Source organism: Cnephaeus nilssonii (genome assembly GCF_951640355.1).
Source record: "Cnephaeus nilssonii genome assembly, chromosome: 20".
NCBI lineage: Eukaryota > Metazoa > Chordata > Mammalia > Chiroptera > Vespertilionidae > Cnephaeus > Cnephaeus nilssonii.
The window spans coordinates 1,996,640-2,138,158 of NC_137091.1; the positions used below are offsets into that span (position 1 = coordinate 1,996,640).

At 50.1% G+C, this 141,519-nt stretch overlaps 3 protein-coding genes and 1 long non-coding RNA gene across 7 annotated transcripts in view; all 4 read right to left on the minus strand.

Annotated features, from left to right (window-relative positions):
• SLC12A3 (solute carrier family 12 member 3) overlaps nucleotides 1-18,816 on the minus strand; it is a gene marked incomplete at both ends in the record, with an annotated part of 28,167 nt that extends 9,351 nt beyond the window's left edge. The window contains 22 exons of one of the 4 annotated variants that reach the window (XM_079759818.1): nucleotides 931-1,042; nucleotides 1,979-2,080; nucleotides 2,595-2,672; nucleotides 3,672-3,754; nucleotides 4,910-5,016; nucleotides 5,870-6,010; nucleotides 6,234-6,345; nucleotides 7,263-7,362; nucleotides 7,947-8,102; nucleotides 8,897-8,998; nucleotides 9,737-9,860; nucleotides 10,324-10,431; nucleotides 10,704-10,858; nucleotides 11,892-11,976; nucleotides 13,373-13,503; nucleotides 13,684-13,795; nucleotides 14,865-14,975; nucleotides 15,336-15,475; nucleotides 15,768-15,863; nucleotides 16,531-16,606; nucleotides 17,957-18,100; nucleotides 18,535-18,816. In XM_079759818.1, the coding sequence (XP_079615944.1) occupies nucleotides 931-1,042; nucleotides 1,979-2,080; nucleotides 2,595-2,672; nucleotides 3,672-3,754; nucleotides 4,910-5,016; nucleotides 5,870-6,010; nucleotides 6,234-6,345; nucleotides 7,263-7,362; nucleotides 7,947-8,102; nucleotides 8,897-8,998; nucleotides 9,737-9,860; nucleotides 10,324-10,431; nucleotides 10,704-10,858; nucleotides 11,892-11,976; nucleotides 13,373-13,503; nucleotides 13,684-13,795; nucleotides 14,865-14,975; nucleotides 15,336-15,475; nucleotides 15,768-15,863; nucleotides 16,531-16,606; nucleotides 17,957-18,100; nucleotides 18,535-18,816 (2,657 nt within the window). Of the gene's footprint in view, nucleotides 1-930; nucleotides 1,043-1,978; nucleotides 2,081-2,594; nucleotides 2,673-3,671; nucleotides 3,755-4,909; nucleotides 5,017-5,869; nucleotides 6,011-6,233; nucleotides 6,346-7,262; nucleotides 7,363-7,946; nucleotides 8,103-8,896; nucleotides 8,999-9,736; nucleotides 9,861-10,323; nucleotides 10,432-10,703; nucleotides 10,859-11,891; nucleotides 11,977-13,372; nucleotides 13,504-13,683; nucleotides 13,796-14,864; nucleotides 14,976-15,335; nucleotides 15,476-15,767; nucleotides 15,864-16,530; nucleotides 16,607-17,956; nucleotides 18,104-18,534 lie in introns of all 4 variants that reach the window. The other 3 variants (XM_079759817.1, XM_079759820.1, XM_079759819.1) reach the window with 3 other exon arrangements.
• A 13,702-nt stretch (nucleotides 18,817-32,518) lies between these two features.
• NUP93 (nucleoporin 93) lies at nucleotides 32,519-118,446 on the minus strand. The gene is made up of 22 exons (XM_079760051.1): nucleotides 118,320-118,446; nucleotides 105,449-105,641; nucleotides 102,236-102,353; nucleotides 67,352-67,414; nucleotides 61,363-61,491; nucleotides 51,875-51,949; nucleotides 49,598-49,687; nucleotides 47,740-47,879; nucleotides 45,941-46,073; nucleotides 44,343-44,500; nucleotides 43,353-43,518; nucleotides 43,006-43,099; nucleotides 41,516-41,707; nucleotides 41,024-41,150; nucleotides 40,866-40,938; nucleotides 40,547-40,591; nucleotides 38,802-38,918; nucleotides 37,983-38,101; nucleotides 37,074-37,191; nucleotides 36,565-36,648; nucleotides 35,094-35,222; nucleotides 32,519-32,781 (listed from the first exon to the last, which is right to left on the minus strand). Exons 2-22 carry the CDS (start codon nucleotides 105,625-105,627, stop codon nucleotides 32,671-32,673), a joined length of 2,460 nt encoding a protein of 819 aa, XP_079616177.1. The 5' UTR covers nucleotides 105,628-105,641; nucleotides 118,320-118,446; the 3' UTR covers nucleotides 32,519-32,670.
• An 11,216-nt stretch (nucleotides 118,447-129,662) lies between these two features.
• LOC307116391 (metallothionein-1E-like) lies at nucleotides 129,663-131,397 on the minus strand. The gene is made up of 3 exons (XM_079800313.1): nucleotides 131,242-131,397; nucleotides 130,616-130,681; nucleotides 129,663-129,919 (listed from the first exon to the last, which is right to left on the minus strand). The coding sequence occupies exons 1-3, from the start codon at nucleotides 131,267-131,269 to the stop codon at nucleotides 129,828-129,830; spliced, it is 186 nt and encodes a 61-aa protein (XP_079656439.1). The 5' UTR covers nucleotides 131,270-131,397; the 3' UTR covers nucleotides 129,663-129,827.
• A 4,564-nt stretch (nucleotides 131,398-135,961) lies between these two features.
• LOC307116393 lies at nucleotides 135,962-137,058 on the minus strand. The gene is made up of 3 exons (XR_013815206.1): nucleotides 137,013-137,058; nucleotides 136,392-136,424; nucleotides 135,962-136,045 (listed from the first exon to the last, which is right to left on the minus strand). It is a non-coding gene; the product is annotated as an uncharacterized lncRNA (long non-coding RNA).
• Nucleotides 137,059-141,519: the final 4,461 nt, after the last annotated feature.

Here is a 141,519-nt window from a genome sequence, read left to right on the forward strand (position 1 = left end):
ATATTTTTTAATGTATCTATTCATTCCACAAATTTTTATTGCTTGCCCGCTGAGGACACAGCAGTGAGCAAAACAACGCAAATCCTGCCCTGATGGACTTTACATTCTAACCTGAGCAGGGGGTGGGGGAGCGGGTGGGGGGCAGACAATAAATAAATTCTGATAAGGCAGGTCAGCTGACGACGAGTGACATGGAAAAGTAATTGAGCAGTACCTGTGACCAGCTCTGGGCTAGCACACCTCACATTTTAATGTGTCTACACATCTGATCAAAGAGGTGACCAATAAAACCCAGTGTCACCAAATTCTGGCTGGATGCCGGCACCTGCCAAGCCCGCAGCCAGGCCCGCCCTCTCGGACTTAGGTAGGAGATAAGCATGGGCCCCGAGCAGAGAGCCCTTCTGCAGAGTCAGCCACCAAGTCGGAGAACTGTCGCTATTCCATAGAATTTGCTGCCCAATCTCCTGGCCACTGCAGTCCCTCGTGGCCTGGCTGTGGTGGCTCAGGGGTTGAGCGTGGACCTATGAACCAGAAGGTCACCGTTTGATTCCTGGTCAGGGCACATGCCCAGGTTGCAGGCTCAATCCCCAGTGGGGTGAGTGTAGGAGGCAGCCGATCAATGGTTCTCTCCCATCATTGATGTTTCTGTCTCTCTCTCTCCCTCTCCCTTCCTCTCTGAAATCAATAAAGATAGATTTAAAGTCACCTCTTGTCTCACTAGGGATGGCAACCCAGCCGTGGCGGGGACATGGCCCTGCGGATTCTAAGCTCTGCCTCATTTCCCAGGAGGAGGGGTCTTTTCCAGCCTCCATTTCACACAGGTTCCTCCTTGAGCAGATGTGCATTTTAAAATGTAACATCCCTCCCTGTCATGGCCGGGACTGGGGCGACTGCATCTTATCAAGGGGACACAGCCCGCTCCCCACTTACGCCTTCCTCTCCTGGTCCATCCTGTTGATCTGGCCGCCCACGAACACTCGGATCCTACATTTGCTCCATCTCTTCTTGCGGCCCAGGAGGTAGGGGATGAGGAGGGTGAGGCCTGGCAAGGAGGGTCCCGGGAATCAAGAGGAAAATGCTCTCAGGGTGGAGCTCTCTCTGGGTTCTCACCAATTCCCATCTCCAGACCTCAGTTTGCCCATCTGTGTAATGGGCATGCACACAGGGCTCTGTGGGCTCGGGTTTATTTGGCCTGCACTATGTTTTCAAATAAGTGAGCTGGCATGCAATAATTGAGGGATTTCACTTAAAGTCAGAATCTTGGGCGTTTCTTGAAGATTGAAAATTTGACCAGTGGGTGGGGGCCCTCAGACCTCCCTGTCATCTCTCCACACAAGGCCAAGGACCGGCTGCCACTGGTGACTGCGTAACCTCGGACAAATTACTTCACCACTCTGGGCCTCGCTCCCCTATCTGTAAAGGGGGTTAATAATGGTTCCTACCAGGGGCTGCCTTAGGGGAGGTGAGTGCTCAGTCAAGGTGGCTGTCACTCATAGCACATAGTCTATTAGAGCAGAAACATCAGAGGGTGGGCCGACAGAGCTGAGTCATGGGTTTTAAGAGAAAATGGGAGAGAGCGTATTTCTGTGGGAAGTCAATATTCCCGAGCTTTCCTGGGCACCAGCCCCCTCCCCACTTAGGTCGTGTGCTGCGACCCCTGAGCCCATCGAGCCTGAAGGTTCCAGCTCACGTTGACGTGGCTCCTCCCTGTAAGTCCCACTTGACAGCTGACAAGCTGGGGACCAACAGAGGAGCCCAACGAGGCTCCCCCCAGCCCAGGGGCCCCGGTCCCCCCTTTGCAGGGCTCTGAGGTCCCACCAGAGGCCGTGTCAAGAGCGGCCAGGAAGGGCAGGCCAAGAGACAGAGGGCTGCGGAGGGAAGACGGCTGGGGAGAACACGCGTGTGTGTGTGTGTGTGTGTGTGTGTGTGTGTGTGTGTGTGTATGTGTGTGAGAGAGAGAGAGAGCAGGGGCGCTGACCTCCGTCGTCGAACAGCCAGTAGATGTCGATGGTCTTCTTGCCCTGCTCCGACTGGAAGATGGTGCTGGCCTGCTCCTCCCGCACCAGGGCCTCGGGGTCCACTGAGGAGCGGAGGGGCGGTCACCAGGGGCAGCTCATTCACACTGCGTCTGCCTGCACAGCCAGCTGCCCGGGGCGGTGGACTGGCCGTCCTGGGGGCTGTGCACCCTGCTGAGGGCATGCCTGGGGGAGGGGGTGACTCAGAGCACCCCCAGTGATCCCTCACAGATGCCCCCAGCTCCTGCCCTGTGGGTTCCCCTGCCTCCCAGAGTGGTGTGGGGGTGGGAGTGGGGAGGAGAAAAGACTGAGGGGGAACCCTGTCCCTCCCCTGACATGTGAGCATGGCCAGAGAGCCTTGCAGGGGTGGGACACAGGCCCCAGAGCCTGCTGGGTGGGTTCCCACGATGCCCAGATGCCCAGACAGGTCTGCAGTCATCAGTACTGCCCAGCCACCCCACCCCCACAGTTACCGACCCCAGAGGTCTCCGGGGCCCCTGCCCTTGGCCAAGCTCCCCTGCGGCCCCCACTACTGCCCCCCAGGGGGGAGCCCTGAGCCTGAGCGGGCTGGGGACTGACGTGTGCCAGAGACAGATGGCCGGGCCCTGCTGGCGCTGGCTGCCTTGCCGTCCTCGGCCGGGTCAAACACGGGGTTAACTGCAAGAGAGGGACCGCACTGTTCCAGACTGTCCTCCCTGGGACCCCGGTTCTTTCTCCCCCTTTTGCAAGGAAGCAAGTCCTGACACCCCACCTTCCCGATCTGACCTGACTCTTCCCGCCCCCGCCCCACCCGCTTGCCCTGTCCCTCAGGCAGCCCCCTCCCCGCAGCCCTGGCGGTGGGTGCCCCGAACCAGGAGCGCCTTCCCCCGGGCCCCTGCTCAGCAGAAGGCCCCCAGCTCAGAGAGGCTGCTGGCCCCGCCTGCGGTGGCGACACTGCATCTCCCAACAGCACGTCTGCTCCCCAAGGACCGACTTAGTTTTGCTCCCTCCGCACCCCCAGCGCCTGGACCAGCGCCTGGAGCCCGGCTGCCGCTCCGCGCTAACGCTCACTGAGTGCCCGGCCCGTGCCGGCCTGGCCTCCGTGACAGGCCCCAGGCCCTGCCTGCGAGAAAGCGGCCACCCCTCCGTCCCCTGGCCCGCAGCCCCCGTTTATTTTCATGCATGTCGTTTCTTTCGCAGGAACGGAGTCTGCACAGTCATCCGTGACTTTAAACGCTAAGCACATCCCTACTCCGTGCCCAGCGATGGCCTTGGAGACCAAAACGTCCCGTTTCCACGGCCTCGTGTGTGTTTCCTATTCCGGCGTCACCCGGGCACTCCGCTCCCCTGTCCGGTCCCCTCGATCAGGTCCTTCTTCGCCCGTCGGGTCACTGAAGCACTGACCGGGCTCAGGCAGCTCGCAGGCTGGTCTGCCCCCAGCGGGAAGCGTGACCTTGAATGGAACACGCCCCCTCTCTGGGCCTCAGTTTCTCCATTTGGAAACCGGATGAGCTCTAAGGGACCATGAAAAGCCCACTCTCTAGGAGCCCGTGGCCTTCATTCCTAACTCACGTTCCCCTCTCTTCCCACTACCACGTAAAAGAAAGTGGGTTCTAGAACTCTCTGGGGCCCTGTTCCGGAGTTGGCAGGGCGCCGAGCCGCGGGGCGTGCACTCACTGTGTGCCTGCATCACCTCCGAGACGTTGAGCCCCTCGCGCATCCTCAGGACGCACACTCCGTAGTTGAAATCAAAGGCGTCGCTGGAAAGAGAGGAGGTGGGGTTAGGCTCCTGCAGCCCCGGCCCCCAGCCCCCCAAAACCAGAGGTGCGGAGCTGGCCTGCCTCCCACCATCCCTTTCTCCTCCCTGGGCCTCAGTCTCCCCATCTGTGCAGTGTGCAGGCAGCCTGGAGGGTCCCCGGGACCCACTGGCTCTGCGGTTCGCACTGTGGATCCCAAGGGCCCTGAACTCGGGGAGCGGAGTCAGACCAGTCTTCGGGCCACACCCTGTGCTCCTGATACGTTTGGCAACAGCGGTGGGGGGGATTATTACCTCATTTCACAGCCACAAAAGCCCAGTTTCGGGGAGTAACCTGCCCACTCTCACACACTAAAGAAAGGGTTGTCCATATGGATCATGTACACTTAGTGCAGGTGGACACAGCGCCCCCGGCCCCCATTAGGGCTGATCTAACAGGCTAAGCCCCGCCCTCTCTGGACTCCTCTGCTCGCACGTCTCTGGGACAGGGACCTTTCGGGGGGTTGGACTCGTGGAATGCTGACGCCGGGGGGGGGGGGGGGGGGGGGGGGGGGGAGCGGAGAGCAGGCGTCCCCGCCTCCTGCTGTAACTCTGAGAGGCGGCTGAGAGGCCGGCTCAGTCTGCAGCTGGCTCTGAGCAGACCTGGGACTCAGGCTGCCCAGGACTGCACACTGCCTCTCGGCACCACATCAGTGCGGGAGAGCCGCTCAGACGGGCATTTCCTGGACCCTGCACAGCAAGCGCTCAGTGAGGGAGGCTGTGGCGTCACCCCCGCCATCCCCACGCTGCCGCCTCCACAGAGGCCTGGTTCCGCCGCCGGCTCCGAGGTGCTGTCCTCAAGCCGGCTCGCAGGCGGGCACAGGGTTTTCACCTGAACACCCCCCGCTGCGGCTTCTCCGTGAAACTGGGGGGTCTGGCCCCGCCGGCCGTGTTGCTTCCTGGGCACACCGCCTGGAGCCGAGGCTGGCTCCAGCTAGCCAGTCCCCACGGCTGCCGGAGTCCCGCCCTGGGCCGCTCTGCTCCTGTGTTACCTGCTTAACCCCTTTCTCAGCTTTGAACCGTCTTACGTCCCCACTGCTCCCTCCACCTCCCAAGGCCCAGAAACCCCGCGGGCCCAAAGGGACAGACCCCGGCCCCGCCCCCGCGAGCCCTCACTCACTGCAGGATGCCGATGTAGTCCTCCACCGCGGCCGGGTGAGCCGACTGCCAGTTCGTCTTGAACCCGACCACCAGGACGTTGGGCTTCATCTTCCCCAGACCCACGGCCTGCGGCAGGTAGGAGGGGGGCGAGGCGGGGCGTCAGGCTCACCCCCGGGCCCTGGTCTGTGACTAGGGTGGGGCTCTGGGCCCGGCTGCTCTCTCCACCACGTGGCACAGGACCCAGGAAATACACGCCCTGGTCCAGGGTCCTGTCTGCCTGGACGCACCCTGAGAAAGGCACAGCGGCCGCACAGCCATCCCTGCGGCCTGTCCCCGCCTGGCTGGCCACTGGACTGTCCCATTGGTCCTGGATTATCCAGCGCCCGTTTCTCTCCCCAATTATTTCTCATGATAAGGGACTTGAACTAGGCTGTCAAGCTTGGCATAGTCCTGGGTCATCTAATCCATGTGTCTTTGATAGTTCCCTGTTTTTTTTTAATGTTTAAAATATTATATAATATTTCGAGGTGAAATTCAGGTAACAAAGTTAATCATTTTAAAGTGTAAAATTTGGTGGCATAACCCCAAAAGAAGATCCTACATGTTCTTTTTTTTTTAGTTTTGAGAAATCTTTAAAACGATGAAAAGGGATTTCCATATATTGAGTCAGAATTAACACCTGTCATTTATCTATGCCGCCCATTTCACAGATGAGAAAACCGAGCAGTAAAATGACTGGCCCACGGGAATGTTCTCGACCTTGATCTGCGTGGTGGTTTCCTACCACTGAGTAGTGTCTGCATATGAAAACATTTATCAAACTCTGCACTTAACATTTTTTCCCCTTTGCTGTTGGTAAATTATATCTTTAAAAAAACACTCAAGAGGATCCCAAGGCAAGAAAGGTGGGGCTCCTGTTGCAGCCACGGGGTCCTCAGCCAGCCCCCGGCCGTCCTGCTCCGGCCACACCGAGCCGCACCTGCATGAGGACCTGGACCCCGCCGCGCAGGTCCTCGGCGATGACGTCCGAGTAGAAGGCCTTGATCTTCCTCTTGTTCAGCCACTTGGTGTGCCCGTTGGCGATGGCCCGCAGCTCAGGCATCCTCTGCTTGCGGGGTCCCTGGGCGGGGGGGGGGGGGGGGGGGGGCGGGGCAGGTGACATCAGGAACTGACTTTGCCCCTGGCCTGAAACTCAGCCCCTCTCTTGCCCTGGAGGCTGCCCGCTGGGCGGGACGCAGGGGAGTGAGGGGGGGAGGGGGGAGGGGGTGTCCCGTGGGTGGACACCCCGCCCCAGGCCCTGAGGAGCACAGCCCCACCCCAGCCCACCTCCAGGGGGCACTCACGATGAGCACGTGCCCGCAGACCATCAGGCTGAGGTTCCGCGTGAAGGTGCCCACAAAGTCCACCAGGGCCGGGCGGAAGTTGGGGGGCCCCGTGAGCACCAGGCACTGGGGGCTGAGGAGGGGAAGGGAAAAGGGGTGAGCCATCCGGACAGAGCCCACGGGGCCCGGATTCCCACCGCCTGCTGGCCTCCCTCCTAGAACCACTGAGTGGCCTCCGGGACGCCCCTGCACAGCGGACCGCATCTTCCCGCCGTGGCCCAAGGGTGGCTTTCGGGCCCTGACAGATTCCGTGGTGGCCGCCACCCCGGGTCTCCTTCGTCCTTCCTGCTCCGGCACCAAACGCTCCACTTGGCAAACCACCCTTGTCACTCCTCCCCCGGCGCTCCTGCCCAGCCCAGCGTGGTGGTGGGAGCGTAAAGATGGAGGGGGCGGCCTGTCACGTACCAGCCCCTGTGTCAGCACCTGGGGGGGTGGCTCAGCCTCTGAGTCTAGAGGCAGCCCAGGGTCATGGTCAAGGGCCGCTACCAGACTCAGTCAGACAAAATTGGCCACTCCGCTGTGTGACCTGGGGCCAGTTGCCTAACCACCCTGTGCCTCAGCGTAGGGCACTTGCGCAGCAAAGCAACATCAATAGAACCGATCGATCGATCGATCGTTAGCATGCGATCTGGCGGGAAGGGGTGGGGGAGGGGGCCCTGGGGGCAGCATGCTCCTCACTGAGGAGGGACCAGCTTTGCAGAGGCTCGTCAGTCAGCCTCTCGGATCCTGTGTGGACATCCCCCGCCTGTCGCCCTGACGGAGCCCTCTGCACTGCAGAGCATCTTCTGAGACACAGAAAGGCCACCCCTCTCGCCCGGTCCCCTTGGTTGGCAATGTCAACCCCGTCCCCTGACCCCAGGCGGGGACCTCTGCTCCCTCTCTGGCGGGGGCTGTGCCCACCCTGCGTCTGCCCTCGTCAGCGGACAGGTCTCGGCCTGGAGCCCCCCAGGCAGGGCTCGTGGCGGCCCGGGCGCCCGGCGCTGTGCTCACCGGTAGTTCTTGACGTGCTCCTCCGCCTCGTTGAGGCCCACGGAGCAGCTCAGGGCCATGTTGTAGGAGCCGGCCTGCACGGAGGAGCCCCAGTTCACCTCTGGGGGCGGGGGGGGGGGAGGTCAGAACCACGGGGAGAGGCAGACACGAGGGGAGGCGGGGGCATTCTTTAGGACCCAGCACCCAGGGGAGCAGGGCCGCCTGGCACCTGTTCTTAACCTTTGCACATGCCGTACGGCTACCTGCTATACATCAAGTATTAAACTCTGCCGAGCGGTGCCCTCCCTTGACAAACAGACCTTGGCAATGGCCTGAAGGCCACGTTCAGATGTAGAATTTAGGTTTCCCTGGAGCTCTGCACCGCCCCCAGGTGGCGGTCACCCAGCATCCTTGCCCGCAGGCACGCAGACACCCCTGCACACGGGCCACGCCCTCGGCCACGCTCAGGCCTAGTGTGCAACCAGGGCCCACTCCCAGGAGGACGGGCCTGGCCAGGCGGGGTCCTGGGTGCCCAGGGGCGGGTCCAGAAGCGAGGTGTGGCTTTCAGTGGGCACAGTCCCGTAGGCCCCTCCCGCCACGGGGAGCCCGGAGCCCGCGGGGCCCTGAGCTGGGCTGAAGGGCCGGATGGCCTGCTGGGGGGCCTCGGGGGAGGGGGCCCTGGGCCCTCGCAGCCCGACACGGCACCTGGCTTCTTGTAGACGACGTAGAGCAGGAGGGAGAGGACCACGCCGATGGCGATGAGGGCCGCCCACCAGGTGAGGAGGAACATGATGACCACGGAGATGACCGCCCCAAACAGCGCCGCCCACTTGCTGTAGTACCGGAAGGAGGGCCGCCACCCTGAGCGGGGACGCAGGTCAGTGGGCACGCTCGGCGCCGCTGGGCAGGCCTGGGTGGCAATGCCAACAGGGCCCAGGGCCGGGGTCCCAGCCTGTGCCCACCCTCCCACCCTGCCTCCTGGGGCTGGGCCTGGGGGGCCCGGGAGGACCCCATGCCGGCCTTGTCTGCCACGTCAGTAGGCGACACCGAGGAGGCAGCCAGCTCCGGCCACAGACGGCCACGAGACATCAGCGTCAGCAACAGCACGGCTCCGCGGGTGGGATGTGCTCTGCCCGGCTCCACACCGCAGCCCACCCAGGGCCACCGCGAGCGACAGCCGCCGGGCACCACGCTGGGCACCACGGCCCAGGGTCTGTAGAAAAGGCCGCCCCGCGACCAGCCCACCAGCAAAGTGGGGCTCATTAGCTAACGTCTTCCTCGAGACTCTTGACTGCCATCTGCCAGGAAATGTTCATCATCAACACTCAAACCGGGGACACCTGCGAGTGGGGGCCCCTGGAGTTGTGCAACGTGCAACCTGCAGCAACCTCGACTGTGGCCGGGCCAACCCCCTTCCTTTTCTGGGGCTCAGACTGCGGGCTCGGGTGAGACTGGCTATCCATTCACCCAGGACGGTGCACGCTGTGAGGCTTGGTCAAGGGCGGCTACTATGTTCTGTAAATGGTGCCTTTCATTGGTTTGGATTTGAGAGGCGACCTTGGTCGGCCCACCTGCATTCAGGACTCCTATCCCCTCCCCTACTCCGTCCCAGAGCCCCGAGTGCCGCCTCCGCTGGAGGGTGAGGGGCTGCTCACCGGGTGAGTTGGTGATGGAGGCGTGGAAGCAGCTGAAGTTGATGAGGGCGTAGGAGCACAGGAAGAAATTGGAGATGATGGGGGCGATGGTGTTAAGCTCGGCTTCAGGCACCCAGGGAGAGAGGACAGCCTGTTGGGCAACTCTGCCAAGGAGCCACCTGGCACCACCCTCCAAGTGTGGGGCACCCCAGGCAGGCCTCTGAGGCTCAGCGAGTCTCAACCTTCTCATCTGTGGAATGGGCCCAGCCTTTGGAGAAGCTCAAAGGGCCAGTGTTTTGTTAACTGTCGAGTGCCAGCTTTTAAGGAGATAGAGAGCGACGTGAGAGTAGCCCCCATCCTGAGATGGGGCGACCAAGGACAGGGGCCGTCACCGTTGTGTGACCACAAATGACGGTAAGAAATACATTTCACAGCGTGACCCAAGACACACGCCGTCTTTGACCTGAAACCCTGAGACCGCATCACGGTCCCCCCACAGCGGAAGCTGCTCAAACCCGCCCCCTGCATCCCGGGCACCTGGGAATCCTCGTCTCGGGCTGCTTGTGGGGATCCCCAACAAGACAAGCACCCTGCCTGCACAGGGTCCCACTGAATGGCCACAGGAGCCCCGCCCAGAGCTTCTGAGGCCACGTCCTCCGCCTGAGGTCCTCCCGGACCCCCCAGCTCAAAGGACATCAAGCCCCAAGCAGGGTGGGCTGCAGGGGGACCCCTCAGGGCACAGCCAATGCACCGATGTTTCTCACGCGGACACCTGCCAGGCCGGCTGGGCGCGGGGCACACGGGTGAGCAGCAGGGAAAGGAGCCCTGCCCGTGGCCCTCGGACCCCGGGCAGCCGCTCACCAATGATGATGAAGGCCACGGCGATGGCGTAGGCCAGCAGGTAGCCGCGGATCGGCTCCTTGTTCTTGCCGTAGCCCTTGCCGAAGAAGCCGATCAGAGGGTACAGCTGGTCCTCGCACAGGCACTGCGGGCACAGGACACGCGCTCAGCCTGCGGCCAGGACCCCTCCTTCCTTCCTCGCCCGCCTCTCCCTGCGGCCGGGACCCCTCCTTCCTTCCTCGCCCGCCTCTCCCCTGCAGCCGCCTGGACCCAGTGCTGCTTGCTCCCTGGGACCTGGCTTCCGTTAAAGGAGTGACCCGCCCTCCCGCTCCCCAGGAAGACAGTGAAAAGGGAAGATGGGAGGGTGGGTGGCTGCGGTGAAGCCTGGTGGTGGGTGGCAGACAGGGTGCCAGGCTGCACAAGAGAGGGTTTGAGTGGGAAACGCACCCCCTCCCCCCGAAGGCGCTGCTTCCTGCAGGAGCTGGCTCGCCAACCCTTTACTCCAGTCTGGACGCCTGTCACCTGTCACCTCCCGCCTCTGTGGCATCACCCGGGGACCCTGCACCGGGGCCTCCTGGGTCCCGACCAGCCCCCCTCCGCAGCCTCACCTGGAAGACTTTGGCGGCCGAGACGAGGCAGGCCAGGGCAGAGGAGAGGGTGGCCCCGAAGATGCCGGCTGTGATCAGGGGTGCGAAGCCGGATACCATGCTCATAGTCTGCAGGGACACGGGGTTCAGGGCAGGCATGGTGGGGGGACAGGCCCGGAGCCCCCACCTGGGCACTCCAGTCGCCTCTTCTCACCAGGGCTGGGTCCTGACGCCTCCATCTGAGTCCACAACCATCCCCCGGGACCCCAGTGTCCACCCAGGCGGGGACTGAGCCCAAACCCCTTCCCCCCATGCCCGGGCCCCAGCCCCCCAAACCATGCCGATCCTCGGCAGCCCCTGTGTCCCGTGGGGCAGCCCCTGTGTCCCGTGGGGCCCGGCACCTGGTAGTGGTTGATGAGGCCGTAGTGGCAGCTGCGCTGCTGGGCGCACTCGGTGAAGTTCCAGCCGTAGCCGCAGGCCAGCCCCTCACAGGCGCCCAGGCCCGGGGTCACCGTGTCATTCAGGTTCCCGGAGGCGTCACGAACCACGCAGGAGCCTGAGGAGGGAGGAGGGCTGGGAGTCTGTTCCCTTCCCTTTGCTCTCCTCTGTCCCACCCCCAAAATGCCAGCCACTCTGCAGAGAGGGAGATGCTGCGATGTGATATGACGATGGAATAACAATAACAACAACAATAATAATAACGATAGTGAAGACACTGATACTTGCTAACACACAGGAGCACCTACTGTGTGCCAGGCACAGGCCTGGGAAGCAGGTGTTACTAGCACTTTTATTGTCTCGCTCCAGAGGCACAGCGCTCAGGTGACCTCTCTGAGGTCCCAATGTCCTCCTTAAAGCGGAGGCCCGGGCCCCAGACCTGCCTGGCTGTGACCTGGCCCGCGTCCCTTGGTCATTGGTGAGTAGCTTCCCTCACAAGGAGCAAGAACCCCCTGGGGGTCTCGGGGAGAGGCAGGTGACAGCAGCTCGGGCCTGGGGCGAGCCCGGCTCCACCGCTTCCTGTTTCTGCTGCGGCCAGCACCTTCTCGCTCGCTTTCCTGCGCTTTGTCCTCCATTGAAATCTTCCCTCCAGAGGACAAGAACTGTCCCCTCGCCGCTACGTGATTGCTCTTCCCGCCGTCGGAACATGGTTTCCACACCCGGGGATCTGTGACCTCGGACTTGAAGGAACTGAAGGGCCTGGTCTGACACCCCCCTCCCCCCCCGATGGAGATGTTCTGGTCACCACAGGTGCCCTCAAAAGAAGGTCCATTCCAGGCCGGCGTGGCTCAGTGGTTGAGGGTCGACCAGGAGGTCACGGTTTGATTCCCGGTCAGGGCACAGGCCCGGGTTGCGGGCTGGATCCCCAGTGTGGGGTGTGCAGGAGGCAGCCGGTCCATGATTCTCTCTCATACTGATGTTTCTATCTCTCCCTCTCCCTCTCCCTTCCTCTCTGAAATCAATAAATATATATATATTTAAAATAAAATAAAAATAAGGTCTAAGCCTCTACTTCTTGGGGTTGCAAAGTCCTCCCAGCCCAGGTCTCCCCACGCTGTGACCCCCTCCGCAGCGCTCCGGGCGCTACTTACCGATGGTGGCCGAGATGGCCAGGTAGGAGACGGTGGTCCAGAAAATGGCCATGAGTGTCCCCTTGGGAATGGCGATGGCGGGGTCCTGGGAGGGAGGCAGAGCGGCATCAGCGATCCCAGCCCCGGCCCTTGTCTGAGGCTCGGGATGGGGCGCAGAGGAGCAGGGACTTTGCAATTGGGGGCTTACAGGAGGACAGGCCACTGCCAAGGTCAGAGGGCTGAGACCTCATCCAGGCCCCGGGAGCCCCGGGCGGGGAGAGGACTCCAGCCGCTCCAGGCCGGTCCTTTCTGTCGGCTGTGGCCACAGGCCCGGCGGGAGGCAGAGCGCAGGAAACACCCGCTCCCAGCTCTCGTGCGCTACGTCCCCACTCACCGCTCCACACACACGTGTACTGAGCGCCTTGTGTGTGTCTGAGCCTCAGTCCTCCCGAGACAACTAGGCCCTGACATCATTACTCTAGGGCAGTGGTCGGCAAACTGGTTTGCCGCTCTGTTGACTAATGAGTTTGCCGACCACTGGGATAGGGGCTTAATCACAAGAACAACAACGGCCTGTAATTATTGGAATCGAGAGTCTAGGTCAGTGGTTGGCAAATCGCAGCTCGCGAGCCGCATGTGGCTTGTGAGCTGCAGTTTGCCGACCACTGCCCTAGGACCATGTGCTGATGGCGGCGCCGGGACAGATGTAAGGATGGAGGTGTTATTTGAAAGCGGAACAGACTGGCCCTAGCTGGTTTGGCTCAGTGGAGAGAACGTCGGCCTGTGGACTGAAGGGTCCTGGGTTCAATTCTGGTCAAGGGCACGTACCTCAGTTACCGGCTGGATCTCCGGCCCTGGTCACTGTGTGTGCAGGAGGCAACCAATCGAAACGTCTCTCTCATCGTTGATGTTTCTATCTCTCCCTCTCCCTTCCTCTCAGAAATCAATAAAAAATATTTTTTTGGAAAATGAAAGAGGAACAGACTTTGTGAGGTAAAGAAACAAGGGCAGGGAGTCTAAGAGGGCAGGGGCAAAGGCGAGGAGCCGGGGGGGGGGGGGGGGGACGGACAGGGCAACACAGCAAAGCAGCAGATCCTGGGCTGGGGCGGGGTCATGGCGGTGGCGACATTGACCTTGAACACCGAGCTGAGGAGCCTGCCTGCAGCTAGACAGCGGAGGGCCCTGGGAGGGTGTCAGCCCAGCAAAGGTCTGTGGGACCGGCCTGAGTTTTGGAAGGTCAGGCTGGGTCTGTCCTCCCCTTGGCTGACTCCCAGGAGCGAGGGAGGACAGTAGCCCATTTTGGGGGTGGCCCTCAAGGCCTGGAGGGTCATTGATGCCAACCGACAGCCTGAGAACTGAGCGGAGTGAGTGGCATTGACTTGGCCTGAGTTGTGTTGGGCTGGACTGGAGGTTAGAGGGTCTGCCCCGTGGTGCCAAGCTCAGCGCCCAGGGAGACGCGGGTAGGCAGGGCCAGGAAGAGGGAGGGGCGGGCGTGCTGCTACCTTGAGGTCCCCGGAGATGTTGGCCCCCGCCAGGATGCCTGTGGCCGAGGGGAAGAAGATGGAGAACATCCCGAAGAAGCTGCCGTCCGGGCCCCGCCAGTCGGGCACCAAGTTCTGGACAAAAATGTCCCCTAGGAACCAGGGCTGAGTCAGGGCTTCGCGCGCACTGGGCCCGGCGGGAAGGGAGGGCACGCCGGCGGCCGCTCCTGGCATGGAGCCCGGGATCCCATCCTCCCGGTGCCCACAGAAGAGGCCGGCTGGGTGGGCAGACTGTCCCTGTCCCCATGGGCAGGGCCCCAACCTGCACGTACCCCGGTAGCTGAAGAAGCCCCTGGAGGCCTTGTCCTCGGACGGGGGGATCAGCGTCCCCACCAAGTAGTTGGCAAAAGAGACCATGATGACCATGAAGAAGAGCACCTGGGCCTGGGGGCAAAGGACCAAGAGGTCAGATGGCCTGCCCCCCCCCCACTCTTGAGGGCACCCCAGCAGGGAAGAGCCTGCTCAAGGTCTCTCTCTCTCTCTCATTCATTCATTCACTCATTCACTCATCACCCTGCTGCAGGCTCTCTTCTAGGACGTGATGCTCACACAGGCCCTTGTCTTGCTGAGAGAGAACATGAATCTAGAGTGAGAACAGGTCTGTGGCGGGGACTGGTTTGAGCAGGGTGGCCTGGGAAGGGGTCTTGAGGGTCCTGAGGAGGGTGATGGGGCAAAGCTTGGTGCACTCAAGGGGCAGCGAGGAGGCCGGTGTAGCTGGAGGTCAGAGCGAGGGGGAGAGAGGAGAGAAGGTGGGGGCCAGGTCTGGCCAGGCCTGCCAGCTGTAGCCCAACATCTGTCCTCCCCCATTTCCCCTGCTAACCCTCTGACTGCTGGCTGGAGAGGGGTCAAGTGAAGACCACGTTCGCCCAGAGCCCCTGCCGCTGGGGTGGCCATGAGGCCGAGTTCTGGCTGGTGGGAGACGAGGGGAAGGGATATTTCCTTTCCTGCTGCCTGACTGTGGGCGTGGGGGGGGGTCCTCATGGACCATGGGTGAAGGTCACACCCCAGGGGTGGAGAGGCCACAGGAGGGAAGGAATCTGGGCACCTGAGCCCCAAGAACCAGGGACACCGGGGCTGTTAGGAGAGAGAAATGAGCGCCTCTTGTTTAAGGCCCCGTCCACAGGGCTGCACAGCGGCAGGTCTTAACGCCTTGCTGATACAGAGAAGAAGAGGCAGGCCCAGATGGCGGGGCTCAGGGGCTGAGCGTCGACCTATGAGCCAGGAGGTCATGGTTTGATTCCCGGTCAGGGCAATGCCCGGGTTGCGGGCTCAATCAGGCAGGAGGCAACCGATCAATGATCGTCTCGCATCATTGATGTTTCTATCTCTCTCCTCTCCCTCTCCCTTCCTCTCTCTGAAATCAATAAAAACATATATTATAAAGAAGAAGAAGAAGAAGAAGAAGAGGCTCCCACGTGACACCCAGGTCCCCTCTCCAACACCCAGGCCTCACCTTGGACTCCCACTCCATGCCAGCCAGGGAGATGGCCAGCAGCACGGTGACGGTGACCACGCCGATGATTCGGATGTCGTTGACGGGGTCCACGATGGGCGAGCCGTACTCCTGGGGGAGGGGACAGGCCGGCCACGTGCTGCCCTTGAGCACCCCGCCCAGACTCCTCCACCTGAGTCACCTCACTCTGGGTGACCTCTCCCAGGAAGACACCGACCCAAACACCTTCCCTGCCAATAGACCCCCCAGAACAGCTGCCGAGGGCCTGGGCAAGTGGCCCTCCAGGCAGCACGCAGCCCCGCAGGGGACTTCTGGGGACGGCCTTTCTCCGATGGCATTGTCACGGTCACCCACAGCCATCGACCGTGGCCTTGGCCCCTGATGGGCAGACGGGCCAAGGAAGGCCCAGCCCGCTGGGGTGAGGAGACGGCGAGGCGGGGCTCCCTCCGCCCGGGTCAGCGCTGGCCTCACCTGGAGCAGGTCCCGCACGGTCTCTGCGAAGCCCACCGTGTGCATGGCCACGCCCACAGCGTTGGCGAAAGCGAAAATGAGGCCGATGGAGCCCCCGAGCTCCGGGCCAAGGCTCCGGGAGATGAGGAAGTAGGTGCCACCTACGGGGACAGAGCCCGGGGCCATGAGCCCAGCGGAGTCAGCTGGCTGGGAGCGGGGACCAGGGGCGGAGGGGACCAGGGCGGAGGGGACCAGGGCGGAGGGGACCACGGGCGGAGGGGACCAGGGCGGAGGGGACCAGGGCGGAGGGGACCAGGGCGCAGGACCTAGCCCGGGCCATCCCGTGGGTGGGCAGAGCCCGGAGGAGCAGCCTGGGTGCCGGTTTGGGGTGGGGGTGGGTGAAGTCGGGGGATCTACAAGAGGGGGGGAGGGAGCAGTGGGGTGGGGGCCCACCTGACTTGACCTTGCCGTTGGTGGAGATGGCCGAGATGGAGAGGCCCGTGATGGAGGTCACCGTGACTGACAGCAGGATGATGATCCAGGTCAGGACTGTGGGGGTGGGCGGGGACGTGGTCACCCCAAAGCTCAGTCGGGGCATTTCCCAGGCAAAGGAGCCATGTGAGAAACCTGCGTCAGCCAACTGATCTGCCGTGTCACTGAAATCACGTCCCTTCTCTGCCTCTGTTTACTCATCTGGAAAATGGGTCTCTGCCCACCTCCCTGGTCTATCAGGGAGCTACTGAGCCAACATGTAAAGGATCATTAGGTATGGGAGGGAAGGTACCCTCCTTTAATAATAAAAAATAAGGTAATAGTTACCATTTGACGAGCACCTCTGGGTGCCCGGTCCTGTGCTGTTCCCGTGCACCATAGAAACCCCACAATAGGTCTGTGAGGTAGAGACACTTACCACCCCTTTTACTGATGAGGAAACCGAGGCTCAGAGAGGTTAAGAAACTTGTCCAAGGTCACACAGCATGGCACAGAGCTAGCATCTGAGCCTGTTCTTTGCAGAGTTTGAGCTTCTAACCCGCATGCTCTGTAGTAGAATTTGGCTCCCAGAGGTTAAGAGACTTGCTGAGGGCAAGAGCCCTGGACTTGCTGACTCCGTGTCCCGCGCTCCTCTGCCACACCACCCTGCCCTCTGTCCCTGCGGGGACCAGGGTCTCTGCAGCCCACGTTCACGCTCACCTTCCCCTCCCGCCAAGGCACTCACCAATGCCCGCCTGCGCCGTAATCCACGGGAGCCGCAGGTAGAGGATCACACCCCAGATATTGAGCATGCAACGGATCTGGGAGGAGAAGGGGAGTCAGAGGCCACGGGGGCGGGGGGGGGGGGGCGCAGAGACCCCAAGGGCAAACACACAAGTCCCTGTCCCCAGTCAGGGCACGGCATCAGGCACCTGGGCCGGGGGACATGGGTCCTTCCTTTGCTTTAACCACCTCAGTGCCCTTCTGGTTTTGTGGGGCGGGGGAGGGGCTGCCCACCCACTTTCCTGCCTCTCACTGGGGCCTGAGCATGGGCCGCAGCATCACCACCCTCCCTACTCCAAGCCCAGGACCCGGTGTCTGGCAGCGCCAGCCATGGCCCCAGGGCCAGCCGTTGGTGCAGGGCCTGGCGTTTAGGGGGAGATTAGCCAATGCCCCCCACACAGGCAGAAATCGGGCCTCGAGCTGCTGTGACTTCAGCCTCCAAATTTAAAGCAGCGGAGGCCTTGGCTGAGGCTGAGTCCCAGGGGGAGGCGCTGCCCGGCCAAGGCTTGGGTTGGGGGGAGCTCTAAGGCCCTCCATCTGCTCGGAGCTGCTGAACGGGCCGGGCCGCGTGGGGCTCTGTTCTCCACGGACTCCACAGTCCGGGAGGGAGATCCAGAATCTCCGTACGCGCCTCTGGGGTGCTCACGGGTCCGACGGAGAAACGGGGCACAGCCAGCAGGCAGCTTGGCAGAGTGAAGGTCAGAACCCAGGCCCACTGCCTCCCAGAACAAGACGAGAGCTTTGTCTTACATCTCATGCCACCCCCTCCATATGGTCCCCTAGTGTCTTCCAAAGCCAAGTTCACGTGTTCCTTTGCTGTCTGGAGACTTCCTGGTGCTCTACACTACAGCAAACCGGCCCTTCCCATCATGGAAAATGGGAAAAACACGTTTGTGGATTTGTGTGTTCGGTGCTGCCCTCTGGTGGCCTTTTGGGGGAAATGCCATTTCTTCTAATATCTCCCAGACGGGCACTGCTCCAAACACTTTACATCCATTAACAGGTTTAAGGCTAATTATTTCACAAATAAGGAAACGGAGACACCGGTTAAGTAACGTGTCCAAGGTCACAGGACAAGTAAATAGCCAAAAAGAGATCTGCCCCAGGGAGTAAATGGAGGTCAGGAAGCACAAAACCAGAGAAAATGGGCTGGGGGAAACATGCAGATGGGGAAACCGAGGCACGGGATGGGCTTGGGGCCTGAGGGTCAGAGCTGAGGCTGGGCGGAGCTCCATCCCCCACCCTCGCCCCCGGACACCCCGTTTGCAGCCCACTCACCATCACCCCCTTCACCCACCCTCGCCCCCGGACACCCCGTTTGCAGCCCACTCACCATCACCCCCTTCACCCACCCTCGCCCCCGGACACCCCGTTTGCAGACCACTCACCATCACCCCCTTCACCCAGCCGAAGCGCACGGGCTCCTGGGGGCTCTCCTCGCTGCTGGCGCCCGCCCCGTCCTCCACCAGCCCGTCCGCCGCCTCAGGGCTGGGCCGTCCGTCCACGGCCAGGGCGTGCAGGTGGCTGCCTTCCTGCTGGGAGCCCAGAGGCCGCGGTGAGCCGGCAGGGGTCACAGTGCAGCTCCCCCCCTCCGCCCTCCACAGCCCCACCTCCCGGGTGCAAACCCAGCAGGGCTCTTCCCCCTGCAGACCTCCCCCTCCTCTCTCCTCTCTCCATCTCTTTCAGGGGTGTGCAACCTCTACTTGCACGCTTCCACGGACGGGGAGCTCATCACCTCTCTAGGCAGCCCTCGTCGGCGTAATTGGGTTGCCGAGGACCGGGCAACGCACCTTCCAGGTACCCTGACCTTCCCACTCCCATGTCCACGGCTCATTTGGGCCTCTCGACCCCTGAGGAAGACACTGATCCTCATGGCATAGGTGACAGAGCTGAGGCTCAGAGAGGGTAGGTACCTGGGTCAGGTCACACAGCAGGGAAGCGGCCAGTCTTCTGAGGCGATGCTTACCTTCAGGAAGGAGTGCAGGTCAGCCAGTGTGGGCCGGACCTTCCGGGGCTGGCCGGGCAGGGTGCTGTGGGCATAGTGCTCGTAGGCCGGCACCACATCCATGGTGTTGTAGCCAAAGGTTCGCATGTACAAGGTGCTGCCGTGGGTCAGGTGGCTGGGGTGGCTGCTGTCGTAGGCAGCCGGCGGTGGGGACTCATCGCTCCCCAACAGCGTGCTAATGGTGAAGCGCCCACTGCACAGAGTGGGGTCCCCCGGCGTCTCCGACCCCGGCAGCTCTGCCATGGTGGCTCTGGGTGGCAGGGGCGGGGGCCAGGGGCGGTGGGGACACGCAGGGTGGCTTTATAGGCTGGGCCTGCAGCAGGGGGAGGCAGGGAGGTTGGCCTAAACCGCCCACGGCCGGCGAGCAGGGTCCCTGGACTGGGTGGGAGGCAGAGCACGTGCCCATTCTGTCCTGCCCACCACGTGACCTCGGAGGTAGCGCCCCGCCTGGGCCCCGAGGGCTGGGTGTAAAGGCCTGATGCCCCGCCCCGCGAGGCAGGCTCCCAGCTCCCAGCTCCCAGCAGCAGGCCTGAGGCTTTGGGTCTTCACAGCAGCCCCCTCCGCCCACTGAGCCTGCTTCCTTCCCTGCGCCCAGAGGTCCCGGCCCCAGAGCCCCCTGGGGGTGCCCTGCACACTCACTCTGTCCGTTTGCACCCCGGGCCTGGGGGCCTGTAGGCTCACAGAAAACCACGGTCTGCCGTCACCCCGCTGGGGTTTGCCTCTCTCGGCCATTCACCCAACCAACCCTTAAAGCCCACCCACCCGCCACGGTGGGACAGGAGCCGGGAACAGGGGTGGCGGGCACTGTGCCTGCGCGTCGGGGGGATGGAAACTGACCAGGCGGCTGTGCGGGGAGGGCGCCGCAGGAGAGAGCACCCGGACCGGACCGGGGCCAGAGAGGAACCGGGGCCTCAGGCCCCCACCAGCTCCAGGCATCTGAGCTGGGCTGAGGCTCAGGCTCGGCCCTCCTAGGGAGGGACAGGGAGGGACACACTTTCTCTCCGTCGCTGCCTCTCAGACCTGGGTTCTCAGAGGTCACAGAGGTCACCGGAGGACCAGCCCTGAGATGCCCAGCGTCCCTGGGACGCCACGGCTCCGGCAGCAAGTGGGCACTGCGGACTGAGGACCTGCAGAGGGCCCGCGGCCCGCCTTCGCCCCTCGCTCCCGGTCAGAGGGCCAGCCCAGCTGTGCCAGCTGCGAGCCAGGACAGGTGCAGGTGGCAGGCTCAGGCGGTTAGGGCAGCAGCTGTGTTAGGGCGTCGCCCTCCAAGGCGAGATGTCTAAACTGGAGCCCGGGAGCCCCACAAAATTGTGGGCCTTTTTCTGGGATTTCATCCAACGTGCTAGAAGGCCGCCCTCAGGGGCGCAGGTCTGGGCCTGTCACATTCACGGATGACCCCAAGCAACTAAAGAGCACCGAGTAGGTCCTCAAAAAACGCCTGTTGAGTGAGTAACAGAGGGGACCAGGCCACAGAGGGCAGAGAGCAGCAGCCGCCACAGGGGCCCTCGGCGGACAGAACCACCCCGGGGGGGGGGGGGGGGCAGTGCACGGGGCAGCTTCTTGGGGGGGGCCTTCAGCCGGGCGGGGGGATCACAGGGTATGGTCACTGGGAATCTGTTTGCAGTTTGTATATTTACCGTAGGTGTTAGTTTTTAAAAAAGACTTCTCAGGGGCTCCTCTCTGTGACCCCCCGGCTTGCCTACCCCCTTCCCGGGAGTCCTGCCCCTCCTCGGGGAGGCTCCGCCGGAGTGTGTCCCCAGCCGCGTGACAGCTGCCGCTGGGGCTCGGCCCCCAATCACGGTCAATGTTCCACCTTCCCCCCACCCCGTCTGGTGGGGGAGGTTCTCATTCCCCCTGGGCCTCGGGGCAGATCTTATCGCCCCTCGCTCAGCTGCCCGGCACCATTCCTCCACACCCGGCCCGCAGACGCTGTGGAAAATTCCCGATTAAGATCTCAGGAGGGGGCGGAAGGCCAGGCCGTCTCCAGCAGCCCTGGGGCTGTGGGCAGAGCGAGGGCAGATTTGCTGGGTCACCCTGGTGGCCTCTTCCTCCCTCCGCAGTGCTCAGGCCGCGGCGGCTCCAGGTCCCTCAGAGCCCGGGGGGGGGGAGGGCGGGGGGGGCACGTGTGCTGCTTCGAGGGGCCTTTCCTGCCCCCCCGCACCCCCCGCACCCCAGCCAAGGGCTTCTCAATAGAACAAGCTGGTGGGACTGCAGGAACCCCTGTGCCAAACCACAGACCCAGGAAAGGGGGTTCCTGCATGTGGTGTAATCTCATTCACTGGAGACCTGCTCACAGACACACTTTCTTTTAAATTTCATTTTTATTGATTTCAGAGAGGAAGGGAGACAGAAACATCAAGGATGAGAGAGAATCATTGAGCAGCTGCCCCCTGCACACCCCCCACTGGGGATCGAGCTCGCAACCCGGGCATGTGTCCTGGCCGGGAATCCAACCTGGTTCATAGGTTGATGCTCAACCACTGAGCCACACGGCCAGGCAATTGTTTTTTCCAGACCCTCTTTTTGATGGGGACACAGTGCTGAGTCAGATGCAAGTCCCAGGGCTTCAGCTGCCAGGGGCCCCAGCGCCCTCAGGCCTGAGACCCGGACCCGGGACCAATGCACGGGGCTGAGCGAAGCTGTGACGGGGCCGTGGGGCGTCTCAGGCTCCGTCTCAGCTCTCAGTCTTACCTGGCCCCAGGGGCCTCGGCTTTCTCAGCAGCAAAAGGGAAATGCCACCCACACCTGTCCGCTAGGGCTCACCTGTCCGGGGGGCACCTGCCCTGGCCGAGCGGCGAGGGTCCCTCATCACCTCCCACTTCTCAGCAAAGGAACCGAAAAGCCTCCTGGTCAGGAAGCCCCTAGAAGCGAACACCCTAGACCCGGGGCTCTGGCACGTGGAGCGTGGAGGGCAGGGCCCTGCTGCCACCTCTGAGTCCCAGCGGCCCAGCGGCACCTCAGCATTGGCTGTGCCCCTCCTGCATACCAGGCCCTGGGACTCACTGCCTAGCCTGGCAGACCAGCCGGCAGAGGAGGCAGGCCCTGGAGAGAGAGGGGAGCTGGGAGGGGAGAGGCTGGGCACCGATGGAGAGGATTCTGGGGCACGGGGTCCGGGAAAGGCGTGGTCAGTGCCGGGGAAGAGGTGGTGGGGTGGGAGAGGAGGGCGACATGGTGGGAGCTGAGGCTGAAAGGGGCCCAGTCGTTTCCTCATTGACACATTTATTGAGTGCTTACTGCATACCACGCACAGCCGTGCTGGGCAGCAGAGGCCCTGCCCGCCTGGAGCTCACATTCTGTGGGAGACCCGACGGCAGACGAAGGAGCAATCCCTGTGACAGCCAGGACTAAGTGCTACAAAGAAAACAAAGCTTGCTTTTTGCTGTTGCTTTTAGAGGAGGGGCATTTAGGCGAAATTTGAGCTGAGCTCCAACAATGAGAAGCCACCCGTATGCCAGCAGGTGCTTTTTTGGGAAGGAGAAAGGGCATGTGCAAAGGCCCTGGGGCAGGAGTGTGGTGTGGGTGGGGCTGCTGTCGCTGGAGCAGAGGGATGGAGGAGATGGGTCTGAGACATGGAAGGGGGAGCATTGGGCCTTCCAGCCAGCGGTAGAAGTTCCATGTCCTCTTGTGTGATGGTCAGATTTATATTTTCTGATCCCTTTGGCCATTGTGTGGGGAATGGACTGAGGGAGGTAGGGTCAAGGCAAGACTAGTCGGGGCCGGGCAGGTGGGCGGCGGTGCCGTCGGCCGGGGGCAGCTGTGGGGCAGTCGCTGAGAAGCGGTGGGCAGCGGAGCCCACAGAGCCAGCCCATGGATTCGTGTGGGGCGGGGCTCTGGAGAAGGGAGCGGGGAGGACGCCATGGGCAAGCAATGGCCTCATGATGGTCTCACTTCTGGGTAGGGCACCGGGGGGAAGGGCCGTGAATGCCGAGGCCGGAGCCCGCCCTGGTCCTGGGGTGTGGCATCCCTTCTGTTCCCGGGAAGCTGCTGGGGTCAGCGCGGTGTGGCGAGCAGGGCAAGGCCGACAGAACTGGCCGGGGGGGCCGGAGGGGCTACGGCGACAGGCAGCAAGGACCACACACGGACTGCGCACGGACCTGAGCTCCGGGGGCCGCCCCACAAATGCTGGCCCCGGCCCCGGCCGCGGCGGGAGCTCCTGTGGCCCCGGGCGGAGGAGGGCGGAGGGACCACGTCGGCGTTTTGGGAAGCTCCCCGCGGACACTCGCCAAAAGGACGCTCTGTCACAGACTCCCAGCCCACCCCGTCCCCAGGTCCGTCCTGGTCCCACGAGGCTCCTGGAGAGGATGGGTATGATGCAACCCTGGTGTCGTGAAATAGCCGGGTAAGAGGAAGCGCTGCTCGTCGGCCTGATTCACAACACCAGCTGCAGCAGCCATACCAGAACTCCGCGGCTTCCTCCTCCGGGCGAGGCTCCGGGCTTCCGGACAGCGGCGCTGGGCAGACATCTCCCCCGGCGGCTGCCCTGGACCCGCACGGCAGGGCCCGCGGGGAGCGACGACGGCCGGGTCCCTGCCCACGGGGGGCTCACAGGCTTGCTGGCTCCGGGAAGAGGGGAGCAGACACACACCTGTGCAGGGCAGCGGCCGGGCAGGGCACACTGGGGGGGCCGGGCCCTGGGAAGGCCGGGGAGCCGGAGGCTGGACTGCAACCTCCCCAGCAACCAGGACCAAGACACGGGGCTTCTCCTGAGCCTCGCCGAGTGTGTCTACGGCATTCCCGGTCCTCCCACCTGGACATGGTGTAGCCGTTGGACACTGAAGGTCCTTAAAGCTACTGGCAGCCAAAGCCAAAAGGTTTGGGACCGGGCCTGATGAGTTAACACATTTTCATTGCTAACGGAAGGGCCCCTGGGGTGTGTTTTTCTCTCTCCCTTCATGGTCAGACTTGCTTTTTAAAACCTATGTAGCCGACATTCACTCCACAGTGTGACAGTGTCCACAAGTAAGTGCAGGCGCTCATCACGGAGTGGGCGGTTCCGGGGACACAGAGGGCAAGGCGTGCTCACTCCCTCCCCTCGGGAGCACCGAGTTCAGCGGAGGTGGCAGAGCCAGCAAGAGCCACCGCCCAAGGCGTAAAGGCTCAAGTTCTGGGTAAGATGCTACCCGGGTTCAGAGAAGGGGTAGGTTCCTCTGGCCGGGAAATGGTAGAATGGGGTGGTAGGATAAAGGCAAAAGGAATAAGCATTCATTTCACGAGGGAAGTGGCCAAATGTTAGCTTGGAGCTTCCTGGCAGCCAAGGCAAAAAGTAGATTCATGATCAGTGGTCACTCTCTGATAAAAGAGTGAGGTTTCACTTTTTCCCCTTCTTACTCTTCTGATAAAGAAATCTCCACCACACCTTCATCCCTCCATCCCAGCTGAGAAAACTTTTTAAAATTATTATTTAATATATTTTTATTGATTTCAGAGAGTAAGGGAGAGGGAGATAGAAACATCAATGAGAGAGAATCATGGATCGGCTGCCTCCTGCACGCCCCCCACTGGGGATGGAGCCCGCAACCCGGGCCTGTGCCCTGATGGGAATCAAACCGTGACCTCCTGGCTCATAGGTGGATGCTCAAAGGCTGAGCCACACCGCCAACTGGTCCCAGCTCTTTAGCTACCAGAAAAGATGGGAGGACACCACTGTTTAAGACAATGCTTTCTGTTAGGGCAGGTGCTAACATTTATAAAAACAAACAAAGAGCTGGGGTGTGGGAGGAGCTGCTCAGAGCGGAGAGCAGAGAGACCCCCAGAGGGAGCTGGCGGTGGCCCCGTGCAGTCATCAGAGCGCGGGCTTTTACAGAGACCCACCTTCAGAGGGTCCTAGCAGCTCAGAGGGGCTTTCCCACGTCACCTGCTGACCTCAGCAACATCCCAACGCAGAACCCCAGGGCATCCCAGGGTTTATTTTATTATTATTATTATTTTTATATATTTTACTGATTTTTTACAGAGAGGAAGGGAGAGGAATAGCGAATTAGAAACATCGATGAGAGAGAAACATCGACCAGCTGCCTCCTGCACACCCCCTACTGGGGATGTGCCTGCAACCAAGGTACATGCCCTTGACTGGAATCGAACCTGGGACCCTTGAGTCCACAGGCCACGCTCTATCCACCGAGCCAAACCAGTTAGGGCGCATCCCAGGGTTTAGCTGCAAGATGACACTTGCCATTTGGCTGCATTTGTGCTAAAGTGGGGGAGAGGGGTGGGTCCAAGGGGAGTCTCCCCTCCAGACGGGGTTGCTTGGCTGGGGGTGCAGGTCCCACAGGACAGGAAGTCTGAGGAGTGGAAGTCGGGTCCTTAGCCCAGGGGAGCTCCGTTAGCAGCAGCACTGAGCGCTGGAGGCTCCGGACAAGCCTCAGGGCACGTGGCCGCCAACGGTGGGCTCAGGGAGGCGGGGCGGTTGGACGTAAGGAAAGAACGTCCTAGCTGAGGGGCCAGGGACTCCCCCACAGTTGTCAGAGGTCATTCACTTGTGATTTCCTGGGGAACGTGACACTAACCCCCCAACATACACACAGTGGTACTCTTCAGCTGGAGCCACTTTTACTAGTTAACCAGCTACATCAAGGACCGTGCAGGATGACCGGCTTTGACCTTGGTGGGGGCACAATGGGCAAGCTGACGCAGTGGGCCTGGGCATGGTGCCTGTTCTTCCTAACCAGTTAGAATCTTCATCTTCCTGCTTAGTGCACCTCAGACACTGATTTGTGGACAACCCGCGGAGGAGTGCGGAGGGGGTTGGCGCTTAGAGAGGCCCAAGGCCTGCCCCACTCCCCGCTCTGGTCAGAACAAGGGGTCTTGACTTGACTCAGGCATGAAAGGTCACCTGGGGAGCTTCAAAAAAAGTTAATGCCAATTAAGCCAGAAGCTCAGGGGCAGGGGCTTGGCAATCAGTTTGTTTGGTTTTTTAATATGTTTTTACTGATTTCAGAGAGAGGAAGGGAGAGGGAGAGAGAAACATCAATGATGAGAATCACTCATCTGCCGCCTCCTGCGCGCCCCCTACTGGGAACCAAGCCTGCAACCCGGGCCTGTGCCCTGACCGGGAATCAAACCGTGACCTCCTGGTTCACAGGTCGACGCTCAACCCCGGAGCCACGCCGGGTGGAAATCAGTATTTTTTCAGAGCTCCCAGGGCTGAGAACGAGCTCTGGGCAGGAGGGAAGATGCGCTGACTGAGGCTGCGCACAGCACAGTCTGGCTTCTTCGTCAAGGCAGTGCTGGCTTAGCGTTTCTTAAACGTTACCTCCCACGCTGTGAAAGGCTTTTAAAGGAGCTCATTTCGCCTGGGGAGACATAAATTCCTACCTGGCCACCAGCCCTTTGTGCTGGATTCCTTGCCCAAGGCCCACAGGCAGCCTTTAATTACTGATCTGTATGGGCCCCCAGCTCGGACCTCCCCTCCTTTCTCTGCCTTAAGGACCACACCTCCCCAGGGTACCCCACGCCACACACGCACCTCTAGAGCAAAGGTGGAGACCCTGTTACGGTCAGGCTTTCGCGTGGCCAGGAAGGGCTGCACGTGCGGCCTCTGACCCCTGGCAGGTCCCCACCTGGCTCCAGGGGCCCTGCACTCACCTGAGTCCTGCTGTCTCTCCTGCTTCAAGGTCGTTGGTGGTTCACAGCGGCTCGACACCAGGGGCCAGGCCAGGAGCGGAGCCGGGCTCCGGGACGGAGACGGCACACCCACAGCGTGCCCCGCGGCTGCAGGTCTGAATCCCTCACTCGCTCACGGCTCCCTCACCCCGCCCCGCCCCCACACCTGCCCTCTCACTCATTTCTTCCGGCTTCCTAGTTCATGATGGTTTGTGTGTGCCTGTGCACACTCCTGCGTCTCTCTTCCCAACCACTCCTACGCTTAGGGAAGCAGGGGCTGCGCTCAGTCTCAGCAGCACCCGAGCTCGTAGCCCTGCGGCCTGGCGGCTCCGGGCAGCGCCGCTCTCGCACTGGCACAGGCAGAGGCCGTGCTGCCCGCCCTCACCAGGGAGTGCACGCTCCTGAGGGCAGGGGCCTCACTCCACCGCTGTCCCAGCGCCTGGCACCGGGCAGGTGCTCACACCGTGCTGCACTGCCTTCTCCCCCTGGCGTCACGGAATCAACAGGAACCCCATCCGAATCTGACATGCCCATATCTGTCCCCTAACGGTAAATTTTTAGCCTCACTTCCTTGACCTCATTTTGTCTCGAAGGGAAAAAAGCCAAACCTGGGGTAGGGGTCACTGATGCCGCTCTGTCCCCACGGGAAGGGCCTACCCCTCTACCAGGCTCGGAGCAGGGCGGCCCGAAGTGACCTTTCCTGAGGGCTCGCGGGGTGACAGGTAATGGGGGGGGGGGCGCGATTTTAGAAATGGACTTAATCTTCCCAGTTGGCTGCTGGAGTAGGAACTGGCACCCTGCTTTATACCTGAGCTAACCGGCTCAGCGAGGACACTTAACTTGCCCTCAGTCCCAGGATTCCAGGGGATTCTCAGCCCAGCCCAGCCCCGCGTTGGTGGCTGTCTCTTGGAAACTCCGGGTTCTGAAGCGTGGGCTGCTGGCTCATTCCACTCCGGGCTCTGCTGAGAGCCTCAGGTCTCAGCTGGTCCCCACTCCGCCCCCCCCCCACCCCCCATTGGTGCCCAGTTCTTTCCTTTCAGAATTCAGTCTCCAAATCCTTGCCGGTCCTGTGCTTACCACCCCTGGGCCTGCCACCAGAGGGCCACCTCTCAACCGGCGGGGCTGTACGGGAGGAATCCCAGTGCCCTTTTGGTTTAATTGTTTTTTAAACGCCAGGCAGCTGATCCATCAGGCTGCCCAGCACAGAGGCCCAGCCCAGGGACCCACACCGCGGCAGGAGGGCCCGCTGGGTGCGAGGGTGACGGGGGCCTCCGGGCGGGGGCACGGGGGACGGAGGCCTCGGCACCCACCAAGGAAAGCATTTCCGGCCGAGCTCCTGGGGCCTCCTCTCCTGGGAATGTCCTGAGCACGGCTGAGCTCCCGGGCGCGGGGCCTCACTGCCCACCATCCGCCCCACGCGTCTCTGTGGCTGTGGGCTTCCTGGGGCACCTATGGAAACCTGGCCTTTCTAGGGGACCACTGGGAACCCCTCGTGTCGGGGTGAACACCTGGCTGGCATTTTAAAAGGTTTAGCTGAGGACACCTCTGAGAGGCCTCCAGTTTGGAGAGCTGGTAAACCGCCCACTTGGCCACAGCGGCCACCGCGCCCGCCCCAGCCCCTGCCCCTGCTCCTCAGTGGTTTCCCCTCCCGGCCACAGGCTCGCCAGTCCCTGCCCCAAAGGCACTGCCATCCCAGAAGAGACAGTGAGACCATACCACAGCGGGTGGGGCACTCGTAGGAGGCCCCAATTCCCAGGTGACTCACCAGGAAATGGCCTCGCCTGGGCCCCAGCTGAGGACTGAAGTGCAAAGGGAATGGGCTGAAACGCTTCCAGCCGCTCCCTCAGGCCACCTGGTCCCCTCAGCGCTCCTCAGCAGGGCCAGGTCCCCCAGGGGAGAGAAATGGACACCCCTTCCTGCCCAGCCATCAGCATATCCCCAAGCAGGATCCCATGCCCAGACCCTGAGGACGCCTCCACAGGTCAGAAACAGGCAGAGACGGTCCAAGACAGCAAGAGGCATCTGTCCTGTGATCAGGCCACGTCTCTCCCACCATTGGATCAAAGCAGTCCCCCAATCCAGAGGCTTTCCAACCCAGGCGGCGTGGCTCAGTGGTTGAGCATCGACCTATGAACCAGGAGGTCACAGTTTGATTCCCAGTCAGGGCACATGCCCGGGTTTCGGGCTCCATCCCCAATAGGGGGCGTGCAGGAGGCAGCCGATCAATGATTCTCTCTCATCATTGATGTTTCTCTCTCTCTCTCCCCCTCCCTTCCTCTCTGAAATCAATAAAAATATAAATAAATTTTAAAAAATAAGATGCTTTCCAGTGAGTGTCCAAAATGCATGCTCACAGACTGCACCCCGCTGCAGCCTGGGGTGGATGCCACATGCTGGGTTATCGCCAAAATGCTCCGCCACCCTCCAGCTGGGCCTGGCTCTCCCAGCCCTCCGCAGGGGACTGCCTCCCGGCTGGTGGGGGCAGAGCAAGCCTTGGGGGCCGGGTTGGGAATCCTGTACTTACAGAGACCTGTGGGCACTTCGCAGACCCGGGCACGGGCGGCCTGAGCCTTCCTTGCAGGGAGCGGAGAAGGGGCTGGCTTCAGGCACCACAGGCTGGGAAGAGGCCCTCTGCCGCCCTCGGAGGAGCCCGGGCTGTGCTGAGGACCTTCCCAGGAGAGGAGGCCCGAGCGGTCTCTGCTCCATGGAAGGACTGAACAAAGGGGCACATGGCACTTGGGGAGAACGTTCCAGAAATTTACTGGCTACAGACAGGGGTGCTGGTGAAGGAACCATCCTAAACAGAGTAAATGCAGAAGTTACTGTACAGAAAGGAACAGGCAGACGCGTACACCGACTCTCCTCCCCCTCCCCACACCGGCCCTGCTCCCCACAAACACCACACGGAGCGACAAGGTCAGAAAAGCAAAGACATAAGAAAATAATCGGTCAACTGAATGAAGCAAAGAATGCTCCCCACTGCGTTCCTAATAAAAGTTACTGCCCAAGGGGGGAGGCTGTACTGGGCACATTGAAATTCCTGATGGAAACCCCGGGAGATGACAGCAGCCGAGGCCGGCTGGGGCCGCCGGGCTCTGACCTGAGTGCCAGGTGCTGCCCTCTCCCAAGTGACTGACCATCTCGCTGTCATTTCCGCAAACCAGGGTGACCCATTCAGCCGGACAGCCCCTCGCAGCCGGGGGGGAGGGCGGGCCAAGCCTGAAGCCGCTGGCAGCCAGCGCCAGCAGAGGCAGGCTGCACTGGGGAGCCAGGTAAAACGGAGACATGCTCATCCGGAAAACTCACTCGTAGTTTATCTGAAAGTCCCATTTATCTCGTGTCATATATATATATATATATATATATATATATTAATATATTTTATTGATTTTTTTACAGAGAGGAAGGGAGAGGGATAGTCAGAAACATCGATGAGAGAGAAACATCGATCAGCTGCCTCCTGCACACCCGCTACTGGGGACGTGCCTGCAACCAAGGTACATGCCCTTGACCGGAATCGAACCCGGGACCCCTCAGTCCGCAGGCCGACGCTCTATCCGCTGAGCCAAACCGGGTAGGGCGTCGTGTCCTGTATTTTTGTTTGCTGAATCTGGCCGATGAAGGAGCCTTCGCTGCAGCCCCGGGTGTCACCTGAGAGCTTGTCTGGGCCGGCTCTGCTGGGGCCACAAAGGGGCTTGGGTGTCTGTTTCTCTGCTAGAAGCCTCCACGGGGATCACTGGCTCCCCAAGTTCCTCCTCTGAAGCAAACTCTTTTCCCTCCTGATCCCCGAGAAACAGACTCTCAAAGGACCCCGAGGGCAAAGGCCACAGGGGGACAGAGGTCGCCCGGGCAATGTTGGCCTTCCGCCAGCCCTGCTTGCACCCAGTTTTTTAAAGACCTGGTCTTTATTACAGTAAATCCCATTTCCACCCCTTCCTCCAGTCACCTCCCTGCAGATGGTGCAGCTAAGTTTCCTTCTTGCAAGAACCCGCCCTGTTACATGGACCCCAAGAGACACTCCTCCCCTCCTCCCTTCACACGTGCCTCTAAGGACCCCAGGCTGAGTCTGAATCTATGTGGGGAGCCGGCACAGAGGGCGTGGGGGGCCGGCACAGAGGGCGTGAGGGGCTGGGGAGCTGGCACAGAGGGCGTGGGGGGCTGGGGAGCTGGCACAGAGGGCGTGGGGGGCTGGGGAGCCGGCACAGAGGGCGTGGGGAGCCGGCACAGAGGGCGTGGGGAGCCGGCACAGAGGGCGTGGGGAGCCGGCACAGAGGGCGTGGGGGGCTGGGGAGCCGGCACAGAGGGCGTGGGGAGCTGGCACAGAGGGCGTGGGGAGCCGGCACAGAGGGCGTGGGGAGCCGGCACAGAGGGCGTGGGGAGCCGGCACAGAGGGCGTGGGGAGCCGGCACAGAGGGCGTGGGGAGCCGGCACAGAGGGCGTGGGGAGCCGGCACAGAGGGCGTGGGGAGCCGGCACAGAGGGCGTGGGGAGCCGGCACAGAGGGCGTGGGGGGCCGGCACAGAGGGCGTGAGGGGCTGGGGAGCTGGCACAGAGGGCGTGGGGAGCCGGCACAGAGGGCGTGGGGAGCTGGCACAGAGGGCGTGAGGGGCTGGGGAGCTGGCACAGAGGGCGTGGGGTGGCTGGCACAGGCCAAAGCAAAGAACCTGCTCACTCAATCACTGGCTGAACGTCCACTGTGGGCTAGACAAAAGCTATTTCAAAAATCCAAGTAAGGACAGAAAGTTCTTTCTAATTCCCCTCAGCAACGTGGCACCACCAGTACTTCCACTCAGGTGGTCCCGGCAGGAGAGGGCTGGAAGAAAGCCCACTTTTGACTTATGCCCAACTCTGGGGCGGGACCCGATGACCTGGCCGTGTCCAGCTACTGCCCTGGGCCATGCAGCGGCCGAACGGAACTCGGGCTGGCACACCAGCGGGGCCTGGGCCGTCGCCCTGGACGGCCGCCCGCCACAGCAGGTGGATGCAGAGCAAGGAGCAGGGCAGATCGTTTGTCACTTCTTTTCAGAATGTTTTAGTTGGTGGTTTTCAGCTTTTCCCTACCAGCCTGTGCGGTAAGAAACGAGTGGCAGGAAGACAGGCTGGCTGCTCGCGCCTGCCACCTGTGCGAGGTCCTAGAGCACTACCAGCCAGGAGACCCCTGGCGGCCCGGGACTGCTGAATTCAGCCCCGGAGGATGAAGGGTGGGGGACATTCAGGACCCCGAAAACAGCCTCATTTTGCTGACCTCTGCCAGTCCTGAAATGTAGGCATAAAGGCTGTATTTTACTGGTCGAGTAATAGCATAAATTGCACGTCCGTTAGAAATTTCATAGGTAAAGCCTCCCGGCTTGCTGGACACAGGGTGCAACCTCCGTGGCTGACCAGGCTCTCCGGTGGGAACCCTGTCTCCAGGTGCCCCGATTCCACGGGGCGGACTGGACTCATCCCTGGAGGATGAAGGTCCCTCGGGGCCACGGTCTCGGTTTCTCTGGGTAAAAGGTAAGATCATGGACCAATGTCGAGGGACAAGACTCAGTTCCCCAAACAGGTGAGCTGCGGATGATGCTGAAGCCAATAACCTGCCACAGGATCATGCCTCTGGGCTCACAGCGTCACCTTGGAGACACAGAAGCCCTGCACCCTCAGCCTGTCTCTCCGCGTCCTAGACCAGCCACCGAGGAGCAAGCACGCGTCCCATCCCTCTGCAGTATTGCCCAGGCCTCCAGGTCTGGGGCGGGAGAAAGCCACTGCTGAGGGACAACCTCTCTCAGGACCACCGCCCACAGTGACAATGCCCAATGGGGCTGTGAACGTGCCCAGCCAATCGGCTTCATTATCAAACGAGGTACTGACCACCAGAGAAGGGAATGAGGGGCTCCAAGTCCTCCTGAGGGGAGCACCAGGCCACCTCCAGTGGGACTGCAAGAGCACAGCCTGCAGTTAATCCTGGAGTCGGAGCAAACGATGTGGAGGGTGGTCTTAGGTCACCTGGACCCCAAGCCGCACCTGAGAAGAGAGGGAACCCCGAGTGCCCGGTGATCCCTGATCTCAACGCCCCCAAGGAAAGGCTGGCTTTCCCAAATAAAAATGTGAAAAACGAACCGTGACCCCATTATATGAAATATTATATCTGAATAAAAGTAACGGCCAAAGCCTTCATTTCCTTGCTCATGTTGGGTTAATTTTTAATCATTTCAGGTCGACCTGACCCAAATCAGACGCCTATGGCTACCTAAGCCTGTCATTCTCTGGCCCAACACTACTGAAGACATCTCCTCTCATACAAATAAAAATTTAAACAAAATTTCAAAGGAAAAAAAGAAAAGAAAAGAATGTGAAAAGAAATACAAATCAAAGAAATTTATTGGTGTTGACAAAAAATACATAATACAAAAAACAAAACAGAACACAACAGAAACAAAACCAGAAACCCCACCCCGCGGCCCAGGCGCCCGAGGTACTGACAGCGTGCGTCCGGAGCCTGCAGAGCCCGCACTTAATTCATGAGGACCTCCATCTGCACCAGCCTCGCGTTGGTGTCCCCGGACGTCCGGTAGGGTATCATCCCAGCAAAGGTAATCAGGGCCCGGGCTTGACTTCGGAGTTGCTGAGAAAGGGAAGACGAGAAAGCCGTTACCTTTAAGTTGGGTGCTGTGCCGGGACCACCAGCAGGGTCTATCATTTTCTACCCGCTGGGACCAGGGGCAGGTTCCAGGGGCGAGGAGGGGGGAGGAGAGCGGGGAGAGACAACCACGTTCTTCCGCAAGGTACAGAGTTAGCACAGCCCGTCCCAGGGCCCAGCTCCAAGCTCTCCTAAGCCAAGGCCAGCTGGGTCTGCCAGGCCAGCTGCCCCACCTGACAGGTGACCAGCTGGGACACAGGCCTGCGCTGTAGACCCTGCTCCACTGGCCCGGCCTCTCCCCTGGCTGGTGCCTGCCGCTTCCCTGGGGAGCAGAGACAATGCAGCCCCAGGCCAGCTCTCTCTCCCCCGTCTTTCCTCCCACTCCTTCCTTCCTGACATAAGTGCTTGGCCCTCGTTCCCTTGGCAACAACATTATGGGATTCCATGGATTGTTCCAGGAGGGGAAAGATTTTAACTCAGGTGTCTCTAAAACAGTAGAAAGACAGCCGTCTCTGATTTCTGACAGATGATTAATACAGAAACTTTGGAGAACAGCTTTGTGTGGCCCCAGTGAGATACATGAGATGCTTGTAGCAGCGAGAAAGGAAACCGCCCGGAAAGAGAACGGGGGAGTCCACAGACATCCTCTGCCCAGTAACTGGGCTCTTACTCCTAGGCTCCTCAGGGCCATCCAGGAAGGAACTGAAGGCAAGTGCTTACCTGACACATACAATAAACTGGCGAGTATGTGTCCTCATGCCCAAATCTAAAGAAAAGGTTACTTTATGATGAGAGTACCTGTGAGACTTTCGTTCAACGCGCATACCAGTGCCCGGGCCCTCACGGCTGACTGTAAGCTACTCTGCATGAGCCCAGGGGTGTGCGGGCAAAGGGCCGGGCCCCTGGCTGGGCAGCACTGCACATGAACCATGAGGCCACGGCCTGGGCAGGCAGCGTGTACACCTAAGTCTACTCTGTCCGTCTCTACCCCTAAAAAAGAAGAGTGATGGGCAGGAGGAACACAGCAGAATGGCTTTACTCATGACATGCAAAAACTAAGTGCCGAAAACAGAGAGATTAAAACACAGAATGTGTTCCGCCCACCAGGCTAGCAGCCCCACAGGTGAGCAGGGCCTCCGCCGACCTGGAGGCAGCACCCAGCGCACCGGGAACGTCCGCCTCCGCCCTGGCCCACAGCAGCCTGCTCTGGGTCTTCCGTCACACACACCGACAGCTGCCCAGGCCCCGCGCAGGAGCCGCCGCTGCCACACCTCCTGACGTCACTCCTGAGGCTGTGCAGCTCTCGCTGCCCAAGAGCAGACAGCGGCCAGCAGCTGCCTTGGCGCACCCTTCCCCAGCACTGCTCCCTGCGCGGCCGGAGGGGAAACGCCCACCGGCGCTCACTCACGGTGCAGGTCTGTCAGCGACAGAGCCCACAGACAGCCCCGGAGGCAGAAGACAGGATTTCTAAAGCTCCAGTTTCTTGACTGTCAAAATCAGGTATGGCTGTTACACACCATACTGAGCCTCATCCAACACTGGGTGGAGAAGGGAAGGGAAAGGTAATTTTCAAACACTAACGGTTTTGATGGTGTAACTGGGTCAAATGCTTCTGCCCTTTTGTCAAGTCAACTGGACATCACACACTGCATGAGTCCTAGGATTCTATCGGCCTGGGCTCTGCCCGACCCGCAGAACACCGAGACCCCACAGCAGCGGAAAGGCATTGGCTCGGGTGTCAGACCGATGGCTCCTTCCCTACCCGCCGAGGGGCCCATAAACGCAAGTGGCTTCCCGACTCCAGGCCTCGGTTCCCTCTGCTGTGAACCGGGTAACAGTGCCTGCCCCGGTCCCTGGGTCCCTGTGAGGCTCCGATGAGAGCAGAAGGGCTTGCATCGAGGTAATGTGGTGACCAAAAGTGAGGATGGTTTGATGACAGTGCTGAGCTGAGACTCACAGAATAACCTGATATTTTAAAATGAGCTCAGGAAGTTCTTACGGAATCACTACAAATTAGCCTGCTATTTTGTATTTTTAAAAAGGTGATATTCGCAGACTTAGCACAACTTTTTTGTTTGTCTGTCTGCTGGTCTGTTTTTAGCTGGAGAAGAACAGCAATCCCATTGATGTGTGGTTCCTTCCTGGAGCCTCCTGACCCGGCTCCCCAGGTTTGCCCGGCTGCCGGGTGGAACGGGCAGGGCAGCCTGGGCTCATGAGCATGGGCTCATGCGGCACGATGGGCGGCAAACCAGAAAGGCGGCTCTCCGCCATGGCTCCGGCCCACGTGGGGATCTTACAGAGTCGTGGTCCTCGATGACGCGCTGGGGCCTGGAAGCCGAGGAGGGACTCGTCCCCTTGAGCCGCTTAAACTGTGTGAACAGGATGTTCATGGTGGCGAGAAGCACTTCTGAGAGGTTGTGCCTGATCTGCAGAGAAACACAGGAAGTCAGGAGAGGAACCCAGCCGGGGCCAGCAATGGGAGCGGGGCCTCCGGGCAGGCCTGGGCACACACATGCCCACAGCTGCCGGGTGGAGAGTGAGTCACCAAAAGGTAGCTCACGGCACTGAAATGTCAAGTGTGAGAGCGAAGCCCAGTTGGCGCCGCTCAGAAGGTGGGTCCCTCCTGCTGCCTCCTTTATGCCACGGCTCCTGGGCAGGCAGCGAGCCAAAGCAGGCTGAGCCCATCTGACCGGCGTGTGAGCTTGGACTGGCCGGCAGTGTGATCACCAAGGAAAGTGTGGATCTGAATGTCAGAGGCGGGACACTTCTCTCAGACTCATCAGACCGTCTCCTCAGCCCCTCAGCCCCAGCAGAGCCCTTGGGAGCACCTAGAGGCAGACGCAGGTGCACTACGTCACCCATGACACAGCGAACGATGCGTCCAGAGGAGGCACGAAACAACAAAGACCAAGTGGCTTGCGGGGAGAGGGCGGGGAATGACAGCAGCAATGAAGGGAAGGCTGTGAGCGGCAAGACCCAAGCTGTGCGGACCACAGCAGGCAACTGCCCCACCACGTGTGCAGAAGCCGGCCCTCCTTGCTCTGCAACGGAAGCTGTTTTCATGAGGGATTGGTTCTGAGTACCAGTTCTAACGGAAGCTCTTAGTGACACCGGGACAGGCGGCTCCAGAGAAGACTCCTAGCCCGGCTGCGCATGAATGAGGGGAGCTCTGGGCCGCAGCCTGGACCAGGGGAGCTGGAGTTTCTGGGCACAGGGCCCGGGCATGAAGACTTCTAAAGCTCCTAGCAATTCCAGCGTGCAGACGAGCTGAGTGCTCTGGGCTAGATGGTGGCCATGTGCTAGAGATGCTGCAGAGACAGTGGCTCGGGGCTCCAAGGCTGAGAACTGGTCCATGGCCGCTGCACCTGCTTCTCAAGACAAAACAGTCCGAGAGGCCGGGAGGAAGTGGGCCGCGATGCATGTGCTATGCACCCAATGGAACTACTTAGAGAGGATCCCAGAGAAGCTCCAACACACCTTCTAGAACAAGTGGATAACAGAACTACCCCAGACCTCACAGGGTCAACCAGAGACCTGTTTCTCCCAAGAACATGTCTGATCACTGACGTGACTGTATTTTCTGAGTCAGAAACTCATCTGATGGAGACATGTACTCACAGAAAAACCAGCCCAGGATGTGGGAAGCTGAGCTCCTCTCAGAAAAGCCAGTCTGGGCGGTGACGTCCTCAGACTTAGTCACTAGCTACACCCAAACAACAGCTCTCGGGGGAGTGGGAGCAGAAGGCAGGGCTCAGCAAGAGGCCTCACCTCGTCACTGAAGTTCCTGAAGGCGGCCACTCTCTCTTCCACACTGTCCTGATTCAGGGGCACCAGCTTCAAGCGATCAATGATCTGTTTAAAACAAAAACCCACCAGCCCGTATGACACACGCATCACCGTCGTGCCAGCTCCTGAAACACAGCATCCAGCACGCTCACCACGGGCTTCTGAGAAAACGCCACCCTCCCACCCAAAGGCTTTGCTCCGACTTGCTGACTAACCCATTCCGATCCTCACTGCCTGAGGCCATTTTAAAACTCAGATTTCAAATTGCTCCGAGAGCTCTGTTTTCAGACTAAAGGGGAAAGGAATAGAAAAAAGGAAAAGGAAGCGAAAGCAACACAGAAATCCCCTTGAAATTCCCGGTTTCACACTTGTCCTTCAATAGCAGGCAGACTGGTGACACCTCCTTAGTTCTCAGCGACTCCCAGGAAGTGTTCTGAATTTTTCAAGGGCACATATTAACCTGCACTTCAAACACCCCTCCTGACACTCACATCAAAGGCTCTGTCAATGTGGCCACTGTGATATTCATCGAAAAAGGTAATCAAATCCAGCAGGAGATAGAATGTGGAGTCCACGAATTTATTTGCACTGACCCCCTGAGCCCTGTACCTGAAAGAAAGAGAGAGGGAAGGGGTCAGGGCATATTATGAATTCCCGTGCAATCTGGAACTTTAGGACAGCATCTGAGAACCGTCAGACCCTCCTGAACTCTCTACGTGAGGGGAACGGAGGAGTGGAACATGGTGTTTTCTTTTTGAAATGGCCGAGCTTTTGATGGTGGATTTGATAGGAATCCTCCTACAAATAATCTGCACGAAGCAATGCTCTCTAGCTTCAGCCACCATCTCTGCACCCACATATCCAGGAAGGATGGGGCGCCCTGATGGGCCAAAAGCCCAGCGGCCATCCCTGGGGACGGTGTGCCGAGTGGAGATTCCTCATTGGCCAAGAACGTCGTCCTGCGCTGCCCAGGAAGCACCGCTCAGCCTTCTCTGGGCCCTTTGTCAGGAGCACCTGCGGAGGCTCGGCGACGCCTCTGCTCAGCCTGGGCGTTCCCTCGTCAGTCCGACAACTCTGTTAGCTCCCGGGGGAAGGTGGCCTCTGAAGCGCTGGCCACTCCCCTCTAAGAACTGCCCCGTCTGGCCATCACTAGCTTTGCTCCCAAACGCCTCTGAGATGGCTGACAACAGTAGAGAGTGCGGGATTAAATGCTGAGATACGCTTTCATACCCTTCTCTCTGGGAAAAACGTTAAGTCTGCCAGTACCCAGTGCTGGTGATGGTGCGGGAAACAGGAGCCTGAGGTGCTGCTGGAATGTGAGTCGGGGCTGCTCGGGGCATTGCTGTTACTAGCAGATTTGGTGGCTCTGGCCCTGGGCCTGGTGCCGGCGTTGGCCTTACCGTTCCGCGATGGAGAGGGCCATGTTCTTCAGCCTCTCCTTGTTGGACTGCGGGGCGCTGATCTGGGGCACGACGGGGCTCAGCAGTTTGTTCATCAGCTCCAGCACCTTATCAGCATTCTGTTCGATGTTTTAAGGTAAGGAAGGAATCAGATGATCAACAGAAGGCACTAAGTAACCACACAAAAGAGGGGACGTTCTGGGGTGGTGGGTGGACATGCTCTGAATCTTGATCTGGGGGGTGGTTACACTTACAGAACCATCCACACTGGGCTACATCTTAATTAGACCTCAACCAAAACATCTTTAAATTAAAAAAGAAATGAAGTATAACCCTCTTTTTGTCCACTCTTCTGTTGATGAAAGGAGATAGTGTCATCTTTTCCTGGCCACACCATCAGCAGCAGCCATCATGACGTGGAAACCCTTATTCCCGCTCTCGGAACGCCTCAGCTGCCGTCCTGCTCCCCACCGCGCCTTGATCACCGCGTGTCTGCGCTGCCCGAAGGGTAGGCACCAAGGCATTTTCACCAGCAGCTTCGCCATCAAAATGTGACGACACTTATTCGGCTGCCAAGTGAGACTACAGCTCAATGCCTGCAGGACGTCCTTACAATACGCCACTCTTTCTTGGCCAGAAAAACGTCACGGGCAGAAATAATTCTGTAGAGCGATCTCACCCTGATGGGACCACGGACGCCTAAGCACCAGGGAGCATGCCTCGGCAGGGGCGAGCACCCCCCATCCCCGAACGTCTGTGCGTGTACCGCCCAGCAGCGACAGATCCATTAAGTGCAGGAGGAGGAAGGGCGCACGGTACCTTGGCAAGGTCGTAAAGCTTTGCAGCTTCCTCAAACAGTCCTTTATTTTCCGCCACGGAAGCAACTTTGTTGATAATAGGCTTCGTGTCATTAGTAAACTTATCTATGACTCCAGGCTGACAAGACAGATGATGGACGGGGAGGGAGAGAGAGAGATGGGTGCATGGAGCTGTTACTGTAAAAGCCGAGAAGCAACTGGGATCTGAAAACCACTTTCACTGAACATGCTTGCCCTGGGCAATACACGCATTTCATCGGCTGGGCTCTGGCTTCGTGGAAACATAGGGCTTGTTAAACATACGAAAGGGACCAAGGAAACTGCATGGAGAGGGAGCACAGAGAGTCGGCAGGAAGACTCTGGGCTCTCTCATCTTCCAGAACGACCCTGAGTGTGGGTAACATCACCGATGATTTTAACTTTGCTGCCGAGTAGGCACCATGGGAGGGGAATCAGAAAACTCAGGAAAAATATCCGAGTTTTAGATTTGCTTTCTAAGACAGATGGCAAAAGAAACGCAGTGCTCAAATATACCCGGCAAGGGGTATCAGAATTTTTTTTTTAATTTTAAATTTTCAAATCACCATCATCACTCGACGGCAACCAGATGGTCAGGAGAGCATGAGGCCTTAGGGACCACAGAAAGCCAGGGCGGATCTCGTGACGTCCGACTGGCCGTTCTGATTCTCCATCAGCACTGGACCAAGTCAGGGACCTGCACCTGCCACCCGAGAGGCAGCACAGATCAGGGAGAGCAGGAGCTCTGGGGTTCAAATTCTAGCCCCCCTTCTTACTACCGGTGTGATCTTGAGGAAGATAATTAGCCTCCCTTGGAAAAGACAGGTAACAATGCCAACCGTGCGGAGTTATTGTTAAAAAACCCGACACACTCAGCACAGTGCCTGGCAATCGCCCCCCTTCTTACTACCGGTGTGATCTTGAGGAAGATAATTAGCCTCCCTTGGAAAAGACAGGTAACAATGCCAACCGTGCGGAGTTATTGTTAAAAAACCCGACACACTCAGCACAGTGCCTGGCAATCGTCGTGCTTGGGCAGCATGGCCATCGCCATCAGCCTGCCGCTGGCCTCCCTTCTCAGCTGGATGGTGTGAGCACTGTGGGCTCACCTTGAGATCTCTGGGTCCTAGCCACCATTTTACAGGTGAGAAAAGTGAGTCCCCGGGAGAGGCAAGCGGGAGTGTGCTCGAGCGGGGTCAGGACAGGTCTCCAATGCAGGGCCTCTGTCCCTGCTCCTGAGCCACCCAATGGGCACGATGGGTCTCGGAATCGCTGAGGCTCACGGGAGCAGCTGCACCTCGGGGTCAGTGGGGTGCTGAGCCCTCAGAAGTACCTTCTGAGAGAGGTCAAGCGTATTTCTAACTTTTCCATCTGGGAAGAGTAGGTGCAGTAATCAATCTTTTTTCTTGCATATTTTCTGAGCCAAGAAGAACAGTAAAGTAGTCTTCTCAGCTCCTAAGTGGCAGGCGTGAACAGATGAGTACTTTGAACATACTAAAAAGCTACCTAGTCACCAATTTACATATTTTAAGGAGAAACAAATGTATGTAAAATCAAGGTCATCATTTGGGGCCTGTAACAGTCATTCTTTGTGTTTTGAACTCAGCAACTCCATTCATATCTACACCTTTATTTAATACCTTGAAACCTAAAGTCTAACAGTAATCTTTGGACAATTACAAATCTCAACTGCAAACTAGCACATCTCCAGGGGCGTGTCTAACCCACCTTTCTACTCCCATCATTCTCCAGCTTCCCAAGGATCATGTCGAACTGCGGAGACAAAAATGTTCACTCAATTTACTGGACAAGATATACCCATAATCCATAATTCTTTGGGGACAAAAGAGGGGAAGGAAAGAGGGGAGGTGGGAGAAGGCTTACATGAACTTGCAAACAGTGGGACTGAATCAACATTTTCACTGTCAGAAACCAAAGAAAATGAAAAACCCCTAGGTCTTCTCCATCGGAACCATGCTGAGGGTACCGGTTAGCGTGAGACTGTACACTGACAGCCATGGGTGAGAGAGGGAAGGAACCAACATACCTCTCGGCTTTCTATCACAAGCTCGCTCACACAGCGTAGGAACATGTTTTCTCCTTGACTGTCTTTCTCGTCCCTGTATGGGGGCAAAGGCAACATGGTTTCTAGTTTGGACTCGAGGTCACAACCAGCTGAAGTGACGGGTCAAGAGCAAGTTTTACCTGAGGAAGTAAAAGTACTGGAGGGCCTCCCTCGGGTCCGTGGACTCAAACTTCCGGGTGTAGAGCATGAGGAGGCGCACGAAGTTCAGCCGCCGCATGCAGGGGGGGTCGCCAGGCTCGTGGCTGACTGCACCAGGGGGGACAGAACTGGTCACAACCACGTTGCCCCTCTGACCCAGGCAACGACGGACTGTGGGGGCTGAGTCCAAGGACCCAGCAGCACCTAGTCCTGCAGCCCAGCGAATGCCGGCCAGCTTTGGCCAACCCCGCCAGCACCTGTCCTCAATTGCTTCCCAAGCGCAGAGTGGAGACAATGGGACCCAGACTCACGGCTCCAGGACCTGCTTCTCCTGCCGGACCGGCCACTACACCAGCACCGTGCACGGCACCGTCGTCACGGTGGGCGCCATCTGCCCCATCCTCGTGGGCTGCAGGGATGTGTCCACTGCCACCCAGCGGGGGACGGTTACGCTGCTGCCAACAGATACTCACGGAGCTGCGCACTCTGTCCCGAGGACTTCAAAAGCAGCTTCAGCTCAAAGAGCACGAGGGCCACGTGGACGGCATGGCAGCGCAGCCGCTCCGTGCGGAAGAGGAAGGCGATGGCCGCCTCGAACTGCGCGGTCAGGAACAGCACTTGGAAGTAGAGGAAGGGCTGCTGGTTCACTGTGAAGTGGGACTCGCCTGAGGGGGAGATGCAGAGCGAGTCAGCCTCCACAGCCGGCCCCACGCAGAGGGGGTCAGCCTCCACAGCCGGCCCCACGCAGAGGGAGTCAGCCTCCACAGCCGGCCCCACGCAGAGGGGGTCAGCCTCCACAGCTGGCCCCACGCAGAGGGAGTCAGCCTCCACACCGGCCCCACGCAGAGGGAGTCAGCCTCCACACCGGCCCCACGCAGAGGGAGTCAGCCTCCACACCGGCCCCACGCAGAGGGGGTCAGCCTCCACACCGGCCCCACGCAGAGGGGGTCAGCCTCCACACCGGCCCCACGCAGAGGGGGTCAGCCTCCACACCGGCCCCACGCAGAGGGGGTCAGCCTCCACACCGGCCCCACGCAGAAGCCTGTGCGCTTCAAGGACCTCTGGTGGGTGGAGCGGCCCTGGACACAGAGCGCTGCCACGTGAACCCAACCTGGTTCTATGACCTTCTCTAGACCCTACAACACACTGGCAAGTAGGGATCGTGTGTGAAACCCAAGCTGCTCGCAGTAGGTGGGAGAGAAACAGAGTTCAAGACCTTAAAAAGAAATGCAAAAGGGCTGCTGATCTCCTTATCCTGATGCAGTCCCTCAACAAGGCGAGGGATGAAGACTGCAAAGGGGCTTCAGATCACTCAGATTCGCAGTAACTGAATTCAACAACTACTGACCACTAGCTGGATTCTTTTCTTCCAGGATTCTTAAATAATGTGTGTGTGTGTGTGTGTGTGTGTGTGTGTGTGTGTGTGTAGTTATCCCGCATTTGTGCTCTGATACAGCCACTACGAGATCTATGAGAAAGCAATAGGCAAGTCCTCTTTACGCCTCTCCCTGAGCAAATGTCGATCGGAGCAGTTCTAGGAAAACAGCTACTGTATAGACCAGTGGTCAGCAAACCGCGGCTCACAAGCCACATGCGGCTCTTTGGCCCCTTGTGTGTGGCTCTTCCACAAAATACCATGGCCTGGACAAGTCTATTTTGAAGAAGTGGCGTTAGAAGAAGTTTAAAAACTTTGGCTCTCAAAAGAAATTTCAATCGTTGTACTATTGATATTTGGCTCTATTGACTAATGAGCTTGCCGACCACTGGTATAGACCGTAAGTCACAACACTGCTGAAGGCCACATGGCCTCGACTGCGATTTGAAATCGTTGTGCTGGGCTGTGTTTTGAAGATCCACGGGGTCTGGAGGAGACAGAGTTCAGAGGTGAAGGATTTTCCCAGAAGAAAGGTAAGTAGTGACCTTGGGTGAACGCGGGAAGGAGGTTAGGTTCAGGGTATCTTACCGTAGTCTTCCAACAGCTGTTTCTGGAACTGCGAGAGAGTGAGCCTGTCTTGTGGGGAGCTGGTGCCGTCATCATCGAAACACACCTGGTTCAACTAAACCCCCAAGAGAAACAGGTGCATTGGCACAGAGTATGTCCTGAGCCAGGCGTGCAGCTGCAGCCATAACTGATCAGGCGCTGTGCTAGTGGCGTGGTTACTGGTTGGGAATTACACAATAAAAAATGGAGCCAGGAGACAGGAAATCCACTAGCCCGGTCGCCTTATTGGGTGATACATTAAGCAGGTAAAATCTGCTGGTAGAACTCGAGCAGAGGGAAAGGGCTTGGGCAAGAAAAGCAGCGCCTGCCTTTAACCACAGGTAGTCCTCAGTTTTGTCGGCCACTTCGCTCTGGTTGTCGGTGACATCACATCTGCCAATGACACAGTACACGGCCCGCTTGTAGGGGTCTGTGTTGTTCCTGAGGGCCCGGCGGTAATGCAGGCGGAGCTTGTTCTCTGTAGCTGGGGACAATCTAAAGACACAGGGAACAGACAGAAACAGTCACTAAGATCCTCAAGGGCCTCTGAAAGCACCCGTCCCAAAGGCGTAACAGAGTTAGAAACTCTGCCTTCACCGCGGTCACAGACACTGTCCTGCCACCCCCTGGGTCCCGTCACTTTAATCTGAAGGGTGACCGCCTGCCAGCTTCCTCCAGTAGAGGCCTCAGGGCGCTCCTCCCCGCTCCCCATGGCCCTCCAGCAGTGATGGACAAGCAGGAGTCCCTTATCCACGTGGGATCACATCCCAGATAAACACCTGCATGCAAATCCTTGCCTCCGGGTCTCCCTCTGGGGGAAACTCAAGGACATTAACCCTACTTTACTCCCTGATACAAACAAGACAGGGGTTTATGGCTTAAAACAATCTCTGAACAAGGCATTATTAACATTGCCAAACAAATTCTTCTGCATAATGTCCATATATTTAAACTAACTTCTAATTCTAGCCTTTGAGCTATGGAGTGCATGGCAACATACTGGGCTGACCAGAAAAGCACTAAGTGCTAATCAGTTAATCATTTTGTCAGCACGCTGCTGTGCCTGGGATTTGCAGAATAAGTCAAATCACGCTCCCACCACAGCCTCTCCCGCACTGGAACAGAAAATTCCTCAAACACAGACACATGAACATCTAGAAATGAGAACCGCAACGGGGCTGGCTCTTCTTCTAAGGTTTTCAGCGGTTGCTCTGCAGAGACTCCTACTCGCCTTCTACTTGTTACTTTTCCTGAGTAGAAACGTAGTGAGCCACGCGGGCGGAGAGCACTGCTGTGGCCGCGCCAGGCCGTGGCCGTACCTTCTGTCCTTGCTGCTCATGTACTCCTGGAACCAGGCTTTAAACTCTCCCAGCTGGTGCTGGGCCAGGTTAACCACCTGCGAGGCAGCGAGCAGGTCTCCGCAGCGCATGCAGTAATAAATTAACGCCCACACAGGGTGGCCTTCCACCTCTCCATCCTGAAAGAGGAAAGATGCTCAAATAAACACACAACAAAAGCCTACCGACAGCTTTCTGACATGCTGACCCTCAGCTAAGTCCTCTCCTGTATTGGGTCCCTTAATGTGGACCACCCCATTAGGCTGGCACCATTCATGACCCTCAGCTAAGTCCTCTCCTGTATTGGGTCCCTTAATATGGACCACCCCATTAGGCTGGCACCATTCATGACCCTCAGCTAAGTCCTCTCCTGTATTGGGTCCCTTAATATGGACCACCCCATTAGGCTGGCACCATTCATGACCCTCAGCTAAGTCCTCTCCTGTACTGGGTCCCTTAATATGGACCACCCCATTAGGCTGGCACCATTCATGGCCTCCTCCTCCTCCCTGTTTTACAAACAAGCACAATGAAGTGGCAACGTGAAGGATTTGCTCAAGGTGCGCTGACAAGTGGCAGTCTGGCTCTGAAGCTCCTCCTCTAAATCACTGCGCCGCCCCCCCCCCCCCCCCCCCCCCGATTCAGAGCCAGCCAGTGGTTCCTCCACGGAACCCAGTAGCCTCAGAAATCAGGTAACATGTTCTGTGACAACTTAGACCTGCACTCCTGCAACCCCCACAAAGAGGGCTAAAGACGTTCACTGACCAGTAAGAGACCCTCTTTTTCATTCTGAGTTTATAAACTCCTCCAGAGAGATGAGCCACAGACCTCGTTTCTGGCTTCTCCATCCACCCCTGCAGGACTCTTTCTAAAAGCCAGATCTTATCGTATCACTTCCCCACCCAAACTCCTTTGAGCTGTTTACATCCGAAATGCTTAGCCTGGCACTCAAGGCCTTCACTAGCCGGCTGCAAGCTTGCCACGCCTAGCACATAGCCAATACTCCAGATACTCTTTCCTGCCGCCATGCATCTGTTCCTACTGTTCCCTCCTTGTGGAATATTCCTTTCCACGCCCCAGGCTGGTGAGCCCGTTTATCAAGCACAAGTGTGAATCTCACCTCCTTTATGAAGCCAGCCACCTGTGTCCCCAACACCCAGCAGCACTTTCACACGGTATGATACATGATCAGGTAATTCCCCCAACGGGACTGTGAGCTGAGCAGAGGCCACACCCTAAGAACCATATCAAACTCCATTCTTCCAGCTGTCAGAGCCAACAAGCTCAGAAGGCATCCCTGACTCTGCCTCCCACACCCACTTCCAAGTTCTTCAAGTCCTACTGGCTCTACTTTCAAAACACATCGGGGACCCAGGACATCCTATGCCCCGGTCCCACACACACACACCCACACATACTGAGCTGAGCAAGTGCCACCATCACCCGGACTCCTGCACTACCAGCCTCCCAAGGCCTCCTAGCTCCTCTCCTCTCCCTCCTGGTCTCTTTTCTACACACAACGCCATGTTAACGGGAAACTCTGGAGGTACAGATGATCACACAGAGGAAACTGCCAATACCTGAAGTCCAGGCAAAGGAGCAGGCAGTTTAATGTTCAGGAAACTTCGAACCAACTGGTAAGTCCCAGGCACGCCGCCCAGCTGGGCCTGATGCAGATTTCCAAAGACAGTCACGAGGGTGTAATTCTTATAACTGGAAAAATTAAAGGAAAAAACTAAGGAGGCTGAAACCCCTATTACACACATCTGTGTCCATATCCATGGCAGAAGATAGACTGTGAACTCTGCAGGGCGGGGCCTGGACTCCAAGCCTGACATGGAAGAGGAAATGGTGCATATTTAATGAAGCAAACCGCATTACTTATGCAGTGGGCAGCAGATCGTCGTAACGATTTCTCATCACTGCAGATACTCAACAGAATCCCTGGAGGAACATAACTATGGACTTCAAATGCATTAGGGCTAATGTGCAGAATAATAATTGCTGCCGCTCACAGCCTAATGTTCTAGTGAGTTCTTTTTAAACTTTTTCTTTGGAAAAATGTCAACCTACAAAAATTTAAAAGAATAGCACCAGCAAAAATACTTTAAAAGTGAGTATAATTATTCTAAAATATTCTTTTTATCAACAGGTGACACTGAATCCTTTAAAAGAATGCCAGCAGGGAACAATGCCGCCAGAGTGGAAAAGAACATAAGTGACAATAATGTGGATAGGAAACTCCCAAACAGCTCCAAGTGCTGCTAAAGGAATTACTGGGACAAGATAATTCTAAAACAATAAATGAAAATGGTAATAATAATAGTAATAATATTAATAAAGGGGCGGGGGTGTTGCTCACCAGATCTAAAACCAAAGAACACAGCCTGGTACCACTGGTGGGGGCAATCACCAGTGTTATGGAGGCCAGTGAGTTCAATGTGCCTCATGGCGTTCATGTCGTGTAGCTACTGTACAACACCGGATCTGGTATAAAAACCTATTCTCTGCGGACCAAGTCTGAATGACCGCAGTTACACCCAGGGAGCCTGTGAGTTCCTAAGGAAGTATTATTCTGTTGATGAAGGGGACCGCTGCCAGGCCCCAGGCAGCTGCACAGGCCCCGTGGCACGGAGCAGTGTATTCACTCAGCGTGGCTTTTCTTCTCGAGCCGGCAGAGCCCGGCACCCTGTCTCGGAAACAAGCAGGGTCTGCTGCACACCATGACGACCCCTGCTGGCCAACTCAGAGCTGGAAGGAGTGTCCAGAGGGATGAACGGCACCAGCCCTCCCAACAAAGGGGCATTACAATGGTTAGGGCACAAGGGCACAGCCACCGCCCCTCGGTGACCAAGGCCAGTTAGTGAGGGCGTGGCCATAAATCCAGGCACAGATCACAGGCACCAGCAGCTGGGAAGGACTGGACTCCCAGGGTCAACCGACTAGAACCAGAGGAAAAGCAAGGACCAAGGGGCCTTCCTAAGGTTTAAAGGCGGCAAGGCTGCCGGGTGTGAAAATTAAAATGCTGAGCAAAACAAAGGAGCCTAAGGAGTCACTGCTGAGCCGCATGAGGGAACAGGATCCCGACCGAAGGCACTTGGGTCTAATAATCATGTTATCTCCACACTGAGGGGCAGCGAGAGGAGAAAGAGAAAAAGAGACGTGTAACAGTGCCCCCAGCTACCACGCTTTCACAGCGTTGCAGAACTAGTCCTGACAGAGAAACGCTTCTGAAAACAGGGTTATTCCCCTTGGACCTGCTCAACTTGTTGAAACTGTACCAGCTACAGAGCACTTAGCATAAGGACTCCTTGGCACGGGAGAAGTGAGGGACTTGCGGGCCCTTTAAAGCCAGCCCACTGTGCTGCCGCCGCCTTACCTCTGCTCCAGGTACCCCAGGGCCTGCCTCACCAACTCCATGCGCACTTCCACGCTGCTGCGGCTCTTCAGGGCATCCATCACCGGTGCCAACAGCACGTCTGTCATCTGCTTTACCATGGCCCACAGGTCAGAGGTGTTCTGCACATAAACAAGACGGCACGTGGCAATGCTGTGGGGCTGGAGAAAGTGCCTGGCTCTTGCTCGCACTGACCTGCTCACCGCAGGCAGCAGGACGTGGAGCGGGAGAGGCTAACGGCGCCTGTCTGAGGCCCCATGCTACGCCCCAGCACAGAAGGTGCGCCTCTGCCCGCCACCTGCCAGGCTTTCACCTTCCAACAAGCAGCCTGCCCCGAGCTGGCTTCAGATCCATGGCTATCCCAGGCCTGACCGAACCACCCACATACTTAAGACCACACAGAACTAACAACATTGGATCTCTGGGTTATCCCTTAAGAGAGTGAATACTTTTATAATCGTCCAACACGCTAGGAGTTTGAACTCAAGTAGCTGCATTTCAGTCATTACAAGGCCGTTTTAGTTTTTTTAAGACTTCAAATTAAAGCTTAACCTAAATAATGTTTTGTCCTCCAGAGACTCCCCAGGGCCACCGCTCTTACCCCATTTTGGGAGTGTCACAGCCTCCCCTTTTCCTTCCCACTCAGTCCCTTCTGAAGGTGCCTCCCGCGACAGGAGCAGGGGGACAGGAGCGGGCGTTCTCGCCCTTATTCCCACCACACAGCTGGGACTCCCGCTCACAGAACCCGCCTCGCTGTACATCCCTCCTGGGAAATGTGTTCCCTGAACCTCCGCACTATCATAAAGTTAAGAATCCTTGGACGAGTAGAGAAAAGCAGGTTAACACCTTTCCAAAGGAAAAAAGAAAGCCCCGTTTTCATTGTCCTCTCCAAAATTAAAACTGTAGAAAATCCACCCAAATGGGACTCTTCCTAGGTAGGTGAATTGCGTACTTTCTTCTTTAGATGTTTGTAGTGCCTTATATTTTACTATTTTAAAAAAAGCAAAGTTGGAAGCATTTTTGGAAAAAAAAAATCTGTGTATGCCTGCTTACTTCCATTATATCCTTCCTCTTTCCCCCTTCCTCCTGGACCCCTACCAATCCAATCATTCACGTAATTTATTTTCCCCTGGGGGATAAAACTGGCCAGGGGTAAGAACTGAGGGGTGGGAATAAAGAGGAGGCGGCAGAGAGCAAGGGAACCAGCGGCATATGAAGAATGTTCATGAAGACCCCACCAGCATCACGTTCAAGAGGCTCACGGGTGTGAAAACCACAAACATCACCTACACAACTCAGCTCCCGTTAGTCTGCCTAAGGAGGGAAACCAGTGAGGGAGGAGTTAAAGCCCAACAGGGCTTCAAAGCAAACACAGCTCAAGAACTCCTGTGGCCAAGAATTGATCCTGGCTGAACCTTCTGAAGATGCATTAAAAATACATGTATAGCACCATCATCAAAAAACCAACCCAAGACCTAGCCGGTTTGGCTCAGTGGATAGGGCATCAGCCTGCAGACTGAAAGGTCCCAGGTTCAATTCCAGTCAAGGGCACATGCCCGCGTTGCGGGCTCGATCCCCAGTACGGGGGCGTGCAGGAGGCAGCCGATTCATGATTCTCTCTCATCATTGATGTTTCTATCTCTTTCTCCCTCTCCTTTTCTCTCTGAAATCACTGAAATGTATATATTTATTTAAATTATTTACAATACAACTCTGAGGAACGGTTAACATTTTATCCCATGGAACAGTGTTTCTTCAGCCCATTTCTGCCAAGTCAGCAAGCTGCTAACCCCTCTGAACAGCGGCCCCCAGGTTCCTGCTGGGCCGGCTCTGGGCCTACCTTATCGTCCAGCTCTGCAACGGAAGCGCACAGGTCCACGAGGTTAGGCTGCAGGTGCCCGGTTACGATCTTCTCGTTGTAGATATAAATCTGAAATGAGGAAAAGCAAGGCACATTTCTATTTTCTTCTCTTCTTTTTAAAACCTCTTGAAACAGTGCTTAAGTCAGCTCCTGCCCCACAGTCAGCAAAGCTTTGGCCAACCTGTCCTTCTGCCTGTACGTCCTGCCCAGTGGGCAAGGCCACAGCCCTCTTCCCAGGTGTGTGGTTGAGCAACAGCATCCACACACAAGAGCTAACTGCTCCCCACCCTTCCTGAGACCTGAGAACTGGGAGCAGGGTGGTCCTGGGGGGAGTACGCAGGCCATTCTGTGCCTCTCTGCCCAGCAGACCCTCAGTCCCAGGGAGAGATGGACCATGGAAGGACGCCCGCAGCTGCTCCCTAAGAACCCGAGGCTAAGTTTGGTAATCTTTCAGCAAAAGGACGGAATGGGCCAGGCCCAGGGCTCGGGGACTGAGTGGGGAGGGGGTGACCGCAAACCTCCCCAGGTCAGAACAGCAGCTGTTTGGAGTGCCCTTTCTCCTTAGCAAATGTTCCCAAGGAAAGGAATTATGTGATCTTTAAGGTATGGAGAAATCACTATTACTTTTAATGATATTTTAAAAGAACTAAAATAATTGTAAAAACTAGCAAACTCTAGTCTTTACATCTGAAGTCCTTGCTCTACCAGGAACCGAACAAGGTAGTGATGTTAGACAAACCAGGAACCCACTGAACCCAACTTCCCTCTACCAGAAACGGGGGGTGCTACCACGTAGCCTCTGGGGGTGCTGCAAAGATTTAAAATGGGTTTTAAACTGTGAGGTGGTGTTTATTCACTCAACGAGCATGGGGGCCCTCCCCGCTCTGCAAGGCACTATGTTCAATCTGGGATGTAAAGATTCCCTCCCACCGGAAGGCACAGGCCCTGGACAGCTACCTGACACTGTGGTGTCCTCAGTGCTGGGAATGTTAGCTCTATGCACCCCGGTCTTCACACATACAGAAGACTCCGGTTCTCGCTTCAGAAGCTCACTTGTTAGGCCTGAACTCTGGTGGTGGCTGGGGCAATGGAAGGAGTCAGCCAAACAATGAAGGTGAAATTTAAAGGATGCAGATGTAGGGGGGAGGGATCTTAAACTGGAGCGGAGGAAAAGAAATGAGGGTCGAGTAGTAAATAGAAGCTGAGGGATTTGGAAGGAGGGGGCTGGCTTTGGCTGCCTGGTCAGAAGTGGCCACGGTATACTGAGACTTTAAAAACTATTCAGAGCTCTTCTCACCAAAGGGTGTAAGAGGGATGGAAGTCTGCCACCCTCGATTCAGGAAACAATTTCCCCTTTTTGATACTTTGTGCGAGGAAGCAGCAAATTGGAATAAAACATACAGGTGGCCAGCACTGCTTTATTCAAAAAGTCAGTTCCAGCCCTAGCCGGTTTGGCTCAGTGGATAGAGCATCAGCCTGCAGACTGAAGGGTCCCCAGTTCAATCCTGGTCAAGGGTACATGCCTGGGTTGTAGGCTTGACCACCCCCCCAACCCCCGCCGTGGGGGGCTTGCAGGAGGCAGCCAGTCAATGATTCTCTCTCATCATTGATGTTTCTCTCTCTCTCCCCCTCTCCCTTCCTCTTGAAAATCAATAAAAATATATATTTTTTAAAAAGTCAGTACCAGGTACATAGTGTCCTCAGGGCCTTTTCAGTCCAATGAGTCCTTGTGATCCCCACACCCACAGTTACCTCAATCCATACCCATACGATTACATGGTCATGATACACAACTGGACCACAGTCCCACAATAGTGTGAGCTTGCCCAGGACAACATTAGAAAGTGGTGAGTACACAATGCTTATGAAGCAGAAAAGCATTTAGAAAATTTCTCAGCACAAGGGTGAAGAAGGACTTCCCATAATACCATCAGCCTACCAGGTAATTCAGTTAATAGAGAACTCCATTTGCTAAGCAGTGCAGTTACCCAAGGCTTTACTGTGCATGGGCTACTGCCAAATGCAAAATGAGATGCCTTGGCCATATAGAGGCAGAGTTCAATTTCCCTAAATCAAATCGGAGTAAGTCAATTAGCCAATCTGATAGAATTCTCCAGTGGCCTAGATGGTAAAATATTAACCAGTCCTCTGAATGAGGCTTCAGGGTTTGACTTTCACATGAAGTCTTTGCTCTCTTTTACTCCCCAGGGGGCCCACATTTTTCCTGGACTCCGTCTTCCTTGAGAGCGTGCTCACCTGCCGGGCATAGGCCATCTCGATGCTGTCCAGAGAGCTTCGACCAGGGGGTCCCACATCGCTGATGTAACTTGGCTGTAGACGAATACACATTCAGAACTGGTTAAGAACAGCATTCAGTCATATAAACAAACAAACAAACAAACAAAAATTATATAAACACATGCCTGTCTTTTTAAAATGTTTTTGAGAGAAAGGAAGGAAGAGAGAGATAGAAACATCTATGAGAGAGAAATATCAATTGGCTGTCTCCTGCACGCCCCCTACTGGGGAACTGGCGACCTCTTGGTAACCATATGCTTGCCTTTAACAAAGCTATGAGGAGTCTGTTTCCTAGTCAGACTTCCTCCAAATGATTTTAGGGGTTTCATTAGAAAGCAACTTTTTTACCATGAACATGAGAAGAGGGCGGCCATGGGACTCAATTAACTAAAAAATAATGGGAGGCGGGATAAGTTGTATGGATATCTCAGTGACCGTTTCTGGAAATGTACATTTTCCCAAATTCGGTTTCAATACCGAGCCCCCTCTCCACCTCATCGCCCCTCTCCCTGGCTGCAGGGCAGCGAGGCCAACGTTGTTGTGAGTGGGCGGGGCCTCCTGTTTCCATCAATCATCACACGCGGCTGAGGGAATGGAGTTTATAGGGTTCAACACTTCCAGCCCACAGTCCCCACTAAGACAACGGCTGCTGCTTAGTTCCCTGCGTCTGGAGATATGAAGCCAGTCTAGGTTGGGCAGTCCTTCAGCCATTCAGTGAGCATCCATCCCCACTAAGTGCCTGCCTGCCTTGTGCACCGCTGTGTGCACATCGGCCCCCACACGGATGACAGCAAGCCAGGCTGCAGATCCTGCCCTCAAAGACCTTACTGTCTGCTGGGGAGAGTTAGACACAAATATATGGGAAAGAGTAGAAGTATTTAAAAAAGAGAGACTAACATTAATCTTTAGCTAAGCTTACTCCCTACTGTAAACAAATATGGATCCAAATTAGGTGTATCCTATAGGTATATTCTTAAATTTCCAATACTTTGGTTTGTACTGTGCTGGTGCAGAAACCAAATTTTTTATTCACTTCTCTCATTTAAAAAGAAATAAGTGCTCTATTCTCTAAATTTAAAGTAAAGCAGTTTAAAGTAGGCTTCCCAGGAAACCAGGGGAAGAGAGCAGCAATACCTCCTAGCACTAGCAAAACTGGTCAACGGAAGACGCGTGTGAGCTTGCCCTGGGAGTTGGGTAGAGGAGAGAGGGCTGGAGGCGGAAAGGTGGGCTGTACACACTCAGGTTCTGGAGAATGAACTGGACTGTCGGGACACCTGGGTTCTAGGAAGGCCACTTTCTCCCTGGCTTTGGGGACTGCACATTCTCTTAGAGCCTCTGCTTCCCATTAGCTGAGTGAAGGGGCTGTCCCAGACAACCTCAGCGCGGACCTTCTGCAGTCACTGACACTAAAAGAGCTTTGAACACTTCACCTACCTTGGTGGAAGCTGGCTGGCCCAATGACTATTCCAAATCCCTACCTGTTATCTTCACCCCTGCTACCTTTCAGTCTGGCACATGTAGTTAAACTACACCCAATGGCCATTCCTATCTGAGTCACGCAATTACTGAAAACTACGAGGTTACAATAACTACACTCACTGAGCACCTACTAAGTGCCAAGCACCGTCTTAATGTCCATGTATTCACTCCGCAACCCTATGAGATATGTACCTTCACCGTATCAGTTTTACACATGGAGACACCAAAGCACACAGAAAGCAACCTGCCCAAGGTCACTCCTACAGGAACAGTGGAACCATGGTTTGCATCCAAAGTCGGCACCACGCTGCCGGCCAGGGCAGCTTGGCACAACTTTCCAAGGACAGCCATTGAACAACAAGAGTGGTTAGAAATGCTGACTCCACCACTCACTGGCGTGTGACCTGGACTGAGTGTATTGCTTCTTTTAGCTATAAAACAGGAGCAGGGATGAGATGCATCTCATAGGTCTGTGAAGATTAAGTGGGGAGAAAAGCAGTATTCACAACCACTGTTGTGAAGAATAAGTAGAATCAGCATAGTGCCCAACACTCAGCCAATAAATGCTAGCTGTTATCATGTTTCAAACAAAAAATAAACACAGAAATAAATCCCACACTGAACAATAGACATATGGACACTACAGAAACATAACTTAGAATGTTTTACTTTGAGCTGGCTGCAAATTCTCATCGGGTCTTTTTCTAATGAACACACGCCTGTACGAACAGAAGCCCCAGCAGCTCGTTTTCGACATCTGGACTAATTGTGAGTGTTCCCAGGAATGGAGTTGAGGGCTGTTCGGTAAGACCACCGTTCTGGAACAGCAGGTCTTTTTAAAGAACAGAGCTCTATGCCTGTTAATCCCAGTGACCTGTGGAGGAATGAGGCGGGGATGACAGGGGAGCAGTGCTAAAATATTTTTGCAAGGACACAGCTGTTTCAGCTAAATACACATAAATAGCCTTAAGAAACATTATCCAGTACTAAAAACCCAATTTTTAAAATTATCCATTTAAAAAGTCGTTGGTTTTCAGGCTTCAGATTTCCATTTAAATTAATTTTGCTTAATGCTCTTGTTTTCAAAAGCACCTTTCCTTCATTTGCCCTTGGCCCAGCCTCTCTGTCAATTAACACATAAAGTCAATTATCCGTCCACAGGATGTGTACGTGCACATTCCTGAGCCGAGGAACCAGCAAACGCTGTTGGAATTTCAAAGCCAGGGGCTGCTTGAGGCTGGGAAACCAGTATACTCTGTGGGAGTAACACTGCAAACTCCCCGTACTTATGGGTTTCTCTCCACGGGGCCCAGACTGAACCCAGGGGGGTGACAGGAACAGGAGCCAGGGATCGGAAAGGCAGGGAGGGCAGGTGGAAGGCGGGGCCAGAGAAGGGGCTCAGCCAGGAGCCTAGGGATATGTGGAGAGCAGCCACTCTGGGAGCACAGCCACGAGGCGGCCCTTTCAGGGCAGATGGTGTTCCCCGAACAGTCATCCTAAGAGAGCGTCCCAGAACAGGTGAGGCATGGCTGGAGAGTGGCAGGAGGGAATTACCAAGTTTTACTGAGCATCTACTTTTGTTCAAAGCGTATCCAGGGATGAATCAAACTTTTCCCAAGGAGGGCACATTCTAGTCAGGGAGAAAAGCATGGGAACTAACACTCCTAGAAAAACAAGTACAGAATAAAGAGGAAATATGGCGATACTACCAAAGAAAGGGAATTGGCTTTATGGGACCAAAGTGATGAATTTACAACGCTGGCTATGAAATCTGTACACAGAAACCAGTACCACTAGTGCAACTCAACACTGAATTTAAGACATCCTGATTTCAGAAATGTTAAAATGTGGGAAATATACACATATCTTTCTTGGAATTGATGAAATATGGCACTAAGTCAGTTATCAAAATCAGACACTATGTCCATTTACCCTGTTCACACATCACGTGTGGAATGTGACCATCATTATCTATAACTATTAAGCTACAACTCGCTTCTCTACTGAGCCTATTAGTGGCGAGGCTAAGTCCTATTCCAGACGATATGTTAAGGACCATCCATTGACTACGTCTAATTCCAACAGAGCCACTGGACCCCACTAAGGTTAGGTAAATGTACCTTTAAGGGCTGTTTTTAAAGTTGGCTGAGATACAGCGACTCCCAACACTGCTCATACCCCATGTGCTGTCAGGTCAGCAGCGCCACACGGACAGAGGCAGGAAGGACTAGGTAGGGTACAAGGGCTCTTTGCCAGGAGCCTCTTTCTTGCTGCAAAGTATATCCTTCTCATTCAGCCCAACTTGAAAAGTTATTAACAATCTTCCAATCGCTACCTTCCTTTAAGAAGTAGACCACTTTCTTCAATGATATCCTAAGGAGATTAACTTCCCAAACTGAATTTATGCCACTGAAGCACCAGTTCCCTTACTGGAACTTGCCAGGAACAGACATGAGCAATGTGTCACTGCTCTTCTATTATCAGACGGCTTCGGGGGAAATTTCTCAGGAACCACCATATCCTAGTTCATTTTTGCTTAAAAAAAAAAAAATAGCCTCAAGCCTCTCTCTATATTACATTACCCAAATTTGAACATTTTCCTCCAAATGTAAGGTCAGCTCAAAATGACTGGAAGTCTCCTTTCTAACTAATGACCCTATGGATTCCAACAACCTTTTCCCTGACAATAAACAACTTAAAAAAGAGCAGGTCCTATTAAAATGATTAAAATAAACTTAACAGTGTAGAGCTCACCAATTAATAACTAGGGCTTTATACATGCCCTACGTTCCTTCCAACAGTTAGTTCTTCAAGAGAGAACCTGGATTTCAAATGCTGTCTCTGGCTTCACACTATGTGGTTTCCTATAAGAGGGTAGAGAAAATGCCTGCCCAAGTGAAGATAATATTACCTTTCCATTATTTGAAGAAAATCACATGGAAAAAGCCTGTAAAAACACATGGTTCCACATATCCACCAGAATGGTTAAACTTAAAAGGACAAAATGTTCACAACAGCGCTATTTATAAAAGCCCCAAACTGGGAACTATCCAAATGTCCATCAACACCAGAATGGATACACAGATTGCAGTTACACTGTTCAGCCATGAGAATGAATGGCCTACAATGATATACAGAATGTTAAGCAGAAACAGGAGTACATATTGTATGAGTCCATTTACATAAAGTTCAAAAATAGGCTATATATATATATACATACACTAGAGGCCCAGTGCATGATTGAATCATGCACGTGTAGGGTCCCCTACATGCCTTCGCTTTCGATCACGTGGGAGCTGGGTGCCTGTCCGCTGGTGCACCAGGCCTTTCAGAAGCCTCCGGCGCCGCGAAGGCTTCTGAAAGGCCTGGTGCCTGAGCGGACAGGCACCCAGCTCCCACACTTTCTTTTGCTTTCGATCGCAGGGGAGCTGGGTATCTGTCCGCTGGTGCACCAGGCCTTTCAGAAGCCTCCAGCGCAGCGGAGGCTTCTGAAAGGCCTGGTGCCTGAGTGGACAGGCACCCAGCTCCCCCGCTTTTGATGGTCCATGGTGGGACGTGAGCTCACTGCCCCAGAGGCCCCTTCTGTGCCGCAGCACAGCCATGGCGCAGACGCTGAGCTCGAGCCGCCACTGGCGACGCGAGCTCAGCGTCCTGCCGGCCCAATCGGCCACCCCAGCCACACCGAGTCCCGCCCCCCCGCGCCTCCTGGCCAATTGCGGGCGTAGCGAAGGTACGGTCAATTTGCATATTTGTCTATTATTAGGTAGGATGGATATATATATATATATATATATATATATATATATATATATATATATATATATATATATATATATGCCTAATAAGCAAATTGTCCCCAAGGGAGTTCGGCCAGGAAATCAATTGCTCACTATGATGTGTACTGACCACCAAGGGGCAGTGTGGAATGAAGGGAGGCCCTGGCCGGCAGCCAGAAGGCCCTGATCGGCCCTGATCACCCGGCCAGGCCTAGGGACTCTATCTGTGCACCAATTTTGTGCACTGGGCCTCTAGTTAATCTGTGATGTTAGAAGTCACAGCAGTGGTTCCCCTGCTGGAGGCAGTGGGGGTAGTAACTGAAAAAGCGTATAAACGAGGAGGACTCTTAATAATGTCCTGTTTCTCCATCTGGGTGTGTTCCATTTGTGATCATTCAGAGTTGTATTCTTTTTTTTTTTTTCTTCACTTTTTTTTATTTAGGTATTATATGTGTGAGTTGTATTCTTAGGATGTGGGCTTTTCTGGACACATTGTACTTTAGGAAAAAAGTTCAAAACAACAGCAACAAACCATAAAACCCACAGGGGTTCATAAAGTGGCAATTTTCTGGATAACCTAGAGAGAAAGCCACCACACCATTCACTGGCTTTTACAGCCAACCCACCCACTATGCTAGGCGTCACAGAGAACAGCAAGTGCTGGTAACTCCCTTCCCAAGGGGACTCGAGGTCAGGGAAGAAGAGTCTGCTAAATAGACTAGTCTATTTTTAAGAGAAGAACAATCAAGAAAGAACATCTCATTAACAGCTTATAATTACTTCCAAATCCCAATACAGACCACAACCTATTAACACTATTTTAAAAAATGAAGTTTATAAAACCATGAGCTATTCTATTTATCTGCCCAGACTCACAAGAAATTGAGAAAGAAACATTAGGCTGATTAAGAGCTTTGGACATTAGTTCTTCCTTCCAAAGACTCTGATCAGAGTCTTGACGTCTCTGAGTCTAAGATATGTGAACAGAGCCCTAAGGAGTAATTTCCTAAGACAAATGACTTTAGCACCTTTTTATTTGGGGGCTAACTTAATAGAAAAACTGGTTTTTAAATCAGGAGTAAATCTGTAAATATGGGATGTGTGAAGTTATCCTGCAGGCATGACAAACAGTCAAGCTACCCACCCTCGACCCAGACTTCAACAGAACATGGTGTAGAAGGAGACAATCCTGGGTCTCACCAGCATATTACACATCTCTCTGAGCCCCAGCTATCCTAGCTCTTGTGGGAGAAGAATGCTAGCTAACCATAAAACAACTTCGGGAAAAATAACTTATCGAGAAGCATTGGTAAAAATATTTGAAATGTCTAACACTATAATTTTCATAACATTATAATTTTTAATCTGCACCTCTAAATTATCTGAAACTGCTTTTTACAAAATATAGTATGGGATGGCCATTATGGGTCAGGTTATCACTAATCTTCCCAATAATCACATTTCACCAGTGAAGACACTGAAGGTCTGCAGAGTTCAATAACTTGGTTAAATAACTTGGACAAGGTCAGTGGTGAAGCTAGAATTTGAACCCAGGGCTGTGCTCTCCCCACAACAGAACAGCAAATGTGTGGCAAGCCACAGCTTCTCAGCACAGGGCAGACATCACTAATCAAGCCACAGTGTCCCAGCACAGGGCAGACATCACTAATCAAGCCACAGTGTCCCAGCACAGGGCAGACATCACTAATCTAGCCACAGTGTCCCAGCACAGGGCAGACATCACTAATCAAGTCAGTGTCCCAGCACAGGGCAGACATCACTAATCAAGCCACAGTGTCCCAGCACAGGGCAGACATCACTAATCAAGCAAGACATTCTTCCTACTGATCCCAACATATAGTCGCAAAATCCATCTCAGGAAAGGTCTCTAGAATATATTAAGAGAAACAAGCAAGATACAGAACAGAGCATACAGTAAGCTAACTTTTGTGTAAGAAGGAGGAGGGGATAAGATATATAGTCTCATATACTTGTATTTTATAAAGAAACATTGGAAAGATGCACAAGAAAGTATTAATAGTGACTGCCTCTGGAAGAGGCAAAAAGGGAGGGAACAGGCTTTTGGGAACAGGATACTTCAGTTCTTGAATCATATAAATACACTGCCTTTTAAATAAATAAATAAGTGTGTGTGTGTGTGTGTGTGTGTGTGTGTGTATGTTTTGTGTTTTTTTTTTACTGCTTTCAGAAAGGAAAGAAGAGAGAGGTAGAAACATCCATGATGAGAGAGAATCATTGACTAGCTGCCTCCTGCACGCCCCCTGCTGGGGATGGAGCCAGCAACCTGGGCATATGCCCTGACTGGGAATCGAACGGTGACCTCCTGGTTCATAGGTTGATGCTCAACCACTGAGCCATGCCAGTTGGGCTACATTGCCATTTTTAAAAATTAGATTTTCAAGAAGAGAAAACCCTCAACCTAGTACTACCATCAATCAACACATCCTAAGGAGAGAAACAGACAACAAGCAATGAAAAGACATAGAACATATACAATGGTATATGGGAGGAAGTGCTAAAAAGAAAAATAAAGCAAGACAGGGGACTTAGGAGGTGCTGAATGCAAGAGGTTGGCTTGGGTCCCAGACAATAAGACCTTGGAAGGCCCCAGTGAAATGGCACTGGGTAAATATTTGAAGGAAAACTATTAGAGGGAGACAGCCATGCAGCTATCTGGGGGAAGAGCATTCTGGGCAGAAGCAACAGGAAGCACAAAGGCTCCGAGGCAGGAGCAAGCCTGCCAGGTTTGTTCAGGGACCTGTAAGGAGCTCATGTGGCTGGAGCAGCGAGAGCAATGGGGAAAGTAGCAGAAGGGGAGCTTGGAGAGACAAGACTGAGTCTGGCAGGGACTTACAGGCCGTGGTGAAGATGCTGGCTTTCACTCCAAGTGAGCAGAGGAGTGACGCAAGCTAACCTGTGTTTTAATAGCGCTACTCTGGCTGCCGTGTTGAGATTATGCAGGGGAAAAAGTGGGGAGACCAGTGTGGTTGCCAGCCTCTAAGATGGTCCCCAATAATCACCACCTCCTGGGACTCCAGCCCTTGTATAATCCTCTCTCCTTGACTAGATTTAGGCCAGGTTTAGTGACTGACTTTGAACAGAGGGGATAGATAGGATATCACTTTCAAGATTAAGATATATGAAGACTGGTTTTTGTATTGGGGGCATTTTAGCTCTCCCTCAGATCCCTCACTCTTGCTCTAAGGAAAGTGAGTTATGTTGTGAGCAGTACAACTGAGAGACCTATATGACAGGAAACTGATGTCCCCAAGCCAGGAGTTGGAGAGGACCTGAGGCTTGCCAAGAGCCACGTGAGTGAGGTTGGTAGTGGATCTGTCCTGAACTGAACCTTGAAATGAGTGTAGCCTCAGCCAATACCTTGCAGCAGCCTCAAGAGATCCTGAGCCAGAAATACCCAGCTAAGCTAAATGCTTGTTTTCAGCCTCTATGGGTTGGAGTGCTTTGTTACCTGGCAATAGCTAACTGTAACAACCAGTTAGGCAAGTTCAATAATCTGAGCAGGAGCTGGCAGGGGTCTGAATCGGAGTGCTAACAGTGGAGGTGGTTGGATTCTGGGTATGTTTTAAAGTAGTGTTGACCGCATTTACCAACATGTGCGAGAGACAAGGTGGAAGGAGAGGACAAAAATCAATCTGTGGTTTTTGATCGGAGCAAGTGAAAAACTGGAATTGCCATTTAAAAAGATGATAAACTCTGAGAAGAGAGGCTGGCGCTGGGAGGGACATGGGGGGCGGTTGCTATCTTGACTCAATTCTGTACATGTGTAGCTTGAGATGGCTCTGATACTTCCATGTACAGCCAAGAAGCCATCAGATAAATGAGTCTAGGGCTTAAGGCTACGATGCATATTTGAGTCTTCAGCAGATAATCATTATTCGTTTATTTATTAACATGCTTTTATTGATTTCAGAGAGAGGAAGGGGGAAGAGAGGGAGAGAGAGATGCAATTAATGATGAGAGAGAATCATGGATCAGCTGCCTCCTACATGCCCCCCACTGGGGATGGAGCCCACAACCCAGGCATGTGCCCTGACCGTAAATCAAACCATGACCTCCTGGTTCATGAGTCAATGCTCTACCACTGAGCCACACCAGCAGAGCTACCTCCCATTTTTATTAACAGTGTTTCATCTTCTGGGCCCAACCTACCTCACTTTCTTGAGTAAAGTCCAGGGCATCTTCTCCTGATGCCAGCAGTGTGTGGAGAATTCGCTGTTTCACTTGTTCCCACTCGACCAGCATTGACTCTCGATGGTACTCCTCAGCCATGCCAAAGGTCTGTCAGAGACAAGCAGGGAGAGGCGGCCCAAATGAAAAAAGCAAAGAATATGGTTTCCATTAAGGCCCCCCCCCCCCCCCGCCCATCGATCTACCATCTGTCCATAAGTAGAGATAAAGCAATTAACTTTAAAAATTACCCTTAAAGAGTTCACTGACACGTGTTTGCAATATACCATTTTATCAAATCTAACACAATAAAAATTTTTAATTGTGATAAAATACACATAACAAAATTTACCACCCTAACCTTTTTGAGTATAGTCAGTGTACTGAGTACATTCACACTGCTGTGCAACCATCACCACATCCATCTCCAGAACTCTTTTCATCTTGCAAAACTGAAATTCTGCACCCACTAAACCGTAACTTTCCATTCCTTCTTCTCCCTAGCCCCTGGCAACCACCATTCTACTTCTGTCTCTGACTCTGACTATTCTAGCTACCTCACAGAAGTGGAATCATACAATATTTGCCTTTTAGTGACTAGCTTATTTCATTCAGCATAATGTCTTCAAGATTCATCCATGTTGTAGCATGTGTCAGAATTCCCTTCCTTTTTCAGGCCAAATAATAATATTCCCTTGTATGTATATACCATAATGTGTTTATCCACTTATCTATTCATAGGCAATTGAGTCGCTTGTTTCTACCTTTAGGTTATTATGAATAATGCTGCTATGAACATAGGTATACAAATATCTCAAGTTCTTGCTTTCAATTCTTTGGGGTATATACCCAGAGTGGCAATGCTGGATCACATGGTAATTCTGTTTTAATTTTTTTTGAGGGATTGTTTCCATCAAGGCTGTACCATTTCACAATCCTATCAATAGTACACAGAGTAGAGTTCTAATTTCTTTACATCCTTGTCAATACTTACTATTGTGTTGTTTTTTTATAGTAGCCACCCTAAATGGGTGTTAGGTGATATCTCATGGTTTTAATTTGCATTTCCCTGATGATTAATGATGTTGAATATCTTTTCATGTGCTTATTAAGACAAATGTAGGGTAGAAAATAATATAATAATACAATAATAATGTAAGAATAAACTCTGTTTCACATACCCACAACTGTAAACCAACTTCTGCCTCACCCTGTATATTTTTAAAACCTCTGAAATTAGGCTACATATTACAACTGACAGTATGTCAGTTTATTTTCTCTGTAGTACATAAAATAATGATGGATTATAAAATCAATGCTACTTTAAGATTTAATAAGCATCTAAGAGAAGAAAACAGAAAAAACAAAAGTGTCTTCATTTTTTAAAGAAAATCAGATTTTCATAGGAGGAAGCAAACCAATAAAAGAAAAACAGAGCCTTCTACGGTGAGGTTTCCTACCTGTCTACGCCAAGTCACCACTGAAATGTCTGGCAAACCTCACTCCTGTCTACTGCTGACACTGCAGTTGTTACCAAAACAAAGGCACCCAGAAGGAAAAGAAAAGAGTGAACAGAAGAGAGAAGAAAGGAAGGAAAAGAGGGAGGAAAAGAAGACAAAATAAAACCTCTGAGGAGGAAATTAAAGCAACTTATAGAGATATACTGAATCATGACCATTCTTAGCCTGTTATTCTTTAATTGGCAGAGCAAGTTTCTATCAACTTAATCCCACTTTTCAAAAAGCCATTTCATCTACAACATGATTGCAATCAGACTGGCATCCAATTAGGCCGCACCGAGGGAACGAGCATCAGTAAAGCCTGCTTTATTTTTGGCAATGCAGATAATTTATATTGATAATAACCATATATGTGAGCTTTGGAAAACTGTCAGAAAAATTACATATACTCTTCCCACAAATGGGATGTCTGACTATGGACCAATATTTATTAAAATGTGAAAAAGAAGCACACTAGAGGTGCACAAAAATGACTAGGAAGAAGGCTGGCACATCTTGCAAGCTTGATCTATCAATGGATCCCTTTTTAATATGCATTCTGAAGACACAAGGAGAAATGACTATCGCAAACTTTAAAAACAGTGTCCCACCAAGTTTTCTTCAGAGAGCCAGGCGGAATGGACCACTCCAGCCAGTTAGCCTGGACTGAAAAAGTAGTTAAAGAACAATCTTTTTCTCTTGTTACATGAATGAACTCATATGTGAAAGCTATATATTTTGAATAGAGAGAAGTATGTTAGAACAGAAAGGCGGGGGCGAGAAGGGGGGTTTCCCTAGAAGATATCTAGAAATAGTGTACAAGTGAATCTCAATTTCTTCTAAAATTCTTCCTATTTAGTGGTCAGACCAACCACCTCCTCAGTCTTGAGCCTCTCTCAACAAGGGACAATGGAGGGCCATGAGGCACGAGGACCAGGGTGTGTAGAAATGAGAAGGCGGGGGCAAGGCTTTCCAAGCTCGCAACAGCCAGTGAGGCACTGACAAAGCTGTGGCACTAACCCAGAACGTACACAAAAGTTTTTCTCAAGGACAAGAATGGCAGAGTAGGAAAGGAAACTGAAGAAAACAGACAACACACCAACAGAGATACTGCTGATGAGGATGGTGGAAGCAGGCTTCCAGCATCATGTAAGGGTCAGAGTGACAACAAGTGGGGATTAACCATCCCATTCATCAGGCTGCCCACCTGTGGGCCAAGAACTCTTGGGTCTTGAATACAGGATGTACTCTGAAAACTGGCAGCTTTCTGGGCCCAAATCCTCGGATAGATCTGAGAGGTATGCCAGATTCTCATTTAGAAACAACCCTACAACCTGAATAAACAGCACTGTGGTTCCATTCATCATTAGTGTGATAAGAAGCCACAAATAAAAATGAATGGCCCAACATTAAAATTCTCTTCCCTTGACCATGCCGCCCCCAGCTTATCTTAATTACATTAGAGATAATGGAACATCCAATTTGTGGGCTAATCAGGAATGATCAGCCACCCATCTGCCCTATTTCAGCCTATTCCCTTTAGATCCACATGATGGATTAGGTGCAAAGAAGAATGTCAACTAGGGGAGCTCATGAGAAAATCAACAGTGCTACTCAACTAAAAACTATGAGAAGAGGACAGTGGGGGTTGGAGGCAAGGTGGGTGCAGGGAATAGGAACAAAAAGGAAAGAAACCCAAGGGAAGGAGGAATGAGCAGGAAGGGCATGCAAAGGTCTAAAATTAAAAGAGGACAGAACAAACCATAGAAAATGTTGAAGCCGTTATGTGTGGAAATACAGCTCTTTGAACACAGTTAAGAAAGGAGGGCAGGGAGAGGACTGGGCAACTGAATTGAGAACAGGTGGGGGCACTCAAACCCCTTTTTCATAAAGGGAAGAGGGCAATATGCCTTGACTTCACACCCGCTTATTATTGAGCTGTTGCTGGCTTTTAGACACTCTACATATGTTCTGATAATGTTGTTCTGTTTTTGCTGGGATGCACCAAATGGAAAAAGATAGGACACATTTGTGGTTTCGTAGCTTGTTTTCTTGGCATTTAAGTAGGACACTGGCATGTTATTCAAACATGAAATTACCACCAAAATGCCAGGAAGCCGCTCAGCCACTGTTTGAAAAAGGACTCCTGCTTAGTGGCAATTGCCCAGTGTCCGGCCAGGGGAAAGGTCTCCCCGAGGCTGGCTTCCGACAGTGGAACATCTCCCTCACAAACACATATGCACACATTTGCACTGTGGTATGTCACTGAAATGTTTTGGCTGGCTGCACATTTAGTCTCAGTATGGCACAATGTTCAGAGACTGCCAATTCTAGAAACGCATTCCGCAGGGTAAGTGGATTAATAAGGCTCGGTAGCATTCGACAGTCCTAATTTTATTAGTCCTTTACAGCAGGAGAATAAAAGATGGTGGCTCACTCAAAGTGTGAACAAAAAACAAAATTTTAAAAAATATTTTCAAATCCAAATCAAGTGAATGTCTCTATTTCTAAGAATTAAGTACTGTTGCCAAAAATATAATTAATAAAATTGTTGGGCATTTTACTCTGATAATTAAACGTGCCAGTCCTTTGGAACATTTTCCTATAAATTAGAGCTAGCAAGCCCCTTGCTGCCCTATCTCACAGCAACCCCACTGAGACACTTCTACCTGCATGGAACACTTCGATAAAGCACACTGAGAAGCAGCTTTTTTTCACTTTATTCCTTTTTACATAAATAAGACAGAAATGTATTTCACTTGATATAAGGATTATATAAGTAAACCGCAAAACAAAGTTCTCTTTCACCCCTACTCGCCTTTGCAGATGCACCCGTTGCTGGGAGACAAGCTGCACTTTTAGAATCAACTCCACATGATTGATAATCTTCCTCCTCCCTCCCCAAAAGACTCCGGTGGCCTGAAAATAGCTTACTCAATAATGGGAAATTTTGGAAAGGTTTTTATCTTTTAATCCTTGTCAGAAACAAGTAGAGGTAACTCACATGTTAGTAAAATAAGCAACCTTTGAGTATCTTGAGAGAATGCTTGTTGCAAAATATTGCTGCACTTGTAATGGCTGTCCTGGCTGACTTATTTACCACTCTTTCAAGGATCAAGCTAATTTGTTTTGTTTTTTCAAGAGCTTGGAGAAATCATTAATGTAGAAGGCAGCATAGAGAATAAGATCTTAAAAAAAAATAAAGAATGAGATCTTGTCCTGACCAGTGTGGCTCAGTTGGTTGGAGCGCTTTCCCTTACACCAGAAGGACATGGGTTCGATTCCCAATCAGGGCACATATGGTTACCTAGGTTTTGGGTTCAATCCCCAGCCAGGGTGCATACAGGAGACAACTGATTGATGTTTCTCTCTCATCTCTTTCTCTTTCTCTTTCTTTCACCTTTCTCTCTCCTCCCTTCCTCTCTTTCTAAAAATCAAAAAGTAAAAACACAATGAGATCTTGCAATTTACAACAATGTGGATGGACCTAGAGGGTATATGTAAAATAAGTCAGACAGATATAGAAATATCATGTGATTACACTTATATGTGGAATTTAAGAAACAAAACAAATGAACAAATAAGACAAAACAGAAACAGACTCATAGATACAGAGAACAGGATACAAACCTTCAGTTATTAAAAAAAAAAGTCATAGGTCCTGGCCAGTTTGGTTCGGTGGATAGAGCATTGGCCTGCAGACTAAAGGGTCCTGGGTTCAACTCCAATCAAGGGCACATGCCCGGGTTGTGGGCTCGATTCCCAATCGGGGGCGTGCAGGAGGCAGCCAATGAATGATCCTCTCTCATCACTGATGTTTCTATCTCTCTCTCCCTCTCTATTCCCTCTCTGAAATCAATAAAAATACATTTTAAAAAAAAGTCATAGAAATGTAATGTACAGCATGGGGAAAATAGTCAATATTACTGTAATAACTATCTATGGTGACCGGTTACTAGATTTATTGTGGTGATCATATTATAAGGAATATAAATGTTGAATCACCATGTTATATACCTGAAACTAGCATAATATGTGTCAACTATAATACAAATAACAATAAAAATAAAAGGTAGCATAGAAAGTCAGCTTGGGTGATAAAAGGAAAAGAAATTGAGGGAAGTAATCAATGATCATAATTGCCTCTCTGAACTGCTGATTCAGTAGAAACCAAAATACCACTTTTTCCTCTAACAATGAAACCAAAGAATTGCCTGGCCCTTACATTTTAAGGTTAAATTAATAATTACTCGATAGTCCAGTGTTTCAGATGCATTTCGGTCACTAAATACACATGGAAGTACAAGCATGATGTTTTCCTGCAAAACAGTTCCTGCAGAACTTCTGGTGAGCTCACTGTCTAGGGAGGAGTGCTGGGCCTTGGGCACAAGCTCCAGCTTCCAGAACCTGCTCCCGGTACCCAAGGCCACCCTCACCATAGCTGTACATTTACACTTAGGCTCATTTCTTACCCTCTTCCGGGACTCCTCAATGGCAGACAGCAGGGCATTGTCCTTCTCATTCTTTAGGAAGCCCTATGAAAGGGGGAGAAATGACACAACTTAGGTTCAAATTAACCTTCCAAACACCAAGAGTAAGGGAAAAAAAGTACCATTATGGATATCTTCCATCCTGCCCACCTTTACCCTCAAAAGACTCTCTCAACTCAAAAAATATCAAAGCAGATTTTTTTTAATAGACATTTCCTAGTTTCTTTCATTCTGGGAGCACATGATGATTGTCAGAAGGTAAAGTCCCCGTGAAACAGTAGTGTAAAGTCTCATGTCCTATAAACATACAATGTGAACAGTCAGGAGTGTCCTTCAATTCTTAAATGGCTCATATTATAGATATAGACATAGCTTTGGCTACGCAGCCAGTCATAGTGCCTCTAATGTTCCTTATCTATATTTCTATCTATCTACCTTTCTTTCTTTCTATCTATCTATCTATCTATCTATCTATCTATCTACCTTTCTTTCTTTTTAATGAAAAGGCCATTTATTTCATGCCTAGAACATTTATTTGTTATTTATCTGTTTGTTTATTTCTCAGTTGCTTTCAATTAATTTTCCCATTTCTTCCTAACACTGAGGCAGCCTCGCTATCTACTTGCCTGAAGTTTTTCACTTGTTGTCAATGGCTGGGACACCCGACAATTCATTTCTTCGCCATTGCCGCTGGGGCTTTGCCACATGTGCTCCCTATTTCACGCCCGATGACACCCGCTATTGTGTAATACAGGTGGCGCGAGGAGGAGACGGCCCAGTTTGGTTTAATATGCGCCCCTGCCTACATTGCAGCGGCCTCAATAAACCAGAGCATACAGCTAGGACCCCGCTTGTCCATGCAGAAGCGGGCAGCTTGTGGCCATGCTTCTGGCCACGGCAGGGGAGCCAGACAAAAGTGTGGGAAGGATTTTAATGAAGGATAATGAAGGACTTTGTGTATATCCTTCACAGCACATGACTACATCAAGTCAACAAACTGTTCTTATGCATTTCCTTTCTTGAGTGGTCTTCGGCTTTAGTGTCACAGTTGCTAAACAAAGCTATGGAACCACTGTCACTGAATGCTGGTCCTGAACAAAGAGCAGATACAGATTGTGCTTTGATGCACCTTATCATGGCGGCTGCTGCTATGGGAAGCAACTGTCACATCGGGGGAGGGTGCCAGGAGGGTGATAACCACTACCTGACTAGGCCTGGTCTTATTTTATTCTTTTTGGTTGGGGTGGGAGGGGCTATGCCAACTGCCCCACCCCCTCACTGGGCTTCCTCTGCTCTTCCCAATCAACGACCAGCCTATCCCATTCTTTTGACTGCACCCATGTCTACATATAACCCACATACACGTACACACCATTAAAACACAAATGCAAAGCAACGATCAGACACATTTGTTTTAAAGCAACATACTGTAAGAAAATTCTATAAGTTTTTTTAAGAAATTAAATTTTAAGAAGTAGTTATGAAAGAAAAAGAAGAAAAGATATTGCTCTGGGCAGATTATTTTCTTCCTTAAAATATTCATTACCATTATGTACCTCAACAATTAGGCTTTCTCTACAGCACAAACTGAGCCCACAAAAGATAGGGAATTTGAATTTTTCATCCTTTATTCCTTTCTAAATTGAAACACTAAATTAGACTACAAGTCACATTTTATTTTTAAAAAACACACTTTTGATGACTACCATTTGAAAAGAACCTTAAAATTATAGTCAGAATACCGCTGGGTCTGTGCGCCATCTAGTGGCAGTCTGTTTCTTTTCAAGGACAACAAGGAAAAGAACAAATTGAAGAATTAAAAAGTTGGGCAGAAAAATACCTGCCTCAGCCCATGCTTCCCACAGGTCTCTTCCTCAACTTCCCTTTTCCACCTGTTTCCTTTCCTCCCAACTGTCCTGTGAGACACCGCTCATCCCAGATAGATACTCTTAGAACTTATCCTAAGTGGGTTTTCTGGAGAGGTGAGCTGGCAGGGAGGGAGGTGCCTTCTCTCACTGGGTGGGGATCCCTGCCACAGTGAGGACCCCTGGTCACAGAGAAGGCCCAACCTTCCATGCGGAGATGCCAGTGGTCTACCTGGGACCCTGAGCTCCTCATCACTAACATCCCTCTTCTTGCCAACAAGCACGTTTTAACTGCTCACAGGCTCCCACCCAACCCTCCTACTACAGACCTACTCAATAAGCAACAGTCCATGGACAGCTGCAGGCCTGCGAGGTGAGCTAACTACTCCTGACGTCCCCATCTGTGTACTGCTGCTCACAGCCAGAGTCCTGGAAAGAGAACTTCTAACTGGCTCCCTGAATGGGTTTTGGTTTCAAGCTTTCTCTCACATATTATAGCTCCCATTCAGAAAGCAACTGAGGGTCAGACACTGCTCTCAGCAATTCAAAGACGTTATTGCTAATCTTTTAACAAATGCAAGAGTAGACATGATCACCCCTACTCCTCCCCCTTCCCCTCCTCTCCATTTTATAGGTAAGAAACAGAGGCAGAATTTTAACTCTCAAGAGTTTTAACTCTCAAGAGACCAACCATTTCTGAGATACTTAGGGAACAGTAAACTTCAAAGAAAAACCTTTTTATCTCTAAAAGGAGAGTCCAAGAGGGGAGCAAAAAAGCCTTAAATTGGTTTTCTTCATCAGTTATTACCCTTCATAGATGATGAAGTTGAAAGCTCAGAGAAGACTAATCTTTAAACCAGCACTAATAGGAGCTAACCCCCATGGGTATGGTGATTACTGCATTCTACATCTTTGTTACACACATCTGGTTATAGTCCTCTCCTTTAACCTAATTCTAGACTCTCAATACGACTTAACTGGACCATACTTCAAAGTGTGTTCTTAATATAGGTTCGTACTAGACTTACCGGGGTGATCACTTTGTAAATTATATAAATGTCTAATCTGAAACTAATATAATACTGTATGTCAACTGTAATTGAAAAATTAAAAAATGTTCTTTAACTTAAAAAATATATTAAACGTTTAAAAAACTGTTGATGGTTTCCAGAGCTTCTACCAACTATCAAATGATATTAAGATCACCTGGTTTGTAAGTAGCAAAGCTCAGACTTAAAATCCAAATTTTCTAACCTTTTTTCACAGTGGATAAACAGATGTAATGCCTGCGTTATTTATTTATTCCTTTCTTCCTCCTACTTCACATAGTAAAGTTTTTGGCATTTCTTTACAACGGTGCTGTTCAAAATGTGGGTCAGGACCCATAATTGGATCACGAAATCAACCAGCAATTTTTTAAATGAAATAGAATACTACAGAGATATTTGGTATGGGTAAATACTGTGTTGTGAAACTTTTCTTTCAATTCCATATACTTATGTGTATGTATGAAGTGGGTTATGCATAAAATGTATTTCTTACTATGGGTCACAGGCAAAAGAGCTGGCAATTACTGCTCTAAATATCAACTCTGTAGCATTCCGAAATATTAATATTTATTGCCATCGAACAATAAACACCGTACATCTGCCCAAGCAATATACTCAGTTACGTGTTCCATCTTTAACAGAGGAAGTGGACTGCCTTGCAATGTATACTGGCTGAGAACAACCCAGAATGTAACCACAAGTAAGTCAATTTGCCTATCAAATGTGTGGTCACATCTTAGGGACCTGGCCGCCAAACTGGCTTTAAAACAGCTCAGGTTGCCCTAGCCGGTTTGGCTCAGTGGATAGAGCATCGGCCTGCAGACTGAAGGGGCCCGAGTTCGATTCCCGATCAAGGGCATGTACCTTGGTTGCGGGCACATCCCCAGTAGGGGGTGTGCAGGAGGCAGCTGATCGATGCTTCTCTCTCATCAATGTTTCTAACTCTCTATCCCTCTCCCTTTCTCTCTGTAAAAAATCAATAAAATATATTTTTAAAAAAAACAACAGCTCAGGTTGAGAAAGATGGGCATGAAAATGCACTATTTTTAATCATCTTGCAGACTTTGGGTTCCAGAAGACAAGTGGCAGCTAATGCCTACTGAAGAAAAAGAGAATGAGCAAAAGGATGTTTGTTTTTGTCAAATGGCCAAATTCTCTTAGCTTATTTGCTTTCCAAAAGTGAGAACTGTAAGAAATAAGGGTCTCTGTGAGACAAATTTCAGTATACACTTCAGCCGGCACTGATTCTTTCACATGTCTGTTTCCCACCTACTACAAATAAGTGATTTGTTAGTTACATAAACGGTTTGAATGGAAGAACACACATTTCCTGATCAGTATTAAAAAATAAAATGGAAAAAGATAAAATAATGGGTCTAAGGTGGCCCAGGCGGAAGAGATGTTCATTGTTGGAATTTCTCAGGCGGAAGAGATGTTCATTGTTGATAAAACCCAAAAGATGAAGAGAGAAATTTTAAAACCAGGGCATTTTCAGGATTTGGGAAACTTTCACATTGTTTATAGCACGTTTGGTTATTATCTTAGACCAATATTTAATGTAAAAAGCAAAAGCCACAGTTTACGTGGCTCTCAAAAAAACAGAAAGGCCATTCCACGCCTCTTCCTCTTCAAGAGACCAAATGGCAACCCACTCTGTCAAAACTGAGAGTGAGGCACCCACCGCAGGCCAGCCTTTGTGCCGAAGGGATCTGACATAAGATAAAAACACACGGTGGGTGCAATGAAAGTCTTGTATCCTCTCATTTAACACATACACTATATACAAAATAGGAAACCTGTAACCAACTTTCCAAATCAAATAATATTAACAATTGAAAGCAGTAACAGTAGAAAATGGCCACTGTGGTTCAAAATAACCTTGCCGAGATACAAGCAATAGCTAGGACAGCAATGAGATGGAGTGAAAAAATAAGCAGAGGAAAAAAAAAAACTTTAAAAAACAAACACAGAATAATGAAGAGGGTCTGCCCCAAGATGAAACAAGAATTCCAATATGCACTGTAAGTATTCATTAGATTTTCAGGTGGTGAATGGAGAAATGTCCAATTTCCCTAAAGACAGAGTGAGTTACAGCCATTATTTTGCTTCAGCTCCTTCTCAGGAAAATGCCTACTCCCTTAACCTCTCCCAAACCTCCCTCCCAATTTCTGAACGAATGACCTCTTCTGCAACCTTCTCTTGGGTGAAATTTTTACGAAGGTAAAACTGTTACTTAAGGAGAAAGTTAGGAGGAAGGACAAAGCAAGATACTGTTTTCAGATGAGCACACAGAAATCGTGTGGTCCTGGGAGCCCTGGGCTTATCAGATGGTGTGGACACTCTTTCATTAGCTCGCTTTGTGGTGCCTGCAGAGAGCACCTCAAGGAATTTCTCAGGCGGAAGAGATGTTCATTGTTGATAAAACCCAAAAGATGAAGAGAGAAATTTTAAAACCAGGGCATTTTCAGAATTTGGGAAACTTTTACATTGTTTATAGCACGTTTGGTTATGAATACATAAGATGTCAGCTTAAAAGGCCCACGGATGAGGGCATGAGTGGGGGGATGGAGGGATAAAGGGAGGATAAGGACACATTTGTAATACCTTAATCAATGGGGGGGGGGGGGGGGCGGGGCGGCGGGAAGGCCCACGAGAGCCCTAGCCAGTGGATAGAGCGTCGGCCTGCAGACTGAAGGGTCCCAGGTTCGATTCTGGTCAAGGGCACATGCCTGGGTTGCAGGCTCAATCCCCAGTGGGGCGTGTGCAGGAGGCAGCTGATCAATGAATCTCTCATCATTGATGTTTCTATCTCTCTCCCTTTCTCTCTGAAATCAATAAAAAAATATATTTTTTAAAAAGGCCCATGAGAGACTGAATCTCCTTTTGCAAGGAATACAGACTGAATAGCAAATCAAGGCTTTATTCTCCCACTTAGATATTTAGACTAAGTCCCACTGCTTGTTTTCTGCAAAATAATAATAATAATAATAATAACAAATAAATAAATAAATAATATTTTAAATAATTTGTTCACAGATTCTATTAAAATATCTATCTTCAAAACTGCCCCTGCAGACGGCAGTGCTAAGCCAACTGTAGTCCATTTTTAACGCTGCCGTGTGATTTCTCACTGTGCCTCACGCAAAGGCCTCGCTGCTCTCAAGCAGCAGGTGGCAGCAGACCCTGCCAGCGTGGCTGTGGAGTCCCACCATTTGCCAGCTCTGCACATCCACCGGCCACAGGCAGCTCTGGAGCCACAGGTGGCAGACCCTGGCTCTGTAACCCGGTGCAGCATGGGCACCAGGCCATCTGTCCCTGCCAAGCTGCAGGGTCCCATTTTGTACATGGATTCTACTCCTGGGCTAAACAAAAGGTCACAAACCTATGTGATGGATTTTGGTTCATTAAGGCAAAATGAATCACTTGCTCTCCATAACTCAAACTGGTTTACAGGATGGTCTACAAATTCTCAGAATGAAGAAAACTCAAAGTGTGCAAGAAAATTCTACACCCAAGAATACACGGCTCAGAAATGCCTCCTCCGGGACCAGCATTCTGACTTAAGTATATTGGCGCCTGATCCCTTCAAAGGCATGCCAATATAGCCACGATACGATTCCACCTCAGCTGAGCCTTCTAGAAAAAGCCACCCGCCTTTGAGAAAGCCATTCATGTGAGTCCATCTAACTGCCTTTTGTGAACCCGTCCCTGTTATCCTCCCCATCCCAACAAAAATGGAAGAAAAGGGAGGGAGGGAGGATCTTATAGCAAAAAAAAAAAAAAAAAAAAAAAAACCACACACCAACTTTCCAAGATTTTCAGCATTGGGCCAAGAAATGGCCCAGAAGGGAAAGTCACCCTCGAGAATGGAGATGTGCCATTCCTGTGGTACAGGAGGAAGGGGTGCAGGGGTGGAGGTGGCACACCCCCTTTGTCAACAAAATGTGGGCACACAACTACTAGGTGCCTCTTCTCATCTCTACAACGAGGCATCAGGCGAGGGCTGCACCCTTGGGAGGGCCATTAGGTGTCTTGTGCTATTGCTGCAAAGCCATTTCTGCCCCTTTTAGGGGCCCAGGGCATTCCTGTTATCTGCTACCGCTATCTCTGGCCGTCCGGGAAAGAAAGGCAATCCATCCAGCTCAGTCATTGGGTAGGAGACCCCATGTAGAGGGGAAGCAAGTAGTAAGGGAATAATATAAATGAATAAAATAATCAATGATAGACATGTGGGCACGAGTGGGGGAATGCTTTTCCGCAGAACTCCCCGCCCTCCCAAATCCAAGGGGCCCTGAAATAATGGTCCAGGGTCAGCAAGCAGCGCTCCCTGCTGGTCACAGGCCTGGGAGCGGATGTGACTTCTCAAAGCTAATATGCACACTTCCACAAGAACTTAGCCAGAGCCTGCACCCTGGTGAGGAGCCATGATGCAGCCCAGTGCTAAGCTGCAGGGGCTGGGCTTGTGCCGGCCATCCTTTCTCTCCACCACTCCACTCCTGGAACTGGGGGGGGGGGGGGGGGGGGGGGCCTCGGGGCGCAGGAACACTAGGAGCCAAGAAGGGGGAGAGACCGCAGCCAGCCAACTGCTCCCAGACTGCTGAGGCGGCCCATGGGAGAAAGCAAGGACAGCAACTCCCAGCATTTTAGCTTCTCCCTGCCACCCCACCCCAAGCCAACATACTTGCTAGGGCTAATTTTGGGGGACACAAGATCAGAGAAGATTCTGAAGAGAAAACTTTCCCATCTAGCTTTGCCAATGGAACACTGCAGTGTGCCAAAGTATGCCTGGGTTCAAAGAGCAGCAGCAGAACCCTCTCCTCATTCACCCGAAGGCACGCACAGATCTAAAACACATTAATGCCACAGCCACTCTAACAGATGGAAAGTTAAAGAGGATATGTAAGGGACAATAAAAATGCTCTAATATGTCTTTGAGGAACTGATTTCCATCTTGAAGATGGATTAGTCCACATTCAAAGAACTTTGGGCACTAAAACTGCATTGCAGTATAAAAGAAAGGGAAATGCATCAATGATGGCCTTCACTGTGACCAACATCCCTCCACTGCCCCCAAACCCACTCCAGGACAACTCACTAAAACAACCCTGTATTCTTTTTTAAACAAACCAACCCACAGATCCCCCGCTTTGTCAGATCTAGTGTCCAAGATTTGGGGCTGTAAGAAGGGCAGACAGGAGGGGGGGTGTCTCCCAGCCCGTGAGGTGGGAGCTGAGCTGTTTTTGCCAGGCTGGTTTCTACAGAGCTCAGGATTAAGCCTCGAGCTCTATTTAGCGAGCACAAGGAGCCCTATTAGTCAAGACGACGTTTGGGCACCACGTGCCACATTCATTCCCTGCTGGTACGCGGTGTCAGCCATGTACACTGCAGTCGAAAATCACAGCTCCTCCCTCGATGCAGCACAGCGTATGCTGATGGGACTGGAGCACTGATCATGGCTGTCACAGCAAAGGGCACTCTGGTTTTCCTGCAGTTTCTTCTAGTTCAGAAATTCTTGTTTAATTTTAATGTATTTGTCTGGAGACCAGTAAAACAAACAAGAGTCCTTCTCTTTTATAGCTTCCCACTGTCTTAAATGTAATTTGTCACAGTACTCCTCTGCTAACAGTACTTGGGATTTCAAACTCTCTCCAAAACCTTCATTAAGTTTGAGAACGTCTGACTTCACCCTGTCAGAGCTAACTTTACCCTGTCATACTGCAGGATGAACCACTCACCAATGTCACCACGGGCACAGAAAACTCAAAACACTACTTAGCTGGAGTGACAAACACAAGCAACAGGAGGAGAGAGGGCAAGACCATTTTTCAAATACAAACTGCCCGAAACTGAAGGGAGCTAAGACCTTTCACCCAGCCCGTCCATATAGGAGGAGGAGGATAAACCCTGCGCTGTGGCACCCCGCACACCTAGAGTTAAAGGGCATATCAGAATGCCCACTCCACCCCTGCTCAGAACAGATGAATGTACGCCCATGCCCCTCCCAGGAGACTTTCGCCCTTCATGTCCAGCCAACACAACAACACAATGGACCTAAAAACTTGACCTGCAGGTTTATCTTTTTTTTTTTTTTTTTTTTAGATCCTCATCTTAGGATATTTTTTTCATTGATTTTTAGAGAGTAGAAGGGAAAGGGAGAGACAGAGAGAAACACCGATGTGAGAGAGTCACATCTATTAGTTGCCTCCTGCATGCCCCCGACCAGGGCCGGGAGCCTGTAACCCAGGTACATGCCCTTGACCGGAATCAAACCCAGGACCCTTCAGTCCACAGGCCAACACTATCCACTGAGCCAAACCAGCTAGGCAGTATGTCTTATTTTTAAATGTTTGTTTATAAGTGATAGATTTATAAATGCATATCATCTACTACCACACAGGCCCAGGAGGACTCCAGACACAGCTCAATGAGGCATTCTGGCCAGCTCAACCCATAGATCTATCAGTTACCAGTAAACCCACAAAAAGAAAGATGGAGTCAAATGCAGACAGAGGCACAGCACAGACCAGGAGTCAGGTGGCCTGGATTTAGGGCAAAATTGACTGTTTTCCAGATTTGTGACCTTGAGAAAGGTTGTTTAGCTACAGTAAACCTTGCCTCACCTAACTGTAAGATGAGCTGATTGTACTACAAAAACTCTAAGGCCAGCTCCAGAAATTCCAACTCCATGTCAGGTGGGAACAGGTAAGAAATTAGCACAGTCACTAACACTATGGCTATAGTTCACTTCCAAAATAATCCGTACCTTGAACCACAAAAGAAATACAATCAACTTTGGTTTTGAAAGCAGCAGACATGTGTTTCATATATAAAATTACCAAACGCACAAAGAATGAGAATGGAAATTAGAATCCAACATGAATAACATTCTCATAGGGATGCTAGTCTCATCTTGCATAAAGGAGCAGCATTCGTCTTCTGTCTTCTGAATATCCATCTTACACTGGAAGGAGTAAGTTTCTACATTTTAAAAAAGAACAAGGAAGCACAAAGCAATGGGTTGCAGAAGTGCTGATATGAAATATCTGTTTAAAATTTTACTTTATATTTGCCAACAATTTCTTAAAAGCATTCATCGGAAGCTATCTAGATATAAATGCTAATTAAGTCTTTACTTCAGGAACATCTCAAAATTTCTATCTTCTAACAGAATAAAAAGTAGCTGCTGCAAATTGGCAAGACAGTGTTACGAGGGTGACTTCAAACTAGACTGCAGGAAGCTAACTCACGCGCGGTCACCTGTCACAGAGCTCCTGGGGCCGCCATTTCCTTTCCTCCTCACTGCCATCTTAGTGCCACCACGATGCGTCCTAGCGGGCCGGCAGGCATGCTTGCTTATCTACATGATGCCACTCACTGCCAGAGCATTCAAAGGTTTGCTCTGAATATAGGTTTTTTTTGGAGCAAAAAGAGCCAGCCCCTGACTCTTTACTACCAGCCAGGCTAAAATTTCATGAGAAAACTGACGAGCTTAGAGTCAAGCAATTTGGGAAACCCCTAAAGTGCCAGAAAGGAGAGCCTCTTCCCAGCAGCCCAACTTGCGTAGCCCAAGGTGGAGGCAAAGAGAACGAGCCGCACCTGGGCCTCCGCTGTCTCCCCGAGCACCTGCTACACAGCTCCCACAAACCGGAGGGAGAAAAGCTGACCAGATCTCCCACCAAGTTTTAGTGCAGAAATTTCAGAGGCAGGCTGACACCTCTCATGCCATCCGACCAAACATTGTATGCACGCAAAGCTGCAAGTAAAATGGAGTTCTAATTTGCTGCCCTCACACTTTTATTTCAAGTGCAAGCCTTATAAAATCGAAGGAGAAAGACTCCTTTTGCATTTTATGTATCTATATACCATGTAGCTAAACAATTAATATATTAAATGTCCCTCTTGGGGTTAAAAAAATATACAGAGGTCTAGGCTTTTATGCTGCAAGCGTAAGGCAGATTTCTGCAAGCTTTATGGAATCTTTGTAGGATTCTAAACAGGACAACTGAGCCTTCGATTTCAATGAAAAGACTGATGTGAAAATCCTCCTCTGGTTTCAAGAGCATCTACTAATTAGAGAACAGCACTCAGTGAATACGGTGAACAGCAGCGAGTGCCACCAGACCTGGAAGAACAGCTGGCTTTATAAATCTGATATCAAGTTAAAAGGCTTCTCCAATAACCATTCTGTGAAGATTCAACTCCTGGAACAGCTACTAAGGCCTTTTGAGCAAATTCTTCATGGTACAGTTTACTGTAAATATACTTACTATAAATCTTGAGGGTTAAGTACCTTTAAAAAGATAAACACACAAATCAAAGTTAAAACCCACTTGTTTCCTCTAAGTAACAGCATGAAGGAACAAAGGAATTAGCCCAGTCAAATCCAATTAATTTTAAAAATCAAGATTTCTAAGCTTACAATTACAAACAAGAGTTTTCCACAAGTAGCTTTGAAGTGAAATTAAACAGAAGGCACTAAAAATTATCCTCATTAGTGAATGAAAGCCCTAATCTATTGATCTTTTAGGGCAAAATCTTGTCTTGTTAAAGCATTTTTTCTTGTATATTTTAATCAGCTGTTACAGATCATGAAAATATTTTCTTAAAAATAAACAACAACAGCAACAAAAACCAGCAATTTTCTTTAGGAATGGAAAATAAACTGACTGTAAAAGAGAGTGAAAAGAAGCCTGAACTCTTTTAAATATACCATATTTAGATTTATTTTTTTTCTCTCAAGTGTCATTTTCATCTTTGACTAGTGAAAAATTCATACCTCTCATTACCTTAAATTAACAATGCATAGTTAATTAAAAGCATGTGTTAAAATCTTCAATAAAACCTATATTTCAAGTATATATATCACACTTGGCTTCTAACACATACATAAAAGAATGTATCCAAGAACCTTTGTTACACCTTTAGCATTTGCAGCATTCATTTTAAAGTCTTTTTTGCCCATTCAACCAAAGGCAATTTTTCAACCTCTCACAGCTATATGAGTATGAGAAATACTTACTGTAGACAAAAGGATTCCATTTTCTTCCAGGGAATGTTCTCCACCCTCCCAGAGAACTCTTGTATGCAGTGTGCAAATTCATTTCTGAGTTTTCCAGTAACAAAGCTCTCGTGGCACAGACCTAATGTAAATGAAATGGCCCTGCAGCTGCCTTCAGAACCCAGCTCACCTCAACCGTGATACAGCTAATTGTTAAAAATGGTGGCTGAGACATTTTCCATACATTAAATTAAGGAGCGCTGATGAAGGCGCTGGCATCCACCCACTTCAGACAAAGGAAAATAATTTGCAACTGTACCGGGCATGGATAATTGAGTCATCTCCCATACAGGGTCAGTGTGAGAGGTTTCCTCCATCTTTACAAAATGCAAACCACAGCTCATTGTCTCATCTCAGAAATCAATTCTTTGCAATGCTGCGCTGGGTCAGAGTTTTAAAGGAATCCTGGTCTTGGGTAATCTAGACCTCCAACACCCAGACAAGCTAAATTCTCAGTCCCTCTCCCTTCCCTGAGCAGCCCTCCTCCATTCCCCACTAGACAGCTCCTCAAGTCTCCCCATTGTGAAGAGTACAGAAAGTCCCACACCTCCCGGCAGCTACATCTCTCCAGTAGGTGAGCAATTTCCAAGTCCCCATTGAGGAAAGAAGTCCAGACCTTACTGGTCCCACGACACAATACATTCCTGCGATAAAAAGCTATACATCATTGTAATATGCATATACAACAAGAAAGCTGCTTTTTAATGCTGAATTAAAAGCATTTTATCTCTGATATTACTCAAGGCATTAAAAGTGTTATAGGCAACATTTACAATTTTATTACCCTCTGGATAATGCTTGCATGACTTAGGAAGTTTTCATCTCACTTACACAAATCACATTCTCCACACCAAACGATCTGAAATATTTTTAAAGGACTCATAGCATACTCTTCCGAGGATGAATTTTAAAAAGAAAAGTAACTTTAAGAATCCACATCTTTGATGTTACTATTTCTTTTTCATGTAAAGCCTTATGCTAAAGCATTTCCTGGGAGATAATCCCAGATATCTCTAATTCCAATAGTACTTTTTCCCTGTAACAAAATATAAATGACTGAATTCCTTGGTAAGGTATCCTACACACACACACACACAATCATCTACAATCCCAAAGAAGGATCTGGTTTTAGCAATGAAAAGAAATTCTACTTTAACACTTTATCTCAAATAAGAATTGCACTTCACATGCATCTTTTTAAAAGAATCCTAAAGAAAGTCCCCACTTAAAGATGAAGTCTGCAAAAATCCTAAATAAACATTTAAATCTTTAAGCAAATACCTCTCTGCCCCACCCAACAGATTTTTTTTTTAAAGAAAAATATTAAAATGACAAGGCACAAATCTGAACAATTCTCAGGAGAATCAAGTACTTTTTCTATCAAACGAGTTAAATGCCTCTGAATTTTTCTCAACATTTTAAACAGACCAAGACCCTGTCTTCCAGAGGTCCTACAACATGCTGTCACTCTATTTACTAGGGGCATTTATTCTCGTTGCTTTGCAAAACACAGGCAAAGGCAATCCTACCTGCAGCTCTCCAATTCAAGGAGTTCCAGACCGGTGGCTGCTGTTGGTCACTGCAGCGCTCCCCTTTCTTCCCTGTGGCATGAGCTCTGTTAGAACCAGTGCTCAAGTTCTTCCCACTCTGAACAGCCAAAGTGGAGGGGAGAAGGAGAGGTAGGAAGAGAGAAGAGAGGAGAGAGAGAAAGAAGAAAAAGGAAAAGAGAACACCCTGCAAATGTTGACATGACTGAAGCACCAACGAGTCCAATTAGACAATGAGATTGCAGGGCCCCTGGGAAAAGGGTGCCTTGCAGCCCCCAGGGCACAGCAGCATCATTCCTTCCGCTCTACACAAATTCAGAGGAGTCAGCCATCAGTGTGAAGGCACAAACTGATGGGAGTAACAGTTTATAGGTTACAGAAGGGTATTTTATTGTTAACGGACTGTACCAAGTTAAGATTTAAGAGGGGGAGAGACAACATGTAGGCAAGAAATGCTATGATACTTTTTCCCCCCGACCCAAGCTACTGCAATTACTCTGATGTGAATTTTTGATGACTTCCGACATCTTGCATGGTTAGAGATCGCTTCAGCTGTCAGTCTGGCTAATGTGGAAAATGCATTTGCTGCATTGTGATGCAGTGCTATAGCCACAGACTGTTACCCCAGTTGTGAAGCTGGTCCCGTAACTGAGCAGCAGGAATTTGCACATGCCATGATGCTAAAATAAATGGTAGTTAAAAGATTTTATACAGCAGCAGGCAGATTCTGCCATTTTAGCCTACAGAATGTGTAGCATCTCAGATGACTGCGCCCTCGTCAACTGCACCGTCCTCCACACACAACAGCAAATTCACCATCTTAAATGTTTGGCCTCTCGGTAGTTAAAAGGTTTTGATACTGTTTAAATAACTATTCAGATTAATTATAGCTTTGAACAGAAACGAGATTATTTGCATCTCAGGAATATACAGCCAATGAAACTGTCAGTGACACAGGGAAATGCAGACCTTTTATTAACATATGCTCAGCTCAACTGTCACTTCTTTATACAACATTTAGGGGGGAAATACATGATGTGTAAGTAATGAATATTCCTATTATATGTAATGGTTTTTAAAAGTGTTCCTCAGAAGGAGATTTTTCCCTCCATGTTTTAATGTACAGCCTGAAACTTAAAGACCACATGAAAATACTAACATGTGTTTCTCGTTGTCGCTAAAAGAAATTCAGTGCCGCAAACAACTATGCAATTACAGGGAAGCTTGTGAAGAAGCAAAGATGAAACCGCACTAAGAAACAGGAGCCAGATGATTAAAGTAAGGCAGGCAGGCAGTGGACGGTCATTACGGTACAGACTGCAAAAGAAAAATCAAGAGAAAGACTCTTTCATCTTCAAAAACAAAATCCACAAACCCTATGATTGCAATCTGCTGGTTGCAGAACCAACGCCGATACTGCAGAACCCGAAGGACACATGAGGCTTGTAATTCCATAAAATATTTTAAACAAATATTAACTTGGCTACCTGGCATCTAGAATTTGGCTACTTAAGGTTCTTCTTCATCTACAATCATCGATTTGGTATTTAAAGCAGAGCCAAGTTACAGATTTCATTGCTTTAAAAGAAAAACAACTAATATAATTAACCAATATATCTTTCAACACAACTTTTGCCAATTAAGTGCTCCGAGTTGAGATGCTTCAGACATTTTATAAAAAACAAGAAAGCTATATGAAAGAGAAGGAACACACTGGTGTGTGAACAGTGAGTAACAGTGGAAGAACTTACGTTACTAACATAAAATCAACTCATGACTTCCTTTGTTTTATGACAGCACCAAATGCGTATTTGGAGGTGCATGTGCTACCAAGCTCTGTAAAGCTCAAGAGCTTTCTGGTTTTGTTCCCCTCACTGAACGTTAACAGCACCAACAGTGCTGCTGATGCCATAGCAGATGTCACAGTAGTTGTAGCGAACAGTCAACAATTCAAGTTTTTTTGTTCCAGACCCAATCAATACAAGGTCCCACTAGCAGCTGAGAAACTGCACAAGGAAGGAGGGAGAAACCGTGTGTGTTGGGGTAGCTTTGAAATTAACCAGGCTCGGCTTATGCTCCACTTACTGAACAAAAGACAATCCTGGGGGACCTCTTTCTGAACCAGCCCAAGAGGCAAACTCTTTTGTTTGGGATCAAATAAATACTGCATTGGAGCATAGTGGATATGCAGCAATAAGAGTTTCTGCCTGGGGATGGAAGGGGCAAGAAGAAAAAGAACCCAAAGACCCCAGAGTGGTTACAGTCAAACCATTTCACCGACGGTTAAAACCTATTCTCTGAGGAAGCCCTGTGAAGTTCACTATAGGTGAATGAGAAAACCTCCTTTAATAGCTAAGAAACAAAACAAAACAAAAAATATCTCATTGAATCACTCACTATTAAGACACTTTTCTTCGGCAGTACGCCCAACAAATAAATTGAAAGGATATTTATGCTAGAATAAATTGTACACCAGCTCAGACTCCATCTCCCTCCAATCTAGGAGTATCCCAAGGAAAGCAGATTCTACCTGCAAAGAACCTCGGAGCAGAAGGTACTGGGAGGTGTTAACTAACCGGCCTCAGACCCCAGGTGCCAGAATATGTATGTGAAGGCTGTAAACACTGGAAAGAAGCCACCTCATACCTCTCCGCTTGTTTTATCCTCAGCTGAACATAAAGTGGTAGTCCCTTGTTTAATTTCGTTTTGTCTTTATATAGCCCTAAGCACCAAAAACTAAGAGAAAAGGGAACAACTACTGAACTCAGCATCCTATATAATAAAAGGCTAATATACAAATAGATCGAAGGGTGGAAAGACAAGTAGCTATGATGCGCACTGACCACCAGGGGGCAGACGCTCAATGCAGGAGCTGCCCCCTGGTGGTCAGTGCACTCCCACAGGGGGAGCGCCGCTCAGCCAGAAGCTGGGCTCATGGCTGGCGAGTGCAGCGGCAGTGGCGGCAGCACTAAGGCTGTCCGACTGCCGGCTTAGGCCTGCTCCCCCAAGGCCTAAGCCATCAGTCAGACAGTCCCGGAGGGCTCCCGGACTGCGAGAGGGTGCAGGCCGGGTTGAGGGACCACCCCCCCCAAGTGCACAAATTTCGTGCACTGAGCCTCTAGTTTATTAATATAAGGAATAAAAATGGGCTTGCTTATACAAATGAAAAGATGACATTTAATCCTTTCTACCAAAGAGGACCAACTTTTCGAAATCCTCTGCGCACTGCACCATTCTGCATATAACAGCAGCTAACGTGAACATCACTTATACGCTATATAAAAAAAAACCTAGACACCCACAAGTGTAAAGACAGATGGATCTTACTGCTACAATGGCCAAAGTGTATTTAGGCCTCTGTGTATTTGAAAGATCTCCAAATTTCAGGTGAAGGCTTGAATTTTCAAACAGTATTCCATATAAAACTCCAACAAAGCATAACTTTAGATAGTTCCTTAGAATCCTCTGTAATCTTTCATAGAAAAGTTTCAAGTATTATTTCTATTTTCATTTCTCTATAGATTCTCCCCAATGAGTCCATTAAAGAACTTCCCAGCAAAGTACATGTATAGGACCCCCCAAAAAAAGTTTTCCTAAAAAGTAGGAACAGTTACTCCAATTTAAGATATTCAGATTCCAAAGACTTTCTGACCTTCTCCCTCATACAGTTAAGTGGTTTGAAAAATTTCTGAGTAGGAAGGAAGGAAAAATATTGGAAGATGGCTCCAGTTTCCATAGGCCCACACCGGAAACACAAGGATGAGGAGACATTTTTGAAGGTGTGGCATTAGTATCCTGCCTTTTTTACCTGTTATCATTAATAAACAAGATTACAGAATAGAAAAAAGGAAGCCATTGAAATTCTGTGGTTCAAGTAGAATTATAATAACCACCAGTGAAATTATGTTCAAGTGAACAACTGGAAAGCTCTAAAGTGCACTGACAATATGCAGGGCAGCACCCAGAAATCAAACTTTCACAGATCCCTGGTGAGCTCTGTTCTGCCTTCTGCCAGGTTCACTGGGCTGCTGGGAAGATCAAGTAATATCACTGGTGGGAAAGTGCTTTTAAGAGTTAAGAACGAGAGGCCATGCAAGGTTGGGCAATTAACCGTCCCCGAGTCTCTAGCCTTCTGAGGCAGAGCTGGATCCTGGCTGCCTTCCCAGCCCACCATCACCATCCTCCTCCTGGCTCCTCTATCCTCGCTGAGACCTGGTTCCCTTGCCCAACGCTACAGACTTGTCCCATGTATTTATTTTCCCTGCCACAAGTCTCACCTCTATACCAGTGGCTCTCGAAAATTCTGTCTGGGGCTATTCTGAGTAGTGTTTCTTATCTTATCGTTCAATGTTTCACCATGACGTCTTCCCAGAACATCAAAAACTGGTATGAACTCTCAACCCTCAATCTAGTTAATCTTCCTAATTTCCCAGCCTTGACCCACAGCGCCGATCCTTCTTGAGTTATTTCTGAACCTCCTTCTTAAGCCCAAGGGTGATGTGTTTTATTCCAAACGTCTCTCATACATCGCTGCTTCCTCTGTTTGCTCGGCCACCAACCTGGTCCTGGGGGTCAGCACCGTAGCTGGACTGCTACAACCGTCTCTGAAAGACATCTGAGCCAGTCTCCTTCCACTGGCCAAGCCCCCTGCCACTTCCACACGTGTTTCCACACCCTCCCTGCTTTTCACCTTTACCTGCTCCAAATTTTTCAGCAGCAAGTACTGCCTACACTCCGCTGCTTGGCGGTCCCTCCTTCCACATTGGAGGCCCCTCCCTGACAGATTTTATTTCTTAGCATATAGCCTACCTTTGGGCAGGTCCTTCCTCTCACATCCTCCTTCACCTCATGCACGCTAAACCCATTTCATCTTTCAAGGCCTGTTCAGATCCCATCTACTCTAGGGGCCCATCCTCAACTACCCCAAAATTCATTCATCAGCACCCCTCCCTCTCCTCTGAACCCCCAGGGCATTTAGAATCTCACGTCATCCCCTTTCAGTTTTGCCTGTCCCTTCACACTGTCTTGGACAGCTTAATCCTATCATAGGAATGTTAGGCTTGGTTCTCCAGGTAGAAGCTTTCAGAGGGCAGTATCCGCAATTTATGTTTATTCTAATCTTCAGCAGTGCCTACCATCGTGCTGTCCTTATGAGCACTCAACAAAACCATTTGGTTGATTTTTAGTGTTCACTAGGCCCCACCCAAGGCAGATGCAGGCAACTACTTAAAGGGGCACTAAATATAAATATTACTTTTGCTTGTTGTTTGTTCTTTCAAATCTCTTCAGCTCCCTGAGATAAATGCTGCCTGAGGTAGTAAGAGAAATGCTGATGTGGTTCTTGGCCAATGTGCAGAGGCACCAAAGTCTGCTTTGTGACTAAGCATCGTTACCAACAGTATTCAATTCTCAAAGTCAGCTTCCTTCTCAGTTGCATCTAGAGCCAAGGAGTTTCAGGGAAAATGAGATGGTCCTGGCTAAAAGTCAGTGTTGTGGAAGTCATCGTTGATGTGTCCTGAAAATCAGCTGACAATGAAAAAGCAATCTGCTAATTTTATCAGTGGCATTTCACCTTGAGTAGTGTTCTAAGTGAGGACCACTGCCCCGGGTGTGCCCACAAACCAGAGTGTAGAGGTGGGCTGGAAGCTTAGCCCACATGAGTGAAAGTAATTTCAGAAGTAAGATTCCCACTTTGAACATGTTTTCAAGAAGTAGTTCCCAGGAAATAGTTACTGATGGGAATAGGCTAACAGGGGAGGAGGAAGCATCCTCAAATATTCCTCCAGGGCAATTCATACTGCAGTCACTGCAGTCCCAGGTTTCAGAAACTCAGAATGATGAGAAAGAGCTCCAGCGCGCAGGCGCACACACACACACACATTCTCTCTCTCTCTCTCTCTCTTTCTCTCTCTCACACACACACACACACATACACACACACACAACATCTATCAAGCCTTAGTATTCAGATACAGGGAACAAATGATTTTGGCAAGGACTTGTAGACTATATGGAAAAGTTCTATCTTAATAAGAAATAAATAAAATAATAAAGTATATGAAGACTTATCAGAGTCACAGCCATAAAATTTCAGGGGCAATTAATTTCCCCTGTGGCACAGATTAAGAAAATAAGGCTTACAGGGCTCTTTGCACAGCACTATGGGACACTACACCAAGAAAAGCTGCTCAGGTGTGCGCCAGAGCCCAGATTTCAAGTTATCACATGAGGGGTGGGAGGGAGTGGACACAAAAGAACAGCTGCTAGCTTGCTAGTTCTTGTTACCAATGTACTTTACACAACAGATGTATTTATTACCAGGTTGATTGTAAATAGAATTCTTTTAGACAAATTCTATTTTAAACTGAGCAGGGAAGCTGTTATTTGAAGGAGTACTAAAGCTCAATATGGCCCCAAGATTTCTTTTATAAATGCATATATTGAGTTTGACTTGGCTTACTAAAGCAGGCTCCATCATATTATTAATATTATTTTAGATTAGACACTAAAACCTTCATTTTCATGTACTTTTTTTGCTGTACATATTTACTATTTCTGCTATTGGCTGGAAAACACTGATGAGGCCAAAAACTGATTTAAAAATAAAAAAGGACTCCTCAATAGAAAAAAAAAAAAGAAAATTACTAAAATTATCCAACCATCAATGACTTAAACAAAGGGAAAACTATATTCTGTTATCTGGTCAGAATTTCAAATTCACTGACATACAAAATATAGGTTCCTGAAATTTTTCTATGAAGAAAAATTGTAGGCAGAGTTCTATTTTCTCATTAATCCCTTTTGTAAAGTTGAATATGGCATTACTCAAAGCAATACATAAAATTTGAAATCAAGATATAATAAAATTATATTCAAGGATGCAGCCTTAAAAAAAAAAAAAGAACCAGAGTAAAATTACATGAGAAATAACAATAAAGTGAATGTGAAACAGAAAACATGGTGATAGGATGCTCATCCTACGTGAACAGGGGAGAGAGGAGAGTGGAGGCAGTGACCTGCATCAGGACGGACAGCCAAGGCAAGTGAGGCAGGGGCTTTGTCTGACCCCAGGAGCTTACACTGTCCTATAATAAAACACCAGGTCAGGCCTTCATCTCTGTACTGCACCCTTCTCATCTCTAGAATTGGAACACAAGGATCTGTAATTCTAAAACGTTTGTGTTTTTATGCCCTGACCGGTGTGGCTCAGTGGGTAGAGTGTCGGCCTGCGGACTGAAGGGTCCACGGGTTCGATTCCGGTCAAGGGCATGTACCTTGGTTGCGGGCACATCCCCAGTAGGAGGTGTGCAGGAAGCGGCTGATCGATGTTTCTCTCTCATCGATGTTTCTAACTCTCTATCCCTCTCCCTTCCTCTCTGTAAAAACCAATAAAATATATATATAAAAAAAACAAACAAACAAAAAACGTTTGTGTTTTTAATTAGGCTGATTTTAAAATCTGCTTTTCCCACATCATTCCTCTCTGTCAGCCTTCCAGAGTGACAAGGGTAGAAATCATTTTTAAGCCAATGGTTCAGTTTGATTAACATGCTTCTTACCACTAAGTCCCCCAGCAAACTATGAGGTGACTAAAGGTGACTAAAGCAAACAGTCCCAGTTCTGCTACTTTGCCATCTCAGATCCTGGGCATGTCAGATAGCTGAACCCCTCAAGTAAACTAAAACACTGAAAATCTAATGAAGGTAGGAATGTATTATATCCACTTACAGTGCTTAACAAAGCATCATGCCCAGGTTAAGTGCTCAACATATATTTATTGATTAACCTTTAAGTTGCTGAGGGATGTTATTCAGAAGCTCTAGAAATGTCTGCACAATTGCAGATTGTTATCAGCCTTCTCCGAGTCTGGTGCTTCTTGGCAAATTTACATTTAGAATTTAATCCATGTGTTCCTGTGTAGCTTCCTACATATTCTTTGAGCCTAATTTAATTAAATTCTATTTAACGCCCGATAAGATTACCTACATATGTTTTCTAAAAGCAAGAGGTAATCAAGTCTAGTGGAAAGTAGAAGTTGGAGTCAAAAGAACTCAATTCTAGGTAACCCTAACAAGTGAGGCACCTCATGTCTCAGTATTCTCATCTGTAAAATGGCAAATGTCATCAGACCTAAATGAAGTAAGAACAGTATTCTTCAACTGTCTATACAATATAATTATTCTTCAAAGCAAAGAGAAGTCATTTTAAATTATTTCTAAAACACAGGCTGCACATTTTAATACATTTCTCAAATATGCAGACTGATTTAGGCATTTCTAAGGAAATATTCTGCCTTTCAGCTTTCTCTCATGGCATCTGTTGTTACTAGTAGATAAGGAAAAGAAAAACCTAATGTCATTAACAGTAGACCCCAGGTCCCCACCACTCACTTAATGAGGGAGGGGAGTACAGTGAGAAGCAAATGAAAAGGTAAACGAAATGAGTATGAGTGGAGCTAAGGAGAAAGGCAGAGAAAATCGGGTTAGTGAAGAAAAACAAGTCCATCTTTCATCTCTCCTGGCTCCTACTGATGGCAGACGGTGTATTTAATCTGCTGAGAGACCAGATTTAAGGCCTCCCTTTGGCATAGTCCATCCATGAATTATTAATGTTTGCAGAAGCAATAGCAGACCCACTCACAGTGATCTGAGAGGACAATGACGATTAACCAAGATGGGATTATTAATCCCACCACTTCCCTTTCCTCTGTCTCCCTCTCCATTCCCCTCTGGGCTCTGACTGCTTTTTAGGCAGTGTATTTTGAGCTACAGCCTCAGTTATCGGAGTCAATACTATCTCCATGGTGAAAAAAAAAGTCAATGACCAATTACAAGTCATAAGTTTTTAATATATATATGTTTTAAACATATATTTTATTGACCGCTGTGTCCTTGATGAAACAAAGATAAAAACGAGGGTGGTAACAAATTCTTTATGGACTCAAACAAATAATTTAAAAGTGGGCAGACAGCTGGAAAAACAGGGTTTACCTACACTAGACTTCTGTAATCACTTAACCTGGTAATCTCAAACTGGAGGGCTTGTTAAAACACAGATTCTGGGATCCCACCTCCATAGATTTGGATCCGGTAAGTCTGGGGTGGAGCTGAGAATTTGCATTTCACACAAAGTCCCAGAGATGCTGATGCTGGTCTGACCCCACACTTTGGAATCACTGAGAAAGAGCCTCTTTCAGTTGCCAAAGGTATTGAGGGCATGAGGAGAACGGAGAAGGAAATTAAAACCAACCAGAGGTAGAAAGCTAATACAAAGACAGAAATGAGATTTACAGCTCCTTTCCCTTCCTAACTCCCAAAGAAAGACCTAGATGCCTGAAGGGCTCTGCAATATGTCTGCTATTCCAAAATAAACCCAGTCCAGCACAACCCCCACCCCTTCCCCCCAAAAATGAGCTAGTAGGAGCCCTGGCAGGTATTACTCAGTGGTCAGAATGTCGGCCCGCACACCGAAGGGCATATACCTGGGCTGCATGCTCAATCCCCAGTCCCAGTCAGGGCTTCCAATTGATGTGTCTCTCACACATCTAAGTTTCTCTCTTCTCTCCTCTCTCTCTCTCTCTCTCTCTCTCGTGAGCTAGTAGAATGAATAGTTAACAAATGGTGAAGAACACACATGAAGCTGGGAGTTAATCTATAAACTGATTTCCTAAAACATGAGAAAAGAAATTAAATATCCCTTGGTCATTTTCTTTTTTTTTTCTTTTTTTTAAAATATTTTTATTGATTTTCCACAGAGAGGAAGGGAGAGGGATAGAGAGCTAGAAACATCGATGAGAGAGAAACATCGACCAGCTGCCTCCTGCACACCCCCCACCAGGGATGTGCCCACGACCAATGTACATGCCCTCGACCGGAATCGAACCTGGGACCTTTCAGTCCGCAGACCGACGCTCTATCCACTGAGCCAAACCGGTTTCGGCTCCCTTGGTCATTTTCTTCCCCATCATTCTCTCTACTTAGGATTTGGCTTTAATGTATAATCAGTTCTTTTGCTATGTACTAGAACAGAAAAATCTTGCACACATTCGATATCAAGCTGAGTCAGGTATCAAAAACACAAAAGTAGAATATAAGCAGAAGCTTTGGGCAAGGGCCAAGAATAAGAAAATACAACTTCCGGTACCCATTAAAAGAGCCAAACATGAGCAGGTTAGCTAGATGGAGAAAATAAATTCCACTTCTTGGGGTTTGCAAATGCAGAAAACACAGTAATGAGAGTGTGTGAGGAAGCGGCCCACCTCTGGCAGCCAGCAAGGCCAGGTTCCCACAGAACCAGTCTCTCCACCAGCCGCGTACAACCTCACATCTAGCTGGTGCTCACTCTACAGAGAAGGCAGCCTTGATTTCACAGCTAACCCGATTAGAAAAAAGAAGGTGCACTCCCATCAGCAATGGCTGCTCTGGGTGACAGCCAGCCTAAAAGGCTGGGGAAAGAGGGGCAGAGAACGAGGGACGCAAAGGACCGAAAGAAAGGAAGGAAAGAGGAAGAAGGGAAGATAGCCAGGGAAAGGAAGGAAACAGGGGTGAGACAGAAAGCAAAAACACTGGCAAAAACAAATGAAAAACCTCTCCCCCCAAATCTGCTCTAAACCCTGACGGTCTACCAGCAGTTCGCCGGAAGTTTCCAACGTGACATTTGTTCTGGTTTGCCACGTTGCATTCGTTTGGCACCAATGACCTACTCAGACAACATAAACCAGGCTGACAGGCCCTAGGGTGCCAGAGCTCAGGAAACCCTGGGCCCTTCACTGCAGCAGCAACAAACATCAGCACCACTTTTTGTTCCAGAGAGTACCTAAGATGGAAAAAAATGAGGCTTGGTTTACTCTTCTAAGTAGCATTTTCATCCCTACAACTGATTTCACTAACCAGCAAACCTTTCACATGGGAAGAAAGGGAAATGTCACTTCAAAGAAAACAGGTGAGAAAAGGTCCAAGAGGAAGGAAAGGACAAAAGCATCAGTGGCCAAAGAACTACCTGAGTGTCTTTGCAAAAAGAGTAACGTGGCATTCACCCAACCAGTCCAGCCCTTGATGCTTTCCACAGCAAAGCATGATAACAAGGATACAGGGCAAGGTACCAGAAGTATCTGTGCTCAAGTTCCACCTCAGATCGTAACTAATCTCTCTATCTGGGTCTCCACTTCCCCTTCTAACAGAAATGATGACAACACCCATTTAGCCCACCTGAAACAATGCCGTGAGGAACCAGATGGTACTGGACAAATGGAAGAATAAAAAAAAAAGATGGGTCGTTTATAGGAATTGAGGAATTCTAAATAATAACAGCCATTTTTTATAGTTTATCTCTAACACATGCTTTATGGACTAATTCCTCACCTGTTAAAATAGATCTACTTTCCTTATCATTTCAAACAGATGTTCTATAGTCTCAAGTACCTGGTCTATACAATTTAACACTTCCAAAATGGTCCAGCAACTTCCAGGGGTAATACAGCCATCAAGAAAGCGCTATGGAGCCATTTTTCAAGTTCTCTAAAGTAAGCATGTCTTCGTTTTGTAATTAGGGAGAAAAGTGAATTTTCCTCCTAAAGCCATTCAGTTCACATTCACTCTCAAAAATCCAAATGTAATGTTTCCTTGTCATCTAACTCCCTCAGCCCTCACTCAAGACGTGAGACTTGCTCTCGATTCCAATCGAGAGGTATTCAGGTTGGGAATGAAAGTCTGTAATGGACAATGATTACTTCTCCTCCAGCCACTCTGAGCCCAGCTCCCTCCGAAAGCAGGACACTGTACCAGCCCCTCAACTGGATTCTAGAGAGTGGCATCAGATCCATGCTGAGGGCCACTTACCCGGGAGTTCTTAACTGGGACCGCTCTTGAACACCACAAGGACATTTTGGTTCCCTGCGTGGTCTTCTCTTTGAAATTCTGTTATGTTAGTTTGCATTTATTTAAAAGAGCCAGTTAATCCAAAGGATACCAATTCGTATGGCTTTAGTTAGCATTCTATTCAACTCTGCAATTCCATGCTGTCTCCTAGAGATTAATAATTTTGCTGTACAGAGAAATTATTTCCTGTATTCTGGAGCAAACACAAAGTTGAGGGCTTTGTCTGTATCTTTAAAAACCAAACACACATAATTCCCTTAGACAGCCAAATCATATTATAAGATTCAAGATTTCAGCATTCCGGCACACTGCCAGAGCCTAATGGCCAGTCAGACGCTAAGTAAGGAAATGGGTCTGCATTAAACCTACAAATAAGTCAACAATCAATAGTTCAGAATTACAGTAAAAATTTGATGTGCCCTTTAAATTGCTTCTAGCATCATTCTTCTAACTCAGCTCAGCTTCAGAGGCAAAACAAAACAAAGATGATCAAGCAGAAGCTGAACACAACCAATTTTCAAAGCACAAAGCCTTGGCATTTCAAAACTAAAAGCTGCTCCAGGATTTCACAGAAATCCTTTACTGTGTACCTGCAGGGCAATAAAGCTGAGACAGATCGGGCTGAGCTTTAGACAGTAAATTGAACTGACAGCTCAGAAAGCAGAAAAGCATGACAAAAAAGCAAGCACCTGGAGAAGATAAAGGGATGAAGCAGGTTTGGCCTTCTGCAAAACTCAACTCCCCCAAAGCCAGCTGGAAAGCATGTTCCACCTTCTCCCTTCATCAACACTGTTTCATTACTAAGCTTATGCAAACAAGAGCAATGCCTGCCACACCCAGAGAGGGCTTTCGACTCGTTACTTTGTCCCAAAGGAACACTCAATTATACTTCTCTCCCCTACTTCCTCCACCTCTCCTTCAAATACATCCTGGCAATGCACCCCTTTACTAAAACACTCAGTCTACAAAGGAAATTTAAAACCTAAGGGCTGCACTCAAACCAACAGAAGGGAGCTCAAGTCTGGCACACCTAGCCTCTGAGGCCTTAGGTTCCTCATCAGTGAAATTCGGTGAGCAATAGTATCCACATCAGGCTATTACTGAAAAGAATTCAATGAGGAAACCCAGAAAGTGTTTGGTACAGTGTCTGGACATAATAAATGTTCAGTAAATCTTAGCTTTGCCTCCTTGATTTTAGCTGCCATAAAAGAGAAGATGGGAATTCAAACGTTGGTGCCATGTTCCACTGTAACAGCAGGGAACACAGACTAAAGGAGGGAAGGGGAGAGGGAGGGAGAAAGCACAGCGATTTAAACTCGAACTACTCAAAGTAAGGTTGAAGGGGTACCAGCCCACAGATAGTTTGTTCCCAGTCTAAAAGGTAAAGACAAAAACTGAGAATAAGCATTTAGAAACTTTTATAGCAATCTAACAGAATCATTTTACATCTATTGAATTTAATTTTAAAAACTAGGGCTTACATCTTACATCTTTCATTTCATTTTTCCTGGTCAATTTATTTTTACTCTATTTTATAAAAGTATCTCTCAGTTTGACATAAAATGGGGGTTGGGAGGAAAAAGCTTGTTTGAATGAGCACCTTTTGAATGAACCATACTCCTTCATGAAGACATCTGGGCACTGTGGAACCTCATCACACAGCCAAGTGCCATCGCGAATGCCAGTAAACCTTCAAGGATCCACCAGGCCCTGCTCATTTACAGAGGGGACCTGCTGAAACAGACTGATACGCACTGTGGATAAGAGACACCTAATAAGAGAGGAGTAGGTACTCCCAGATAATATCACACCAGTGTGTTTTGGTAACTGGAGCAAATCAAGCATATTATAACCTTCCACAGCAGTTTCTACCTGTCCCTAAGATAGTGACAGCATTTTAAAACAGACAAATAATATTTTTAAAGAAAAGGGAGTGGAGCATACTGTCCCCCATATCCTTTTGCTCATGCCATTCAAAGAACTATACCAAATTGGTTAGGAATAATAAAATCAACCAGTAAACCCACACCACGTACGTATGTTCTGCTGACCTAACCCTCCCCTCTGTTTATAAATGAAATGGCAGTCCTGGTTGCGAAGATGTTTTCTAAGACAAGGGTTCTTCCTGTACAATTTCCTGGGAGCAGTGACACACCTGGCCTTGCTCAGCAGATTCGGCCGCAGTGCTTCCAGTGCTGTTTTCTGGAAAGCACAGGCAGCGTTTTGCTGGAGGCATCTCGGCCTCAACAGCCACTCCCCAGTGCAAAGAGAGGGCTCCCCTTCGGGCCTCCAGGCTAATTAAGGTGGCATGTGCATCCCTAAGGATCACTGCAGATCGTTAGTGTTGCAGACCAGGGACTGCCGGCCACCTGGGCTTGGGGGAGTTGCTCAAGATCTCCATGTCTGGAGTACAAGATGCAAGCGAGCATTTGTGAGACAGGGAAACGCTTGGAAAGAAAGCAATACACACCGGCGCTGAGAGCTCTGCAGCAAGAGAAATTAATTCTAAGCACAGGTCTTGTCAGTAGAGGATGCTGCCCACCCTACCTGCCAGCTGCTTTTCCTGGTCCCCAACACACAAACCAACCAAAAGGCAAAACCAAGGGTCTGCCCTGTTGGAGCCCTTCTCTCAGTTCCTTCACAGACTGTGGGTTTTTAGTGGAGCCAGTGGGAACCCAGGTAACTGAGGAGCCACACTTTGCAACCACCACCAATGGAAGGAGACACTTCAGGCTACAGGCCTACAAAGCTGGGATTTGACATTCCAAAATGGAAATAGATCACCGGGCTCTGTGGCAAGCAGACCAAAGCAGCACACAGGGTCAAGGCTGCCACCTGGGAATAAGAGATTGGTCTACAGTAATGCACTCAATGGAGGTTTTAACCCTCACTTAAATCACACCTACTCCGGTATCAAACAGTGCCCGTTCCTGGTTCCTGAAACCAAGCAATTTAAAGATACCAGACTGAAGATGCTGACGTATGTTCCCCACCTTCCAAGCGCTGGGGCATCAACAGAATCGGAGGTTAAAAGACACCTCATGAAGGAGGAAGGATGAGTCAGCTCTAGTTCAAAGGCACCAGGCCTGGCCAATATTTGAAGTGCTCTATTGAATTGTTAGATAAATACTTTAGCCCTTGGCTTCTCCCAAAAAACTCTTACCGAGCCATTCCCAGTTCTTTAAGCTGGTAATTGATACTCCCCTGCTCACTACAGGATATTAGAGACCTCTAAGAAGACAAAGCAGCCGGTCATTTCCTACTTGCCCCAAACACAATCAGCACCCATTTATTTGCTTTGTGAGAGCCCTGCATTCAGGATAAGAGTAAACAACAAGTCAAAACCTGAAATCTTATATCCTTGGCTCACTTAAAAGCAATTTTTTACATTTTCCACAAACAATGCCTTTAACATCCATTTTATTTCCAGAGTTACCATTTTTAATTCCAGTCAAAAGAGACTTTAATGTAATTGCATACTTTGGCACCAGCCACACTGCCTACCTTTTCCCTTATCACATGCAGGCAGAAAAATTAAATCATTTCAGTACTGACCGCAGCAATCAGCATTAGACGACCTCATTATAAACACAGAACAGGATGGCACATGAACCTGCTTCTGGGAAGTCAATTACTTTTTCTTCTTTACATGTTTACTGGCTGTTATCAGCTCTGAGGTTTACACTGGGTCAGGATTTAATGACAAGGAACAGAAAATATGTTTATCAAGTGGGGGAAATGTGGACACTGCGGTGTTCACACAGGAGACAAAGCCTGGCACGATGGCTGCCCTGAACAAGAACACCGGGCACAGCAGGATGTGTCTTTTCCACATGCACTTCAGCTCTACAATGGAGTCTTGGCCCAAAATGTACCTGGTGTTTGTGCCAGGAAAGGGTTTCTCTCCAACAGAATTTGGATACAGTGAGAACTGGATTCATTTGCTAGTGAACCCAAGAGCATTAACTATGGGTTAAGTCCAGAACAGGCAGCGGTTATAAACTGGGAAAGGGCAAGATTCAAATATCCATTCAAGTCCTTTAAAACCTCAAGAGGAAGGTTACCATGAAGTTCCCTTAGGGGCAAGAGGAATATAACAAAGGTCACCTGCTTAAATAAAAACCTTCGCACTATTAGATTCCATGCCATAGTTACTCTTCTTTTCTGATGTGAAAACATTTAAAGAGCAAAGTCTTATTCTTTCAGAGTCCCCCAATTCAGAATTTCTAATACTCCATTTGGCCTTGGTCACCATTATGTGCAGAAAAGCCTACTCAAGCATATCAACGGCACAAAGAAAAGAATTGTGTTTTTCCTACTTAGACTATTTCTCAGACTTGTTACATAAATTCTCAGTATGCAAATAGATGCAATCTTATGAATGAACCTCATCTCTTCCTTAAATTTACTAACGCAGCTCTGGCAAGACCTCTCTCTTTGGTACACATGCTTAGTAGTTTCAATTTCTAGAAACAGATGAAAATAACAACTACATTTCTTTAAAAATAATCCTGGAATTAAGCTACAGTTCACCCAAGCAGAATGCACTTTCCTTCACCTGAGTGGAGCCAGGGAAAGCTTGCTGTGCTTTTTCCTCAATGTTACATTTTACTATAATCTTCCTGAAGAGCTGCTGGTCATTCGAGGAAAGTCTGACCCTCTTCCCAACAAATTACCACAGGATTTCTGAAACCAATTCCTACTAAGAACTTGCCAGTGCCACAAACACATCATTAGCAAGCAACACAACCACTTTTCTTCTTAGGTGTTATATATAGTTGCATTTAAGCAGCAGCATCTTAATTCCAAAGATATAAAGTTAAAAGATAAACCATGAAAATAACAATTTAGGTTATATAACAATAAGGGGTTATGCCACCAGTGTGATTCATTTTTATACTTACCAAAGCCATTTAGTTTCTTCTGATTACTGAAATAAGCTAAGAGTGGTTTGAGCATACTCTATCTTTCCAAAGCCAAGAACAGAAAAAAAGGAAGGAAATAATGAATATTTTATTATAGACAGTGTGGTAAGCAAAAGGAGGTTTTAACAAGTCAATTATTACTGCACCATTAGTCTTATATGTGATAGGTCCGTTTCCCTGACTTTTTCTTACAGTCATTTTATTCTGTTTAAGACTTCATTTTCTCTTTCCTCACACAAGACAGATTTTCATCTGGAAATTCAGACATTATGAAGACCTTTGGTATAGGATTTTTTTTTTTCTACAGAACAGGCTAAAATCTAAGATTTGAATTGTTGGGTGCTAAATCAATTCCAACAGCATATTCTAAATTTCTGTTTACTTCGTGAGGGAACATTCAGAAAGTTTTGCTTTTTCTTAAATAGTAAAGTCAACACATTAAATGTGGAGGTCATGGGGAGGAGAGAGCTAAGAAGACCATTAAAGGGGTGGCATCTAAGGAAAGCCTTAGAGTGTTAGACTGAAGTTAGGGCTTGGGCATTACAAAGGTGCTACTCCACGCTAAAGGAAAGTGGTAAGCAAAGGCCTAACGTATAAAAGAAAAGAGAAAAGATTAGGCCACTGTTTGGCTGAATACACAACCACCCAAATTAGCTCTTCCTGCCTTAGAAAAGTACCACAACTTAATCCTACTTCTACTTACTTAAAAACTGGGTATTTAATACAAAGCAGACTGATTCTAGTTGGAGAATGTCTCTACAGAAATCTCTCAAACACATCACCATCCTGGATTTAGGGTAGGCCCTAAACCAGCGACCAGTAGAGCCCTTACAAAAGAAGATGTAGATTTGCCAACACGAGAAAAAACCTGGGAAGATGGAGGCAGAGAATGGAGTTACGCTGCCACAAACCGGAATGCCAGGAGCTACCAGGGCCAGAAGAAGGATTCTCCCCTAGAGTCTTCGGAGAGGAGCATGCTGCTGCCAACACCTTAATTTCAAACTCTGGCCTCCAAAATCGTGAGAGGTCGATTTCTAATGTTTAGGCCACTAAGTTTGTGGTAATTTATTGTGGCGGCCTAGGAATCTAATGCAATGCGTTTAGCAATAATATTATTCTATCTGATCTAGTGTCATTAGAAAATATTATGGTCCAATGCTGAGAAACAGCAGCTCCCATTTTTATGACTAACTCGGGCTACTTCTGCATAACCTTGAAATATATACGCAATCTAGTGGGAAAGCCAAGACTATAACTGAACTGTGTAAATCTGCACTTTATTACTATATAGTCCACGTCAGCCATGGTACATTAGGTCTGTTCAGATCATAATAAAGATGTGCAATCTGCCCTCAATATTTCTCTCCACAGACAGAAGTGAGCAAGTGGGCCTCGGTGAGAGGACTTGTGCTCGCAAGCACCTTGATGTCACTTTAATACAGCAGGATAGTCATGTCGGTAACACGTCCTGTTAACAGTTCTTGCTCTTCCACTTCTATTTCGCAAATGTGTAGGCCTTCTTTATGACCATTTCCAAAAAATAAAATCAATGAACATTTTTTAAAATTCTACTAGCATCAGCCATACTTATATTTAAGCGTTATTTTAAAAAATATGTTACCTTTGCTGGCAACAACGTTTTTAAAATGTATTCTCAATGCATGCCAACCAACATCACTGATTATGACAAACAAAAAAGTAACAACAAAAAGACCTGCATTAATTTCAAGCTCCATTAGAAATGGAAGGAAATATGATCAGTGTTTACCAAACAGAAAAGGACTATCCATGTATATATAGATGCAAGCTTATAAGTAATGCAAACAACTACATCTACCAGTTGGGCAGCATCTACTAGTATAAAGGATCCTGTAGCATTTCCTTTTATGAATTTATAAACTGGCATCATAAATTCACTCTGTGTGGTACTCGGCCCAAGAGATTAAGGTGTACTCTCATCTCAAAAACCACATTGGCTAGAAAACATGTTCATACACAAAAATCCATCAGATTTATGGTATGTGAATTATGTATCAATAAAGCTGTTAAAATAAATGAGAAAAAATGTCCATCAAAAAGTATGTCTGGATTTTCTAAAAACAAAAAAACTGAAAATTTCCAACTTAACTCTTCTTGGATAATGAACACATTATGAGAAGAATGAAAAGGAAGACCACTCCATACCAAGGGCAAAAGCTGGCTTGGTTCTTACCTTTGACTTCCAAATAAGAAATCAGACAAGGATATGACACTATTGTGCAGACCGGAAGTTGGAGCATAGGTCAGCTGAGCCACACAATGCAACTTAAAGCTTCCAATCCCTACCAATAACTAGAGCCATCTCAGATCAAGCCCAAGTGTCAGCCCTTTTAAAGTTAAATTTTCTCCTTTAAAGCCTTTGCCGGCAAGAAGATGAAGTCAATAGAGGACTGATTTGAAAACTAGTAAGTCTTTACTTCAGGTCTAGATGCTCAGTTCCCAAGTAATCAAAAGTTATCGTGAATTGACATTTTGCATTTCTGAAGGTATTCCAGAAAAGCCCAGCTGAGAGGTAAAATTTTGAAATGGAGGCAACCTTCCTCTCAAAATTCAAAGATTTCCCAATGGTAAGGACCAAAACTCTTAGCTATGCTCATTCCAAATCAAAAAACACTACTGTGACCAAGCGTGCACTGCTTGGAAGCCATCTGATGGGAGGTTGAAGGGGACTGTTCATGCATTAAGTAGAAGGTCAGAATAAATGACCCTTATGACTCAATGCACTCAGGAGCCCATCATTCACATCTCAAAGCGAAAAATGGAGTACCACATCAGTGGGAATTGGTGAAGTGCATCAGTAAATGTGGCCGAGTATTCCAAATATGGACTGTAAATAAACCAAAGAAAACTTAAAAAGCAGTTCGTTTTTTAAAAAACACACACAACTTCCTTGGTATTTTAAACATAAAAAACAAACAAACAACAACCTATCTGACATCAAGTGCCATGTCTTTCCAAACTATTGGGGTACTCCCAAAATATATGGTGAGTATCCTAATTATTTGAGCACTTATCCCATTCACCCACTTCAACCCTGTTATAAGTATTTGTTTATAGAGTACCAAGCAATTGAAATACAAGGAGGGGAGAGGTATAGCTAAAACTAAAAAAAAAAAAAAAAAAAGTTAAGTGACTAGTATGTATCCACGGCATTTTTATTTGTTTTTGTGGGGGTTTTTTGTTAATCCTTGTCCAAGGATATTTTCCCTTTTTTTTTTTTTTTTTTTTTTTAAGAGAGAGAGTGGGAGAGGGAAAGACAGAGAGAAACATAGATGTGAGAGAAACATGGTTGGTTGCCTCCTGCATGCACCCTGACCAGGGCCAGGACTGAGGAGGAGCCTGCAACCAAGGTACATGCCCTTACACCTTGAACCTGGGACCCTCTGGTCCACAGGCCAAGCCTCTATTCACTGAGTCAAACTGGCTAGGGCCTCCATGGCATTTTGAGATTACATGGGAATAAGAAGGTAACTATTAGGTAACAGGCAAATGTGATTTAGTACTAGAAAAAAACTAGATTTCCATACTCTGGGACCCTATCAGTAACAGGAAAAATAAAGAATATCTACAGTTACTCAACTCTCAACTCAAAGTACAGTGCTTTAGGTTTCTGAATAGGACTAAATACAGAACTGTGGCCATTAGATGGGTTAAAACAGCTCTTGGGAAGGGTAGTGGGTAGAGAGTATTAATCCAAATTGAGCCCAAACAATAACACAATTAGTACCATTTGTACTAGGATTTGCCTTGTAAGGCCCGGGTCCTTTTAATTCAAAGGTAAATCAGTAAAAAAAATGGTACCCCATTATCCCTTTACTCTAACACAAATGCAGTTTCAATGCCTCAAAACTAAATGGATCACACAAGTTTATTCTTTAACTATGTTTCACACACACACACACACACACACACACACACACACACACACACACCAATTTCTGATTAGGTTAAAATAGCTGGCAACAACTGTGCCAGTGACATGTTAGGTTAAATGAGAGTAGAGTGCTCTATTAGACAATTTCCTGGTACCACTAATGTAGCCAAATACTTCCTAGAAATTGATGAGTAGGTTTTAGTAAATCTAAGTTTCCCCAGCTCTTTGCCAACCAATGCAAACAAGATGTAGAAAAGAAATGTGGAAGACGAACAGTAAAATTACTTGAGATGTAGCAAAGAAAACAAGAAAAACATAAAACTAATGTTTGTGCCTTGGATTAAGCCCAAAGAAGGAAGAGAAATCTGTTCTCACAATTACAATAATCTGAAAGTGCAGGTCGGAACTGCTTCCTTAAATTCAGCCTAGCATAGCACTCTGAAAATAACCCCAATGTTCCCCAGTAAACTCCAAAGCCGAGTATCCTGTTCTCTGAACATGGGAAGAAGAAGAGAATTAAAAAAGAAATCGGGAATTCCTAAATCAGCTGGTCAACAAAGGGCCAAGGCCTTCAGCCTGGGTTGCGTGCTCAGGGTCCCGCCTGCACCGGTCTAGGCACCTGGCAGCCCTTACCTGAATGTCTGTGTCCTTCACAGGCTCAAGAGGTTCGAAGGTGGTGGCCGCGCTCAGGCTCTCCAAGCGCTGGGAGATGTGGGATATGTCAAGTCCCCGAGACCCAAGGAGAACGGACCTATGTAAGGATATAGGGCAGGGAGGAAAAAGTAGGATTAAGACCTCAGTAAGTTTCATAAAATACTAAAGAGTATTTCTTATCCAAAACTCCCTATATACTGCCTAGACACTCTTATATGGTTGGTTTACACCCGTGGTCGGCAAACTGCGGCTCTTTGGCCCCTTGAGTGTGGCTCTTCCACAAAATACCACGGCCTGGGCGAGTCTATTTTGAAGAAGTGGCGTTAGAAGAAGTTTAAGTTTAAAAAATTTGGCTCTCAAAAGAAATTTCAATCGTTGTACCTTTGATATTTGGCTCTGTTGACTAATGTGTTTGCCGGCCACTGGTTTATACCTTTCCATAAAGACCTATCACCTGAAATAATAGACCAACACTGCATTTGGTAGCTAGAGAGAAAGTTCTGATTGTGCCTGAATTAGAGTAAGGGACTTGTCAAGAATAACATGATAGTATATCAATAAAATAACAGGCCAGACGGCTCCAAAGAGTTTCCAGTAAAGGAGATCATGAGACAGGTGATCTTCTCATTCGTTTTGTTATTTACAGCAACTGCAGCACAAAGCAGCATGGACAGTACATAAACAAGCGTGGCTGTGCTCCAATACACTTGAACAGGCAGCCGCTGGCTTTGGCTCATGGGTCCTAGCCTGCCCACCCTTGATGAACACCTTTATATATGTCATACATATTCTTCTTCACGTGTGAAAAAATGTAACAATTTAAAAATACTAAACAGAAGCAAAAATCTATCAAATCTGTCCTCTAAAATAAAAAATCCAATAGTGTATTTAAACTAATGAATTCAGCACCAAACAGTTCAATCTTAAACCTACAACCTAATTTTAACTAAAATCTGTAAGACAGAGTTTTCTTTCAAAATTTCAGTTAAGAAAAAATTTCCTACTCAGTTCTCTCCTCTGCCCTCATCCTGTACTAAAATATTCACAGCACAATTTATGTCTCTGGCAAGAAGATGGAAAAATACAGTCAACAGCCCTTAGGTTTCTTTTTAAGCACCTGCCCCACCTTACACCCATTCTTTCAATATTCTAACTTCCTCCTCCCTAAAATAATGAATTTAAGGTAGAAAGAGATGAGGAAGAATGGAAATTTACAAGAGAGCATGACTGATAATCGTTACCAAGAAAACATTTTCCATTCTTGTTCTTAATAGGCTGTAAAGCTGATGCAATTAAATTATAACTATAGCAACTCAGCTGGCAGGATGATCCTTTGACTCCAGCAGCATCCTTGCACACGAGCACAGAGCCTGCACACTCAAGACCGGGGGAACTACAGGCAATGGGGAGCAGCAGTAAGGAGCCTAGTTAGCAGAAATGTCTAACGGCTGGCTGGGGTGCTGGGGAACAGAGTCAGGGAGCAGTTGGTTGCAGGTAGCTGCAAGGTTGGATAGTTCAAAATCCCTGCCAGGGCTCCTCTGACTTACTTAACCAATACCAACAGAACCAAAACTAATACCATTTTAAAAAATAAACTTTGGGGAGGCCTACAGAACAATTTCTACAACCTACTTACTGACTTAGAAGAGCAGCCAAAACTTTCAGCTCTCAAGATTAGCTGGAAAAGAATGTAGCCCTTATACTCACTCCTGGAACATTTATTACGTACCCAAAACAATGTACCCATCTATAATAATAGAAGCGTAATATGCAAATCGACCCAATTGCCGAACAGCAGAATGACCTTCCAGACAACCTTGTGGACAAAGCCGGGGCTGCGAGGGCCGAGGCAACCAGGGCTGCGAAGGCCTACTCTTGCACAAATTTCTGCATAGGGCCTCTGGTGTTAACATAAGCACTTAGGTCTTTCTCAAGTTCAATTCAGAAATCGACAATTTCCCACATCTCCCACACAGAATCTCTGACTTTCCAGACCCACCAAAGTCACAAATAACAGTACCCCTCCCCCTTCGCATGTGCTCTGGAATCAGCCTGTCTGGGTTTGAACCCTGGCTCATCACTCACCAGTTGTGTGATCTGAGAATTACTTGCCCTCTCTGAGACTCAGCTGCTCAATGTAATAAGGTGACAACAGTCCTAATATTCATTGTGAGGATAAGCAAAATCTTAAGTAGTCAGTAAATCACACTTTTTAAAAAATATATTTTTATTGATTTCAGAGAGGAAAGGAGAGGGAAAGAGATACATGAGGAGAGAGAATCATTGATCGACTGCCTCCTGCACGTCCCACACTGGGGATCAAGCCTGCAACCCAGGCATGTGCCCTGACTGGGAATCAAGCCATGACCTCCTGGTTCATAGGTGGATGCTCAACCACTGAGCCATGCTGGCCAGGCTAAATCATGCTTCTTATGGAAAGCACCAAGATTTTTTTTATGCCTCCCAAAATTATAAGCTCCTTGAAGACAAGGACCATGGCTAACTAATGGTAGGAGCCCCAGAGAAGTCCCAGGCCTGGCATAGTGAGGACCCCAAACACATGTCTGTGGAATCAACAGTCCAATCAATGTTGTGCAGCAGCAGCAGCCACTGGCCGGCCATCAGTCAGCACTTTTCTGCAGCTGCATTCCCTGGCGCTCACCCACTTTCCTGAATAATCCACTGGCAGGCACTGCATTGCCAGGTCCCTCAGAGGCGGCCCACGGGGTCACTGACAATAAGCAGACAGAATCACTCCTCGCTTGGATGGCTTCTCGCACCTGGCTGTGCATCAATTTCTTCCAAGTGCCCTTAAAAACACTGCTCATCTCTGAGTGCTCACTGGCACAGGCAGTAACACTCACCTGTGTGGCCCACACTGACTAATATACTACAGTCAGCGAACCCAAGCAGGAACGGCTGTGACTGGTTTCTGCATGACAAAACTCTTCCCCCTTCCCATCCTGATCATCTTTGCTTGTGATATGGGCTCACAGCTTGGTCAGAAAGACAGGCTGGAAAACCCGGGCAAGGAGACAAAGCAAGGCTACTGACCTGTTTACAAAATCACTGAGTTCCCAAGAACCTGGCTTGTGTGTCATTTACAAACTGAATCCAAATTCAAGACAGGAAAGAAGGAATGGATCCTGCCCCAGCCACCCAGCACCACCGCTGCTTCCCACCAGTACTCACGCCTTGACATCTGCTGTCTCCTGGGATGTGCGTGTGAGGGTCCGGGAGCGCAGGCGCTCACCCGCCTGCTGGATCTCCTGCAGGTTCCGTTCCACATGGGGAAGCTCTGAGATACCCTCAGTCTCGGCAGCAAGCTGTTCAGCTTGCTGAAGGAGCTCACCAAACCCCTCGGTATCCATTGGCGGTGCAGATCCTAGAGGGGGGAGAAGAAAGGAGACCTCAATCAAAGAAAAGATGGGCTTCAAACACTACCTGAATCTGTTACAAGCTTAATGAAACACTGGGACTTTTTTTTTTAATATGGAACGCTTCACAAATTTGTGTGTCATCCTTGCGCAGGGGCCATGCTAATCTTCTTTGTATCATTCCAATTTTAGTATACATGCTGCTGAAGCGAACACAACACTAGGACTTTTTGTAAACAGACAAGTGGATTTGTTCCTAAACATACCCCAAGAACAGATCTGACGGAGAAAATGAGTCAGACTGTGAAGAAATCGATCATTTCTAGCCCTAGCCGGTTTGGCTCAGTGGATAGAGCATCCACCTGCAGATCCAAAGGTCCTGGGTTTGATTCCTGTCAAGGGCACATGCCTGGGTTGCAGGCTCAGTCCCCAATAGGAGTGTGCAGGAGGCAGCTGATCAATGATTCTCTCTCATCATTGACGTTTCTATCTCTCTCCCTCTTCCTTCCTCTCTGAAATCATTAAAAATATATTTTTTTTAAAAAGAAATAGATCATTTCTGTGTATATTGACAGTCCCAAGATTGACTTCTGCCATCAGAACAAATGCAAAGATACTAAGCCACAGACCAGGATTCCTGCCTCCTTCCACGGAATCAGAGCTGACAAGGAAATGGAAGTGATGGTGGCAACTTCTGGGAGACTCAAAGAACCACCACCCTCCACCTCCTGTTTCTCCACCTGTCTAACTAAAACACCACTACCCGCAGTGCTAGGCAACTTATAAGGCCCTTATCTCATGACTAGAGGCCCGGTGCATGACATTTGTGCACTGGGGGCAGGGAGCAGGCCTAACCCAGCAGTCAGACATCCCCTGAGGGGTCCTTAGCGCTGCCGAAGAGGCAGGAGAGGTTCCCACCACCTCTGCTGCGGCTTCTGGCTGAGCGGCGCTCCTCTTGTGGGAGCGCACTGACCACCAGGAAACAGCTCCTGCGTTGAGCGTCTGCCACCTTGTGGTCAGTGTGCGTCATAGCAACCAGTCGTTCCACTGTTTGGTCAATTTGCATATTAGGGTTTTATTATATAGGATTCTCAGCAACTCTGTAAGAGTCCTGAGCAAACAGAAGAAGCAACTCCAGCCCACAGAGCTCAGCTCCATGCCCACAATACTCTCCACACAGAGGAGCTGAACCAAGTCCAGAAGATAGGTCTTCTGACTAATTTCATGTTATTTTCACATACCTGCTCCTCCACTAACATAATAGACAATCTCTTCAAATTCATGTCCAAGTCTCCACTCTCATGTTCTTTAGCTTACAAGATTACTGAGAGCAGAGATCCATGTTTATTATGATATTCAGATACTAGACTTAATTGTTAATATACCTACTTTTAGAAATATGATTGCTACTAATAATTATCATATAAATAGCAGCTGGCTTCTAGACCATGAAGGTTAACAAGACCACCTGTTTCTCCATCAAATGACCAAGAAAAGCCCTATGAACAGTGTTAAAATTTAACAGATATTATATATTTATGAATTATATATATCCTGTACTATCCTTATATAAGGTTCTTAACCAAAACGATGTTAAGTCCTACGAATATTTAAATAATCAGAAGATAAACAAAATCACCATCATTAGGGAAAAAATTTTTAATGTTGCTAAAAGGTTAACAAATTAATTTATTTAAAAAATAACAAAATTCCTTAAACAGTAGCTCTTGTTGATTATAGCTTTCTACTTTGTTTTAAACCCACTTTTGAAATCCCACTGGCCTAGAATTGTGGTTACAGTACTAATGTAATATATATCTCAGCTGTGAAAGACCGGTTAATGTTAAAAGGGCATAGTTACCATCATAAATCTACAGCAGGAGAACAAGAACTTTTATAAAGTGAGCATTAAGCAACATTAACTTTTAAGGCAAGGGCACAAGGTTAAAACAAAAGTAGCTCAGCTGGAGTAGTCATGAAAACACTCTGAAATCCTTTATGAAGTACTAAACTGAGTTCAATCTTTAGACAAAAAGTCATATACTCAATACCTCTTCACTTAAAGTTTCTAGATAATCATTATCTTTACCCAAGAGAATCAGGCGATCTGTACCTGTGGGAAAATGGGGATGGCAGAAAAAGGAAGGTTTTCTCAAGGACAAAATAAAGAAGAATATTTTTAAACAACAGCTCCTGCCTAATGGAGAAATGTTTTACCTCAGACACTCTTAAGGTCAATGACATTCTACTAACTACCAGAAACATGGTCGATCACCAGAAAGAGGAAAGAAAAGTAATTTGCTGCCTCTTCCCCATACTTTTTTCTCACTCTAAGATAAACGTAATTTGTCTATCAGAACCAAAGCAGAGGAAAAACTGTTTTTCTTTCATAAGGAAATTTTTTAAAAAATATATTTTATTGATTTTTTACAGAGAGGAAGGGAGAGAGAGAGAGAGCTAGAAACATCGATGAGAGAGAAACATCGATCAGCTGCCTCCTGCACACTCCCTACTGGGGATGTGCCCGCAACCAAGGTACATGCCCTTGACCGGAATCAAAGCTGGGATCCTTCAGTCCGAAGGCCGACGCTCTATCCACTGAGCCAAACCGGTTTCGGCTCATAAGGAAATTTTTTGAACACCCTGAATAAAGAACTGAATGAAATAAAACTTTTCTATGTTTAAAAAAAGAAGAACCCAGCCGGTATGGCTAAATGGTTGAGTGTTGATCCATGTACCAAGAGGTCACCAGTTCCATTCCCAGTCAGGGCACATGCCTAGGCTATGGCTTGATCCCTAGTAGCGGGCATGCAGGAGGCAGCCAACCGATGTTTCTCATCTATCTCTCTATCCCTCTCCCTTCCTCTCTCTCTGAAAAAAAAAAAGGGGGGGGGGGACGAAAAAGAATAACATTTTACATTCATGTAAGAGAAATTCAGACAAAGGAAATGCTCAATTCCTCAAATGACCTACCCATATAAAGATTTAGAGTGATGATACCCAGCCGGGTGTGGCTCAGCGGTTAAGCATTGACCTAGGAACCAAGAGGTTTGATTCCCAGTCAGGGTATATGCCCAGGTTGCAGGCTCGATCACCAGTGGGGGAGGGGAGGTACAGGAGGTAGCCAATCAATGATTCTCTCTTATCACTGATGTTTCTATCTCTCTCTCCCTCTCCCTTCCTCTCTGAAATCAATAATATATATATATTAAGCAACATTAACTTTTAAGGCAAGGGCACAAGGTTAACAAGACCACCTGTTTCTCCATCAAATGACCAAAATATATATATATATATATATATATATATTTTTTAAAGATTTAGAGTGAAGGATTTGAGTATAAATAATTAAGACAAACAAAAGTCTTAATTCACTTTCATGTGGTCCAATAAAAGACTTTTTTTTAAGTTATTTAAAGAATTATTTTGGCCCTGGCCGGTTTGGCTCAGTGGATAGAGCATCGGCCTGTGGACTGAGGGGTCCCGGGTTCAATTCCGGCCAAGGGCACATGCCTGGGTTGCGGGCTCGTTCCCCAGTAGGGGGCGTGCAGGAGGCAGCTGATCAGTGATCCTCTCTCATCATTGATGTTTCTATCTCTGTCCCTCTCCCTTCCTCTCTAAAATCAATAAAAATAATTTAAACAAAATTATTTTGACCATGGTAAAAATAAAGCCTGAATCTCTAAACAACATCCTAAATTTTATATATCCAAATTGAGCTCTAACCTTGTCTACAAAACTTGTTCCTTGCCTTCTCAGTTTCTTCAGCCAAAATCTGTGAAGGCTTATATGAGTCATACCTCCCATCCAATAGGTCAACGAAGCCTTTCAAATCCACCTTCAAAACATCCAGAATCGACCTCTTCCCACCACTTTCACCCATCTGAGTCACTATCACCTCTTCCCTGACCTCCCGCTTCAGCCCTCACCGCCTACGGTCTATTCTCAACCCAGCAACCAGGGATCCTTTTAAAGTCAATCACATCCCTCCTCTGCTTAAATCTCTTGTACAGAGTGCAGCCCTGTGGAAGCAGCCCCACCTCTCCTTACCTCCCAGACTCACTCCAGGCCTGTCCCCCTTCCTTTCCTGGGCTCCAGCCACTCAGGCCTCTCTGCTGGTCCGCCAATGGCCAGACACATTCCTACCCTGGAGTCTTTGTACTCCCTGTTTTCTCTATTTGGATCACTCCTCTCCCAAATATGCTCAAGACGATTCCCTGTCTCTCTATCTCAACTAAACTGTCACCTTGCCTTTGATGACAACCTAGAACAAAATAGTTAAGAGTGCAATCTGCAACCCCCACCAGCACGCCTCCATCTCTCTGTCACCCTGTTAAATGTAAGCTGCACAAGGACAGGGACTTGTCTGCTTTGTTCACTGATGTTCCCCAGGCTCTTAGAACAGTGCCTGGCACATAGTAGACAATCGTTTTTTGTTGAATGAACAGGAGGAGTTTTATTCTTCCATCCGTGGGGTCTGTTCTTCTCAAAGGCTTCCTGCACTCCCCTGCCAAATCAGCACCCACTGACAAGCAAAGAGCAGAGCAAACACATTCCCTTCCGACTACCAACTGATACTTAACATTTCTGAGGCTGCAGAGCATAAGGCAGTGACAGTACAAATGGCATGATTTCAGATCACATTTGGTCCAGAATAGTGCTTTTCTCAGACCAAAAAGCCAGTGATATTTTAGAAGAAATAACCCAGTTTTCAGGTGAACAGAATCCCAAACCAAAAGAATAAATATACATATAGGAAGAAATCTGCGATAAAACTTCAGAGTAGAAAATAAACTTGTTCCATGTCTCTGAGAAGAGATATGTATATAATATCATATCTGCCTGAGGACTGAAGGGTCCCAGGTTCTATTCCAGTCAAGGGCACATGCCAGGTTGTGGGCTCAATCCCCAGTAGGGGGCATGCAGGAGGCAGCCGATCAATGATTCTCTCTCATCATTGATGTTTCTCTCTCTCCCTTCCTCTCTGAAATCAATAAAATTACTATATCTCTTTTAAAAATTATTAAAGTTTCCAAATCTATACTCTGATATAGCCATCATCCCATTTCATTAAGATGTTTTAATTTGTGGTTAATTTAATCAATTTAAGGACAGTTTTTAGCACCTCTGAAAATACATATCCAATTAGACATAAAATATAGGGATTAGGCCAACCAAATATCAATTTTGACCCAAGATACTAGAAACTGATGATGAAATTAACCTCCCTAGCTTTGTCCAACAGAAAGAACTAAAATGATGGGGTTGGGAGAGGGATGAAGTCCAAGCTTTGTGTTGTGAAAATCTGGCCAGGACACATGCAGAGACTGGACGCCAGCTGCACGCTTGGGGAGCTATGGAGGAGGGAGCCAGGAAGGAGCCTGCGAACTCTCGGAAGTGGGTTGTGGACAGTCAATGGAGCAAACCTGGGGCTGGGTGGGAAAAGGCCGGTAAGGCAGTCCTGTCTGTCTGCAGTGACTCAGCCTGATTGTGAGGGCGATGGAAACACTGACAGGTGCTTCAGAGAGCAGCACAGGGCCCCAGGCCCACACAACAAACTGCTCTCTGGGCCCCTTGGCAGGAATCCTCCTGAGCCTCCAGACCTCCTCAACCACCAAGCAACTGAAAGCCTTAAAATGAAGGGCAACTTACCACTGCTGTCAGAAGGCAGGACTGTTTACCCTTGCAGGGGGATAACAGAAGAGAGGCTTCGAGAAGGTGGGATGGGGGGGCATAATTTTCTGTGTTTTTTTTTTAATCTGGGAGCTGCTTAACAGTGTGTTTGTTCAATTAGAAAATCCATTGAGAAGCAGCTGGATGCCCATTGCTGAATTTTTTCCATGATCTCATAATGTTGAGCTTTCATGGGGAGAAGAGGCTCTTCCTGAGGAGTGATCTTAGGAGTCCGGTATTTACTCCAAGCTCAGGACTAGTCTTTGCTGTTTACAGGAATTAATTATTTAGGAGTGTCACAAGGAAAGACGAGATCCTCTGTTAACATGAAAGTAATGTCAACTCTCTGTGGGAGACAACTGAGCACTGGGCCAGGAGCCCTCTCTCCCCTCCCCCACTATTCTCCAAAGACGTCAGCTCATCTTGTCATCACAGATCCCTTCCCATGTCCATCCCACGCCCAGGCCTCTGGTCTATGGGCTCATTCCTACCCGAAAGCTCATTTCGTAGGGCACGGAGATGCCTTGTCTTGTCTGCGACTTCACCCAGCCCATTCTTCATGTCTTTTCAGCTCCCTGCCTCCAGGTGCCCCTCCTCTGTGACTCCATCACTCCCTGGCTCAGTTCTTAACACATAACATTATAATTATCTCTTTATATGCCCATAGCTCGATTTGTAAGACCTGTGTCTGCTACATAGTGAATATTCAATAAATGTTTCATTGAAAAAAAAAAAAAAGAAAATCCATTGAGCTTCACTCAAAGGGGAAGATGATCAGGATGGGGCTGGTCACCAGAAAGACCAAGTGATTGGAGGGCTGAAACTTTCAGCCTCACCCACCAACCTCTGAGGAGGGGAAGCGGGGCTGCATATTAATCTCCATAAATACTCTTGAACAGCCCAGCCTGCATGGCTCAGTAGTTGAACATCAACCTATGAACCAGGAGGCAACAGTTTGATTCCCAATTGGGGGCACATGCCTGGTTTGTGGGCTCAATCCCCAGCAGGGGGCGTGCAGGAAACAGCTGATCAATGATTCCCATCGTTGATGTTTCTACATCTCTCTCCCTCTCCCTTCCTCTCTGAAAGCAATAAAAAAAATATATTTAACCTGGGGGGTGGGAGGGGCCGTGGGGGGTGTCAATCGGGGAAAAAGGAGACATGTAATACTTTAAACAATAAAAGAAAGAAATGCACACATATACATTTTATACACACACACACACACACACATATATATACTGGTGTCCTGGTGCACAGATTCATGCACACTGAAAGGAAATTAATTAAAATAAATATTTGAATATCGCTATTCACATCTTGCTAATGAAAAGAAAATAGGATTCTGTGCTGGTGGGTAGGGGAGGCTGGGGGAAGATCAATGAGGGGAAAAAAAGAGACATATGTACTACTATTTGTAATACTTTAAACAATAAAATTAAATTAAAAAAATAAGATATACTAAGAGGTGGATATTATGAAAGAATAGTAAACTTGGAGGACAGAATAAGAAGTGTGCAAATATATCATGTAAAAATTGCAGATTAAGCGACTACAATGTTAAAAAAATTGAAGAGTCATCAAGACTGAAAAATACAACATGATGCTAAAGATTTAGCTGCTTCTTAACTAAAATAGAATAACACAGGCGTTTTTATTATAACGATCAATTTAGAGAAAGATTGAAATAAAATGTACTCCCATTTAAAAAAGAAAATAGGATTCTACCAAGTCTCCTATCTACTTACTCCAGGACTTCTGTGAGGATCAAATGAGATGAGGCATGAGAAAACGCTTCACAAACATTTGGTTAAACTGTAAAATGTTTGCACCTGGCTATAAAGCAAGTCAGGTTCCTGGGCGGAAGAAACTCCAAGGATGCTAGTTGCTAGGGAGAGGAAGCTGGGCGTTGCCATGTGATGTCATTACCCGGCACCCACAGCCACTGTTTCCAGGCTGAGCTGGGTTGTGGGCCACATTTTGCACCATGGGGTCTTAGCAGTGTTGGCTGCAATTTGGTGGGGTGTCCAGGGTGGTGGCAGGGCCTGTGTCCCACTTGGGGGGAAGCCGAGTGTTGGTTGTTGGCACCAGGTCCACGGTGCTGTTTATTTTTAAATGGCGAGTGCACATCATGGCAACTCCTGCATTGAGTGTCTGCCCCCTGGTGGTCAGTGCGCATCATAGCTACCGGCCGGACAGACAGACAGACACTTAGCCTTTTATATATAGAGATATTTAAGAAAACAAACTCTTGAACAATGAGATTTGATGAGCTTCTGGGTGGTGAGTGCTTCCACAGGCTGGAAGGATGGGGCACCTGTTTCATAGGACAGAAGCTCTGGTGCTCAGGACCCTTCCAGACCCCACCTTATGTACCACTTTGTCTGGCTGTTCATCTATATCCTTTATAATAAACTGGTAAATGTAAGTAAATGTTTCTCTGAGTTCTGTATCCTGCTCTAGCAAGTTAATTGCACCTCTGACCTTCAGCCAGTGGGTCAGAGAAGCACAGGTAATGTGCTTTTTGCGAATGGCTTCTGAAGGAGAGCAGGCGGGTGGGGGCTACAATTTTGTGGAACTGAACCCTTAACCCTTGGGATCGGATGCTATCTCCAGTTAGATAAGTGTCAGAATTGAGTTAAATTGTAGAATAACCAGCTCGTGTCCAGAGAATCTGAGTGTGGCTTGATGTGTGGCAAACCCACACATCTGGTGTCAGAAGTGAAGCAGTGTTGCAGTCGATGGTGTGAGTGTAGGAAGACTATGTTTCCCTTACAAGTACAGTAGACACTTAACTATTCACAATGCTGAGCACTTCTAGACCATCTTAAATCAGTATTCTCAAAGAGTGGCCCCTCTAGGATTTTGCAGCTGATCTGACTCTTAACCTGGGTTCGCAGGACACGGCAGGAGACAGGCTCACCTGGCCCTGCAGCCGTCTCCACTGCTCAGGTCCTGACTTAAGAGTATTCATGCTTATTGTATTAAAATGTGTACACATCTGGTTTCTGGCATTAATTATTAGCTCATTTGTTTATTGTCTTTTAAAGCACCAGCCACAAGTAGACTATGTCTTCATTTGTCCAAAGCTTTGTGGATTCTCAGGCCAGGGAACTATTGAGTGCTTTTAAAGACTGCTGGGTCATCCCAGAAACGGCTGTTACTCACTTATTATCCTGGCTTAAGCCTATGTTACTTCTAGTATATACCATATTCCCCAAAATTAGCACCTTAGGATCTCAGAGCTATGCATCCTAGACCTGTCTACCAAACTCTCTTCCCCAGTCTCTGAGACTGGTATCCTAGGGCAGTGGTCGGCAAACTCATTAGTCAACAGGGCGGCAAACCACGGCTCGAGAGCCGCATGTGGCTCGCCAGCCGCGGTTTGCCGACCACAGTCCTAGGGCCGGGGCTGGCAAACGTTTTCTGTACAGGGCCAACAGTGAATATGCTAGGCTTTGTGGGCCAGTCTCTTGCTACTACTGAGCTCTGCTTGACAGTGGATGATATGTAAACAAATAAGGGTGGCTGTGCTCCAGTAAAACTCTAATCACGGCCCCTCCAATTTGAATTTCATATAATATTCATGGCGCACAAAATAATCTTTGAACTTTTTTTCAATGATTTTTAAAGATGTAAAAGTTCTTCTTATCTTATTTGGCACCCAGGTTGTAGTTTGGCAACCCCTAGTTTGCTGAGGGCATGTGAGCTGGACCTGGCAAGTAAATCCTGGTCCGGTGCTTACTAACTGTGCCCTGGCAAAGCCACCATCACCAGGCCTCTGCAGTGGGAACACAGAAAGATGAGTGAGTGGCACAGTAGCCCTGTTGTCATTCCCCTTCTCTCTGGAAGCTGTTTATCTGAAGAGCATATCTGGGAGAAGAAATCTGTTTTATAAATGATGAAATATGTCCAGGATAATGTGTTCTTTGGACCTAACACACAGAATGCTTGAGGGAACTCATTGCCCTTTTCAAGTACAACATGTGAATTTTCCTTTTACTTATCACCCACAATCCAAACAGCCCAGTTATCCAATAAATACAAAGGACTGAGAAAGCGATGAAAGGGTAAAGACAAGCCATCTGTCTTCCCTTCAGTGTTAAAGGAATCTCTCCTGATTCACCCATTTGCTTGAAATGATGACACCAACTACTTCCCCTGCGTAAATTTAATATATTCAAACAATACTTGTTACCTCTCACTATGGAAATTAATTTTACCACAGACCCAAATATTATCTCTTCAGCTACAAAAATCCTGCAATCTAACAAATGCAGTTAGCACTGCTATAATATTCTGGACTAGAGGCCCAGTGCACGGATTCATGCACCGGTGGGGTCCCTCAGCCTGGCCTGCGGGAATCAGGCCGAAACCTGCTCTCCGACATTCCCTGAGGGGTCCCGGATTGCGAGAGGGTGGTTCTCAGGTGACGCACCCCGAAATCAGGCTCCCTCCTCTCTGGTTCCCAGTGCATCACCGCAGCTCAGCAGCTCCTGCGCTGAGCGTCTGCCCCCTGGTGGTCATTGCGCATCATAGCTACCAGTCAGATGGTCACTTAGGCTTTTATATACCAGTATATAGATGCTGTCTGAGGGGGGAATTTTGTATACATCAGAGGAAATAAACTCATGCTATTTATTTATTCCTTTATTCTTCAAAATGTACAACTAACAATGTTATTCCTTTTCAATTATTTTTAAAAGTTTTAATATGACAAAATTAATTTTTTTTAAATCTTAAACAGAATGGGTAAACAGAAGAAGACTGAATTTTGAACCCACAAACGTGATTCAAATTTACAGTGTTCACTTACTAGCGAAACATTTCTCATCTATAAAAAGATAATAATTCCTACCTACTTCAAGAGGTTGGTGATACACAGAAAGTATTTTATAAACTCTACTGATTTATGTCATTGTAAAAATGCTACTTAAGCTTTTTTCCAAAGCTGCCAATTTGGTGACATTTTGTCATTTAATTATAAACATGTTTCAAAAGTAAATATGTGATACTAAATTATAACTTATTTAATCACAACTCATATCATTCAATAAGAACTTCTGGGGCAATTAGTTTTTAAATATAAGTTATGCACCCTATTAAAAAATGTTTATTATTATAAGTCCAAGTTTCCACAATGGTGTGATTCAAAAGAAATTTAACATTTAATTTAAAGTTAAAATGTTGCCCTCAAACCTTCTTAATTAACCTATAAAAAGAGCAGTGTTCAGTATTCAACACCAAAGATTAATGCGTAAAGCAAGCCTCACTCGAGATTTCAAAGCTGGTTCTGCTCTCCTCTCTTCTTTTGAATATATAAACTATGGTTAGATGACAATATCATCCCACTTTTTACTGTCTGTCAGCTGTCGATTATAACAACAACCAAAAAAAATTACATCTTAACAGATACTACTGTTTCAGAAGCTTCTAGGAAGATAATAATGATTCTGTTATAATAGTTGGATAATTCTTCATAGTCTTATAAGACTAAAAGAAAGTTAGCCCTAATCATTATTCAGAAAGCAGACTTCTGGAGAAAACGAAGGAATGGAAATAAATTACCCTAGACAGAAGAGAAATTAAAAACAGGGTGATTCAGGACCAGCACTGGCCTGGATGACTTCGAGCATGCAGTAAAGGATGTGGAGGATCAGCTTTCCTGATACATAAAACACCACTTGCATTATTTCATCTTCAATGAGCAAAGAGACGCAACCTGGCACCACATGGAACCATCCAGTATCCACCTAGGTTACTACTTTCTGATAAACTCGCAGCTCCCAGTAGCAGCCAGGCTTGGGAGCGAAGAACAACGGACGCCAGCCTGGCTTTGCCCCACATCAGCCCTTTACTTTGGGACTAGCCCTGGACCGCTCTCTGGACCCGTGTGACCACCAGTGAAGATGAGGTTGGCTCAGATGATTCCTAAGGGCCTGCCCTCCATGAAGAATTCACAAATGTGGGCTATGTGAACTCAGTCTTTGAACTCCATGTGTCTTCAGAAGGAGCAGCCCCGTTTCAGGGGATGGAAACCATCTGTACACCGAACCTCAGGAGTGACAGCCACCCCACCTTCCAACAGCTCACCAAGGTGGCCTCCAAAAGTCTCTGGATCTGGCTTTTCTCTCTAAACCTACGATTCTCAACTGGGGGCAGATCTGTCCCGCAGGGGTCACCGGCAACATCCAGAGACATATTTGGTTGTCACACTGAGGGAGAAGGGCCTTGTGCTCCTGACGTCTAGAGGGTAGAGGTCAGAGGGACACCCCATGAAGCACAGCTCTGCCTCCACAACAAAGAATTACCCAGCCCCAACTAACAAGGGTGCCGAGTTTGAGAAGCCTGCGCTCGGCCCTGCAATTTTGAAGAAGAGACCCCATCAACTCTGGTTTTGCCTTTGCAGAGGATGGGGTGCTGTGCGCCCAGAGAAAGCTCGGGGAGCCACCTCCCGGAAGGGAAGCAGCGTGCCCCTGGGTGCGGTGGAGGAGACAGGCCAGGGGTCGGGAAGCTCACAGGGTCGTCACCCTCGCCCAAAGCCCCCTTCCCTCGGAGCGCGACGCCTGCCGACAGGGTGCACCCGCGAGGGGCGAGCGAGCTGCGGCGGGGACCGGGCGGGTGGGCTGGCAGCGCCGGGTGGGGGCGGGGAGTCGGAGGGGGCGGGGGACGCGCTCCGCACACGGAAAGGGCCGACAGAGGGTCCTCGCGGGACCCAGCCCGACGCCCTCAGGGAGGCGGCTCGCCAGGCGCGGTCTCGCCGGCGTCGGTCAGACCTGCCCGGCTCCAGGAGGCGAGTGGGAAGCGTGGGCAGCACGGCTCCGGGCGTGGGGACCCAGCCCCGCCCCGCCTCGGGTCCCCGGTTCAAGGCCGAAGGACCAACCCAGCCCCGCCCCGCCTCGGGTCCCCGGTTCAAGGCCGAAGGACCAACCCAGCCCCGCCCCGCCTCGGGTCCCCGGTTCAAGGCCGAAGGACCAACCCAGACCCGCCAGACGCGGCCGGGGAAGGCTCACCTGGCTGGGCAGCCGCCTCCGCCGCGCAGGTCCCGGCCACAGAACGCGACCGCCGCTTCTCGCGCCGCTCGCCCGCGCCTCCTGATTGGCCCAGGCCGGCGCTCCCAGAAGCCCCCGCGCGCTGCGCCGCCAATTAAACTTTATGGAGACCCGCGGAGGCGGACAGGGACAGGGCGGGGCCGGGGGCGGGCCTTCCGCTGAGCTGTCGCGCCCCGCACGCCGGGGCCACCGCCCTCGCCTCTCCCACGAGGCTGCGGAAGGCTCGGTCCAGAGAAAGCGGTTCCACGGTGCCGGTGCGGGTTCCTACCTCTGTTGAGGCCACCCTAGTGACAGGCCTCACCTAGACGCCGTGGGCGCGGTGGGGCCACGGCAGAAAAGACCCCGCCCAGGAGAGGCAGGCTAGCGGGGGAACAAAATGGGGCCAGTAGCGGCCAGTTTGTAAGGGGGGCCTGTGGTCAGGGAAGGCTGCTAGGAGGTGACGTCTGAGCTGAAACGCGGCCGATAGGGGAGAATCAGCCGTGTAAAATCGCGGCTGCAGAACATCCCAAGCAGAGGGTTTCTCAAGGACCAACACCAACTCCTCACTTTGGTAAATTCTCACTTCCCTGCCTACTGAGCTCCCACCACCACTGTGCACCCCCTCCCTCTTCTCTCATCCGCTTTTTGAAATGTTCCGTCAGCTCCGTAGAAATTAAAGCTGAGTTTAGTTCATACCGGACCTTTTTCCCTATTGCAATCGTCTATTTTGCTGACTAAAATAAGCCCTTACTGCTTTAACTAGTGTCGGACTTTGTTTATCTTAACACTTCACACCAGCGTATTGTGGGTTCTCTATAAATGACTGGTGTTGATTGACAATATGCATGAGCATGGCTTTTGTCCTAAAGCTATTAAATATTCATTTAGATCCTGCTGTGGTCAGACAATATCCAAAAATATAATAGCATCTTACATCTGAATAGTATTTATGCTTTTATGTTGCTTTTCTCCTTTATGTAAAGAAGAATTTTAATGATAGACAAATACTCATAAAACATTGCCAAAGAAAAATCATGGCATTTACAGTACCTTTTAAAGCAGAATCTTTCCATATGATAAATCCAGCATTTCCACTCTTACATACGTGCCCAGAAGAAACTCTTACACATGTGCACCAGGAGATATGAGCAAGAATCTTCTTTCAAAAATTAAGATATTTTAATGTCAAAAAAATCTTTTTAGCATCACAGTTCACAACAGCAGAACAAAACAATAAACAAGCCAAATGTCCATTAACAAAAAAAGAATAGCCCTAGCTGGTTTGGCTCAGTGGACAGAGCATGGGCCTGCAGACTGCAGGATCGGGGTTCAAATCTGATCAAGGGCACGTACCTCAGTTGTAGGCTCCTCCCCAGCCTGGGCCCTGGTCAGGGCGCATGCAGGAGGCAACCCATCGATGTGTTTCTCTCTGTCTTTCCCTCTCTCTTCCACTCTCTCTAAAAATCAATGGAAAAATATCCTCCAGTGAGGATTAAAAAAAAAGAATAAACCAATTGTGAGTATTATCTCAATGAAATATTACACAGCATTAAATAATAAGTGAATTAATAGCCATAAAAACAACATGGATGAATCTTGGAAACAATGTTAAGTGGAAAAAGCAAGTAAAACCAAACTATTGTTTCTGCATGGAATGATAAATAGGGAACTGAAGATTGTAATTATCTCTAGGGATAGAAAGGGATTGGAGGACCACTGGGGAGAATTAAAGTATTGAATATGTTCTAGTTCTTGAGTTGGGTAGTTGGTTGTTAAGTAGTTGATTATATTATTATTCATTATTACATACTAGAGGCCCCTTGCAGGAAGATTCCTGCAATAGGGCTTCCTGCTGCGGTCTCCGCTGCCCCGCCTGCTTCCCTCCCTTCTCCCTGCCCCGCTTGCTTGGTTCTCCGCAGCTTCGCTCCCTTCTGCAGCGCTTGGCTTCTTCCTATGCTGTCTTCAGTCTTCGCTCTGGCCTGGATATGCAAATTAACTGCCATCTTGGTTGGGTTAATTTGCATAATCGCCCTGATTGGCTGGTGGACGTAAGGTAGGTCAATTTGCATGTTTCTCATTTATTAGAGAGGATATTACATATAAATTCTTTTATATGTGTAATATAATATTTTTATTTACTGATTTGAGAAAGATTTGTTGTTCCAATTATTTATGTATTTACTGGCTGATTATTGTATGTGTCCTGACCAGAGATCAAACCCACAACCTTGGCATATTAGACCATGCTCTAGCCAACTGAGCTACCTGGCCAGGGCTATAAAATAACATTTTTAGCTAATAAAAAAAATATGCCCAAGAAGAGGAAAATGCAGAACAATATAACTATCATTTCAACAATTTTAAAAATATACATTAGACTCCTGATCATGTGACTCAGTTGGTTGGGCATCAGTCTGCCTACTGAAGGGTCTCAGGTTTGAGTCCCAGTTGCAGGTTCGATCCCTGGCCCCCATGGGGCACATGCAGGGCATGGGGGTGGGACCAATTGGTGTGTCTCATATCAATGTTTCTCTCTCTCTCTCTCCTTCTTCCCTCTCTTCCACTGTCTCTGAAAAAGCAATGGAAAAAATATCCTCAGGTGACAAGTAAAAAAATAATAATTATTATAAAAAGTGATTCACATCTAATATTACACTTGAACCTCGCGTTAGCTAGGAGTAGGCAGGGCAGGGCTGATTATCCTCATGTGCCCTGTGGGGAAACCAAACCTGTGGAGGGTTCAGTGAGTTACCCAGGGAGACACCGGGGAGTGGTGGCAGCCCAGGGCCTGCAAGCAAGGCTTCTGACGCCAAGGCGAGTGTTCTCTGGCCCAGGAAAGTCCAGAGATGGACCTGAAAGCCTCCGAGAACCGTAACAACTGTCCAGGGAAACGGACTGGACCGCCAACTTTCTGAACTGGGCCTGGAATGAAACCCTGTTCTCATTTATTCGGCAGCAGTTAACCATGAGACAACATTGTGAAGATGGTAGGAGTTCTTCAACATCTGGTTGTTCTGTTTGTTATTAAACACACTGACTATTGAGTGGGGGAACACCCATCCCACACATCTCCCATGCTGCTGTTTAAAAACATCTATCAGCGTTGTTTGTGTCCAATTGCGCAATTTGTCACTGGTGCTGAATCTGCCGGAAGAAAAGTGAGTTTGATGGACAAAGCCCCAGGGTTTCTCTCTCTTCCTTTTCAATGTTCCAGATGTTTCAAAAAATTGGAAGGCTCATCTGCGGATGAAAAGTGTATCGAAGGAACTTGGGGGGGGGGGTGGAATATGTAGAAAGTTCTGTAGAAACTGCCTTCACGAGCCCCATCCTCTTGAGTGGCTCACATTAGCCTCCGTTTTCAATCACAGCCTTTCAGTGGAGCCATCTGTTTCGAGGCCCATCTGTCAGGGGCTCTGTTGTCGTTGACTATTAAATGTATTTGCAGCTGGAGATTCAGGAGGGGTGGGGGGAATACAAACCCAACCTTAAGTGACAAAAGTGTCCCCAAGAGTGAAGGAAGAAAGAGTCATTCCCACTCTTAGAAATCAGAGGACTTAACCCTTCTCTGAAAACACAGGAGAAAATGATCAGCAAACAAGTGTGGCCACGAACAGCGGACATGGGTGGCTTTGGGGCTTTCCACCATTCATCCCCCTTTTGTGGTGACGGTACCCGAGAACACCCCAGTTTACATTGGGGGGATTACCTCTTTCACACTGTGGATGCTCTGGTAGGGATAATAATAATCGATCATGAAGTGTTGTTCTAAGAATTAAATTAGTTAATACATGTGTAAGGTCTTAGAGCAGAATCCTGCACATAGTAGGCACTCACTAGGTGTTAACTGTGCTTGTTTCTGGAAAGCCTGTTGCCACAATACTCTAGAATTGAGTAGAGGCTTCTCTGACCCTCCAGAACAAAGCTGCCAGTCGCCCCCCGCCTCTCTTCCCCTCAACACCACCACCCCCGCCCTATTCCCAGGCACCGCAGGGCATTGCAATAGTCTGTAACTTTCACCAGACTCAGCAGCCTGGGGTGTTCCGCTTTATGTCCACCAGGGGGCGCTCAGTCAGTGTTCGTTGAAAATATACTGCTTGACGGAAAGGCCAGAATGGAGGCTCCAGCCCCCAAATTATCAACTATGCTGGAAGGCAGAGCCTGAAGTTCTCAAATAGAATTGGCACCCCCAGCTTTGGGTCCAAACTGGGTTAACGGTGGCGTGGCATCGTGGGGCTGGGCCAGGTCCGATATGTGGCCCTGGCTTGGTGGGGTGTGGTTCTGTAATATTCCTGGACACGGGAAGCATTTCCTGAAACTATAGTGTGTGCAAACCTTATCTTGCTTTGGCTTATCTCACCAGCCAGCAACATCCAGGGAAGACCCATTGCAATCTATTTTTGCAAAGAGGGGTCTCTGCTCCCAGTGCTTCTGTGGGCGCACTGCCAACTCCGGCATCTTCTTCACTGAGCACCTACTATGTGCCAGGCACCGTTCTGGGCACTGGGACTGGCCCATAGTGACATGCCCAGTAAGTAGCAGACAGGGCTTGTCCCAGGCCTTTGGATGCCACATCTAATACTGATCCAGGACCGTCAATGATTTGATTCTTGTTTTTATCAAAGCCATCGCAGCAACCACAGTTCATTTCTCGCCACTTATTCCCCAAGGTGGTTGTTCTGAAACCCAAGGCAATTACTCTGTAGCTGCCCTTCACTGTTCTCCTTGACTGAATGAATCGTAAGGTAACAAGCAGAAGAAATGAAGAAGTATAGGTCAGATCTCATCTGAGCCTATAAAACCAAGATGTGAGATTATGCTATTACTTCCTGGGCTAAGTAAAAATGATTGAACATTTGTTACCATAATTATACTATCCTTTATAGTAGCTACATCACGGCTTGTGAATGGTCTCCTTCCAATACTGTTCCTATTTCCAAAGAGAGAGATCTCTATTTTGCAAGTGTGTCTTGTCTTACTTATTTCTTATGTATATACCCTGCCATTGACTATCTGCAGTAAACAAGAATTTTTTCATTAAAAAGCCCTCATGTAATGCACATTCTGTTAGGGGAGACAGGGGGTAGGTAACAGCAGGTGCTCGGGAAGGAAATAAAACTGGGAAGGGGGCTGGGGTGAGTTCCCAAAGGGGTGGGGACGGAGTGAAGACCTGGAGGTGAGGAAGGGAGCCACTGACAGCATCCAAGGCACAGGAAACAAGGTGCAAAGGCCAGAGGCAGAACATTCCTGACGGCCCTGAGGAGCAGGATTAGGCAGACATAGCTGGTGGGAGGGAGTGATGTTGGCCTTATGAACCAATGTAAGGACTTTAGCTTTTACTCCAAGAGAAATGAGGAGCCACTGGAGGGTTTGAATCAGAGGAGTGGCATGTTCTATCTGGGTGCTGTGTAGGGAATGGTCCAAAGTCCTGGCTGCCCTCCTTTGAATTCTCTCAAAGCTTCTTGAACCATCATCATTATTGCTATTAAATATTATACATATTAATAACAGGTACAGAACTTGGCTTCTGTCCAAGACTGGGCTCTGAATAACTATCATATCTGGAATCAGATGGACAGGAGGTAGCACAAGCCTGGAAACTGAGTCTTGGGGATATTCACCATCCTCAAGGTCAGCCAGAACACCGAGTCACCATAGCAACAGCTCTGACACCATGACACTGAGATTCCCAGACCTCCTTGCTGTGAACAGTCTCTGGGAGTGTGTGTGGGGGGAGCAGCCTTAGGCCTATGGCATCACTTTGTCTATTTCTAATCCCCGATAAATTTGAAAAACACTGTTTTAATACAATATACCCTCATTTAATGGCACTCTAAATGTGTGTAATTATCCCCAAGTCTATGAAAATTTTTCTCAAAATAAATTCAAATGCATTTGATCATAAATTATAAACACAGTTCTAACAGGACCTGTAGTCATAGAAACAGTAGAAAAGGTGGGAGCAAAGTTAGTGCACTAAAAATTCAAACTAAGGCCCGAGGAAAATGGGCAGGACATTGTGGATACCAGCTCATGCTAACTCCAAACTGCTTCCCAGGGCCTCTCTGTGTACCTCTCACGCTGTCCTAGCTGTGAGCTTGGAACTGCTTTCTAGCATCTGAGGAAAGCAAGCCTGGTTGTCTTAACCTTTTGATTGCAGGTGATTGACAAGTGAAACTGAATGGGAAGGGGCGGGTTTCCCGTAGATTGCAATAAATGAAATGACCACCAGGTGGCAGAAAACACCCAGTAAGGAAAGTCAATGCTTTTAAGCTTCCATAGAATCTTTTTTAAAAACCTGGGTATTTCAGCCCTCAGGTATCGCTCAGTGGTTAAGCATGGATCCAGGAACCAGGCGATCACAGTTTGATTCCCAGTCAGGGCACATGCCGGGGTTGCAGGCTTGATCCCCAGTAGGGGGCGTGCAGAAGGCAGCTGATCTATGTTTCTATCCTTCTCCTTTTTCCTCTCTCTAAAAAAAAATCAATAACCCTAACCCTCAATTTTTGGTGCTATTTATAATGTAATGGTTACACATTTCAGGTTTAATCTGCATTATCAACAGTTAGTGCCTCACTTTCTTAAGTCTGGACAATCTACAAACAATAAATCAAGCCCTGCTCTTCAGGGTCTGCCCACTTAGAGAGGGTAAGTACTGCCCAATCTCAAGCTGTCCGTGTGATGTCACTGACACAGAGCTGGAAAGAGATACCCTATTACATAGCGTTTCCATCAGTCAGATAGGGTACATGTAAACAATCTCAAAAGCACGGATCAAGGATCAGTACATAATAGCCTATGGGCTAAATTGGGCCCAAGCCTTGTCTGTGAATGGCCCAAGAGTGATTCTACATTTTGAAAGGGTTGTATAAATAAGTAAATAGCCCTGGCCAGTGTGGCTCAGTGGTTGAACACCATCCCATGCACCAAGAGGTCACTGGTTCGATTCCAGGTCAGGGCAAATGCCTAGGTTGCAGGCTCCATCACCAGCAGGAGATGTATAGGAGGCAGCTGATGGATGTTTCTCTCTCCCTCTCCCTTCCTCTCTCTCTTTAAAAAAATAAGTAAGTAAAATAAATAAATAAATGACTATGCAACAGAGATCATATGTGGCTTTTGTCTTACTAATGAAAGCAAAAATATGAATCTGCGTTCATCATATTGGAACTACACTCATTCGGCAATTGCCAACTGTAGATAGACTGGTTACAACAGTTTAGCAACAATCTACGAATGCATTCTGTGAAAAATCAATAGACTATAGGGACAGTATCACGTACAACAAAGAGTATTGCATATTTTGTTGTTGTTTCTAAATTGTGTTATTTTTTTCTGTGTGTCCCCTATATTATAATTTATAGTAAGTGTATGTACTCGTGTGCATGAATGCACAATTCATTTGTGTTGACCAGTGCTTGTCACAGGCCCAGTGCAGGGGCGGTGCCCAGGAATGAATGATGGAACAGCCCCAATCCCACGGTTCCCTTGCCCCTGAACCTTCTATGGCTCCACCTGGTCTGGGAAATGATCACACAGGCTGTCCTTCCATCTCCAAGCCTTTCCTCCTACTCTTCCCTCCTGCAGGGTGGGCGTGGGCGCGCTGCAGGGAGAGGCGGTGGGGCCCAGGGCCTTGTGCACATGCGCTCTTGGAGCAGGTTCCCTCCAGGAGAGCTGGCCTTTGGGGAGTTGACCTTGATTGTTCATCTGTACCAGGCCCCACACCCTGTGACCTGCAAGGCTCTGAGGAACCGCATCTGAGTGGCACAAACTTGGAAAAGTGAGTTTCCCAGGCCTGAGAGTCGCAAGCCTCCCCACGGCCCCCCACCAAGGGCAGGCAGGAAACACCTCATTACCCAAAGAAAACCTCACCCAGGGCGCGTCCCACAGGCCCAGGCAAGAAGCAACGCGGCCCGGGACGGGAGGTGAGATCCCGGCGCTGTCCTGGTCTGCCTTCCGTCTCAGACCCCCCGGGTGGTCCTTGAAGCCCTGGGGGAGCCCTGTGCCCCATCTTCTCTGGACTCCTTGGCTCCAAGCAGTGGGTCTGAGCTGAGGATCACTTGTTGGAAGGGTAAAGGTGAGGGACTGGGGGCCGAGCATGGAAAGGGGGCAGGAGCAAGGAAATGCCATAGGGTTGAGGTGCAGGATCCACAGGCCTGGACTCAGGGCCCAAAGAATCCGGTCGGGGCATGTGCCTGTGACAAATGTCCTTGGAACTCATTCTAGCCCACACTTGAATTCCAAAGGGGACTATCTGATTGGCTGAGGTTCCCTTTGCTAGCCCACTCACCACCAATGCTCTAATCAGTCTGGCCAAAAAGGGACCATGTGAATGGATGGATGGATGGATGGATGGATGGATGGATGAATGGATGGATGGATGGATGGATGGATGGATAGGATTTTCTCCTGGCCTGGGCAGACTGACTCGCACCCTCTTCCCCGGGCTTCCACACCTCTGCCTTAGCTGCCGAGCCCAGAGTCAGTGTGGATGGAGCTGTTCTCCAGAGGCAGAAAAGTTCGCTCACTCTCTGCCCCAGCTCAGCAGCTGCATCTAGAAATGATAAAGAAATGCTCCCTGAATCCCACGGGGATTTGAAAAAAGTCCTCCTCCAGCAAAGAGATTGGATCTTGTGTATGTGTTAGGTACTGGTTAAATATACAGGTCCCTGCCCGGCGGTGTGGCTCAGTGGGTGAGCATCAACCTATGAACCGGGAGGTCTCGGTTCGATTCTCGGTCAGGGCACATGCCCGGGTTGTGGGCTCTCTGTGTGCTCAGCACAATGATGTACATACAGTAGGGGTCCAATAAATGTTCCTGGAGTCAAGTACAGAGCACTTACGGATCGCCTACTGATTGTCAGGCACCGTGCCTGGCCGAGAGGGAACTAGCATTCACTAAGTACCTAGTATGTGCCAGAGACTGTGCTAGACACACGTAACCTCACAACAGCCCTGTGGAGCAGGCACTATTATTGTACCCATTTTCAAGATGGGAAATATGAGGCACAGACAGGCCACAGAACTTGCCTAAGCAGTGGAGCTCTGCTTCTGGCCAGGCCTGGCTCCGGAGACGACGCAGTTAACTGCCTTCCAGTGAAGCCAGGCATTAACTCCTGGAGTTACACAAGGCGTTCTGGTGCAGCCACATGAAGTCAGAAAAATATCATTGTAGATGAATCTCTCCAACAGTCACCCATAATGGCCGTGCCCGCCCACCCCTTGGGGAGCCAGGGCTTGGGGCAGAGTGAGGCTGTCGCTTCACACGTGGCTGGGAAATAAAACACCGCAAGTCCGTGACTGTCTGTCGGGGCAATGGAAACATCACGTCCCCTTCTCTGGAGAGGCTGGGCAGCTGCAGTTCCTGAGGGGAACGTTGCGAAAGAGCAAACTGTGGGCACGTTTGTGACCTTGGCACGGGGACTTGCGAACAGGACGGTGCCATGTCCCGCTCCTGCTCGAGCCCACGAGGTCCGTGCCAGGCTGGGGCGCAGCCGGGCGATCCCGCGGCGGTTTTCACAGTGCCAGCCCCCAAGGGGGCGTGGGACATCCTCTCAGCTAGTCCGCTCTCTACGAAGCCTCTTGTCATAGCAAGCCTGCCTGCCCCACCAGGAACCCGGTCCCTCCAGGTTCCCGCAGCCACAGGCGGGGCGATGGCTTCAAAGACCCGCTGGGGTAGAACACTCCCTGCAGAAACCCTTCATTTCACCAAACGACTCCGTGTGAGCGTGTCCGTGGGCTGCAACCTTAGGTACTGGTTAAATATACAGGTCCCTGCCCGGCGGTGTGGCTCAGTGGGTGAGCATCAACCTATGAACCGGGAGGTCTCGGTTCGATTCCCGGTCAGGGCACATGCCCGGGTTGTGGGCTAGATCCCCGGTGGGGAGCGTGCAGGAGGCAGCCGGTCAATGATTCTCATCATTGATGTTTCTATCTCTCCCTTCCTCTCTGAAATCAATAAAAATATATTTTAAAAAAAATACAGCCCCCCCCCTCCCCACTAGCCCATCGTACATCTCAGAAATCAGGCTGGGGCTGGCGGGGGGGGGGGGGTGCAGGGTGGTGGCTTGGGCCCTTTCCACCCCGCCGTGATTCAGCTGCGGAACCAGGCGGGGAGTCATTCCGATGAATGAGGCACGTGGTCTCTGCTCCCCTCTCCAAAGGGAACTTGAGCTACACCCCTCACACACTGGCCCAGACATGCTGGCCTTCTCCGCCCGCCACCTCCCCCTCCGCCCCCGTTCCCCTCCCAGCACTCAGATCTCAGTGCCAAGGTCTCTCCACTCAGGCCCACCCAGCACATCCTGTCTTAGCCATTTTGTTTCTCCTGGTCGGTAAACGTCTCTCCCCAGCAGTCTGAGCTTCGAGGCACCTCTCCACGGACAGCCCACTGCCTGTGTAGACAGTAGGTGCAGCATAGGTGGTGTGAACTAAAGGAGCTACCTGCTAACCTGACAAGCTCAGGGGAGGCCTGTGTGGCGGTCTTGAAAACTCAGAGACCTGAAATAACCACAAAAGATGGTCTGAAAATTAAATATTTAACTACAAACAGGTTATAGTGGGCAGTCATTCCTAGGCTGATATTTTCCCTGACAAAGATCAACTTAGATCTTCCTTACCGAGCCCATTTGCCTTTTTGCCTCTAAGATAACATATCTGTGAGATGTCTGTGAGATGTCTGGGTAACTTGTAACTTCCTTTTTACCCCGGACCCCTCAGGGCACAACAAACAGGCACCCGGACATTCCCTCATTGTTATTGTTATCAAGTTAATTGTCAACTGTTAATTACGTTAAAGTATCCTGTATCCATCTCTGTAAGAGAAGCACGTGTCCATCATTTCGCTTTTCACCCTATCCCAGAGGTTTCCCCGCTTTGCTTTGTCCCACCTCCCTAATCGGTCACCAATGGATTTTATGTAACTCACCTACGTCCCTTTCCTTTGATTTCGATGTATAAATATAGATGTAACCCTGCATTCTCCGGAGCATAATCTCAATTCATTGAGGTTCTGCTTCCCGGCATATGTCGACAGTTTGGCTCAAATAAACTCACTAAAATTCTTTACAGGTTTCAATGTTTTTTTTTCGTTAACAGTGGCTACCAAACCAATACACACAGTGGCACAGATACACTAAAAGGACAGGGACCAGTTCATTCTAGAAGGGGGTAGAGGAGAGACAGCCAACGGCAGGCCAGACAGCAGGAAGCGACTCATCTGCCCCATTTCACCCGCCCCACTTCCTGTGCCGACGCCCCCCCCCCCGCCCCCTCACAGCCCAGTGGAGAACCAAGTCCCACATTCGCAGAACACCATAAGGAACACGGAGCCAGAGAGTCTCGAAACGTTTATTGTCATTCAAATATTCCATACAAAAAGGGACATAGCAACTGGGTCAGGGTTTATGAAAAAATATCCGAAAATGCAGGTTTGTAGACATTTCTCTATTTACATCCAGGCAGGCTCTCCCCGCGTCACGCGTCACGCATCACGCATCACGCACAGCAGCTGCACTTGTCGGAGGCTCCTTTGCAGACGCAGCCCTGGGCGCACTTGGCACAGCCCACGGGGCAGCAGGTGCAGCAGCCTGGGAGGAAGGGCAGAGGGAGAAGTCAGCACACATTACGGGCACCTCCCTGCCCAACAGCAGGCCTGGCACAAGCTACCCCACACCCCCAACGAGTTTCAGATGGCAGGTGCTGTCCTGAGACAATGGTTAGAACCTTTGGGAAAGGTCCCACCCCGTAGGAAAGGGCTGCCCTGCCATCCTGAGCCCAGACAGGTCAGAAAGCTTAAAGAGGCAGTGCCAGGGCCTGGGGTAGAGGGAGGGTAGGGGGGAAGGCAGTGGAAGACGCCCGGCCTCCTAGGACCATACAATGAAGTGAGGAAAGTCCTCACGATGAGGGAGGGGCAAACCCCGGCCCCAGCAGTGCCCAGGAGGGACCGGAAAGCTCTGGGAAAGGGCTGCACCCGCAGGTGGGAGAGACCACGCTCAGGTGCATCAAGGGTCAGGACACTAGAGGGGCCAGAAGGCTCCATCGTCAGGAGACAGGTTCTAGCTGGGGCTCCATCCCTGACACTATTTGCTGACGGCCCTGGACCTCAGTGTCCCGTTCTGGAAGGAGAGGTTGGACCCCACGGCTCTCTCGGCTCTGGTTCCGATCCAGTGGCTGGGGACGTGGGGTAGAGATGCGGGGCCATTGGTCCGCGGGTGCCTGCTGAGCTCTGGGCTCCCTCCTGCCTTAGTCCAGCCCCAGCTTCCCAGGGAAGGGCCCTCACTCACTCTTCTTGCAGGAGGTGCATTTGCACTCTTTGCATTTGCAGGAGCCGGCGCAGGCGCAGGAGCCACCTGCGAGGAGGAGAAAGATGAGCAGTGAGATGCCTGATTCAGGAGAGGCGGCATCCAGTCGGCCGCCCCTCCCTGCCCCTCCCTGCCCCTCCTCGGTCCGGAGGCAGACTGGGAGCGCCTTTCCCACTCGGGGAAGTTAAAGTCACTCTCTTTTTCTCCCAGGAAGGTAGGACCCTCCTGCTTTACCCCAAAGGGAGGTCCCAGGCTCCAGACACAGCCCAGACAGACTGGGGCTGGGGCCAGGATCCTATATCCTGAACTGCAAACAGGCAACGTCCCCTCCGCCCATCAAGTCCTGCACAGAACACTGGTCCCAGTCCAGCAAACCCCCCTGACCCACTGGTCGACCTGGAAAACAGCAGCTTTGAGCCTCGGGACCCTCAACTCTAAAACAGAGGCAAAGGGCGACGGGAAATGCTCTCAGCCGCTAGGCTAGGAAGGACGCACTGACCGAGTACAGGATCCACCACAGCCATCAGCCAGGCACCCCCTGCTCCACCCCAAGGACCCCGTCCTGTGCCAGGGAAAGGGCATCGAAGGCCCAGTGCCGGGGTGCTCACCAGTGGCGCAGGAGCAGTTGGGGTCCATTTCGATCAGAGGTGAGGCTGGAGATCCCAAAGCGAGAGAAGACAGGGCGCTCGTTCTTGTCCGGCGCGTGGTGGCGTGGAGGAGCCCGCGCGCTGGTTTTATGGCCCAGGAGAGGCGGCCCGGGCGCAGCGGCCCCGCCCCGGCCTTGCACCCCGCCCGCCCGCCGGCTCCGTGCCGCCCGCAGCGCCCTGGGCCGGGCCGTGCGCACTGCTTCCCTGGGGCCCTTGGCCTCCGTGCGCACCGTGCGGGCTGCACCTTTGGCGCCAGATCACGTGGAGGAGCTTGGGGCACACGGTGTCCCAGCTCCCCGGCCCTCCAATGACCCCCAGGGGGCAGCCACCCTGTTCCCGGAGTTCCAGGAACTCAGCCCCTGAGCCCTAGAAGTCTCCCCCCCCCCCCCGCCCCTCCTCTTTGCCTTCTTGTTCACCCTTTTCTGAGCCCGGGTGCAAAGCAGCCTGTGCTCACTCCCCTGACTTGGCTGGAGGCCCGGAGTTGTGTGCAGAAACGTGCTGGATGTGACCTTCACCCCCGCACTGCCTGCCCCTGCCTCACCCCCTGCTCCCCTGCCCCTCCCCCCGCACAGAGGTCCCTCCGTCCTTGTTTCCTGTTTACAGCTACGCCGGCCGGAGCGCTGAGCGACCCCTTCCCCCTTTCCTCATTCTCCCCACTACAGCCGCGAATAGGCGTATTGTCTTGGTCCTCCTTTGCCTAAACTTTCCAGGGTTTGCTCAGCCTCGCGGGGCCACCCCACTCCAGGATGGAGGCTCCCAAAGCATGGGATGCAATCTCCCACCCACCCCCAGGCCCCCCAAGGAAGGGATCCTTTTTAGGCACTAGGCTGACCTGGCATCAATAACAAGCAAGAAATAATGTTATTTCCCTTTCGGTGTTCCTGACAATTACATAAGGGTTAGTCTGTGCCAGTCTTGCTTAATCACCTTCACTCTTTAAACCCTACCAACTCTGAAGGGAAATCCCAGGACTACCCTGGGCACAGGGAGTTCGTAAACAGCCCGGCTGGGTGCTGGGAAGTGGCGCCCTGATCTGACTCCCTCACTTGCCAGAGGAAAGAGAAAGAACCTTCCCTTCGGCCCAGGGGTATGTCCTTCACCACCTCTCTGTGTCAGCCGAATCCTGGGGGTGACCACGTGGTACCTACAAAAGGAATACACGTCTGTGTGACTTTGTGGCTCCCTTCTATGTCTGGAAGTAAACTGATTCTCATTTTCGGTCGTGGTAAAAAGTTTGCCTTTCATAGAAATATAGTCAAGGAAATAGGAAGGGTTTAAAAATCAAGTACACAAATAGTGCAGGGGATAGCGAAATGGTGAGCCCTTCAGTGCCTGTGAGGGACACGGCCTGTCTGGCTCCTGCTGTACGTGGCGATGCCGATCCTCCTCGGTGGGAGAGAGGCTCCCCTCCTCGGGCCACTGGTTTCGTGGTCACGTGGTTGATAGGGACAGGGCAAGGCACCGCGGGCCTGGTGTGCTTGTCTGCAGGTAGAAACCCGTCTCCTAGGCTACGATGATACTATACATTGGTTCTTCATATGTTTATTGCAATTACATGTGTTGGATGACAAAATGGGTTTTGTACACTGTCCTCTCAAACTTTTCCTTTTTTTAACATATGTTTTTATTGATTTCAGAGAGGGAGAGAGAGATTGAAACATCAGTGATGAGAGAGAATCATTGATTGGCTGCCTTCTGCATGCCCCCACTGGAGGTCAAGCCCACCACAAGGGCATGTGCCCTGACCGGGAATCAAACCCGAGACCCTTCAGTCCACAGGCCCACACTCCATCTACTGAGCCAAACCAGCGTGTGCCTGAGGCTCTTGCACTGACAGCAGATGCCCCTCAGTGACATCCCCTTCCTGCCTTAAGGCGCTCACTTTTTGGGAGACTAACTGTTCCATCTAGCACTCAGCTCTCTGAAGATCTAGCCCAGTCTCCAACCCAGCCCTGTGGGCACAACATTCCTTCCTTGTGTTGCACAGGAAAGAAGCCAGAGTCAGCGCAAACTCAGCCACTTTTCTTATCTTTCACATGTTTCACAGGCAAGAGAATGTGGCCAACGGGTCAGGGTGGACTGAAAAAAAAAAAAAAAAAAAGCGGGTTCGAACGTGTTGCTCTGGTTACATCGGGGAGCAGGCTCTAGATTGTAGGTTCTATGTTATAGGTTACTCACAGTGTGCCCGGCATCCTTCTACATTCTTTGCATGTATGAGATCATTCAATCCTAAGAGCCAGACACTATTATTTTCCCTTTTCACAGGGGAGGGGACTGACCACAGACAGGTAATGACACCCAGCGACCGGTGACACAGCTGGGGTTGGCACTCACGCCGCTGCCCGCAGCATCATGCCCTCCCCCCCGACACACCCAGCATGTGGCATCACATGAAGGAGGAGGACCCGCACACCTGGCCAGAGGCAGCGGGAGGAGCAGAGTGGCAATCAGGTCCCTGTGCGTAGCCTGTTCGCCATCTCTCAAGCCAGGAGCACAACAGGACTGTCTCAAAGGCCTCTCCCAGCTCTGAATAACGAGAGGCGGATGGAACACCCCGAGACATCACGTCCCAGGGGGTCATTGCCGGCCACCCACACTCCGCCTGGCACGGGATCAGCCAGGTTCTAATGCCATCTCTAGCCTCTGACCCTGAGCAAAGGCTTCAAAACCAAGGAGCCTTTCTCCAGGAGCATGCTGGCAGTTAAAAGGATTCTCTCCAAGGGAATGTCAGTGTGGGCATAGTGATCATCACAGCCTCTGTTTGCTCTGCCCTGGCCTGGAGCCGGGACACGATCACTTACTCCTCAGATGGAGAGATAATTTCCTTTCGGCAGACGGGGAAAAGGCCTTCTCCCGGTCACACGGCCAGGGAGTGGCACAGTGGGCTGTGAACCAGGGTGCCTCGCACAGGCTGGCTGCTGAGAGCCCCGTCACCCAGGGCACCTGCGGGCAAGCACGGTCCTGACTCCGGTCCACGGGACTTGGACTTGACTTCCTCTTTGATTTTTACATCAAATAGCAACTCTCTCCACCAACAGCCAGCAGGGCCAACCGTTGTCATTAATTACAAGTCCCTTAGGCCTCACGCCTGTCTAATGAGCAGCCCGCCCGCTGAAGGGCAGAGCCCGCCAGCACCCCGCCTGGGCAGACACGAGGCCCTTCACCTGGGAGTGCTCAGGCACCCGCCCCCCCCGCTGAGCAAAGGCTCTCCCCGGGCACCTCCCTGCAGTTCTCTCCACATCCCTAGTCACTCTGCGGCTTCACGTAGCCAAGGGCTGGATTTGGGGGGGGGGGGGGAGCCGATATCTGTCTGACTCGGGAGGGACTTCCTGAGATTCAAAGCCAAACCACACTGGGAGCTCTCAGGGGGGTGGCAGATGCCCTGTCAGAGACACTGGGCAAGGACGATGGTTCCCTGTGGGGATATCGGGGAGGGGGTGCATGGCTCCCAGGCTGTGTGCTCCACGCACCTGGCCGTTCACGACTTGTTTTCAAGTGCTCAGTGCACACTTTTGGTGGAAATGCGCACAGCGTTTGTAAATATCTAACTTTCTTATTGGTTCTTCATATATTTACTAGAGGCCCGGTGCACGAAATTCATGCACTCGAAGGGGGTTCCTCAGCCTGGATTGCAAGAGTTCACAGGCCAGGCCGAGGGACCCCACCAGTGCACGATGGGGGCTGGGGTGGGATGTGGGAGGTTGGCCAGCCAGGGAGGGACTGTGGGAGGGCTCCAGAGTGTGTCTGGCCTGTCTCGCTCAGTCCTGATTGGCTGGACCCCAGCAGCAAGCTAACCTACTGGTCAGAGCATGCACCTGGTGGTCAGTGCACGTCATAGTGAGCAGTTGAGAGGCCTTAGCAAATCATTAGCATATTACGCTTTGATTAGTTGAACGGACGACTGGACACTTAGCATATTAGGCTTTTATTATATAGGATTGCAATTACATGTGTTGAATGACAAAATGGGTTTGTATACTTTCCTTTCAAATGTTTTCTTTTTTAAAATGTTTTTATTGATTTCAGAGTGGAAGGAAGAGGGAAAGAGAGATTGAAACATCAGTGATGAGAGAGAATCATTGATTGGCTGCCTCCTGCACGCCCCCCACTGGGGATGCCCACCACCCGAGCATGTGCCCTTGATCAGAATCAAACCCGGGACCCTTCAGTCCACAGGCCCACACTCCATCTACTGAGCCAAACCGGCCAGTGCAAACTTTTCTTAGTAATTCACTTTATTTGACCACAGTCATATCCGTGAGTGTTACAAACTACAAAGTGGTCCTCCCCCAGCGCTTCAGAAGAAAGCGACCTGCACAGTGTGTGCCTGAGGCTCTTGCACTGACAGCAGATGCCCCTCAGTGACATCCCCTCCCTGCCTTAAGGCGCTCACTTTTTGGGAGACTAACTGTTCCATCTAGCACTCAGCTCTCTGAAGATCTAGCCCAGTCTCCAACCCAGCCCTGTGGGCACAACATTCCTTCCTCGTGTTGCACAGGAAAGAAACCAGAGTCAGCGCAAACTCAGCCACTTTTCTTATCTTTCACATGTTTCACAGGCAAGAGAATGTGGCCAACGGGTCAGGGTGGACTGAAAAAAAAAAAGCGGGTTTGAACATGTTGCTCTGGTTACATCGGGGAGCAGGCTCTTCCCCCCCCCCTGCCCCCCACACTTCACGCACAGCAGCTGCACTTGTCCAACGCTCCCTCGCAGATGCAGCCTTGGGTACAATGGGCACAGCCCGTGGGGCAGCATGAGCAGCAGCCTGGGGACAGCAGGGAAAATGAGGGGTCAGAGATGACTACCAGGCCCCTCCCTGCCCAACAGCAGGCCTGGCACAGCCCTGGGCTTCAAAGGACCATGAGAACAAAAGAGCATGCTCTATGGAGAAACAGTTAGTAAGACCACTAGGGTTTGCGTTTCACCAGGAGAAAGCTGGCCTGCCCCATCCGAGCCCAGGACAGGGCAGGGCAGAGAGCCTGCAGAGGCAGTGACAGCTTCCCAGGGGCAAAGGAAGACCAATTCTCCTGATCTATCCGCTCCCAACCAGCTCAGGGCTCCCTCCTCACACTCCCCAGCCCCCAGCTTCCCAGGGAAGGGCCCTCACTCACTCTTCTTGCAGGAGGTGCATTTGCAGGAGCCACCTGCGAGGAGGAGGAAGACAGGCAGTGAGATGCGTGACGCAGGAGAGACAGCAGTCCCTCGACTCGGCTCCCACCCCCTCCCCTGGGCAGGGGCCAGCCCGGGAACGCCTGTCCCACACGGAACAGATGCTGCCCTTCCCCACCTTCTCCGCCCTTCTGCTAGAGAGGGCGGGGCCCTCCCTTGTGTTTACCCCCAGGGATAGTCCCAGGCTCCAGGCCCAGTTCAGTTAGGCTGAGTCTGGGGGCCAGGACCTTCTGTCCTCAGCCCAGAAGACACACTGTTCCCTGCCTCCAACCAGCAGGGACAACTTAGAGTCCTGGGCCAGCAGCCCCCGACCACCTGATGATGTGGAGCAGGACAACCTCGAACCTCAGGCCTCTCCAACAGGAACCACTGGGAGGCTGCAAATGCTCGAACAGGATGAGGGCGCTTGGCCAGGGAGAAAGCACAGAAGCTGCTCTCTCTCTCTCTCTCTCTCTCTCTCTCTCTCTCTCAGGAGTCTGCTTCCTCTCAAGCTCCAAATACTCCCTCCTCTCGCCTCAGGGTGAGGAAGGGGCCTCCTGAGGTCCAGAGCCGGGGGTCCTTACCAGTTGGGCAGGAGCAGTTGGGGTCCATTTCCAGCAGAGATGAGGCAGTTGGTCCAAAGCAAGAGGAGAAGAGGCACTTGCGCTGGTGCACCGCGTGGTGGCGCCCAGGAGCCCGCGTGCTCACTTTCTACCCAGAAGAGGCGGCCCGGGTGCAGAGGCCACGCCCCGGCTCTTGCACCCCGGCTCTGTCCCTTGCGCCCGTCCCGCGGAACCGTGCGGCTCCCAGCGTTTGTCTGGGCTGAGCGCACCTGGCTGGGTGGGGTGCACTGTTCCACCTGCCCCGCTGAGCTCTGTGCGCACCGCGCGGGGCCCCACCTTTGGCCCCTGATTATGCCGAGCGGCTTGTGTGCCGTGTGGCACACGGTATCCAGCCTTCAGGCCTGACCCTTCCCAATTTCCACCCGGGGCAGCCACTCCTGATCTCCACGGCCTTCTTACTGGAATCCAGCCCGGTGACCTCACCGTCTCCCCCGGCCCTGGACCCCCTGCCACTGACCTCAGACAAAGAGGCCGTGGGCAACACCCCCCCCCCCCGCCCCCGCTTCCTGTCCCTGACCGGGCAGGAGCGGGGAGAAAGGAGGGAGTTGTGCGCAGAGGACCGTGTGCAATGGGACCTTGGCCTCCCAGCCGCATTTCTTCTGCTTGCTCATCCCCCACCCCCCACATTGGGCCTACAGCCCCCTTTCTGGGGTACACTGCACCTGGCTAGCACAGGCCCCTGCCTTCTTCCACCCTTCCAGTCTCCTCTGGGGGATCCATGGACACATTTGCCAGGTCCTTTGCAGAAAATGCTAGTGCTCCCCACAGCCTGCTGGGACCCCCACTCCCAGAGGGTCCGCAGCCTCGCTAGCCCAGAGGAAGCATCATTTTAGGTGATGGGAAGACGTGGCTTGGAATATTGGTGTAGGCAGCGGGCAGGGCACCAGGGTTAGACTGGTGGGGTCACAGGGACCTGGGTTCAGCAACATGGGTACTTGAGTTCTGGCTAAGGAAGGATTCGGAGGATCTTCATAGAATGTTCAGCAGCTTTCAGCTGTGTTCACTCAGGGACGGGCACCACAGATTGATTGGCGGGCGCCAGGGCAGGGGGTCCTTATCCAATGCAGCTGGGCCTGAGGGCAGCCATGGGGTGGCTGGTCTGGTTTTGCTGCTTCTCTGGGCCCGGAGCTGAAATACAACTGAGGCCTCGATGTTCTTTCTAGGGAGGAAAGGTCAGGGGTCCCAACCTCAAGACCAGCGATAGGCTGGGGGAGGGAAGGTCATGCTGGGCGTGAGGTCCCCCCTACAGTTGTCCTTTGCTAGACACCCAGGGCTCTCTGCCCTGGCCACCTTCTGTACCCGGCCCATCGTCCTTGCTCTGCTCATGCCTGCCTGCCTCCCGCAGTATCACTGCCCGAAGAGTGTTTCCCGTCCCCGGCTGACGATGACACAGCCCTTCGTAAGGGGCAGCCATGCTTCCCTCACTCCGGCTCTCTGTGCTTTCACAGCAGCCACGTAAGGGAAACACTTCTGTTATGTAGGAGCCCTTTCTGCTGACGGGGCCATTGCAGCACGCGGAGTCTAACCCACTCGCCCACGGTGACCCAGCGGGAACCTGTGCTCCGTGGAATCCAGCGAGGCTCCCAGGGAAGGCGGAGACGGTCCCGGATCGCCAGCCTGCGGCTGAGGTCTGTTGACAACACTTCTCTAAGGCTCGAAGCCATTTAAACCAGAGCAAGCTGCCAGCTCACCCACTGTGGCAGCAATACAAGTGAGATATATAGATATTTATCATAATGATGTGCGTAATGATTAATAATAGAAATATTTATTATAATATAGTAATATAATTATATTATTATTATTATAACAATGAAATCATCTGGCTAGCTCCAATGTCTCCCATCATTCAGTTTCTTGCTATCAGTGGTAAATAGTCGGCTTTCCATGTGAATGTATTTAAGAAAATATGAATCATTTCAAAGCACAAATGGCAGGTTCCTTTGGGTTTCTGGGAAGATACAGGGCGTCTTCCTCATGCCTGGACATTTCCTGAGCCGATCACAATCAGTGGAAGAGGGAAGGACTCTGGTCTGCAGGTCACATCCTCATGGACAACACGGGACACACGGCCTGGCACACCAGCCCTGGCTTATTTATCTGGAGGCAAACATATGTCCCCCCAGCTACGTAGAACAGTCCTAAGACAAGTAGGTAGTATTGTAGACCACTCGCCACGTGCCAGCGCTCATGTAGGTTCTGTGCCTGTGCACATTCATTCAATCCTATGGCCCATGTGGCTCACGTTACCCCTTGACAGTGAAGGAGGCTGAGCCACATAGAGGGTATGTCACGTGGTCTAAGTGACACAGGTGGGACACACGCTGCAGGCAGATGCAGCGTTATGGCCTCACCCACTGCCCTCCACGCACATTTCCCAGGGAAGGTGAGGATGCTGGCACCTGGCTTAGTGGCATTCGTGGCAAGAACACTCAGCTGTTTCTCATCTCTCCAGCCAGGGGCACAAATGGCTCTTCTGGAAAACCCCTTGTGGCTCTCCTTGTGAGAGGCAGGGTTGAGCGGCCAGTGACAGGGAGACCAGCTCGCTGTGGCCAGGGAGTGAAGCCACCTGGAGCACAGGTTCAGGCCTGTGACTTCTGGAGCAGGTGGTTTAGCTTCAGCCCTTCCACCTGCAGTCTCCCTGGCCCCGTGCGGATGAATGACAGGTGGGAAAGGCGTGGTGTCCACCCAAACGCGGGGCAGTGTCTTGTCCCAGGGTGCTTATTACAGGAGGTGACTTCTGTCTTCCTGGCTCTGGTCAGCACATTCTTAATCCCACCCTAATGTCCAACCCAGAGTGATGCTTCTTTTTTTTTTTTTTTTAATGTTTTTATTGATTTTATAGAAAGAGGAAAGGAGAGAAATAGAAACATCAATGAGAGTCATCAATTGGCTGCCTCCTGCACACACACACCCCCCCCCCCCCCCCATGGAGATCCAGCCTAAAATCTGGGCATGTGCCCTGACTGGGAATTGAGCCGGCAGCCTTTTAGTGCATGGGAGGACACTTAACCATCTGAGCCACAATGGCCGGCTGGGCTGGAGTAATGCTTCTAAACCAATGAGCCTTTCTCCAGGTGCATGGTGGGATGGAAAAGGATTATCTCTACACGTATGGGCATAGTGATCATTGAACCGCATCCAGCACAGCCAGGGGGGAACCTGAGGAGGGGTGGTGAAGGATTAAAGAAGAGGGGACAAGAGAATACAATTGGGGCCAGGTGGGATCACTGTGCCTGGATGAGGAAACAGTGACCCAGCCTGTAAGCTGAAGCTTTATTTTATAGTCAGATTACACAAAGCAAAACACGGGGAGTGGTCAACATGCTTACATGTTCTTTCGAGTTTCAAATCTATTTTGTTATTCAAGCCTTGTTTTGGCAGCACTTGCTGCACTTCCCACAGCCCATTAGCTACCTAGGAACAAGGGAGGACTGTAAGGTCAAGTTTAATTGTGCTGGAGGGCTCTCCCCTCCAAACTGTGCCACAGGTCAGTCCGAGGCTGTACCCTATAGCTGCTCCCTACAGATCTGAACAGCCACCGTTTATTAAGCCTACCCTGGAGCCGGACACTATGGCTTATTCCTCCCTTGGAGATATGATCGCCCTTTTACAAATGGGGGCGCGGAGGCTGGAGAGTTTCAGCGACTCGGCAGGACATGCCACTTGTGGCAAAGCAGGCTGGAACCAGGCCGCGTGACACCAAACCCACGTGCTTGGCACAGGCTGGCTCTTAGACCCCTTTTCGCAGAGGGCCTTGCAGGCAAGCATGGTCCTGACTCCGGTCCCTGTGACTTGTCTTTCTCTTTGATTTTACATCAAATAGCAACTCCTTCTACAAATAGCCAGGGGCACTAACCGTCGTCATTAATTACAAGTCACTGCTTCTGAACTGCAGAGCCCGGCATCACCCTGCACAGGCTAATGGGGGTGGGGTGGGATGGGGGGTGACTGCTGGGGGCTGGGGTGGGGGGCGGTGTCTCACCGGGAACTATTCTCAGCCACCCCTCCCTCTAACTGGGAAAAGAAGCCTGGGCACTTTGCTGGTTTCAAACAGCCAGGAGCTGGATGTTGGAGGAGGGCCAGGTTTGAGCCTGCCCTACGGAGGAACTGGCAGATTCAGAGCCACGTTCGAACGGGGACAGTGGTACTCGAGGTGTGTGGTCCACACTTTGGGGGCGTTTGTGAATTGTCTCCAGTGCTCAAGGCGCCCTTCCGCTGAGCGTGGGCAGCGTTTTAAAATCTCGTATCTGTTCTCTCTACATGGAAAGTATGTCCTGAATCTAAAAATGTGGCTTGTGTTGATCTTTTACGCCATTTCATAGTAATTATTATTTACCAAAATGTAGGTCTGGGATGGATTAGGGGGAAAGAACTGCTTCTTCACTACAATGATTTTATTTTATTTTTTTAAATATATTTCTTTATTGATTTCAGAGAGGAAGGGAGAGGGAGAGAGAGATAGAAA

Bases quoted from the DNA above. Each gene is read 5' to 3' on its own strand.
- NUP93 (XM_079760051.1), bottom strand. From the start codon at position 105,627: ATGGATACCGAGGGGTTTGGTGAGCTCCTTCAGCAAGCTGAACAGCTT. The intron at 46,074-47,739 runs GTAAGGCGGCGG...TAATTTTTCCAG, and splicing joins CTGGGGTACCTGGAGCAGAG to TTATAAGAATTACACCCTCG. The intron at 43,519-44,342 runs GTACGGCCACGG...CTGTGTCTTTAG, and splicing joins ATGAGCAGCAAGGACAGAAG to ATTGTCCCCAGCTACAGAGA.
- LOC307116391 (XM_079800313.1), bottom strand. From the start codon at position 131,269: ATGGACCCCAACTGCTCCTGCGCCACTG. The intron at 130,682-131,241 runs GTGAGCACCCCG...TCCTCCTCGCAG, and splicing joins CAACTGCTCCTGCGCCACTG to GTGGCTCCTGCGCCTGCGCC. The intron at 129,920-130,615 runs GTGAGTGAGGGC...CCTTCCTCCCAG, and splicing joins ATGCACCTCCTGCAAGAAGA to GCTGCTGCACCTGCTGCCCC.